General features: G+C 37.0%; 1 pseudogene; it reads left to right on the forward strand.

Annotated features, from left to right (window-relative positions):
- The first annotated feature begins 6,782 nt into the window (after nt 1–6,782).
- LOC127207851 (uncharacterized) lies at nt 6,783–6,891 on the forward strand (annotated as a pseudogene).
- Nucleotides 6,892–144,179: the final 137,288 nt, after the last annotated feature.

A 144,179-nucleotide genomic window follows, 5' to 3' on the forward strand; every position in this document is an offset into this window, starting at 1 on the left:
TTTTCTATCCAATTTTAGCGTTCTATGACCACTTGAACTCAATTTTAATGTGAAGCAATTTATATAGCACCCTGACTCTTTGAGAGAAATCATGTGTTTCCCTTTCTCATTGGTGTGATGGTCTCTATTTTTCTTTCTGTTGTATCCACTTTCTAATCATGCTATCAGGTTTGAATGTTTACATAATCATTTCCTACTACTCTAGCATTCTGCAAAGTGGTTTGGAAAATATTAGTCTGAAGACAAATTCTTTTTTCTAATTTGAAAAATTTAATTAATTTATTCATATTACATCTCAATTGTTATCCCATCCTTTGCATCTACCTGTCCCTCTCTCCCACCTGCTTTCACCCTATTCCCCTCGCCTATGTTTATGACCGAGGGGGACTTCCTCCCTGACTATATGATCATAGGCTATCAAGTCTCATCTTGGTAGCCTGCTTATTCTTTCTTTGAGTGCCACCAGGCCTCCCCACCAAGTGGAAGTGGTCAAATATGGGGCACCAGAGTTTGTGTCAGAGTCAGTTCCCACTCTCCACTCATTTGTGGAGAATGTCCTGTCCATTGGCTAGATCTGAGTAGGGGCTCGATATTTACAGCATGTATTCTCCTTGGTTGGTGCAGTAGTTTGAGCTGGACCCCAGGACCCAGATCCTAATATTCTTTTTGTAGGTTTCTACGACCCTGTAGATCCTTCTATTTCCTCATCCTCCCATACTTCTCTCACCTGGAGTCCCATTAGGATGTTCTCACATATAACCCAATCTCCTGGTAAGTGAAGACTTTCATGGGACATGCTTCTTGGGCTAATGTCAATTATAAGTGAGTATATACCATGTGAGTCTTTCTGTTTCTGGATTAACTCACTCAGTATGACTGTTTCTAGTTCCATCCATTTGTCAACAAATTTTGGAATTTCCTTGTTTTTAATAGCTATGTAGTATTTAGTGTAATTGTACCACAGTTTCTTTATCCATTCTTCGGCTGAGGGACATTTAGGCTGTTTCCAGGTTCTGGCTATTATGAAGAAGGCTGCAATGAACATGATTGAGCATAAGTCCTTGTGTGCTGGAGCATCTTCTGGGTATATTCTAAGAAGTGGAATAGCTGGGTCTTGAGGAAGCCCTATTCCCAGTTTTCTGAGATAGTGCCAGATAGATTTCCAAAGTGGTTGTACAAGTTTGCATTCCCACCAATAATGAAGGAATGTTCCTCTTTCTTCATATCCTTGCCAGCATGTGGTGTCAATTGAGTTTTTGATCTTAGCCATTCTGATGGGTGTAAGATGGGATCTCTGAAAGTCCCTTTGGGTATCCTTTCTTGCAAGCTGTACTTGTTAAGGCATCAGACTCACATTGTGATTACTCATTGAGTCTGTTGAGCCGGGCAGAGCTTGGAGAAGAAAGTAGAAGAACGGAGGAAGCATTCAGCAATTTGGTGGGGAACTACAGCAAACTGTTCCTCAAAAGGGTAAGCATCAGTGGAGTTTAGCTGCAGGAATATAGCAAGTACCAGGAAGTTTTCTCCTATATCATTTCAGCTTCTGCCCTATCACCAGCCTGCCGACTGCAGCATGAGGCATTACCATTGGTCTTCCACTTGTTCTCATCCTTTTTAATCTCCCTTGTACCCATCCTTTGTTTCATGGCCAGAATTATCTGCAATGGAAATTGTACTGAGGACAACTGATCCTCAACTGTGTATAATCAATCAATCAGTAAGACTGATTTGATAATTGCACCTTTGGCAGAAATACAGAAATAATTGAACTATAACAATGAACAGTGCTATCCAATAACTGCTATATGTGAAACACTCACACATGTACTAATATGTTTAATTCTAGCTGGGAGGTGCATAGATGGAATAAAAGTAACAAAACTTAATGTGTGTGTATGTGTGTATACATACATACAAATACTTTAGAACTTAAACCTTTGTCCAAAATGGCATAGTAAAAAATAATAAAATACAAAAGCTGACCATCACCAGATCTTAGTGTAAATTGTCCTGGCAGAAGAGAAAATATTCTAAGATGAGAAACTTCTGCATTTCAATGAGAAAATATGACTATTGAAACAATGATTCTCAAAGAATTAGACTTTCTCCAGGCATCACATTCTGGGAAAGGGGAAAGGCTGGAGGCACCCAGAAGAACTTATCACCCAGGAAGAGATGTCACAAAATTCTGACAATTTTTTTACATCACTGTTCAGGAGACTGTGGAGCTTAGAAAATGATAGGCGAACATTATACAAAGTATTCCTATCCAGTTCAGCTTAAGTCTCATGTCTGGACCCGAAAGTTGGACTTGGGGTCAATGGTCCTCTTTTACTGGTTCCTCTTCTCAGCATGACCAAATTGAATATATCTTCTTCCTCTCTATTACATATTATTTTTAACTGCCACCAGAGAATGGCTGGCCAAGCCTGTCTAGTCAGGACCACCAGCCCAGGCTCTGACCTTAACAAATCTGGTAACATTTCTTATTTTTAAATAATTACAACAAGAACATAATTAAGATGTTTTATATCTAGTTTCATAGAAAATCTAGTTTTAGTAACATTATTTAAGCACAGAGGTCACAAAGGTATGGAATCTCATGTTAAATATCAAGTCATTATGCTGTATTGTTATATAATAAAAGTTGTGTACAGGATTTCAAGGGATGTGCACAAAATTGGCAATTACTGGCACATTAAGTATAAACAAACCAAAATGCTGACAAATGTTAAACACACTGGGGAAAATATCCCCAAAGTCTCCTTAAGCATGGCTCTTATGGCACTGTTTTCTATACTCTTAGTTTCAAATCCTGAATTACATTAACAACACTCTCCAAACCCTCTGATGCAGAAGAAACAAGGAAGGGTTATTATCATTTTACATCAAGAGAATTTAGAAGACAGATGCTCTTTCTTGCATATGATTTTCTAAACTTACCCCATAATTAGCTGTGAAAATGAGATTAGAAACTCCTAACTCTCACAACCAAATCATTCCTTAATCTAAGCTGTAATCATAGGCATTTGGGTCTTATATATCCACTATTATTTTAAATAAACTATAGAATCAAAACTCTTATTCTCCATTTGAAAAAATCATTTAAGTCAATTGACCTGTGCTATGCAATAATGATGTTCATTGACTGCATCCTATGGAGATAAAAATAGAATGTATAATTAATTAAACTGTAATCAGTAAACAATGTTCCTAACTTTGCACAATAAATATCTATCCACGTGTCAATAGTACATTAAAAGACACATCAGGAATGATAGCTAAATGCAAAAGAATCCAACTGTAGTTTAAGACTCACTAATTTGAGAAAAAAAAAAAAAAAAAAAAAAAGAAAGAAAGTGGAGGAACTATAACCTGAATGTGTGTTTTCAATTTAAAGTTTATTTTTTAATTTTAATCATTAAATTTAATTAAAGCCTCAGAGCTCAAAAGCCTTTGGTTTGATTTCATTACACCAAAAGTGTTCATGTGATCTCTGCAGAATAGGGAAAGATATAGAGAATCAGTTCTAGTGCACCCACTTAAAGAGTGAGATTTGGAGGATTAAACAAATAAATTGGTATGGGGAAAATATCAGATTGCAATTTAAATACAACCATGGAGCCATGTGGGTGCCATTATAGCATCAGGAACATGGCCGCTCACAGAGGATTTTGGAATCTGCTTAACAGAGAGCTTGGGCTCCACATTGTATTTGAGAACAACTCATTAAGAGAAACACATGGGAATATACGTAGACATTTTCCTACTGTAGCCCTAGCAACTGAAAGTCAATCCAGAAGAAGACTCCATTGGTAGGTAATACAGTTGTCCTGTACATTGACAAGTTCTGCATTATTTTGACTTTACCTGGAAATAAAACAGAATATCATTAATGTATAGGAACAGAACACAAGAAATTTGACCTTGGTATTTACGCAGAAAAGGGCTGAAGCACACACAATCAAGCGTCTTGTGATATAATCTATAGCCTGGCTGCATCTGCCTTTTGCTTTTTTAGACAAGAGGTAAATGTATCTGCCTGGTGCATAATGCCTTCTGTATCTTACAGCGAGAAGAAGTCGGTACCAACCAGGAACTAATCAGGAGTAATGCTTGGCTAAGAGCAGGTAGGCCTTCAATGTATTTAGATCATCTCAGAAAGAGCCTCTACTCAAACTATTGCCTCAATGAACAGATGAATGACAACAAAATTACACACAACAGTAGGCAGTAATTAATCATGTCAAATAACAACAGGCACTTCCGGTAGATTTCTCTGCATCTTTAATCATAAAATGTATTGAAGTATGATTTTAAGTGTTGATATTTTATGTTGACACACACACCAACATAACACATGGGAATAAGACATTTATTAATGTCTTTGTCCATTGGCATTTTCCATTTACTCAATATATTTGAATGTTAAAAATGTAGATGTATTTTAGCTAGTTAGATGAGGAAAGATGCTGTTTTACTCTAACAAATAAGAGGAAAAAGAGTTCATTTCTCAATAGCATTTCCTGGCTATTGTCAGTGTTGCATAATTTCCACCATTATTTGTTTGTTTGAAGGTGGTAGAGATATGGGCATGTGCATTATTAAGATAGTCTGAATATGGTAATTTTCATAATGAGATTTATTGTATACACCTCCTGGAACAAAAAGCATACTGTTCTATTCTAAAGCATTTAAATGGCTGTAGGATAGTGAGATTCCATTATTTTTAATGGAGCAAAATTTGTATTCTGGGCTTATTGGAAACTGAATGAGCTGAAGAAACAAGTTTGTTCTTACATCCCTCATGCGACAAGGTGGCTGGTATATGAAACATTTAGTTTTGTGGTGTCAAATGCATGGATGGAATTTATATGAGTATAAATTAACAATAAATATCCAATAGGGAAATAGGTGATTTTTTTGTTCATTTGTTTTTACAGTTTTAAGTAGGCCATGATTTCATAGGGGAGGTTCTAGCTCAAGAAATTTTTTTATAATATTATGTATAGCAGCAGATAATTCCTGAGTTGTAAAGAATGTTTTTAATTCATCACTCTGGTGCCTAGTTCAGTGCTTTGTGTATGATGAAAATTTGGTAAATTCTTGTTCAACTAAAGAAAACAGAAAAGAATGAAAAGAAATGCAATAGGATGGATCTATATTGTGACAGGAAAAATTGTCCATAAACTCTGAACCAGAATCAATAGGAACAGCTTTTACTTTCCCCCTCTAACTCAGCAAAGGAATCTGAAGTCTCTGGAACCATTAACTGTCTCAGCTACTTATTTTATATATGTGAGAAGTAGACTGCAGTGACTCAGTGAGCACAAGGGTACCAGATGATGCTCCTGTACTCCTGGGCTCCTGAGCACCAATCAGGCATGGCATTCATCACAAAGTCAATATCGGCTTTACATCTTTCCTTTCTGTCTGGTCAACTCCATGAAAAACCTCCCACTCATGTGTTTATTCTGCAACTCAACCAGACCCTTTTGTGATTTTATTGTTACCTTTTAGGCAAAGCCAATTAAATTTAGTTTCCAACTTGTTCTTTCTCAATATTATTCTGCAATGAGCTGGTAAACACCCCTTTTCCTTCTTGGTAGTTCTGTTTCATCAGGGAAAGATTTAGAAGATAGTCTTCCCCATACTTGCATCACACAAGTCCTAAAACCTTTTATTTTACTGTGAAGAAGAATGTAAGTTAGCAAGAGGGCAGGGATCCATGAGCACTATGCCATCATAATGACTGTACGTATGTTTGCAGCCATTCTTTCCTAATATCTCTGCAAAGTAGTGTTGCTAGTCTAAAAAACCAAAACATTTATCTACAGTCACCAGATAAAAATTTACTGAAGTAGAATTTTAGAAATGTATCTGCCCTTTGACATGAACTCTGGTGCTCCATATTTGACCACCTCCCCTTGGTGGGGAGGCCTGGTGGCACTCAAAAAAAGAATAATTGGATACCAAGATAAGACTTGATAGCCTATGACCGTATAGTGGGGGAGGAGATCCCCCTTGGTCATATACCTAAGGGAAGGGAATAGAGTAAAAGTGGGAGGTGGGGAGGAACAGGAGGATACCAGTGATGGGATGGCAATTGAGTTGTAATTTGAATAAATTAATAAAATTTTAAAAATGACATTAGAAAAAAAAAGAATTGTGTCTGTCTAATTATTTTGTTTTCCAGACAGAGTTTTGAGACACAGTTGAGTTAAAATCTGACCTTTTGAAGACCATGTTTATAAACACTTTTTAGATAATAGATTTGTGTTTCTTTAAACATAATGAGTTTGGGAACTTAGATATTTAGACACACAAACACACACACATACACACACACACACACACACACACACACATACACACACACTATCCAATCCTTTGCCATCCATAATTGTTCAAAAACGAAAAACAAAAACAAAAATCCAAACGTGTTACTTTACACAAGCTGAGTTTGGGATTAAGCCTTGGTATTTTTCTTGCTTTTTAAAAATACGCTTTTAAGTGTCATGTTAGTAACAAACATGTGAGCTATCAAATGACTCAAGAAATCAAAGCACAGGAGAAATTAAAGATCCAAAATCGTACCTGCCTCTAAAAGTGTTGCAGGTGTGGCTGCTTTTTTTTGTTTATTTGTTTGTTTTTGTTTTTTGGGACAGGGTCTCTCTGTGTTAGCCTTGGCTGTCCTTTGTGGACCAGGCTGTCTTCAAACTCACAGTGATCTGTCTGCCTCTGCCTCCTGAGTGCTGGAATTAAAGGCATGGGCCACCACACCTGCCTTAGGAGTTGCTGCTGTGTCAGTAGGTGGCAGAGAGAAGAGAGGCTACATCTGTGCTCAGTGTTCCGACCTATGAACATTTGAATGATTAGTAGCCTAATATTCCCTGAAAAAAAGTGATTCTGAGACAACCAACAATCCAGCACCAGGGGCCTCAGACAGGGAGCTAGCTTGAGATAATTACCAGTCTGGCACTGTATAGGCTGAACACCTCACAAGACTGGGAGCAAGCTGAAGACTGGAAGATCCTGGCCTGGGATTGAGAGCCCACGTGGGAGTGACCTTGAGACAGAAAAATCTTTGCATGGGGTGACTCTGATGGGCCAGACAAGGAACAAGTCCAAGATGATCACCAACCAAGCACCATAGGGGATGGACAGGGAGCTAACCTGAGATAACCACCAGTCACACACCGAGCAGACCTGGTGTGTTTGGAGTGGTCCCAGACTATGACTGAGATGACTCCTGTATGGTGCCATGAAGCACAAATCCACAAGCTGGGCAGAGCACTCCTGAGACCACTTCTGAGATAACCCCAGACACCCAAAGACCCTGGCACCTCTAAGAGGAGCAAGTAAGTGGTTGAGACAGGAAAGAGAAAAAGAAACAGATGGATGTAGGCCTAATGAAGAGAGGAAGAGCTGGAGCTTAATGTGAGTAGGTGTTGATGCGATGTGAGACCATGGTAGAGCCTGGCTTGTGCTACCACAGGGGCGCACATCTTGGTCTGTGGCCCTGAAGCAGCAGGGGTCAGTTACCACCAAAGGCCAGGCAGATGTCCTTGATCTGGGCTACTGCCCAGGACATGTTGATATTTGAGGGTTGTGCAGAACAGTTCCCACCACTCACGTAGGCATTATGAGAGAGCTGGCCCTGGTGACATGAAAGCAAGAGAGCTGTTCCCACCCCTCTCCTAATGTAGCACTCAGAAAAGCAAGCCCTGCACCTCACCTGGGCAGCAAGCACAGTAGAGGTGATCTTGATGGCAGGGGCATGGGTGACTCAGCCCTTATGGTGGGAGCATGGGAGAGCTGGCCCCACCACTTGTCTGCCTGCTCTGTGGCAACATGAGTGAAGAAAAGATGCTCCCCTCTCACCAAGAGCAGGCAGGCAGAAGTGGTCCCAAAGTCAACCCAGCAGCAGTGCAGACCCCAAGTCTGACTTGGGAAGCACAATAGAGCTAGCTTTGGATCTGCGACTTATGGGTGAGCTGGCCCCAGTGTGAGTGTGGAAGAGCTGGCTGCACCTCTTGTCTACTGAGTGGTGCCACAGATGAAAGAGATGCTTTTTCCTGCTCCCTCATCACTCAGTATCTGTGCCAGGTAGGAGAGCTGTTCATGAGAGTGGGAGAAGTGCCCATGTCCTTCACTAGCTGCAGCAGTTGGGAGAGCAGCCCCTGAACTTTGCCTGACCTTCAAGGTAGAGATGGCCCTAGTAGCTGGCTCTGAGGGTATGAGAGTAGAAGAATTTGTGGACTGACAAACTCATATTCCTCTTAGGCCTAGATCCAAGGCTTTGAGTTACGACAGCCCAGCATCTACTTCATCTATTAACTACTGGAGTGCATGAAGAGATGGTCCTAAAGATCTAAAAATTAGAGGATCTCTATGACACAGGGCAACATTAGGCTATCTGTGAAAGGTCCCAGTAAAGTTGCAATATCATTAGAATGGCAGAAGCTAGAGGCCTTGTACCAGACCAACAAGTCATTGCAATAAAAATTTGCAAGCAAAATAGTCTGGACAAAAGTGTATACTGTGGGACACGCTATAGCTTTGCCAGTGGGTTTTTTCTTTGTTGAGAGGGAGGTTGCAAGGGTAGAGGGTGGGCAAAAGGGGGAGGGGTAGATGAGTGTGTGCATTAGGTGAAATTCACAACAAATAACGTTTTAGGAAGATCCAAGAATGGAGTTGTTTGGACCAATTTCAATAGGTTCATTAACTGGCTCCTCAGGAGAATCTTATGTAGAGACATAGTTCATACACACATAAGAAGGTCTGCACTATGTGGTTTGTATCACAAAATTTTGTGTTTGATCTACACATTTAAGTCCATAAATTCCCAAGAAATCAGTATATGTTGAAACCAATTAAAGTACTTCTATTTATTTTGTATCACTATGAAGGTCATTTTGTTCATTCATTTCTTCTTTATGTCTTTTGTCTTACTGTGACTTGATTCTTGTACATCACACATGCTCTGCCACTACAACCCCTCTCTTGAAACACAATTAGTATGGGATTTTGAGGCTATAAGATTTCTACATAAATAAATCTTTCCTTACCTCATTGCCATTACCACCATTATTTTCACTGTCTCTACAATGACTATGCAGTTGCCCAGATATTAACCAGCTTAATCAAGGGCTTTATATACCATACAAAAACTTTGAAATCCTAATAGAGTACTGCAAGATATTTAGTAACTAATGTATAGCTTATGAAAAAGTTATCAAAGTAAAATTCAAGATATTTATTAAGGTGACCTATAGATAAGTTAAGCCAGACATTGCTTGACCCAAATAAGTAACTGAAGATGTGATTAGGTACAATGACTTGTACACACCACACTGAATTTTACTTTCTAATTAATCTTCTAACAGGTTTTTGTCGAGGAGAAATAAGGTATGATCAAATAATAGAGTCAACTATGACAGTTATCTCCCAAGGGTTCTAGCATGAAATTAAGTGAACAAAGTTGCATGCATGGGACGAAGTTAGCAATCTTGACAACCACATAATCACAATGTAGCATTAAATAAACTATCAAATAAAGTATCACAATCAATCCATTGTGCATTTACAAAATTACATTCACTGCAAGGCCAATAATTCCCTTAGGGATCCCAGGCTCCACACAGTGATCCTTTGTCTTTTTTAAGAAGTCTCTGACTCTGCAAATGTGTTTGCCATTACTTTATTAAGCAATATTGAGAGCATAAAGAGTAAACTTGACACATCTAAATAAAATCATGATGCATATGGGAACCCTTCTTGGCTTCTGGAATGTTGACAAATCAGGTGATCCTTCTCACTTTCTAGGAAAATCACACAACTGTGGTCTCTTCTCAGTCATATGCACTGATCTATAACCTAGCCTGGATGCTGCTTTCACGTCAGAATGCTGAATCAATGCCTGACTCTGCAGCTACATGTAAGATATGTTGCTTACATACTTATTCAAGCTCTCCATCTTCAGATTCCATCCTCCACCTTCTTTGTAAGTTCTCAGGGATGGTATCATTTATGCTCATGCAACCTAGTAGCTTTAAGTCACCATCTTCATCTAAATTCACAATTCAGTCAACTATGGTTGATCTTCTCTCCACTCTCTTAGAAGATGCACAAGTGTATCAAATTCAGTCTTTCTAAAATACAACTGTTATTTTCCCCTCAGTTCTGAATTCTACACTGTTGTGTGCATGTTCTCTAGGATTTCAACAAGGATTTAATTCTCTATGTATCTCTTTGAAGCTTTTCACACTTGCGTTCTCTCTATACTGCTGCCTAAACATCACATCTACTTTCCACTGCACCAGCCCCCGTCAATCACTGTGACTGTCTTTGTCATCTTCAGTCATTTGTCTTTTAGTAGGTTTCCTCATCTCAGGCTGACCTTCTAAAGTTTATGAGGTACAATGATGCCAACATTATGTTTGTGGGAAAACAAATTTTAATTGTTATTTCTCGTTCTGAAATCTAACACCTCACCATTTTCTACTGGTTAAAGTGACAACTTATTTATCCAGCCACAAGCTCTATTTAATTGTATATCTGCCTCAATCTTAGCACCCCTTTTCACGCAAGGTATGTAGACTTCTAAAGAGTCAAGCTGCTTCATGGCATATAAAATGGAATTGTCTGCAAGGAATGTATTCAGTCAATAATCAAATACACCAAAGAAAACTGTAGCAGAAATAATTAGTTATGCCACCAAAACACTTGCTTCCTGTTCACTAAACATAGAGTTATGACCAAAAACTTGCATCACTTTTAGTGTACCTATGTTAGAATTGTTAGCTGACTAGAGTTGAATCGTAATGCTTCACTTTTGAGCTATGATGGCAAAGAATCATTTATGCTTTCTTTATATATTCTCTTTTCTATCTCTGTTTATCTAAACTGATAACAATGAGATACTAGACTCAAGCAATGCCTTGGAAAGACATTACTTGGCAATAGAATCATCTTATCTTTGGCAGTTACTTAAAACATTGATGCCTATTATGTGCCAATACTACCAGTGTTTTAGGGGTATTCTCACTGCAGATAGTGTAACACAAATACAGGGAACAAAAATGAATCATGGAAAATGAATTCCTTCCAACCAGAAGCCTTCAATTTAACCAACTGATAAAGAAATTTTTAAATAGGTCGCTCCAGTATTTAATAACTATATCCTATTTACTTGAGGTGTAGTACCTTCTTTCATTATGTTTCACTTCAAATTTTTCATCATGATACACTGGTTAGCTCAGGTTAGATGTATTGATTCTTCTTTTATGGAATTTCCATAAACTAGTTTCCTTGCAGAGGAATGTGGAGCAAAGGTAAGATTTTGAAGAGTCCAGTCTAAGAGTGCGCTGTGATTCACTTTAATGATTTTACTCGTAGCATATCTCCAGATATTGACTTTTAAATCCAGAGAAGATGGGTGAATCTAAGGAAACAGTGAATTCTAGACATAACAGGATTGATGCATATATGAGAGGCACATACAAGATCAAGCCACCTGGGTCCCAGAACTGAGACAGGAAGTGGTCATGGACTTTCATCCCTAAACCGTGGCTAAGAAACTAGGTGCAGTTGGCATTCTCTTACAAAAAAAAAGTAAGTTTCCTCAATGGAGTCTCATTGGACTTAACCACCTATAAGGTGCCGGTACCAGTAGTAGATGGCCAACATGAAACAAATTCGATGGTAGTTAGATTTTGACTTTTGGTATAGGTATTATATTACTTTGGGCACTTTTGTATTTGTCTTTTTGTTGTTGTTGCTTGTATATTGTAGGTTTTTAAAATGTCATGTTTATAAGTGTTTTTCCTGTATGTGTGTATGTTGTTCTTTTTAAACTCTGGTTTATTTGTTTGCTGATGTTTATTTTCCTGTTTATTTTCTAAAAAGAGAAAGGAAAAGAGGCTTAGATTTGGTGGGGTAGAGAGGTGGGAAAGACCTTGGAAGATCTGGCAACTGGTAAACTGTAGTCATAATATAAAATTTTTTTCAACTTATGAAAAGGGGGAAAAGCTTGGTGATATTAAGCTTCAGTTAAAAAAAGAAAAGGAAATTGATCATTTAATTATCTTTATAAGATCTCTCCTATTTGGAAAATTGTAAGATGTGGACTATGACATGTTTACTAGCAAATTCAAATATTTTTGCTCCTCTAAAAAGACTATGATAATGATAAATATGTCACAAATACTTTTTATATTAAGTGCAGACGGTTTTCTTTTTTCTAAGCAAATTTTATTTCTTAAAAAGTTCTATTTCTGGGACTGAAGAGATGGCTCAGCAGTTAAGAGCATTGACTGCTGTTCCGGAGGACCCGGGTTCAATTCCGAATATCCATATAGCAGCTGACAACTGCCTGTAAGTCCAAGATATGACACCCTTACACATACATGAAGGCAAAACACCAATGTACTAAAAATAAAGAAATTATTTTTTTAAAAAATAGAAAAGTCCTATTTCCTAAAAGAAAACCATGTTATGTTCAAGTTATTAACCCTACAAAAAGAAAAATTGAATTTTTACTAATATTCATTTGTTACTTGATATACTGAAAACAATTCATGATTTAGGGTGAAATATGATATTACTTCAATACTTAAAAAAAGATGGCATATTAGAAATCTACAACTATGGAAGTATTCTACAATGTGCTATTTAGACATGACAGAGCAAACTTTATAACATCCAAATATACTGCTTTGGTTGATTTCAAAAGAAGCTGACCAGTAAGATCCTAAAATCTCCCACAAAATCCTAATCTGATGAAATATTCTTTTGTCTTCTCTTCTTATCTCTAAGCTCTTTTTGTGAAATGTAACCAACATCATAGAAATGGATAAGTTTTAGTATTCAATAATTCTTGATCTGTCTAGGAAACTGTCACACTCTGACATTATTTTACTGGTATGCACATTTATAGGATCTAAAGAAAAATGACCTTTTTTCTTGCAATCACACACATCTGATAAAAGATACCCCAATCTGTCCTTATATTGTCACCAATAATATCATAACTGTTTATTATAGCATCAGATAAATTCGGACAATGGTTCCAAGTGTAAGGAGCTCAGGATGGAGGTTTGGTCCTTGTTGACTTTTAAACGCAATGTAATCACACTGCAGAGGAGCTCTGCTCTTCCTCCCACCTGCAGGCTCCTGGATGCATGCATTGATTTATGCCAGCTCAATCTTCCAACTTTTCATCAAGTTCTTCAATATTCGGCACCTTCATTATGAGCTATGGTTTTCTCTATCATTAGAGAAACACGGTTAACTAAGCTCCCCTCAAACAGCAGTGATTACTTTCGAGTTCCTGAGCTTGTTGCAGTAGGCTTTGCGACAAGGATTGATTTATTGCTTTTTAAATAGATTCTTAATCTGCAAATCAATAAAAATGCCCCCTTTCAGCAGTGGCACAGGGTGAATGACTCACCCTTGAAAGCAGAATGAACTACCGCTGTCTGTCTTCCTTCCTAACGCACTCATAAGAGAGTGTGCTTTTCTCTGTTTGGGTTTCCACATAAGGTAGAGGAGTGCCTGTGATTTCAGCCTGGTTTCTCCAGGAATAAGCCTGGACCTGACCCAGCCAGGGCTGCTGCTTGAAAATCCACATATTTTTGTTGTTGTTGTTATGTAGTTAGGAGGAATTAAAACTCAAATATCTGCTAGCTGGTTGAAGGTAAAAGTGAATAGCAAAAAACCCGGATGTCAGCAATGTGTTGTACCAAAGATACAACGTTTTTGATAGGTTCTGAACTAGTAGAATGTTTTGGAATTTAAACTTTGGGTAATTGACTTTAAAAAGATAATAAACTAAGACAGAGTGGAAGTACAGCTCATAGGCTTATTTCCCCATATGCCGTCTCTTCTTCATGCTCTATTAAACATACAGTACATTGTAAACCCTCCTTCCTGCATGATTTCAGAGGCCGGGGAGGTGCAGAACAAAGAATCCTGGTGTAGAGCTCATGGGCGAAGCAGGGCTAGCATGCACAAGGTCTTGGGTTCAAATAAAATCCACAAAAAATGGCATTTGGACTTTAGTCTGAAAAGGTTCCTTTAAAGTTTTCTAACATTAGTGATAAATACGATTAGAGAAACCCAAGAGCCACAAAAGAATTTACTTATGTGTTACATTTTTGAAAGGCTTTGGTTTAATTTGATAAGATCCCCATAGTATATTTTCTTCCCAAACAATTCGAATGCAATAGTTGTAAAGGTTTGTATATTCTTTTAAAAGTTGTGGCACACAAGTAGTACTTTTATTTAAGTTGTACCATTAAATACAAAAAAGGAACATTTTGAACAACATTTTTGACACAAACATTTCTAGAAAAAGAGCACATTCTAGCATGTGAGAACTTTAGACAATGCCGTTATTCTTTTGATCATAGCCAAATATAGAGAGAGCAGAAGAAAATCATTCCATTTGGGTAAATAAGAGTTAATGCTTTTTTAATTGTAAGGTGTTTTATTCAGACTAAAGTTAGAAATACCATATCTCATTTTTCTCTCCTCTTTCTCTTCTCTTTTTTTAGTAGTTGGAGTTAATAGGACCCTGGATGCCCACCTGCTTTTCTTCTTTCACATACCACCAACCACAGAGAATATAAAAAAAGAAATTAGAAAATTATTATTGGGTTCTTATTTGAAGTTGTATTGTGTAGCATACCTTCCATTGTGGATAAAAGACATTTTAAAGGCTCAATCTTTTTATAAGATTGTTCATTCTAGGAGGTCATGAATTTGAAAGAGATGGGTATGTGGGAGGGTTTGAACGGAGGAAAGGAAAGGGAAGGAGAAAATGATGTGGTTATAGTGTAATCTCAAAATGTAAAAAGTTATTTAATAAAAAGGAATCTTTATGTTTAATGTATTTCCCATCTACGAACTAAAAAAATAGAGAAGAAGATAAAGCTAAATAAGGAAACCAATATATGATCAGGCCCCTTAACCTATTGTCACAATTTAATGACACTGAGCCTTTATCTTGGCCTCCAGACTACCATCATACTTCATGTAGTAGAAACCCGATCTTATTGCATTATGTAGACAGTTCAGTTATCAATGAACAATTTTAACTAGGCTGAAAACAATTCATGATCATATAACTGCATTTCAGCCAACTGAAGAATAGGTGGATAGTTTATTCCTCATGACACAAACATTATGGTTTTTGTTGTTGTTGTTGTTTTTATACGATGAGTGTTGTTGGTGGAGCAATTGGTTGATCCAAGCAAGGCAGGCACATTGTAATTTGTTTGACCACCTATTCTGGTTGACCCAGTGAGATGGTCAAAATGTGCAATCCCAAATTCTTTATTACATCTTATGTTCATCTGCCCAGAATCTCAGAGAAACACGTCCATGTTGATCACATATCTTTTCCTCTAAAGTTTCTACTTTTATGTCACACATATTTGAAAGGAAGAATCAATACACTCCATTTCCCTTTAAAGTACTAATATTTTAATTTTATCAATAAGATAATTTTTTCAAAAGCAGAATTATTCTGAATAAGGACTTTTGTCTGAGCTTCCTAAGCAAGCTTCTCTATTAGCAAGAAAAAGAACAGACTTTTCTTAGCTTCAGCATTTGTCAAGAAACAACATGGGTCAATGAGTGCTTAGAGAGCTGAAGCCAGTGTTTATAACATCAGCAAAAGGATTTAATGATTAAGTAATACACCAATATCATTATAGGTACTATTTTCTCATATACCTCTCTTCTGAAATGAGACTGTAAACTTGATGTGTGTTTTCTTCTTGAATTTTCCCATGATCCTGACCATATGTGCCCTATCAAACATTTTTTACACCAAGAAACTTAAAATCTTTCTCCACAGTCTGAGATTCATTAAACAAGGCTTTTTCCACCCAGAAAGTAGATATAAGTATCTGATGGTTCCACTTAATCTTTGTTAAATATCAATTAAAAATATTCAACCTTAACCTCAAGAAACTGACCATCTGCATCCTCGTCCTGCTTTTCCATTCCTAGGAGCTCTACATCAACAAGGCTACTATATGGTTTTGTAGTGAGAATAATAAAAAGGATCTATATTGTGTGCTGATTAAGAAGACTAAATGAGAAAATTGACATAAGATGCTTATCACACAGAAAACACTAAATCAAGTTTACTATCTCTATGGTAATAGCTAATTAACTTGATTTTTGATTGAGGCACTTTATTGTCCTCATTAAAAATACATATTAATCCATTATCTAATATTTATTGGCAAGACAGTGTGGTAACTATCATGGCCTTACAAGTATCTGCTATAAATAATTACCAAATAATTGTAAGTTCTGACTTCTTGAGGCCTGAATAGCTAAGCAGTTATTCTAATCATTCAAGACTGCAACGGCAGATGAATTCATTACCTGGAAAATGGCCATACTTCAGAGTTTAGTTAACAAAGTTGTGTCAAACACTGTGTAAGAAGAGTCTTAAGACGTTCATCAATGAAACCTGCTGTCCTCAATACAAAATTTGATAATATAAGAAAATTCTACATGTGGGATATTTATGTTCATGATCTATACACATTTCTGAACTGAACTCACAATCATCCAGTGGGAAGAGTAGAATCATTGCTACACGCAATAGAAATGATGTTCTCTAGCTGTATAGCAGAGTGCGCAGGTGATTTTAATTTATGCTCAGCCATGTCACTCTACCATATCACCCTGGAAACGTATTGACCTTACTTAAAAAGGCCATATATATGTTATCTGATGGAGCAGCAAATGGCTCACATATCATATGGATATGCCAGAATTGTGGTCATGTGACTAAAAAGCTGTCCTGTTATAATAATTTAACAAGCCAGAATAATGCCAAATTAGCATTCTAGGACATTGGCAAGAGAGAATTTAGCATATAAGCATCCTTTTGTTATTTAATGGCCTTGAGGATCTATGTGATCTGATATTTTGAAATTATGTTGTTGTAAAAATGGATATGTATCCTCCCATATTAGATGAGGTACTTAGAAAATGTGGAGACCTAAAAAATATTCTATAATATTTTTAATATAGCTATTTTAATCAGCTAACTTTTCAAAATTTCCATCATGCTTTATATTCTGATTAAAAATAAATTTCTTAGGAAAACTAAATATTAGTATTGAATCAAAGAAATTATACCTAAAGTCACTCAAAAGTATTAGTCATTATTTTGGAGTCAAGGACATTTGTTATAGTCCTTGAATATTTTGAATATTTAAGACTATGTAAAAATAATATATTTGTAAAACTGTTGTTGTATTATAGAACAATCTTTGAATAAGATTTGCCTAATTATATCATTCAAACATTAAAATATTGAGTCATAAAGAAAGAAAACTTTTGCTTAATTTGTCAAATTGATATTGTATGGAAGCTCCACTGGTATTTACAGTTTAACAGATCTTTTTTATTAATCATTTAATTTCATTCCTGAAACAGTCATCTAAAGATGGTAGAGTTGCAACCTTTCCTTTCTAGGGCAGGTAAGCAGAACTTCAAAATAGTTAAGCACCTCCCGACTGCTAACTATGTTAACCAGCTGCTGTCTACTTGACTTAAAACTTGAGTAAAGGAGGGAAATTTTAACTGGTCTAAGTAGCCTAGGCAACTACCTGTGGCTAGAGAGGTCATACATCTCAGAAAAGAACCTACTTCTGCCATTATTCTAAATCATATAATTGCATTCTAAATATTTATCATTATGCTCACATTGAGTGTAGATTTCATCCTTTATAGAAGAATCTTACTGAGTAGATGGAGACCATTAGAGAGAAGCACATTGACCCAAAATGCAAGAAACTACTGACTGTGAGGTCCACAGCTGCAACTGATCTGTTTGCAATGCAACACTTACATCTAAGGATCAAGGAACATCACTGAAGATGGGGCCAGAAAGATTCAAAGAGGATTTCAAAATATGCAGGATGATTGTGTCTTCAGGACATGACAGGAAAGTTGTAGCTACGAAATCTCAATAATATGGCTGCCTATACAAATCTAATAATAGTTGGCATCCCTACATAAATGGGAGAAATCTCACCTGACAACATCCTTAAAAGAAAAGCTACAAGCAATTAAACGCGACAAGCTACAAACAGGTGACTCCTAAGAGAGGGTGAATTAATCTCCCCTTAGCATGAAACCAAAAGCAAGTGGTCAGCCGTAAAAACAGAAACATAAGAGAAACACTAAATACAGTCAGTCAGTACATTTATATATGCATGTATAAAAATAATGATTAAAGAGGAAGAAGCCATGAAATAGTAAGACATGGAGTTGGGGTAGATGGTATGAGTTGGAGGGAGAGGTTAGGAGAAACAATGTATTATTTTAAATAAAAGTAAAATTTAAAAATGACTTTAAAATATAGTATATTACAAAATGACAACCAGGAAGAGAGTAGAAATACTAGTAATGGAAATATGCAGGCATTTGCAATGGCAGAGAAAAGATTGAAATCATGTTTTTCATAAATTAAAATATTTTATATTATAAATTAGTTGAGATTGTCAAGGACAAATATAAAGTGCCAGCAATTCAGGTGGGAGAATCAAAGTTCAGTGAGAATCTGTTTGCTTTTTACCAGGATGACTGCTAGGTATCATCAGTGGTTTAGTTACTACCAGACTGGGATGAGCCACAAAGTGAAAAAAGCGAAGTAATGAAAATTGTATATGTGCTTTCTGAAAAGGTCAAGTGATTTCAGGTCAAACAGCCATTATGTAGTTTAATTGAAGCAGTCTTCCATAGAATTGCTGCAGAAAATGCAACTGTTTACTGAAGTTCTTGGTGAATTATTAAATATTTGCCACTGCACAAAATAAAACAAAAAGATAAAAAAGAAACCCTATATGCAAAGGATGAAAATGTAAACTAATCAGTTCATAGAAGATCCTTCTTTTTTTAAATATATTTTATTAATTTATTCATATTACATCTCAATTGTTATCCCATCCCTTGTACCCTCCCATTTCTCTCTTCCTCCCATTTTCCCCTTACTCCCCTCCCCTATGACTGTGACTGAGGGGGACCTCCTCCCCCTGTATATGCTCATAGGGTATCAAGTCTCTTCTTGGTAACCTGCTTTCCTTCCTCTGAGTACCATCAGGCTTCCCCATCCAGAAGATGTGGTCAAATATGGGGCACCAAAGTTTGTATGAAAGTCACACCCCACTCTCCACTTGACTGTGAAGAATGTCCTGTCCATTGGCTAGATCTGGGTAGGGGTTCAAGTTTTACTGCATGTATTGTCCTTGGCTGGTGCTATAGTTTGAGCAGGTCTCAGACAACATGTGCATTAAATTTGAGCACAGCCTGTGCAATAGGTACATCACACATGTTATCATTGAGTCAGATATGGCGGCTCTCTTTACTATTACTTAAGTCTATGAATTGTCAATTAGGTGGGTGAATTCAGCAGGAACCATTAAGAATGCCGAAGTGAGCACAAATGTTCTCTTTGAAATATCAGTTCTCTTCTATTTAAAGAAGCTGCTGATAGCGAGGGAAGAGGAGCTGCAGTAAGCACAGTCTCCTGTTTTAGGCTCTTCATGAGGTGGGAACTGCGGATGCTTCTTCAATCAACAGATCACCCCTCCATGATGCTGCCACAGCTCCCTGACACCAGGCTTCTTATGGTGGGGCTAGATTAGCAGGTTTTCATATGTGAAGAGATTAGCATATGCTAACACATCTTAATTGTGTACCCTTAACTTTATGAATCATTACCCGGAATTTCTGTCCTTCACTGCAGGTGTTTCAGTGAGGGATGAATTTAGAATCTCCTGATTGAGCATCTATAGTGCAATAGTAGAGGAATTATTAACAAAACATGCCCACTTTCATTATTTTAACTAGAATGTGGTGATGCTTTAAAACTTGTGTGTGTGTGTATACCAGATACTGATATCAGTTTTTTTTTTCTCAACCATTTTCTTCCCTTATCTTCTGCAACAAGTCTTTCACTGAACCAGAAACTCAATGATTCAGTTACACTGGTTGGCCAGTGAGCTTCAGGGATTTGCCTGTCTCTCTTCTCTCAGAGATGGAATTCCAAAGACATGCATTGTGCCTGGCTCTTTATGAGGACTTAGGGGATCTGAACCCATGTCCTCAAGTATGCACCATAAGTACTTTATCAACTGACCCATCTCCCCAGCCTGAGATCAATAATGTTTTTGTTGTTCTTTATTTTTCAGACTGTCATTCATAATAATAAACAGTGGCTCTTGGAAAATTTAGCTTTTCTCTTCTCAGAATATTCCCCAAATTGTTTGAGAACAATATGTCAGCCAGATTTAACATCCACAGGGGAGTCCTTCCAGCAGAATCACAGAGTTAAAGTTGGTAACTTTGTTATACTTTCCTGTCAAGAAATATAAAATCACAACAGTCACAACATCATTATCTCTGAGATAAAACAATGCTCACTGTTTGATTAAAGTCTGTAATGCTCATCTCATCTTTTCATACGCATGAATATTATACAAAAGCTTGTATTATAAAAGCTAACATAGTTGTATGTGTGCCACTTGCCAAGAGATAACAGGAGACAGGAAATCAAATTAGCAAGCAAATAATTCATTGTCTGTTGAAAGCACTTTCAGTAACAGTATTGAGTGCCTACGAGAAAAGTATAATCTTACAATTATTGTTATTCAGAATTGCAGAAAGGACTCACTTGTTAAGCATGCTTGCTGCTCTTTCAGAGGACCCAGATTTCGTTCTTAGCATCTAGGTTAGAGGAGCTCACAACTACCTGTAACTCCAGCTCCAGGGTATCTGACAACTCTGGTGTCTGCAGCAGCCATATACTCACACATACATATAATACATAATAAGGTAAACTTCAATAATACCAATTACCACTGTTCTCTAGCTGTGTTTACACAAGAGAAATAGGGATAATTCAAGGCAGTCCTTTTTAGCCTGAACTCACAGCCTATTACTGAGACTAAAAACAAAATAGAACAAACAACAAAACCTTTTCATCTTCTACTAGAGAATGAGGTGAAAAAAAATAGGACAGTGTTTTGATACTAATTAAATGTTTTTTAAAGTAACCCAGGCAACTGTCTGTAAGTCTACTATGATTTAAAGGCTCACTCCCTGTTAGCAGTTAGTTTCTTCTTCATCTGCACTTGATATTTAACCCTGATACAGCATTAGAACAAATGAGGTATTCGTAATGGTTTTCCTGGCCTGTGGGGTGTAGACATGATGCTGACATCCAGTTACTCATATCCTCTTTTAAGCTACTTCTGCCACTGAGAAAGTCCTAGGCTCTAGAAATACTTCTATCTAACACTTCTATGTATTACATGATGTAGGCTGTCCGTTATTTCTCTCATCAAGTTTTAAAAAGAAAATTGTGTGCTAAGACCTTGATGATGATTTAGGATGGTAGATCTGTTAATATCACAGAAACCACAGCGAAATACCATGAGCCACACTGTCACCTACCACTTAGGATTATCTGCAAGGATTCAATTGCTTTTTTTGCCTCCTATGCTACCAACCCTTTCCCTCTTTCCTTTCCTCCTGTCTTCAACATCCACTGACACCCAGAATACACACTCATTACTTATGAGAAACAGGGTCTGAATTGATGTTTTCCCCAAATCATATGAAAATTACATATCCTCCATTTTTCAAATTCAAATTCAAAATTTCACTTTGTTGTTTTCTTTTTAAAACATAGTCTCAAATATAGTTCAGGTTGCCTTGGAATCCATGACAGTCTATGTGCCAGAGATTCGCTCCCAAATGCTGACATTGCAGGTATATATGGCACCACACACAACTCAAACTATGTTCCTTTTGTTTAAAAATATCTCTGAATTTCTCTGACATCAGCTGATATGGTATTTGTGAAAAGGAATTCCTTCATTTGAATCAAGTACAGTAGCCACTAATGATTTATAGACTCTTTGTGTAATTGAAGCTCTGACCTCACACCAAGGAATGATAACATATGACTATAATCAGAAGGAAACTGTATTCAATTCAAAACCTAATAGTATTATTAAACATACGTTCAGAACATATTTACTCCTTAATTATATAAATGTATGAGAGGGTCATTAATAATATATATTGACATGCTTTTATTAAATTTTGACAAAGAATTAATTTTGCCATAGGATAGTCAATAACCTTAAGTAGAACAAAACTCATATACTATATTGATTTGGAGCCATGAAAAGTCATTAAATGTTGCTTAGAGGAGCAAATAAAATTATAACATGAATATTGAAAAGTATTAATTCATTATTTTAAAAGATATGGGAAATTTCTTATAACATTAATTTATAGAAAATTTCAGGCAAGAACTTTATTTTTTAAGGAAAGAAGAATGTTTTGAAAATATCTTGTATCTTACTAGCACTTAAAAGAAAGTCATGTCTGTATTAAGTGTCAAATAAATGTCAGTGAATGGAATAAGTTAGATCTTATGTTTGTATGCACAAAAATCCTGATAAAACCACTGGACAGATGTCTAGGAAAACACAAAGGCCAGAGCTGGTTGGATACAGTCACATCTGAGACATGTATGGAGCAGTAGAAACTGCCCCTGCCTATGCACTACACAGAGATTTTCCTATCCGTTTACTGACATCAAGCTTCCACACCTCTCTTCCCTCTTCGTATTGCAGGTGTGTCTCAGCCCATGTCTACTGCAATTCTCCCACCTCCTGCTCCTTTCCATCTTGCTTTCAACTGGGTTTGATATTTTCTCATTCAAAAATTCCTTAAAAGTTGTACGACTTCTTGACTGTTTGTTCTTTGATATTCATAGGTTTCTCGTAGTTTTTGTTTGAAAATTCTTAAGTTAGGTCATGAACAAGATTATGCATGAACTGCCCTCGGATAAAACAGCTATTTTAACAAAAGGAAGCTTTCTCTTGTAATAGTGTTCTCAGGATGGGTAGAATAACATCTCAAGGAAGTATGCATTACTATGGATGGAGCACTCAATCAAGGACTCTGCAAATCAGAAAGCAGAGAACATCTTTCCCACATATTCTTACCTGCACTGAATAACCATGGCTACCTAGCACACACAGAATTCTCCTGTGCCACCACCCACTTCTTTCCTATGCCCTGTCCTTCCTGTCAGTCACTGGATTCATTCGTCATTAGAAGATGCGGTGGTTTCTGCTCAGCACACACAACAAGGGACTAGCACCATCCATAGCAATTAGTTCCTTTTGATATGCCCAGCATGGAAGCGCCTTGTCCTGGGGAGACTGCTGCAGGAGATTGGGAAATGAATGTGACCTTTATCTGTAGCTTGGAGCACACATTCCCCCTCCCTGCTCTCCCTATCAATGGAAAGGATAAAGGCTGTGCTAATTATGAGCATGTTCCTTCTCTGTGGAACACATGCAAACATAACTAATCAGTCTGTTCATAGGTAGAGGCCAGGAGATTCATGACAAGCTCACGCAGAGCAACATATGCAAAGAGAATCAGTGTTAAAGGGCACACTGGAAGGCATGGGTACTTTAAAATAAGTTTGTTGAGTCACTGATTTATTTTTCTTCCCGTAGGATATTGAAGGACAATTTGGCAGATGAAGAGGGTGCCAGAGAGTAACCAACTCCAGAAGCTACAGGTAAACATAAAATTCTATTTGTTTCTCATCTTCAAATACTCACAGTGTGGGTGGCCTGAGGAAATATTTGTTTCTTTAGACAAATATGTTAACTTGTACCATTAAATGTGTGTCCTTTTTTTCTGGCCACTCTCAATAACTAGTAAACATATTTATATTAAGATTTAAGATGTATCTATTATCTCTTAGTACCAAGTACAGAAAATAAGCATAGCAGAGGAGTGAAAACATGCCCTACTTGTGCTGGAAATGAAAACAAAGTAAGAAAATAACATGTAAGGAAAAAAACCACTTCTGTACTGGGCCTCAGAATCTCCCTAGGATTAAGCTCAACATTCTCTCTGATGCTAAGGATAGAAACAACCAGCTGTTGAACTTTGAAGTAATTGGTTCACAGCTGTGCTTATACTGAGATGGAAATATGGAAATACATTTGAACAGAGGAAGAGGTTTTTTTTTTTTTTTTTGAGTTGTAATGAGAGACTTGTCAAATTAAACCCAAACTGCTGTAAGTAAAATAAATTACATGTGGAAATTCAGTTTCTGATACTTTCGCTGGGTGGATCCATTCTTTCCGATTTGCGGAAAGAACTCTTGTATTAACCATGAAAAAAAGCGCATGTTATTCCCTTATGTTTATATCAAGGAAGCAAGTGACCTGAAATGAGTTCTATGCATTTTTGTGTCATAAAATATGTAAGAATGGACTCAATGTAACACAGTGCATTTAAGCATTTATTCAATGCATGCAACATCTAGCACAAAAGATGTTAAGACTACATTCTTGGCTTTAGATATATTGGAAATATACTTGGGAAGGTGAGATTATCACATTTGAAAAAGAGTGACATAGACTACAGGAAGAATCAAAAAAGCAATCAGTGGGAGGTAAAATAGTAAGAAAAGGCCTTGTAGGAGAGAAAGAATGTGAGTATAAAATAGTAGATGTGGAGTAATATAAAAATCAAAGCAAAGCATATCAAAAGCATATGTATAAAAAGCCATGCTCATAGGGTATCAAGTCTCTTCTTGGTAACCTGCTATCCTTCCTCTGAGTGCAATACAGGGGGAGGAAATCCCCCTCAGGAACAATCATAAGGGAGGGGAATAAGGGGAAAATGGCAGGGAGGGAAGAATGGGAGGATACAAAAGATGGGATAACCATTGACATGTAACACATGCTGGCGAGGATGTGGGGAGAGAGGAACACTTCTTCATTGCTGGTGGGAATGCAAACTAGTACAGCCACTTTGGAAATCTATCTGGTGCTATCTCAGAAAAATGGGAATAGGGCTTCCTCAAGACCCAGCTATTCCATTCCTTGGAATATACCCAGAAGATGCTCCAGCACACAACAAGAAAATTTGCTCAACCATGTTCATAGCAGCCTTATTCATAAGAGCCAGAACATGGAAACAGCCTAAGTGTCCATCAGTAGAGGAATGGATAAAGAAACTGTGGTACATATACACTATGGAATACTACTCAGCTATTAAAAACAAGGAATTCCTGAAATTTGTGGATAAATGGATTGAGCTAGAAATGATCATAATGAGTGAGTTAACCCAGAAACAAAAAGAATCAAATGGTATATACTCACTTATATCTGCATACTAGCCCAAGGGGCATGTCCCATGAAAACCTTCACTTACCAGGAAACTGGGACAAGGGGAGGACATCCTATTGGGACTCTAAATGAGAGAAGCATGGAAGAATAGCAAAATAAAAGGATCCAGAGGGTCCTAGAAATCTACAAGTAGAACATTATGATAGGCAGATTTGGGCCCAGGGGTCCCACTCAAACTAAGGCACCAGCCAAGGACAATACAGGCTGTAAACTTTAAACCCCATTCCAGATCTAGCCAATGGTCAGAACATTCTCCACAGTTGAGTGGAGATTGGGATAGGACTTTCTCATGTACTCTGGTGCCTCACATTTGACCATGTCCCCTGGAGGGGGAGACCTGGTGGCACTCAGAGGAAGAACAGCAGGTTGCCAAGAAGAGACTTGATACCCTATGAGAATATACAGGGGGAGGTAATCCCCCTCAGGAACAGTCATAGGGGAGGGGAATAATGGGAAAATGGGGGGGGGGGAGGAATGGGAGGATACAAGGGATCGGATAAACATTGAGATGTAACAAGAATAAATTAATAAAATAATTTAAAAAAGAATAAATTAATAAAAACTTAAAAAAAAAGCCATGCTCCAAGAATGATGGGCGAGGATGCCGGGAGATGCGTGATGAGTTCATGTTGAATAGTGTTGACCTCATGGAAACCAAATAATCCATGACCGTAGGCTTCAACAGACTCATGGGTATAGTTTGTTCCTATATGGGGTACCTAGAAATGCACACACACACACACATACACACACACACACACACACACACACACATACACACACACACACACACACACACACACACACACACACACACTCCCAGTGATTTAAAGTGGTCATATGATAGGGTCACAACTCATTTCAGAATGAATAGGAAACATGCTGGTCTGGTTGAAGACTTGGAGCTTCATTTTAGCCGTGAGACTAATACACTATGTGGTGTTCAACGCGCTGTCTTCTCGGTAGACCACAAGCTTGTTACACATTCATGAGGCCAAAGTCAAATGAAAGAAAAACACCAAGTTGTAAGTGTGTTTGAAATATGATAGTTGTGTTTAAAACAAACAGGCAAGTCTTTTTTTAAAGAGTGCTTCTGTTTTCTTTTTTTTTTTTTTATTTTTTTTTATTAATTTATTCTTGTTACATCTCAATGGCTATCCCATCCCTTCTATCCTCCCATTCCTCCCTCCCTCTCATTTTTCCCTTATTCCCCTCCCCTATGACTGTTCCTGAGGGGGATTTCCTCCCCCTGTATATGCTCATAGGGTATCAAGTCTCTTCTTGGCAACCTGCTATCCTTCCTCTGAGTGCCACCAGGTCTCCCTCTCCAGGGGACATGGTCGAATGTGAGGCAATTCTTAATTATTTGAGATCTATATTCTTTTAACAGAATAGTGTCTGGATCATAAGTATGTGAACATTTGATGCTGAAAGTGGGGGCCAAACTGCCTGCTATTCTCAAATTCTTCATTTTATTTGATAAGAATCTCTGTGAAAGGGGATAATGATCACTACCTTAGTCTAGACTACCAACAATGCCTGACTCACAGACAGTACTTAGAATTTCCCATGCTGAAATCAGTGGCTAACCTTAAATGTTCTGTATATTCAAATCAAAGTTTCATTAACAAAACGAAAACAGCAAGTAAAACTTCAATTTGATAATTGAATAAGAGATGTTTAAAATAAAATAGATATGACCTCACCAACTACTCTTTGGGAACCCAAATTAAGTCAGAGTTCATCTAGATATCAGCCAAGAACCACAATGACTATCACTGGAAGTAGAAAAAAACCTTATTTTAGAAGGCAGTAAAGGTCCAAAGTCGTGTGTTAATGGGGCAACCATAGCAGCCTCGTATTTATCATCATCATCATTTCTTCAACCATGTTGGCATTCTCCGGATTGCAGGAAAAATCCTAATCATTCAAAATATTTTTTTTTATTATAAGAAAAGGATCAACATCAGATGTATATTAATTTGCCCATACAAGCCAAATTTTTCTTTTCAGTCTTGAAGACAGAGTGATGAGTCACCGTTTTCGGCTTGGCTACTGAGGAGTGCAAAGCACCAGCTTTGAACTCAGACTTCATGAATCTATGCACTTTCCATACATGCTTGTCCTGCAGTCAACTGTAAGGCAGTCTAATGGTAACCTTACCAAATGACCATGCCAAGTGTGTCATCTGAGAATATGGCTTCTTCCGGATACTCTCTATTAGAGCTATTATTTTTAAGCCAAATAATCAATTTGAAAAGACTAAAAAAGTCATTGTTACTGCTGATGCAGTAGAAAGTTTTACCCAGTTGAAATACATAGCCAATCTGATCCTTCTTCTATAACTAGATGCTGGTGAAGGACACACTATGAATAGTAATTCCAGAGGACCACACTTAGGAAGAAACTGGGTAGAAGATGAGTTTGCTATCTACTGGTGATTGCAGATATTAGCTTTATAATAATAGAGATTGTTCTTCATAAAACATTTTTAGTGGAGAGTTTATAATCAGTGCCCACACACACAAGAAGTGCAAAAATTTCTTAAATCTTTCATAAAAGATATGAAATGAAAAGTAGGCCTTCAAAAAAACCCCACAAACTCAGAATATTTAAATTAATTAATATTAGTTAATAAAAATAATTTAATATTATGGTGCTGGCTTAGAAAATAGTTTCTATTGAAATATTGAAAGGACTAACCTGACCCTTGAAAAGAATGAATGTTATAAATGTTCTTTTCTAAGTGACAGTAAGAATTAATAAGGGATATGAGTGAGCATATTTATTGCAAGCATTTGAAGAATAACATCTCTTATCCATGACGACCAAGGAAGTATAGGATGGGGATCTCTAGTGCTTTAGAAAATGGCACCTTTACAACACAATCCCAAGCACAGAAACAATATGCACTTAGGAAGTAACACATGGGAAAAGCAAGAGGCTGGCCTTAGCAGGGTGTGCTTATCCAGTAAGAAGGAAGAGCCACAGGTGTCTTCAGAAGAGAAGCTTATGCAGGAACAACAGTGTGGTCTCATCGCTGCAATCCACAGTCTAATGTTATTTACCCCAAGAAAGTTCCAAGTGTGGAAAGGCTGTGTTTACTTTGCTTGATAGTTACATTATTATTTTAAACTAATGAAGTTGTTGGTTTTTATATATTTGTCTCAATGAATTGTCTTAATATGAATCTGCCCCTAAGTGTGGGCACATTAGAGGCTAATAGAAACACCATCTGAGGAAAATTCTGGGAAGATGTCCGACTTCCTTCAAGAACAAGTGACTCCCTAGGTGATGTATCTTCTCATTATGGTTCTTCCATATGAGGCATTCCTTTGCCTCCATCAAGGTAAAGATGACTTCAGACTCTGTGGCTATATCCATAACAAGTAGTAGCTATGTAAAAAATGGTAAAGATAAAACAAAACATAAAACAGAATGAGATGTAACAAGAATAAATTAATAAAAAAAAAAAAAAAAAAAAAAAAAAAAAAAAAAAAAAAACAGAATCAGGAGAGTTCTACAATGGTTGGAGGTCTTGTTTTTCCCTTCCCATGACTTTTCCAAGACAAAAAAAGCACAAAGGCATAATTACAATTCACTTAGAGTAGATTGTTTTTTGTGCTTTTGTTTTGTTTTACCAAAACAGCATGCCGTGTGCCAATGCCCAAGACACACATTTCCCCATATGAAGGAAATTGCTCTGGAGACACACCCCATAAAATCAGGTAAGAAAAGTCAGTATTTTCCTATCCTTTAATGCACCTCAGTAGGATAGAGTGGACCTCATACTGCTCCAACTTAGGCTTTGGTGTCTTATTACTTAAGTGTTTGTCAGGCAGGCAATTCTTGGGAGTGTACAAGCACATCACAGTGGCACTCCATTCTTAATGATACTTAGTACTTCTGACACTGTGTTCTAATCAATTGGTAGAAAAGTACATATTTGGATAGATATTAGGAGAGTATAATTTCAACAGTCAGACAATTTACATATTAATGCCTAAACTATTCAATGAATCTAATTTAGAAAAAAAGCTTTACTTTCTTTTGAATTCTATTTTAGTTTTACAAAATACTCTGCAGAAACTCATTGACCATTGGAGAGAGATCACATTCACTAAAATCTCAAACAAAATCATTGGCATGAAATCAAAATTTCAGGATATTTGGAATTTACCTGATCTGGGGTGTATATAAAGACACTTATGATAGGTAGCGTTATATGTCAGTTTGGCAAGATCTGGAGTCACCTACTGACAAGAGCCACTGCATACCTGTGAGGGATACTAAGCTCTAGGTTGGGTTGTTAGGGAGTACTTAGCTTCTGGCATCCCTGTGAGGAATTGTGCTGACTAGGTTAACTGAGGTTGAAAGACTCCCATGCGAAGACCCAGCACCCTTTCCTGGGCTTGGATTCTTGACTGTATAAAGGGGAAGAAGATTGGAATCAGCTATCAGTCTCTGCTTTCTGTTTGTGGATGATGTGGCCAGCCATGTCAGGGGCCTGGTGCCTGGAATTCTCTGTGATGAAGTGCTGTGTCCTTGGACAGGGAACTGAAGAAACCCTTTTCTCTCCTGCTCCTTTCTCAGGTTATCTTTTTTTTTTTTTTTTTTTCATAGAAGCAAGAAAAAAACTAAGGTGCCTTCTACTTATCAGATTACCTGTTTTCAAAACTTCTAACTCAAGAGTGCATAGTCAAAGAAAAGAACCATTGTTGAAGATGACATCCCATACTGAAGAAACTCATGTTCACCTCTGTCAAGCTATAAATGGAAAATGCATTTAATTTTCCCATTTGGCAATGATCAAGGGTTTGCCTTTCTGTGGGCCTGAACAACTTCATGTCCTTGGTAGAAAAACATTGAAAATTCTTGTTAACATCATTAGCATGTATAAATCTGTATATCAACAACAGAATATACAGGAACATGTATGCAATCATCTTACATGCAAGTAAATGAAAAAAATTTCAGCATCATTTGGTATTAGAGAATTAAAGATGGCAACTAAAATGGCTGCACACCAAAAAGATATTATTTACAAAATCCAAGAAAAGAAATTGTCATCTAGCCATGCTGAAGAATTTATTGAAGTTCTCTTAACAAACAAGCAAGCAAGCAAACAACAACAACTACACACACACAGACACACAGACACACACACACACACACACACACACACACACACACACACACACACACACACAAAGACCTGATGCATATCCCAGCTATAAGACTTATGGGTTCATGCAAAGAAAATACCAAAGAGATACTTGACTATTCATATTTATGATGGTCATATCCATAATATCTAAGGTATGTGTGGTGGTTGGAATAGGAATGGGCTCCATAGAGTCATGTGATTAAATGCTTGGCCCATAATGAGTGGCACTTTTAGAAGGTGTGGTCTTGTTGGAGTGGGTGTGGCCTTGTTAGAAGCTGTGGCCTGTTGGTAGAAGTGTGACACTGTGGAGACTAACTTTGAGTTCTCATATGCTGAAGCCATTCCCAATGTGGCTCACAGTCTCCTTCTGCTGCCTGCAGATCACGATATAGAACTCTTAGCTTCTTTTCCAGCACCATGTCTGTATGAATGCTGCTATTCTTCTTGCCATGATAACAGACTAAACTTTTGACACTGTATGCCAGCTCCAATTAAATGTTGTCTTTTATAAGAGTTGTTGTGGTCATGGTGTCTGTTCAGAGCAATAAAACATTAAGACAGTATGGAACCAAACTGTCTGTAAATCAAAAGAAGAATTGACAAAGAAAAAGCAGTCATTTTATAATCTGTTAGAGAACACTAAGGCTCCTCTGAGCATGACTTCAAGGCAGAATCCTTGCCATTCCATCTCACACATTCCTTATCTTTATGTCATGCATTTGATTATGTTTCATAACTTAATTTAATAATGATTTTATGTTTATGTTGAAAAATCAAAGGTATGTGAGAGTGTATTATTTCAAGCAATTGTATTTATTTCTGAAAACAAATGATTTTTAGACTATTCAGATTGCCTCTTAAGCCATTTGATTGGACAGACTAATTTGTATAACAAGCATATTGCATATATTCCAATTACAGCAATATTTAGCAGGAAAACGTTGGGTCAAAGTCCTCTAAGCAGTTCCTTCATTTCCTAGAATAGACTCTGTTTTCATCGTTGTCATCTCCTCCTTCTGACTTACGTTCTCCTCCTCCTCTTCCCTTCTCTCCTTCAATCTATCCTATGTTATTCATAACTTTTTGGAGGCTATTGCCACAGTGATATATATAAGTGCACATATAAGAATATTCCTAACTTATTTTGAAAACCCTTTATTATGCAACAGCAAATATTCTTTGCTAGGTGGATTAATGAAAACTTATTTTAAGATACAAGGAAGATTGAGAAGTCATCAAGAAAATAAAATTTGGGAGGAGAGAGATGATATAGTGATAGAGGCAGGGGAGACAGAGAGATTATGCAATAGAAAAGACTAAACAAATAAATTAGACGTGGTTTGTGATACATCCTTCCAGAAACCACTAAACATAGTACATGGCTGACTGACAAGAATAGAAGAAAATCAACAAGCAGTCATCAATTCACACAAAGCTGTCTCCCTTCTAGTGAGGAAATCATGACTGAACCCTGGAAGTTGATGCAAATGAGTCAATGAATGACAACAAAGGTAGTAGAGTGAAGACATTAATTTCTCTAAATGTTTTTGAAGGATATGTTAGTTTGCGTTTCTCCAAATTTTTAACCTTTAATTCTACTTAGTATGCATGGATGAAATGCCACCAAAAAAACATGATGCTAGTAGCAGTGAGCCTGGAATAACTTACAAAAAGCTTCTCAATCAACGGCATCTATCTCGTGCCTTGTACTCAGAACTCCTGGAGTCTTACTAAGGGTCTTACTGAGGATATCTATTGCTATAATAAAGTACACGACCAAAAGCAATTGTAGAGGAAAAGCTTTATTTCAGCTTCCAGTTTATAGTCCATCATGTAGGAACATGAGGGAAGGAACGCAGGCAGCACCCTAGAGGTAGGAGCCAAAAATGAAATTAGAAGCCATGGAGGAAAGCAGTCAGCTCCTGTTTACTGGCTTGCTCCTCATGGCTTGCTCAGCCCATTTGATACAACTCAGACAACACACCCAGGGACGGCTCCACACAAACTGAACTGGGCCATCGCTCATCAGTCATTAATGAAGGAAACGCCCACAGACGTGCCTATACACAGTATGATGCAGGCATTTTTCCCACTGAAGTTCCTCTTTATAGATAACTCTGTGTCATGTCAAATAAAACCAACACCAAAACCAAAACGAAACCAAAATAGGACAGTGGGTGTGTAATCTCCCTGAAAGTGAACACATAGCACAGTAACCACTATCTGTTAGGACTAAAAAGTTATGAATTAGCAGGGAAGAGGTGGCTTAAGCCTTTAATCCTAGCACTTGGGAGATGGGAGACAGAGTAGATCTCTGAGTTCAAGGCCAGTCTGCTCTACATAGTGAGTTCTAAGACAGCCAAGGCTACAGAGAGAAACACTGTCTTGAAAAACAAAACAAAACAAAACAAAGAAACAAAAAAGGTAGGAAGTTATTAATTTAATTAAACAGAATTGGCCTCAGCAGGAAAGCTGTTAGAGATATCATAGGAAATCATTTTGGTTCCATATTAATGGAAATTAATGACACAGAACAAACACAAATCTCTGGTAGAAACTCAAAGAAGCAAAAAGAAAATCAGTTAAAATAAATGTTAAATTTAAATTTGCTAATGAATAAATGATTATTTTAAGCTTGTAGGTGGCTGTATAAGAAATACAGTACATTTAAAAAAATCTACCTAATCATGAGAGCAAATCACTAGTTACAGAAATGGTGATATTAGGAACAGTATTTGAGACTAAATAATTATTACCTTCTAGCAGTGTAGAGTCTACAAGCTACATTCTACAAAATACAAATTCAGCTGACATGTGCAGCCTCTTCTTAACAGATAGTAATAAGCTTTAAAGGAAATAGTAAAGAAGCTTTGCCCATTCCTTCAAAGTAGAAAGGGAATAAAATTGTTATAGCTATAGGAATAAATACTAATAGGGGCTTTATTATTTATTATTATTATTATTATTATTATTATTGTTATTATTATTATTATTAATTATTAGTTTTTCGAGACAGGATTTTTCTGTGTAGCCTTGGGTGTCCTGAACTCGCTTTGTAGACCAGTCTGGCCTACAAACACACAGCGATTTGCTTGCCTTTGCCTCCCAAGTGCTGGGATTAAAGGCGTGCTCCACCCTTCCCGGCTCATTATGGGGGCTTTTAACTGACCCACTTTGTTGCTGTGCAGTTAACCTCCACCTGCAGCCTCAGCAGGCTGGAGACCAGGCTTGCATTCAGTAGAAACCAATGTCATAAAATTTCAATTCAGTTGCTGCTTGCTGTGAATGCAGTTTTACCGAGACTCTTAGGGCTTCAGTTTTGTACCTGTAAACTCACACTCATACTCAGCACTCAGTTGAGTTGGTGTCCATGTTGACCCTTGGAATGATGCCGCATATCAATTTAGGCTTTGGTATTTTTGTGTGTTTGAGGACAACCTGATCTTGAATTGATTTTATTTTATTCTTTTTCTGACCGTTGTAGAGGACATATAAAGGAAGCAGTCCCTGCTCACTGAAGGTGGGAGTACAAATTAATACAACCATTGTAGACATCAGTTTGGAGGTTTTTCAAAACATTAAAAATAGAATTACCCTGAGTCCCTGCTATTTCACTAGTGGGCATACACCTATACCATACCATAGAGATAATCTGAACCTCCAGGTTTATTACTGCTTTGTTCACTACAGCAATGAATTGGAGTCAATCTAGTTGTCCATAAACAAAGGAATGAATCACGAATATTTAGTATATAAAAATGCAATACTATTAAACGCTAAGGAATAATAAAGTTAAAAATTACATAACATGGATGAATTTAGAATGTATAATATTAAACAAGGTGATAAAGAAAAAATAGCATGTTCCTTCTCATTTATGGAGTCTATCCCATTATACACACACACAAATGTACATGTTGATATAATATAATATAATATAACAAAAAGAAAAACAGAGAGGCTAAATTTTGAGGTATAAGGAAGGACTGAGTGCAAAAATGAGCATAAGGATATGAAACTAAACAATTGTCTTTCTAGTTTTAATTCTGTAACCAAGCTTTTGGTTTGGGTGGTAGGTAAATATATAAAATATATTTGATATGGAAAGTATAAAATTTGAGGTGAGGCTCCATAGATTCTGTTCCTAATGCCTATTCTAATACTATAGACTTTTTATTTTTATTTTTTTATTAATTTATTCTTGTTACATCTCAGTGGTTATCTCATCCCCTGTATCTTCCCATTCTTCCCTCCCTCCCATTTTCCCCTTACTCCCCTCCCCTATGATTGTGCCTGAGGGGGACTTCTTCCCCGTTTATATGTTCATAGGGTATCAAGTCTCTTCTTGGTAACCTGCTATCCTTCCTCTGAGTGCCACTAGGTCTTCCCCTCCAGGGCACATGGTCAAATATGAGGCACCAGAGTACGTGTGAAAGTCATACCCCACTAGCTCAAGGGGCATGTCCCACGAAAGCCTTCACTTACCAGGAAACTGGGACAGAGGGGAGGACATCCTATTGGGACTCTAGATGAGAGAAGCATGGGAGAATAGCAAAGTAGAAGGATCCAGAGGGTCCTAGAAACCTACAAGAAGAACATTATGATAGGCAGATTTGGGCCCAGGCATCCCACTCAAACTATGGCACCAGCCAAGGACAATACAGGCCGTGAACTTCAAACCCCTACCCAGATCTAGCCAATGGACAGGACATACTATAGACTTTTTATGAGTTATACATACTTTGAGTCTATGATGTTTTATTTATTTTTATAATTTTCACATAATGAAGTTGATTTTTTTAATTTGTAATTTGATTCCAAGGATGATCACTTTTTAACCTCCACCCTGTTCATCTTTACATAAGGCAAAGGATAACAACATATATAGACTAGCAGGATTCTTTAAGAACTTTAGGATTCTAAGCTAAGACAGCGTTTTATTAACAGGGAGCCGTGAGCCCTCCTGGAAAGAATCCTTGAAATGAGGACAGGGTATGACAGGTCAGTTGTAAGCCAACACCTGTAAGGATGTGTTTCTAGGTGGCGTTTCTCCGGATCCATGGCTGTCTTATGCTATTTCCCTCCAAGAGTTGAAAATGATGAACACACAGTTGTACAGTACTTGTATTGGTTTTGGTTGAAGATGGTGGTACAGGGTTGAGGGTAAAGCAGTGAAGAACACTAACTGGAAGGAGAACACTAAGAACAAATTTTATAGGAGGAGTTTAGTGAATATTTGGTTCGGTGCTTTTATCATTATCATTATTTGTTTGTGTGTGTGTGTGTTTGTGTGTGTGTGTGTGTGTGTGTGTGTGTGTCTGCACATGTGTATTCTGTGTATCACTCATTGAACATGGAGCTTATCAGACTACCTGATCTCTAATCCCCCTCCCAGTCTTCACTGTCTGCTCAGAGTGCTGTGGTCTCAGGCATTCTTAGGGTTTAACACAGGTTGTGTGGATCTAGAATCAGGTCCACCTCTTTCTGCAACATGCATGTTAACCACTGAATCATATCTCTTGCTCTGCACTTCCTAGTTTGGCAAAAGAAGGAGACAGATTTGGTGCGGAACACAAAATATTTATGTACTGGAAAAAATTGACTCTTCAAAAAGAAACATTGGAGTGGTGTGGTGGCTTATAATCCCTGCATAAAGCTCTGTTTAGGAATAGTGACATAAAAGTTGATGCTTAATGGTATGTTACTATTTGCATATTCTTCTAGGTAGCCTTATAAATCACACACCTTTGACTCCTCATATGATGTTTAAGTGTACACAAGCTACCAAATGAGGCACCTGCAATATCAGGGCCTGATATATATAATGGAATAGTTTAATTACGTTGTGTGTGTGTGTGTGTGTGTGTGTGTGTGTGTGTGCTTTCATTCCACCGTATGAATGGATGTGGAAGTCAGAGTGTGAGTCCTGGGGGACTTAAACTCAGGTTGACAGGCTTATCAAAGGGTCATCTGACCACTTTAATACTACTTTATGCAGTGCTACCAAATTCAGATAAATGAATGTAAAGCCATCAGTGCTAAAGTCAAGGATGGGAGAGCCTCTCTTTAATGTGAGGAGTCCACACACATTCTGGCTGTGAAGGAGCTGAAAAAACACATTTTCCTTAAAAGCAGAGGTGAAATGAGAAGGGAGAATGATGCTTTCTGACACATTTTTAACTGGATACTATTTTTTGTATTAATCTCTCATGACTAAACAGCAAGAGGAAAAGGCAGGTAATATAACTGCCCAGGAAAATGTTTGGCTCTCTTTTGGAAATTAAATTCTTTATTGTTCTTGCTATGACTGAACTTTTGTTCCCTTAGGTACTACAGATATTTCTGGATGCCAACTATGCTGAAGATGCTCATCTCTCAATTGAGACAAGACATTAATTCTTACATTGGCAGCAGGCATGAACCAAATGCAAAGAAAGGAACCAATGTGTAAAGAAAAATATATATATACCTAATGAACAGAATGCATGTATATACATGCATGCATTTGGATGCTGGAAATTTGTTACATCAATTTTATTCCTGAAAAATATCATTGTGAGAAATAGCTGAACTAAGCAAAACTCCAAAGCTATCATAAGCAAACATATGTTGTTATTAGTAAGAGGGCTTCGGAAGTAAGTAGTTCAAGGTTTATGAAAACAGATGCTATCATATTGTTCACCCAAAACAAAACTTACTAAGAACTACAAGCAGCTATTGATTTTCCAGACAGAAAAGTGGTTAATGTGTAAGCTACCTTGGCACATTTTGTCTCGTATGGCAGGACTTTGAACTAACTAGAGATCAACGTGCTGTGTCCACATCTCCATCTGAGGCATATTTTCCTTGCTAATAGTAGCATGCATGTAGAGATATAGCCTTTCTTTAAATTAACATGTTTAATTTAGTAATTTTAGCTTTGAAAAATGTTGTATAATACATTAACTCTGTAATCTGCACAGGTCAGCATTTGCTGCAATGGATCTGAACTAAGCTGATTAGAACAGGCATGGCCCATGAAGCCTGGCGCAAAGGCTCACATACAGATGGAGACACACATCAGGAATGGAGCTTTGCTGGTTACTCTGACTTAAAGCTTATTTACTCACAAAATTCTTTAACTTTTTTTGTAATACTTTCATTACACTGATTTTTAAAAATTGCTTTCCTGGAAGATAGAGATTGATTATGGGACTCTGAATTATAATTGCACCCACATTGACAGATTCACCCAAAATAGGAACATTATGCATTTTTGAGATATGTGTTCTAGATCCAAACCCTGATGCAAACAGTCATGTGTCATCTCAGGGACACTGTGAGTACTCTGCTCCATTGTCTTGTCTTCCAGCAAGCAGACAACAGTGAGACCAACTTAGTCGGCAGTAGAACCAGTGCATGGGTCAGTTGATATAAACTCCACAACCCAGAACACATCACAGAATCATCTCTGTATGCCTCTGGAAAATATAATAACTGACGCAGGTCTGGTCATTATTTCCATGACAGCCAAAGTCTTTATTAAAGTGATATTTCAGATGAATGAACAACCAGCCAAGGAAATTGATTTTCAAACTGAAGAAGGTAGATTAGGGTCACATTCTGGAAGGTCCTTGTGTATGGTTACAGAATTTTCTGACTCCTCCAAATCTAACTTAGGAAGTGCCTCTGCTAAAAAGCCACTTGGCCCACCTTGGTTTACAAAGCACGCCGAACCTTGCTTCTCTGCTAGCACTTTGCATGTTTCTCCTTCACAGTGGGCCACTAGCTCACCTTTTCATGGAGGCCAGTCAATTATAGAGGAGTATTTGCTAAATACTCACTGTGATTAACCTATTTTATTTCCCTTCAAAATCAATGGTACAAAGATAATAGTAAATGGAGGAATGTTACTGTCAGCTTTTTATAGTGACCTTCAAGAACACTCAGAAGGAACTAAAAATTTCCAGTCTTTTTTGTTCTGTTTTGGTTTGCTTTTGCTTGAGTGACTGAGTTCTAGGAAGAACAATTATCCATGATGATGAGGCTATGCTCTGAAGCAGGGGTGACCATCTCACAGGAAGTAGGTTTCTCTCTGAAATCAACGAAAGTTTCCTCCAGTCACCTCATAGAAGCAGAACTGAGGTCAACTAGAATAAACTAAACTGCACCATGACCAGGAGTGCTCAATTATGCATGTCCTGGATGCTTCTCTTTAAATGTAAAGCTCACACCAATACAAAAAGTTGAACTTGACATCACGGGGTCCCTTTGTCTGTTTTCTTATGAATTTACAAATTGGTTAAATTTGTTTTCCCTGCTTTTCAGCAACTGGTGTACTGGATAAACAACCTTTTGGGGGGTTTCTAGATAACATCTTTGGCTCTTCAACTCTAGTTGTAAGACCCTGGGAAGAAGACAATTTACCAAAAAGTAATCTTAAAGGTAGCATGTCTTTGCTTCACTACAGTCTCTTGGGGTGTTTAAGGAAAGTTCGTTCAGTGTTCTATTAACACCATGATCACATAGATTGTTTTTTTTTTTTGTTTTTGTTTTTTTATTCTGGAGATTGAACCTATGGCCTTGTACAGTTCAGCAGCCAATCATTGGGCTACATGCCTAGCTCAGACAGAGGATTTTTTTTCAGGTGTTCAGGAAGGATTACTGTGTGGCTAACAGAGAAATAAGTTAGCAACATGGAATGTCAGCATTCATTTGTTTCACTCCATGTTTAATCCTGAGGAGAAATAATTTTATAAAAGCAACCAAAAATCAATTGAGAGGAATTTGTGAAAACTTTACATTGCTATTACCATAATCATTACAATGATTGATGCCATTAAATAAGTCTACAGTGTAATTATAAGTACTGATTAATTACTGAGGCCTATTTCAGCATCTTGAGAAGACGGATGCCTTTTTAAAGCTACACAAAACAGCACTGAAAGAAAAATCAAAGGTACTATTCATAGAGAAACATTTTCTCGAAGTATGAAACCGAGGTCTATTGCAGTATACACAGAAAAGAGGGTAAACTAAATGGAACATATAAATTTATCACTACCTATTTACATTATTCTGGAGTTCATCAGAAGTTTATTACTGTGAGTATCAGTTGTTGAAATTCACTTTCCGTGATCTCAGACTTGAAGCCACTTCACAAAAAAATGAAACCCTCATTCCTTGAGTATTACTGTTGCCATCAAAGGCTCCCCAAGTCCCTGGCATGTACTGTCCCATCAGACCAGCATCATCAACCATTCACGGAGAGCCTCTGGAGAGCAGCAAAGCTCCTTTCACCCACATATATATTTGGGTTTCCATATACATATTAGAGTCCACTTCATTTATGAAAGCACAAAACATGTCTGAATAATGAAGGTAAAGATGTAGAGAGGTGGCTGAGCTTGTTCAGGCATTTACTCAATATTGCCAATCAATGGCACAGTTGAAATTTGGTTTTATATCTGTCAAACGGAAGCCACCATTACACAGAGAGGACATCAGAATTCTGCTCCTGTCTTTAGATGATCTTGGTTTTCTTAAAAAGTCATTTTATGAGGTACTTGCCACATCTCTGGCTCTGAGCATTGTGACTAGAAAATAGTTCTGTACTTTAAAGTAAATGTCTTGGCTTTTCTCCAGCATTTATTTTCAATAAATGCTGAAGCATTTATCTTACAGCAGGAGACCATTATCCAGTCACAATGCTCAATTCCTTTGACATTATCTCTTAAGTAAAACAGTAGCGTTAAGAAAAAAAGGACTTGTTGATTGAAAGGCATGGTGCGTGTGCTGGGTGTGCGAACAAACACTGTGGGTGAAAATCACCCCTTTAATCATCGCAGGAAGTGGAAAAAGCCCATTTTTTCTTTTCAGCACACTATGTTAATGGTATCCGGGGACAGGGGTTAGGGTAAAGCAGTTTAGAAAATACAGATTCTAGCATTTTCCTCAGCGAATGGCATGTCCATTCTCTTTCTGATAACCAAGTCTTTCACAGTAGTTAGTAACTTCTCTTGAACATTTTGCTGTGACATGAATCATGTTTTCAATGAAAGTCTTCATTAACTCTAGGTGAGATGTTCTCTATGTGACCATCACTCTGTGGTAGAACAGCCTGTGACCTTCATTTCTTTTCCCAGCAATCAGTAGGGATTTAATTCTTCCTGAATTTTAGTGAGATCAGGAAAGTGATGGGCATCATGTTTGAAGTTATTGGTGACTGAGTGTAGAGGTTCACAGTCAGACTCACTGTCTTTAGTTTATTGTCACTTATGATTACTGTGGGGTGGGTGACCTAATAGTGACCCAGAGAAAGGAGATCAGTCGTGAAATATATAGGTCACCATGGATGGAAATGCATTTAAAAATATAATCTGCAAATGCAAGTATGAGATGACTTCGGTCTAAATATTTAAAGCACTGAATCTGTTGCTGTCTTTTCTCTTTCCTAATTTATGTTCCAAATTGTTTAGGTCACTTAGATAGCACATGGCCCATGGAGACAGGCCTACACCCCTGAGACTTCAATGGATCTGCAGAACTTAGCTGAGGCCCTGACACATTTCAGAAACCAGCTCATGATCACAGATCATAAGGTGGCATATGACTATCACACAGACTCGTTGAGGTCTCAGTGACTCAGCTTCTCTTTATGATGTCCCCACAGTCCCTGTAACTGTCCCTTTGATGGCTCTTTTCAGATAAGGAGATCCTTTTTTTAAAAAAAGGACAAAAGGAGCCCATAGCAGTGGCACAGTTCGGCATGGACACTGCATGGTCCAGAAACCTCGTGCTCATCCTCATGAAGGGCAAGAGCAGATCCTCCATCTGATATTCGCATCACAGAAAACATGCTTCTCTTGAGCAAGTTAATTTTTGTAGTAATAAACAATAAATCTCAGATTGGAATTTTAGGGTGTTTCCCCATATGTCCAGTTAGAAAGCTCAGGAAAAAATAAAATAAAACAGCCTGAGTGGTCTAATTTTACAGGTAGAGAAGCAAATAATGTGTATCTGAATGATAATTTTATTTGGGAGTCTACTTTCATTCAAAACATCTATGCATATATTAGTAGCTGGAATAATTCTCAAGTCATATTCATAGGATCTTAAACAGACATAACGTCATGAATCCCATCCACATGGCCAAGTGACCTCCCAGGAGGCTTGCCCTGGGTACTTTTTAAGGTCTGAAATTTGAAAATTGTTTATGATGTTCAGGAAAGTTTCATTAGCATGATAAGCTTAGCTTTTTTTCTTTCATCATTTCTTTTTTTTTTTTTTCTTTTTGCTACCATTGGTTATATAGGCATGTGATCTCAAAGTCTGAATTTTCTTGTCCAAACACTAAATTCTGAGATAGAATGCACCAACATGCCAGGTTGTGTAACTGGAGTATTCTGTTTCCTTTAAGAAAATAACACCATGATAACATACCCTGTATATGGTAACCTTTATTTAAACACATGAAAAAACAGTTATTGTAAAATGATGTTTTGTACCTTCTTGCATGGAGACTTCTAAACCACTTTCTTAAGATAAGTTTGTCTTTACAACTACCTCACATGCAGAATCTTTCTCCTGCTTTCAAAATAGGTTCTTTCTTTCTAGAATAAATGTGTAGACAAAGGTGACAAAGGCTGAAGTAGAAAACACACAGATACATACACATATACACAAATATTCACACATAGAAACAATACATAAACAGACATGCATCTACATACATACAAACACATATGCACACAGATATCTACAGAAATATGCACACAAACATGGACACATACGTATATCCTCTCATATGTGCACACGTTTATACACATATGGCAACCATTCAATAGCCCCCTCCTCTTACAAGTACTCTTTCTAGACTGTCACACATAGTAGGGACAAAGTAAATTTGAATCCTATGTTTGAGGATGGGCATTGAGCCATTACAAAAGTAAGACAAAGTCCAATAGATGTACGAGTGACATTTTGTTTGTTGTTTCCATGGGGAAGAAGATTCTTCTTTGGAGGCTATCTTTTAAAATGTTTCCAGTGACCTATATCTAATACCCTAGGCTAATTTGTTATTGAAGAGTTGTGATACTGAAAAAAACTCATTTGATTTGTTTTATGAAATTTTACATTCTTTGGATTCTAGAGTCAGTAAGGAGAAAATCTGTTTGCATTGTTGCTTTTACACAGAACAGCTGGATAGATTTTGTTTGAAAATATCTCTAGGTTTATAGCACATTGAAAAAAAGAAGAAAAGAAAAAAAAAGAAAGAAAAACCAACTTAGCCAAGCTTAACAAGTATGTAGGCAAAAATGTGTTATAATCATGGCAGATAAATGGTAACTAACAGTCATGGGAACATATTTACATTAGACTATTCAAGTTCACAGAACAACAGTCATATTTCTCAATGCTTTAGTAACTAAATTCTGGGAGATGAATGTAGTTTTAGGTTTGTAAGGAATAGGGTGAGAGTCAGTCATGCATGCAGAGAGCCTTGGGTGATTTCCTCATCAGCTGTCTGATTGTGACTAGAGTGCTCATCCAACTGAATCATACTAAGTAGAATATGTATCATAACAACAACTTACAGAAAAGAGGACACATCCTTCTTTGGCTTGGTGACAACTCTTTCTTCCTTTCTACTCCCATTTCCTATTATGAAATCTGAATAATTTTTAAGAATGTTAATGTTGGAAGAGATTGTGTGGGTGCCCTCTGGTGGCCAAAGATGAAGCTAACCCTTCAATAGAAAAGTTCAGGCTTGATCAACCCTTCCTTGGATGATTAACCATTATTTTTTCCTAAATTTCATATTGATGTATTTGTGATATGCTGATTTACTTGATAGCATGCAAAGAGAAAATTAATTTAATAGTTATTATCAAACTCCTATTTTTGCCATTCTGAAGTCAGTATTTAAGTTATGTAAAAAATGTATTTTGGCTGGATGTGGGGTAAACTAATAATGCCATTATCAGAGAATCAGAGAGAAAGAAGTGTGAGGATTAAAAGTTTGCTGCTGACCTAGGTTACATGGGAAAACAAAGTACAAGCAAAAGAAAAACAACTGTTGTATTTCTATGTGCACGTGTAGAAATTATAGACTGGTGTAGAGTCACAGGTTGTAGACACAAACTTCATGGCAAGGCTGTTGGACATATCTAACAGGCTTGCCTGGGTTCAGTGCTTTGTTTGTGGCTGTAGTACCATGGGGAAAATGCAGGCTCTAGTAGATTTGGATGACAGCCCATCCTGATAAACAGGGTTACTAATCTTTGTATATTGTGTTTTTCTTTCCTCTGTTAATTTAGCCAGGTTTCTGCTTATTTGTTGTTGCTGATACTCCTTCAAAAAGAATTTATAAGCTAAGGCATGATTAAATGAGAACAGAAAAATTAAAAGGAAACCAAAACAAGGTCCAGCAAGATGGCTGAGCTAGTAAACGTGCTTGCTGCCAAGTAAAACAACCTCAGTTTAATTCCTGAAACCCACATCATAGAAAAGGATAACTGATCCAAAGTGTCCCTTGACTCCAGATGAGTACTGTGCTAACGCCATAAACAAAACATCTTTAAAAGCAAAACAAAACAGGAAATATAGTTGTTGTCTGTTCCCACATAATAGGTTCTTACAAAGTTAGCATCTCAAGCATCTATTAGTTCACAGTATAGCAGGCCATAGCTCAGGCCTTGCTCTCTTAGAGAATCACAAGGTTGAGACCAAGGTCAAGGATAAGGTCAGATCATATTGTAAGATCCGAGGAAGCTTGATACCACACACAGCTATTGATAGAATTCTATTTCTATGCTAGAACTAAGGACTTTTGTGTCAGAATTCTGGATAATGAAAGCTCTTAGTTCATGAATGTTCAAATAAACTGGAGAAAATAAATATATTCATATCTATAAAATAAAATGCATAAAGATCATGAAGGGGCAAAAGTAAGAGAAATACATTATATTAACACCCTACTGATAAAATATACACTACAGATGACCAAGACCAAACTTCTACAATAAAAGCAGTTATTTTTTGTTGGAATATATATATGTGTGTGTGTGTGTGTGTGTGTGTCTGTGTGTGTGTGTCTGTGTATACATTCCACAAACATAAGTGTGAGTATGTTGCTTATACACATGAATATATACATAAGTTGTAGTATGTGTGTATATGTATGTTTAAGATAGAACTAATAATAGGTTGATTGGTGCATAGTGATGTGTGTGGTTAACAATGAATTCAAGAGCTAGTTTGGGCATATGTTGAGGTAGCAGACCAGGTGGAGTTACTATTATCTGAGATGGAATAAGAAAGGGAAAATAGACATTCATCATTGGATATATTGTATATTATACATATGCAAGTCACAAAGGCAGCTAGACATGTAAGTATGAAATGTAAGACAAGGAAGTAATGTGGAAGCAATACCTTTGGAAGGCATTGGCATGGAAGGTATCCCAAGTTAAGGGATTAGATTAAAACATGAAGCAGAGTGAAAGTTAAAAGGAAAACCAGTGACTGAGACTAGAGCATTTCAACATTAAGACATCAGAAGTATAAGGAAAAATGAGTAGGCAAGATACCAAAGGAGAAGCAAGAAGGCATGATATCACAGAATCCATGAGAAAAATGGACCAAGGAGAAAAAAAGTGACAAGCGATGTCACATGCCACCAATAAGATGAAATAAAATGGTCTTGAGATGGGTCATTAGCTTGTGCAATTTCAGCACATTGGTGACATGAATAAGGCAAGTGCTGGTTGAATGATAGGAGTAAAGGTCTGAAGATGTAATCTTTAAGATAGAACATGAGAAAATCATGGAAATCTGGTACAAATAATGTCAGATTTGCTGCAATGAAAAGGCAAGGAAGGGAGGATGATATAACTGGCAGAAAAAAGTTGTCAATGGGAAACCGTGTTCTTTTTAATATTAGAGAAATAAAATTATATGTACATAGTTAGACAAATAGGCAAGAGAGGCATGATAGAAAGATGATGAAAAGACAAAATTGCTAGGAAGATATTTTAACATTCCAGTAAAAGGCATTTAAGGGAGAGTACTTGTGGGTAAAAACACGGTATGTCTTTCATACCTACAAAAAATTTCATCACAACATAAACAAGCCAAAGAAAATACAGAACCACATTTCCTATCATCAGTGTATTTTCATATAAAATGCCACTCATCTCCACAGAGTTTATTCAACTTCAAGATGTCATGTTCTCTGTTCCAATCACATTTAAATATAGCAAGTCTTAGAAAGAATGAAGAACATTTGAATATACACAGCACATAATTGTTGTAGTCTTTTGAAGTAGCCAGCAGTTACTGAAGACCCTTTTAGCTAGTCAAAGAGAATGGATGAGGGGCACATGAGCCTCACTTTTTTCTTAGGAGGTATTAGCAGTTAACTTTCATTGGAGAAGGAGAAGACATTTATTTCCATTATGTGGCCATGAGAATGTGGCATGCATCAGTAAATTGTATCACTCCCATGCCTCTGAAAGCAACCACGATTAAAAGAATAAACACTCAAAATATGCATGAAAATAAAGCTGGGACTATCTAGGAAGAGGATTGGAATAGCAGGAGGGTGAGTGAACCAGAGTGGACAATGGGGGTGATTGTAATAAAAATACTTTAGATAGATATGTGAAAAATGCCACAAAAACCCAATCATGTATAATTCACTCACAATAATTTTACAAAGAAAATACGTATCAGTGAAGTAGTTTGGGTAAGAGTGTGGTTTGAGATCCATGTACCAATGCTGGGTGTTTTCAGCTTCTCCTGAAGGCCTCATTGCCATTATCAAAATAAAAGCATTTTGCTGGACCATCTCCAAGTTCTGTTACAGAAAATAATAATGAATGCAATAGAAATCAAAATCCTGAAGTTGTTCCTATTACGATTTTTTTCTCCTAAAAATTTATGGTCTTTCTGTGACCACAGAGAGCAAATGTGCATGGTATCATTAGGTCTGAAATAAGAAAAGCTTCAGGGTTTGGTGAGTTCTTCAAATGGCTTTACTTAAGATGCCTGAGAAACCATATACAGTTACTTTTGCCACTTCCAAAAGACCTGAAATGTGGCCAGTAATGTTAGAAAACAGTGTAAGAGTCAGACAATAGTTTAAGTTGCAAGTGTAGGAGAAGAAGCAGCAGAGTGGTGGCAGGCACAGGTAATACTGCCAGACAGCAGTGAAGCTTGCTTCTGGGGCTTTAAAATAAAAGACAAAACCCAATAGTCAGTCAGGAAGACAATAGTAGAGTTTGTTAATATTGACCTTATCCCTTCTTCTCCTCCTCCTCCTGCTCCTTTCCCCCTCTCTGCCTCCTCCTGCCTCCCTCTCTCTCTCACAATCTTTTCTTCTTTCTTTCTTTCTTTCTTTCTTTCTTTCTTTCTTTCTTTCTTTCTTTCTTTCTTTCTTTCTTTCTTTCTTTCTTTCTTTCTTTCTTTCTTTCAACTAACTTCTTCAACTGAAAAATTATACAGTATTTTCTGATGACACATTTCCCTCTCTCAACTCCTAGCAGATTATGCCCGTCTACCATACCCATTCAATTTTCCCTCTTACTTTAAAAATAAATGACACCGGTCCCACTCTGCTGTTGGGTGGAGTCTCTCAGGGGACATCTATGTTGGGCTAGTGTTCACTTTTAAGATGAATGTATACCATATACGTCTTTCTGGATCTGGGTCACCTCACTCAGGATGATCTTTCCTAATTCCATCCATTTGCCTGCAAATTTCTTGGTTTCCTTGCTTTTAATAGCTGAGTAGTGTTCCATAGTGTAAATGTATCACAGATTTGGTATCTAGTCTTAGGTTGAGGAACATCTAGGTTGTTTGCAGATTCTGGCTATTACAAATAAAGCTGCTATGAACAGAGTTGAGCAAATGTCCTTCTTGTATGGTGGAACATCTTTTGGGTATATGCCCAGGAGTGGTATAGTTGGGTCTTGAGGTAAAGCTATTTTCAGTGCTGAGAGTCTATGGAAATGTGAAGGATCGAAGGACCCTTAGGGGTCAGAAGGTCCACAAGAAGACCATCAAAGCTGGAGGATCTGGGCCCATGGGGGCCTGCATTTACTGATGCACCAACTAAGGACAATGCAAGAAGAGAACCTAGACCCCCTGATCAGATGTAGCCAATGGAGTGCCCATTCTCCATGTCGGAGGCAGGGGAGTGGGGATTGCCTCTGACTTTAACTCTGTTGCCTAAGACTTGATCAGTTCCTCTTAGCAGAGAGGCTTTGAGGGCACACAGGGGAAAGAGATGCAGACTATCCTGCTGAGACCTGATGAGCTGTGGTCAGATGATGGGGAAAGAGCTCTCCCACTGCTCTCCGAGTACTAAGGATGGGAATAGCATGGATAAAGGGGGATAGGTACAGGAGGATATGAGGGAAGGGCTAACAATTGGGATGTAATATGTATAAGTTATTAAAAATAAATAAAATGGAAAAATAAAAATAAAACACAAAAATCCTAGCAACTCTCTCTTTCTTGAGCCCTCCCTACTTCCCCTCCTCTCTCTCTCTCACTCCCTCCTTTCCTCTCTTGCACAGACAGACACTTCCTTAAAAACCTTGAAAATCAATATAATCAAATCAAAAGACTAATAAAGGCAACCCTTTATTAAACAACTGGCACTATACACACACACACACACACACACACACACACACACACACACACACACACACATTCAAAGATATTTAAATGGGTATACTTGACAAACATGTCCTTCCTGCACTTTGTGGGCAATATTTTGTCCACCATAACTATCTTTACTTTTCTCATAGGTCTATTCTGAAAGCCTTGGAAATATACACTTTTCTAAGAATAAAGCTATTTCTTTAAGGTCCAGGTGAACTTACTTATTCCTCTTTCTCCTCACAAGTGTACAGAGAAAATTCTAATTTTAAAAGAGATTTGGCATTTTAGAAACAATTAAAACTGATTCCTAAGTACATTGTCTGGTAAAATTTGTTGTCTCAAGAGGTTTTGGGTGCTCTGCCAATACTATATTCATCCTTGTTCACCTGTATTTAAAACACTTTGATAGATATATTAGATATGCTTATTTTCTACACTCATTTGTAAACTGTTTATATCCAGTCTCTTCTCACTTTAAAAATATAGATGAAAATAATCTAAATTATAGAATATACTTACCACCTTCCCACTTACTTGAATTGATTTTAAGCAGTATATATTGTTTGTGGTGATTCAAGTGTGATTGTTTAGCATAATCAGGTCATAGTAAGGAATATAGATGTGCTTACATGTGTGTTTCTATATGTACATTTTAAATGTTTGTTTATGTTATGTGTATACGTGGTTTGCCTGTTTGTGTATCTGTGCACCATGTGCATGCCTGATGGCAGTGGAGAGCAGAAGACGGTATCAAATCCCTTGGAAATAGAATTCCAGATGCCTGTGTACCACCCTGTGCACGTTGGGAACTGAATCCAAGTCCCCTGGGAAGAGACAACAGTGTTCTTAAATTAGGAGCCACCTCTCTAATTCCCATATAATATTTTAATAGTTTAAACACATAAGCTTCAGTTCAAACAAGATGAATTTAGAAAACAGTTTTGACATCCCAATGAGCTCAGAATTCAAATGAATGCCAACTCTTTACTTTCAAAGAGAAACCCCCTTATGCTTTTGAAATTAGTACCGTAGGACACACTGGTTGTCACAAAAGAATTGATTGGTTGAGTTTCCAGGAAGCACATTTGCTACAAGGCTTAGCCACTCTCATCACAAGAATCTTGGCCCATGCCAGTGGGCCTAAGAGGATAACAGGTATCTACAGAGAAAGGTCACTGCCTGCATCTGACTCAGACTTTGTGATTAATCCAATGCCTTTGTTTTGAGTACCACTCATTAGCACTATTAAACTGCTCATTTATTAATTTCATCTTTGTGTAGAGAACCTAAGAAAGGAAAAAGCAATCTAGTTCCTAGAAGCCCTCAATCAAAGATGACTGCTTCCATCCTTACCACTGCACCTCTATTAATTCACAAGCTATGTGAGCAGAACACAGAAACAGCACCGGGATAGGAAACACCGTCTCCTTCAGGTTTTGCTGTACTTGCATTCATCATGAATGTTCTGGAAATTATGAGGTGGAATTGCAAAGGATCCCACTGTAGACAGCCATTATCTCAAACTGTGAATGTTGGTTGTCATCTGAGAGTCAACAGATGTCGACCTTAGGGTGACAACTTTTCCTTCATTCCATGAACCCAATCAACATTGTATCTTCCAGTGTTCTATAAAACACACTATCCAATTAGAAAGTAAGCTTTTAAAAAGTGAGGTCTAGGGTTAAAATCTCATTTAAACTGCATTAGTCTAAATGTGGCTTTGGGCTGTTTATATTAGCTGAAGCTATTTATGATTTCTCTAAAGGAGAAGAAAGGACACTTTGGAGAGTACAGATAAATTGATTTAATGGTATGCATGACTTCACATTCAATTTAGATAAAAATAACCTTTGATGGGAGGTTGTGAAGATTTTTGACAAAAATCTCTGTTCATCTCAGTCCTGGTGCTGTAGTGTTACTGTTTGCAAACACACAGCTGAAGAAGCATCCAGAAGCATTGCTGGCACGCAGCAATTATTATTGCCCAAATTAAGCTGAATTCAGAACCCTCTAAACCTCATCATTATTCACGTGGAAGTGTGATTTCAATTCCTGGCCCCAGTCTACTCTTCAGGGAACTATGAAGCTTCGTTTTAAGCTAATTTGCTTCAGATGGCTTTTCTAATCAGATTGTATTTGATGCTGATTGGATGCCTGTATTGGCATTGGACTCAGTTTGAATTTTAGGGTTCTATGCTTTTGTTTACTCAGCAGGTGTACTCAATGCCTACCAGGGAGAGGCAGCGTGCTGGGTTCATCTGAGGTCAGGAAGGAACAATCAAGGTTTCTTTCTGTCTCCCCACCTTTTAAACCGTAATATACAGACTATTTTGACATCCCATATTTATATCAGTGTTTTGCATATCTTTTCACATGGTTTTTCCTGACAGTGTTTCAACAATCAGTTACCATTCGTTGCACAAAATAAAAACTCTCTGGTCTCACTGTCACAGTCATATTTCTAACATAGGTATTTTTCAAATGCAATATTTCTGTTCAGTTCACAGCATTTAGATTTTAAGTCTCTCTTTAATGGAACTGAGTCTAAAACTCTGACAGTTGAATATTTTTCATTCTGGACACTAACTAGCTGCAGAATACTATTTCAGGTAGACTGACAGTTGTGTTATAGACGGGGAACAGATGATTGACAAAGCCGTACAGTAAAACTGAAAATAGGGCAGCTTTACCCAGCTAAATAAAAAATAAATAAAGCAGGGAAGATTAAAATTTATTTTTAAAAATTAGCTTGAATTTGCAGACATGACTCTATACACATTTTTGAAAAATTATTTCTAAGCAGAATTTCCTGAAAAAAATGTTTCAAGTGACTTAGTGACTTCACTAGACCAAGTGTGTTTCTGGGCCAGTGAGTGTGTGGATTTGAGTTCTTTGCCATCATCTCTGAATAGACTAGTTGAGAAACCATTTGGGAGATAGACAGACAATGAAAAATGCCACTTGATGACATCATAAGATGGTGTAAGTATAAATTAATAAAGGAACAGTGTGGCCACCAAAGAGAAAACAAAGAATGGTAGAAAATTAATTAAAATGGTCCCTGGCCTGGATTGCAAGGTTCTTTGTCCAGTGCCTCACATGCCTCAAAGCATGGTTACAGCTATGTACCTGAGGCAGCTCTGATCACTCAGGATGCATAGATGGATAAGAGAAGGTGTCCAAGCTTGTTATGCTTGAACATATTTGATAGGCCAACATGATTATAAGTTTTTAGTTGTTCCTGTGTTAAGGCACTCAGTCATCTTACAAACTGCCTGGCATTCCAATAAAATGACGGACACAAGAGAATTGCTGTGGAAAATAGATGTGACAGGGTTAATAATCTTCTAATATATGGTCCAATACTTGTATCCATGATAACTTCCCTTTAGTCTGGATATGAAGCACAGGTTTTTTTATTTATTTATTTATTTATTTATTTATTTATTTATTTATTTTTTATTAATTTATTCTTGTTACATCTCAATGTTTATCCCATCCCTTGTATCCTCCCATTCCTCCCCCCCCCCATTTTCCCATTATTCCCCTCCCCTATGACTGTTCTTGAGGGGGATTACGTCCCCCTATATATTCTCATAGGGTATCAAGTCTCTTCTTGGCTACTTGCTGTCCTTCCTCTGAGTGCCACCAGGTCTCCCCCTCCAGGGGACATGGTCAAATGTGAGGCACCAGAGTACGTGAGAAAGTCGTATCACACTCTCCACTCAACTGTGGAGAATATTCTGACCATTGGCTAGATCTGGGAAGGGGTTTAAAGTTTACCTCCTGTATTGTCCTTGGCTGGTTCCTTAGTTTGAGCGGGACCCCTGGGCCCAAATCTGCCTATCATATTGTTCTACTTGTAGATTTCTAGGACCCTCTGGATCCTTTTATTTTGCTGTTCTCCCATGTGTCTCTCATTTAGAGTCCCAATAGGATGCCTTCCCCTCTGTCCCAGTTTCCTGGTAAGTGAAAGCTTTCGTGGGACATGCCCCTTGGGCTAGTATGCAGATATAAGTGAGTATATACCATTTGATTCTTTCTAAAGCACAGGTTTTTAAAATCACATTAATTGATGGTTTTTCTAAGTTCTATTTAATCTTTTTGTCTTTGGAAGGATAGGAAATTTAAAAGTCACCATAGGCTGAATGCTTAAAACAGTATCATAATTGGAATTTCCATAGTATACTTTATTCATATAATTCTTTTTTATTTTTAAAAGTGAAAATGCCAAATATTCTCATTCAGTTTATATAATGCATTGCAGCCAGAGTTACTTTTCAAACATATATATTTGAGCAAGCTATATTACTGCTTCTTAAAATTCCATAATGTAGATGAAACTTGGGTCTTGAAGACATGGGAGAGCAGTGGCTACACAAGCAACAAGATCTGATTTCAAACTGCCAACACCCGTGCAAAAGCAGGCCATGGCTGTGGCTGAAGTATCTGGTGACAGAGAGACAGGGGTTCTCAGGAGGTCGCAGGCCAGCCAGGCTGGCAAAAAAGGTGAGTTTCAAGTTTAGTGAGATGAAGAGAGATAGTGTAAATACCTAATGTGCTCCTCTTGGGTGTGGGTGTTCACAAACACATGTGCACTTTTATCATACCACCACCTTACACATACATAAATAGGAAATTATATTTAAAAAGAAAGATGAAAGTGACTTTCTTCCTAAATTCATAACGGTTTGCATATCCTATATTTAACCTTACCTCAAATGCTCACATTTAATACCTGATAACTTTTGTTCTCATTTTTTTCTCTAAACTTATATTTCCTATTCACTTCCAACCCAGTCCTGGTTTTGATATTATGACAGCAAAGTCAAGTGTAAATATGTTCTCATACCCACAGCTTGGAAGATTTGATTTTTTCTAGGATGCTTTCTTTATAATGAGTGTAATATCAACTATCTGTAACAAAATTACTGATGTGTGCTTATGAAATGTGGGAAGCTCCTTTAGAAATGAGCACACAGGAATGAACAAGAATCAAATACCAGGCCATCACTGACCTTGTTGAGTGTCTTCAATACTTTTCTACTCATTAAAATAATTCTCACATCCCTTTTAGAAGAGCCAACATTAACAAATCACAACAAATTTATCTGTAAACACAGTATATACTAAAGGCTATTTTTGTTCTTTAAAGACTTAGAGAAATTAAACTTTAATCATTAAGACACTTGGAAATATTATTTTACTTTTATAACAGAAAAAGAGAGAAGGTATATAATCGATAATAACTTTTATCATATACTATGTTTAAACTATTTTATAATCATAAGCTAATAGCACCAGATCAATAACTGCAGATCTGCCTTTAATGGAAGTAAATTCACAGACATATGAGTCATAAGTATGCTACACTGAGAACTCAAATATTGGTGAATGTTCTTTTTATTTTACAAGGATACTATATTTTAAAAAATGCAACTCATTTACAAATAGCAACATTGCATGATAGCAGCAGTTCAATGGTGATACGATTCAGGGATTACACGTATGAGATGGAGAGTTGAATCCCATGTGATCCCTCATTGTTAGAAAAACATCAACTAACATGTCTTCTGTAACCTCATTTTTAAAAGATGTATCTGTTTCAGATGACAAAAAGCGGACACTTTCTGCTCTAGAAATTCATTCCCACACTTGGAAAAATGGTATCTGCATCTCAGGAGGCTACATGTATGCACAGCTTATCAATCAGCCTAATAAAGCTCTATGCAACTTTTATAATCCATGTATTTTTATTTTCTTGATAGAATATTAAATAATTAGTTAATTGTCAAACTTAATATATTATCTCTTAAAGTACCACTACAATTCATTTATATTTTATTTGATTCTTTGAGAATATACAGTTATATGAAAAACTATTTAGAAAGACTAAGTATAAGGAAATCTTTCAGCTGGGTATGGTGGAGCATGCCTTTAATCCCATCACTCAAGAGACAGAGGCAGGTGTATCTCTGTGAGTTTGAGGCCAGCCTGGCCTACAGAGCAAGATCCAGGACAGCCATGGCTGTTATGTAGAAGAACCCTGTTGTGAAACAAACAAACAAATAACAACAGCAGCAACAACAACAAATCTTGTAGGTAAAGGCACGTACAGCCAAGCCTAATGACCTGTGTTTGATTCCTGGGTCCCATGTGGTAGAAGGAGAGAACTGACTCCTCTGGCTTCTGCCATGTTAGCACTGTGGCATATATGATCTTCCTACCCTCGATAAGTGAAGAGTGTTGTTGATAAGTGTGAAGCATCTTTGTGTTTGCTTTCCTATGGTGTGTGTGTGTGTGTGTGTGTGTGTGTGTGTGTGTGTGTGTGTGTGTTTCAAAATTTACCAGGCCATCATATTGAAAGTTCAATGCTTCAGTGTTGATGCTCATACAATTCTGTGTACTCAAGGTAGTCACAGAGAACATGGTTAAAGGAGTTCTCACTTCAAAGTTGCACTATGCATTAAGAGAGGGCGCAGAATCCCAGACTAAGAGATCTGAAACACATGCACTTTCAAAAGATCCTTTCTATCTGTTTTACTAATAAATCAAATGGTAATAGGTGTTCATTTAAATATTTTGAGGAAAGATATGCCAATCACAGATTGTTGGAGCATTGGCCTTAACTTTTTGTAGGTGGAGTTGTTTCTGCTTAAGGTGTGGATGTCAGCATAACCAATAAAGTTGATCTACATAGAGTTTTCTGGTTGAAGGGAGAAGTATTAGCAGGCAAGAAGAGGCAAGACCCTGAAGTGAGATATTCAGCAGCCTTTCTAATATGAATCAATCCAGGTTTCCTGCAGAGGCCAACCAGCGTTTAAAATATCCAAAACAAAACCTTAAAAGCATTGGCTACTCATATAATAGCTGAGAGAACTTACATCTAGTGCTAATAAATGACCCAAATAATATTGATGCTTAGTTACTCATTATGAATGAGAGTTTCAGGCACTCTTGTCTTATTAACTCAACTATAGACACTATCCTATGCAGTTCAGTAAACCTCTACCTTGCTTGACATGAGGCCTTTTATGGAAAGTATCCACTGAAGGCTGTTTGTATTTTATGTCCTAATTCACATTATCAATATGATGCCAAACTTTTCATGTACAACATTTTGGATGAAGTCTGATAAGTATGTCTTAAATTGACAGAAGCTTTACCTTGAAAATAGATATATAAATTCCAAAATAATAAGCAGACTTTTATTCCTGTGGAATGAGCCCAGCGGTATATATCTGCCTGTATACAAACTCTTTGTGGAGGTGCAGCCATTAGTAATTTATGTGCCAAGCTTTGTTCTGCATATGTTAGATTATAGCAATAAATGAAACTATTAAAAGAATCTTCCCAAAGGCTTTTACAGTTCAACACAACCAATAAGGCAATATAAACATGCCAAAAAATACAAAGAGAAAACTCTAATATTATTGCTAAATGTCAGGGAAGGAAGTGTATTTGAAACCGTAGGCCATTGTGCTTCAAATTAAAGTAATTGGAAAGGACAGTTGACAACACAGTTGTGCAAATATGCAAAAAACTGAACAGAATAATCCCTACGCTTGAATATGCAGCAACAGTTTCCAGGATGGATGGTGGAAATGAAAGCCTCAGGGCTGGCAGGCATTGGAGCACAGGCACAGTGTGAAGTAGACTTGGCAAAGACATAACAAGAAAAGTTAGTAGATGAGAGAAAGGAAAAGGCTGCAGGCAGTGTAGGAAGAAGGATGAAGAATATGTTCCTGTATATAAGGCCATGTAGGCGGGAAGGTTGACATGAGAATGGATGTGAATAGACTTCATTTTAAAAGATTCTGTTTGTGCTCTGGGCAAAATTTGGTGTAGAAGGAAACATGGCAGGAACAAAATTAGGTAGGATACTCTTTCAATAATCTAGTCAACACCTGATGGTGACTTAGAACAGGACTGAGAAGTAACAAATGTTGAGGTCCAGATATATGTTGATTGTATAACTCACAGTGTTAAGATGGATTGAGAACATTGTGACTGAGAGTGTTCAAGGTGACTTCCATCAAGCCTGAGAAATAAGGAAGGTTTTGTATATGCTGTTCTTAGTGTGCACTGAAAAGTATGTATTAAAATTTGGGTGAGTAGTCTCAATAGAAAACAAGAAATGTCACATTATAGGTTTTTTTAAAGTCCTATCATATAGAGTTGTTGCCACACACTTAGGACTATACTTCTATACGGTATAACTGAAAACGCTAATGTAAGTGCAAATCCATTAGTTAAATTTGAAACATGCCATTATAAAACGTTAATTACCAATATTTTGTCATTCATCTCTGTGTGAATTAGACCTATTGAGCACTGAAAGTGCTTTATACAACAAAAGTAATTACGACTGTATCATAGAATGATGTTATGAATGGTTGTCTAGTTCACAAATCCTCTACTTTTATCCATTGTGAATATTTACCTGAATTTTAACTTTAGGTGAGGCAATTCAGCAAAGCCCCAGTTATAAAAGCGTGGTACCTGCACTACAACAATGTACACTGCTGCTCATGTTGCTTGAAAGATATTGTGGTTAAAATGTCTTTACTGACATGCACTCTTGTTGCTCTCCACAGCAAAGATTATAAAATATTACACAAGCCGAGAAAGATAGTTATCAAAGGATTCACCAAAGGTTTGGATCCATTTTTTTTCTGTCTGGAACTCTCTAGCTTGTCCTATCTTCTCTGCAAGTGCCTCAGATAGGCAAAGAGACAGTTGTATAATTGGTGGCCTTGTTTCCCAAACAAGGGGAGTGTCTGAACTCCGGAGAAATAATACATAATTTGGACGGGAATTTGTATAAAGCAGCTCATTCCTCGTGTTTGGAAGGCGGGAGGATTTAGAGGCCAGCCTAGTCTATATAGTGAGGGGAGAGCAGTCAGAGATATATAATGAGACTCTCATCTCATGCCTAAGCCAAGCGAAGAGAAACATCCTACATCATTTGATAAACACCATGAGACACTCGAAAACAAAACAATAACAACCCCTAGTTTACTTATTAGCATTACAATAACTATATAGTTGCTGCAATAAACATTGTTTTGATATTAATGTAACATTGATCCTTGACAAGATATTGACACATAACAATCTCAGACGGAATAAAACGGCATTCCCACAACCAACCACTCAAACTGACAACAACTGTGGTTGTCAGTAACCTGAGGATGTTATTTCTAGTAATAACTATGTTACATACAAATCAAAATAGATACATTGTTTATAGGACAGCCCTAAGGATGTATTTATGGGAATAACTCTGTAAAATAATTAGAGAATGATAATTTAACTAACAAATAGAAACACTAAAGACATCATTGGTTCTATAACTCATTCTAGAACTTCAGCCTTAAGTGTTGAGGGTGCTTTAAACAAGAATCCTTATGGGCACGGATTTATGGGATGTTTTATTTTCTCTTTGAAAAGTATTGATTTTGAAGCCTTATAAATAAACAGCTCTGACCTATCTATTTGTGAATCATTGAGAGCAGGCTGCCCATGAACATCAAATGATTTTCATTTCCTGGAGGCGAATCTTATAGAAGAGAAAACACAAGAAAGGGAACACTTAATTTGTAATGCCATGTGCAATTCCAGGGATTTGGCATTTAGAACGAAGGTGTGCAGGTATGAGAAAGCAGATATTTTTAGTGTTTTAGAGGAAAATACGGGTTATTAAACAAGCCCAAACAGCAAGGTACATAGCACTCAGAACCAGGCAACCCTGATCCATCCCTACCATATTTTTTATGTAAATGTAATTCTAAGATGTAAAGTTATACAAGTTTAAATAACAAATTACTATGAATGTGAAAATATTCTTCTAGGTGAATAAAACAGATTAAGCCAAAAAGAGATAAAATAGGATCTTTTGTTTTCAGTAAGAACACTGATTTAATCAATATTACTGTAGAGTTACTGCACTTACTAGCCTTACAGACAATTCTATATTTTGCTAAAAGGATATTAAAAGTTTCTCCAAGATTTAGAAAGACTCTGTATAAATTACGGTGTGAGAAAAGTTAATTAGAAGGAAAACAAGTAATATTACAGACAAACATATAATTTCAAGAGTATATATTTGCTGTTTGGAAACAAGGTCCCATGTGACCACGGCTGCTCACCTCCTGATTGCTGGGCTTGCAGGCCTGTGCCACTGCTCTTAGTTCATTTCGTGCTCAGAGCTTCATGTACACTAGACAAACTCTATGCCAACTGTGACTTGTCCTTTGCCCAAGGACATTAGCCTATTTTATTTTACATCTTACAGTAAACAAAAGGACACAAGAACAAAGAAATTTTGAAGACAGTGTAAATTTTTTCCAAATAGGAAGGGAAGAAAATGGTCTTATTTAACCATATAGATGTTTTGGTCTCGAATATAAGTTACACTACCAATTAAATACACAAATTTAGTATTCATTTTGGAAATTAAATACTTATGTCTTAAGTATAGTCTGCATAATTTAGTAGAATCCTATTTGAATGACTCTCATGGAAACTTTGTTACCAGGACATATCATGTCCTGAGAAAATTCATCCTAGGAATATGCAGAAGTGAGCTGTTCTCATCAAACCTGCCAGAGAAGAGTTCACACAAGAAAACAGCTACTACTTCTAGGTACAGAGAGGGCATCATGCATTCACATATATATAAACAGGCTATAATTTGAGAAGCACTGTAAAAAGCTTTTGCAGTAATAAGGAACTGTGACATTCGTACAGCCCAGGATTCACATGAACTGGGTTCCCAGTATAGGCTCGTAAGGTTCACTCACTGTCTCTCTCCAAGCTGCCATTTGGCATGCTTACATTCCTACTACTCCAGCGGAGGCTTAGCGTGGGACTAACACTGACCAGGAGGAGTTCTGCCTGAGTAATTAAACCATTGAAGTGGCATCCGTGGGCTTTACTTAGGAGCTGAAACACAGTCCACATGCCCTCCATTTCAGTTTGGAAGGATCTTTGCCAAACTCTTTGCCAACTCTTTTATGTTTCCAGGATGTAAAACAAAACAGATAATCAAGGTCCCTACTGTTCAAATTAGACCCATGTATCGCCGTCACTCCTCCACTTACTGTGTGTCCTACTGGATTTGTTTAACTTATTTGAGCCTTAGCTTCCTCAGCTTGTGAAAGTTCTGGCTTAAGCTGCATATGCCTCTGAGATTGATCTAAACCCAAATGTAATGCCACAGCACAAATCTGGCACAGACAAGCTCCAACAGGCAATCAGTATTAGCACTCTCATCCTTATTGATTTCCGTCTACTGTGACATTCTGAGCAATATTGCTATTTGCTCCTAGGCTGAGCCAGTCACCATAGCAGTGATTTTCACATGGACTAGCTGAGAACGAAAGCCTCTGGGGAGAAATACTAGAACAGTACAGGGAGGCTCAGAACTTTCAATCTCCTAACATACTATTTTGGAGGGAGCAATAGAAACCAGAGTGATAGACTTGCTTGAATTGGTGGTGATCAAACTGTGACCAAAGTGTCATCAGTGAAGTGTCAGGAAAATGTTCCTGCCTTTAGGTATTATGACACTGTTGCAGTGGATGTTAGTGGAATTACTTAATGCACACGCTCAATTTGAATGAATCTTAGAATTTTCAATTTCCCCCAAGGAACCCCAGCCTGCAATCATACCTCTGTGACATGGAGTCCTGTTTTCTTCCTTACCTTTGCAAACTCTCAACATCACTGAATTTGCTAATACTCTTCTTAGTAACCAGATTCATAGTTATGTTTCTAGTTTTTCTGGAACTAATGCTTCCGCACAGGCTGCACAGTATAGAGGTAAAAAACAGGACTCAGGGCCGCAGTAGCTCAACATTGGAGCCAGATCTACAATAGTCACAGAATATTGAGCAGTTATATATAGTCCCAGCTTTCAGAGTTGTGCCAAAATTGGTGCTACAATTTCCTACATTTATTTGTGTTTTGGAAAGTTTTCTGTGAGTGTACATATCTGTGTTATGTGTGTGAGTTCATGTGTATTAGGGTATGTCCATATGTGGATGCATATATGTGGTTGTGAAAGGACAGTCTCAGGTATGTATTTTTCTTCTTTTGAGAACAAGTTGGGTCTCTTTCTGGCCTGGGCCTTGTTAAGTAGACTACTTTGGCTGGCCAATGATGTTCAGCTTCTGCCTGCCTTGACAGCCCCAGAACTGAGGTCACAACTGCATACCAACACATGTAGCTCAGTGTAGATAATTTTTATAAAAAAAGAATATTTCTTGACATCTATAAACTTTATAGGATTATTTTATTTGTCATTATTGTTTGTGTTTATTTCTGTTTGCTTCTACAGTATATTATTACCCACTTGGTAGGTTAAAAGCAATAGAAATGAATTGTTTACCGATTTTCGAGGTCAGAAGTGGAAAACAAGCTACATAGGAGATAATAAAAGTGTGAGCAGACCTCTTTCCTCTAGAGTCTTAGAGGAACAATCCACTCCTTGTCACAGTTTCTGCTCCTGCCATCCCACTGACTCTGCTGTTCCCTGCTTAGCTCCCCTGCCTCCATCTGATAGTGAAATGTTTGATGGCATTTAAGGCCTATTTGAATAATGCAGGGCAATCTCTCTACTTCAATACATTTAATTACAGCTATAATCATTATCTAAGTTAAGAGGCAGGGACACCAAAGATTAGGAAAAACTTAAGTATGTTTGAAGGCTTTACTCAGCCCAATACAACCTCTGAAATACCATGCTAAAATATTTATAAATTCCTCATCTGTTTATTGACTCTATATGTATTATGAATATAATATTTACTCACTTATGATGCAAATATTCTCTAAATTCTACTTTTATTTTTAATTGTGCTCATAATTTGAACAATTGTAAATATTTCCCAAATGTGACTTAATTTTAATAAGACAAAGCTGCTTAGTCCTATAGAAGTTTATTCTATCTTGCTGAAAAAAAAATTTGCATCTGAAATACTTATATGGTCATTGTAGTTCACAACAGCCAAAGCTGTAAACCACATTAGTTAGTTAAACACAGCTATATGTGTTGTGGATATATATATATATATATATATATATATATATATATATATATATATGCATATATGTATATATGTATATATATAATACACAGTGTGATAGTGTGTGTGGGTGTGTGTGGGCGTGTAGTCAACAGAATATTGTTGTGCTTAGACAGGAATACAGTTCTTCAAAGGCACTGAATATGTAAACTTTCTAAATAATATGGTGAGTGAAATAAAGAAAACAAGAAATGGCAAATGTTATATACGCTATTTGTTTCATGCCTTCAGAGCAGTTAAATTCATGTACAGGAGGCAGGATAGTTGTTGCCAACGACAAGAGGGAAGGGTGATTCTGTAATCAGCATAGAATTCAGTCTAGGCAAAGGCAGAATTCTGCAGCTCAGGCGTGAACATGGTGCTACAGTGGTCCTGGAGCATTTAGAGTCTGGATTGCAGAATTCAAGGGGTTAAAATGGTGAATTTCACACTATGTATATTTTTCTACAATAAAATAAAATAGAATGTGACAATTGAAGGAGTCTCCTTGCAGGGTGACAGTATTCAATCATTTTCATGATACTAAGCTTAAGGATACTGAAATTGCTTATCATCATTAGATCCTAACATTTTATTATACTGATTCATTTTTATTATATTACATATTTCAGCCCTAAAAATGTCTGAATTCTTCTGTTCAGTTTACAGGCTTGCAAAAATACTACTTTAAATTCTCTTTCCTATAGTAATGTGTAAGGTGCCTAAGACAGCTTGTTTCCCATGCACATGGCTGGGTTACTCTTACCACAGAAGTGTTTCAGGAAGTTCACACTTGTTTTCAGACACAGGCAGTTTTAATAGGATCACTAATGACCAATCCATCATTTATCAAGCAAATTATGTCTTAAATTACAACACAAATGCGAAGTATTCTGTAAACTATAGTAAATTTCTCTATTAACGATTGCTAAGATTGAGAGTGTAGGAGTCTATGTCTTAAGAGAAGCAAACATTAGCTGAGACTGTTCAAAAGCTTTACCAGTGCCATAACACTGGAATAGAAACCATTAGGTCTCTTATTAGATAGTGACATTCAGTCAAGTCTTAGAAAGAAACAAACAAAGAAAGAAAAATAAGCTGAGAATGGTGGCACATGCTTTTATTCCCAGCACTCAGGAGGCAGAGGCAGGCAGATATCTGTGAGTTTGAGGCTTACCTGGTCTACAAAGCAAGTCCAGGATAGCCAGGGCTATGTAAAACAGAGAAACCCTGTCTTGAAAAACCAAACCAACCAACCAACGAACCAAACAAACAAACAAAATCCAAAAAATAAAATGTCCAATTCCAGTGAAAATTAGTGTCATGCACAGAATGTGGAAAGGACATTATACAGAGGTAAGAGAGGGCTGGGAGAAAGAGAAGGGAAACCTAGGTGGAACATCTTTGAGACCAGCTGGAGACCTGCATCAGGATAGTCCACTAGAAGGCTATAGGGATAACTCTAGCTGAGACTCCTCGTAGCAGGCGACATGGCAAATGAAGTGGCCACCTCATAGCCAAGCAGGATTTCCAGTGGAGGGAGCAGAACAGCAACTCACTCACAAAACATGTGGCCAAAATTTACCCTACCCACAACAAAAATGCAGGAATAAAGATGGGGCAGAGATTGAAGAAATGGCTGACCAATGACTGCCCAATCCTGAGACCCACCCCCGTAGAAGAGTGCCAACCCCTGAAACTATTAATGATGCTCTGCTATGCTTGCAGACAGGAGCCTAGCATAATTGTTCTCTGAGAAGCTTCTCTCAGCAGTGAACCAAAACAGATGCTGAGATCCACAGCCAAACATAAGCAAAGCTCAGAGAGTCTTGTGGAAGAGTCAGGGGAAGGATAGAAGGACCTGGAGGGGACAAGACTGTCACAATAAGACCAACAGAGTCAACTAATCTAGGTCCATGGGGGCTTACAGCAACTGAATCACCAACGGAAAAGCAGGCATGGCCTGAACTTGGGCAACCAACACATATATAAGTGATGGGTGCCTTGGTCTTCATGTGGGTAAATTATCAAGTGGAGTGGGGGCTGTCTTTGAAATGAACTCTGTTGCCTGCATTTGGATCAGTTGCCACTTATTTGGCCTCAGTGCAAAAGAATGTGCTCAGTTCCGATGCAACTGGATGTGCCAGGGTAGGTTGGTAAGATGGGAGGGGGAATGGGTATCTCCTCTTTTCAGAGAAGGGGAGGGAGGAAAGGGGGAAGAGTGTGGGAGGGTAGAACCCGGAGGAGAGAAGGGAGGGGGTATATTCAGCACGTAAAATGAATAAATAAATAAATTTAAAAAGAAAATCAGAAAAGAAACTCAGTAATCACATATCATTAAATACCAAGAAAATTCACAAGAAAAATTGTTGACTGAGACCATTTTTAGTTCTGCGCTGTAGGAAAAAAAACTAATAAATAAATAAAAGTAAAGACCTCTTTTCTGATTCAAAATCAAACTAAATATCAGATAGAGAATTGATGTCAGCTATGTCAACACGGAGATAAGACAATTTTGAACATGAACATAAAGTTGTTCAGAGGATTAACTCAATTCTGTAGATGACTCCTATATGTAGGAGGAAGGAGACCTGCCTTCAGTAGGAACAAAGGCCAGCTGGGCAACACGCATGCACAGAAGGGGACCTTAAAGAAGAGTTGTTCCAAGACATACCTGGAAAAGCCCAAGCATGCCCAGAGACTGACTGCCCAGTGTCTGGTCTGATGGGAACCACGGAGGAGGAGCCACAACAGCAGCTAGCCGTTTGGCAGCCAATGGGACATTGGGAGAGGGGGTTATAAGGGCAGGACCCGTTTCAGCAACAAATGAGTCTACTTTGGCCTCTTGCATGCTCCCGGAGTCTGTGTTGTTGACTCTAAGCCAGCTCACGCCCCTGCCTAAGGGTCCTGGGCATGGGTTTCAGCAAAACCTACATATATGTGCATATATATTCATCTACAGAAAGAGATTTGAAATGCTGTTTATAAGTCAGAGGAATAAAATACACACAAGAATGAAGTAGCTATTCCTCGTGAAAAGAAAGTATTTTTTATTCAAATTTGTACCTGGTATGAAAAATGTTTTACAACAACAACATAAAACAAAGTCTGTTTGTGTGACTCTCAGCAAACTATCCTGGTGAAGCCCTAGCATTAAATGTTGCTATTTGTCCCTACTGAGGAACAGGAAGAACACTGATGACAACTTTAGTTTGGGGAGGATCAGTACTGAGTGATTCACTGCATAGTATCAGTTCATACAGGCAGCTCCACCGGTGGGGTAATTCCCTGCCCCACCCGCTTCTTCTGGTAGCTTCTCTGGACTTTGCACATTCTAACAGCAGCACTTGGCAAACAATTCTCCTGTTTAAAGTGAAATACTGTTTTCTAAGGTTGCCTACCTGCACTATATCTTACTACCTAAGGTCTTTGGCTTCTTTATTAATTATTTTATATTATTCCTTATCTTGGATAATAATGTCTCATCAGACAGATCATTTGCAATATTTTCCATGTTTATGGCTTTTCTTTCTTTTCTCATGAGTCATGGGCAGCTTTAATACGTCATGGGCCACGCTTTGCTGTAATCTGAACAGTTCATCCCATAAGTCTTATGTCAGGGACATCATTAATTTTGTATACAATTAATAAGTATAAATATATGCATATCATCATCTACAGTTCAGTACATGATTGCTTTATTATTTTGCAAAATCTTCTCTCTGAAAAACTTAATAACAATGAACATTTTTCCCTTGATTTATTTCTTTAAATTTTTCTTTTAATATGATAACCTGAGAGAGATCCACCTATATTATTCTCCTTTATAAACAACTTTTTGTTTGTTTGTTTGTTTGTTTGTTTGAGACAGGGTTTCTCTGTGTAGCCTTGGCTGTCCTGGACTCGCTTTGTAGACCAGGCTGGCCTCGAACTCACAGTGATCTGCCTGCCTCTGCCTCCCAAGTGCTGGGATTAAAGGTGTGCGCCACCACGCCCGGCTTTATAAACAACTTTTAACACTTCCTTATAGAAAGAGTAACTAGGAAAGAAATCAAAACAACACACACACACACACACACACACACAAACTAATTCTTTAGTTTTCAATTTGTGCATTTTTTGAGGACTATATTACTGTGTCTTTCCCTTTCTTTCTTTCTTTCTTTCTTTCTTTCTTTCTTTCTTTCTTTCTTTTAGGTGCAGAGTCCTGATGCTTGGTTTCTGCTTTGAATTTCTTCTTGTGTGATTTGTGTGTGTTTGAGGAGTAGGAGAATTCTAGCCCTTGCTTTTGCTAGTCAGTTAAGACTGTTTTCCCACTGGCTTTATTGACTTTACACCACGATAATAATATTTCAGCACAATTTTAACCTTTCTCCAAATTTCATGGTGTGGCATTCCTGAGTTTCTTGAATCTTTAGTTTGGTGTCTTGGATTACTTTGGGACTGTCCTTAGCCGCAAGATTGTTTTTTCAAATATTTCAGGAAGTGCTGCAAGTGCTAAGAGATGGGCATGCACTTCTGGTCACTGTAATTTTCATGACTGTAAAGTGTAGAGTATGTCTGATCATGTTTTGTACAATTTCAGAGATTTTTCCACTTAGCCATGTGTTTAGCACATAAAAGACCTCATTGCTGTTTTCTGGGAGAGGGTCATATGTTAACAAACTGGATCCGAAGCTAGGTTGACAGGCATTCCCAAAGCCACCTGTTAGCCTGGAGAACCTTGCTGGGCTCTCAGGAGGAGGAACTCCTTTACATGCACCAAACAGTCACATTTGTTCTTGCAGTAGAAAGCCTGGCAGATGTTTTATGTCCTCCTATGCCTCTATACCTTCAGCACAGCCGTGCTGTGGCCCAGCCTCAACAGGTAATCAGCATGAAAGGAAATCTAGGTTTCACAGTGACATCACTGAGAGGTTAACCCTTCAAAAAAAAAGTAGTGGACCATCTCTGGACTATGGCTTTTCACAACAACACTCTTGCTACTGCACTGCAAGGCTCAGCTTTTAACACTGCCAGCCAGAATGCTCACTGAGAAACGAGAGCTCTCTGAACTGACCCTTAAAGACTATTGGGCTTAAAGGTGCTTTCTGATTCTGAGAGTCCAGGGAAAGTTTCTGGGTATTATTAACCGAGCCCTGACACAAACAATAGAATTGTTTACAAAACATATCTTTAACAAAGCTAGATTGTCTTTGGCTTGGGCAGGGGAAGGCAAAGTTGAATAAACTGCTGTAGAGTGGCACCACCTACTTCAACAAACCTAATTCTGGACAAGAAGACCAGGGGATGGATTCATTTCGTATCACCCTTTACCATGTGTACACATTTAGTAATGTTTTGACAAATATATCAGCAAAGAGATATCATTTGTCTAGTAAAATATTTTCAATCAGCTATTAGCATGTTTTACACACAGGACTGCATGTTTTACACACAATTTGAAGAATTACTCAACTTGTATTAGTGAGGGCATGTTTTAATTCAGACTGTGATGGATTTTGAGCACATTTAATACACACTACATATTTCACTCCAAGAAAGGTGTATTCCCTCTGCCCCTTCCACAAAAAAATAGCACCTATTTCCCTACTTTCCTTTTCCAAGAGCATTCATTGTATGTATGTATATCTTCACATTTTCTGTGTCATTTAAAATATAAATTTAAAAGTTGGCAAATAAATCTAGGTTTGGTTGTATTTTTATATTGCTTTAAATGAATTATTTGAGATTTTTGTACAATATATTTTGATCATATTTACCACACTTTCACAACTCCTCCATTCACCCAGAATCTGGCTCTTCTTTCCCTCAAGCCTTTAGAATCCAGAACCAATTACATGCATATTGGCCTTGACCTGAAGTGTGGTATTTATATGAGGGGGTCACACCATTAAAGGAAGCTGACTTTCCTTTTCCTTATAGGAATCAGAAGATAAGAGCCATCAGCCAGCAGTGAGATTTCCTGTTATCCCTCCTCTGGTTCTTGAATTTTTGTCTGGCTTGAGCTTATGCAGATCTTGTGCATACTGTCACAATCACTGTGAGTCTATATGCGTGTTTACCTTGTTGTGTTTTACAAACACTCTTTCCCTGAAGGTACTCACCACCTCTGTGTCTAACAATCTTTCTGTCTCTTATAGTCACTCCCTTTTCTGCATAGATATCTGAAGCTTGAGGGGAAGGGTGTGACACAGACTTGTCCTTTATGAGTACCCCAAAGTCTCTTGTTTGCATATTGGCCAAATGTGCAATGCTGTGTCCATTGTCTTGTATTGCAAGAAGAAGCTTCCCTGACAAGACCTGGATTTAGTTGGGTTTTTTAATTTAGATGCAGCTTATCACAGGATTCTTTGTCCAGCTTACGCTGGGTTTTTAAAAATGTTATTCTGCAAGGTGATAATTGAGTGAAATCTAGGTTGAACTGTCCAATCTGAGGACATCATTTGATGGGGCCATATCATTTGTGTATGCATTGAATATGCCATCAAAATCCATTGCATTTCACTGTTCCTTACAAAATATGTTGCTTGTAGGGTTTGTGGACTTAAGATAACTTTTCTAACCAGTTTGTTGTCTTGAACATGAGTAAGTAGGTTCCTTGACATTTTTAAGTTGATTGATTTTAGAAACAGCAGATATTACTATTTATTGTCACATGGAAATGCAACCTCATACAATAAAATGAGACCTTCTTGACTAAGTAGGGCCACTGGGACCTGCCACAGTGATGACTTTTTCACGCTTAAGTATGTTCACTCAGATATTTTAATGATGTTTCTATTTGACAACTTGGAAACTTCGAGCTTGAAGAAGACACTAAAATGCAAAATACCTCTGCAACAGTCTTCCAGCTCTCAAGTAGTTTCTGAGGTTGTTCAAAGCTGGGGGTGGGGCACTCTGATAGAACACTTGATTAGTATGAGTGTAACCCCAAGTTTATCCCTAGCTCTGAAAAAACTAAACAAACAAACCATAACAAAACACAGCTGTTGGTAGCATTCCTCAGAACTTTCTGATTAACAAACAACCAAACAATAATCATATATTTCCAGATGTGGTATTTCACATTGTGAAATTTTCATGATTTTTATCTTGTGCTAGCTGGGAAATCGATAGTGTGTTGTCTGTTTCTCTTTTATAGGATGAGCAACACAATGTCACAAGGCAGACATAATGTCCCCATAAAAAGGACGACTTTAACAGTCATTCTCTGTTTGAACACCATTGTTGGACACTTTTACTTGCATGCAGACATTGTAATGACTGTTAAGAGGGTTCAGCTAAACCCTCACGCTAGCCAAGTGTCCCCAGAGATAATATTTTCACCTCCCTTTGGTGAATAGCATCCATGCTCCCAAAGAATAAGATAAAACAGAGAAAAGTGAATCAAATGACAAAAGAGCAAAGCATGTAATGCCTAACAGGCAACTTGCAACATTAGTAGATCTGTCCTTGAAAACCAACATAGCAAGTCAAACCTTTCCCATATATTTTCAGGAAAGCCTGTGAAAGAAGGTCATTGGTTCTATTAATATCGAAATATTCCATAATGCGTGTCTTTGGCCACTGTAATGGCTGCATGTACAGATGTGGAACCCAGATGGCCTTTGCCAAAGTGAATGGAGGCAAGGGTAAAGGGCAAGGCACCCCATAAAGCACCCCTCTATCTGTACATATTGTACACATAAGTTCATCTAGTCTTCTTAACTTTGAATTAGATAATGCTTTTAACTTCTATTTTTGACTTGAAGTTACATCCCTGTTATTAAAGTGAATATGCCCAAAATTCATGGAATGTAAGAGACACAGGTACAGCTTGAGTCTGTATATGATACCATTCTTTACTCTAAACATCTAAACATTGGCTGCATGAGCAAGCTACCCTAAACCACCTCAGTAACCTTCTCATGCATATACACACTTTGACTTCTGAAAAAGGTGTCTGAGCTTTGTGTCCTCTTTGCCTTATAACAAAATAATCATCTCAGGGAGACTGTAGAGGTTCCAGCTTGGAAAAAATAAGACCTATACCTGTGTGTCCTGAGTTTAGATGGGTCATGGGCTGGGTTGCAATAGTAACTTCCAACGTATGTTTGCAATGCCTGGTGCCATCTGGCAATTGGTCCAAAGGTGAGTACTAGTAGAATAGACAAAATGTAGATATTTATCCCTGGACAGATAACCTTACATAGAGAAGGTTTTGAACCCTCTTTGGATAGTCTAGCACATATTTTAGTAGAGAACACAGAATGAAGGGTGATGTCATACCCTGGACACCTGGGTACTGATTGCTACTGGCACAGTGGAGGCTGTAGAAGAAAATGGCTGTGATTTCTAAGAAATATTCCCAAAAGTTCTTCATGGCAGAATGATATTGGGAAGATGGAAGGCAAACAACAAAATATTAGAAAAAATTAAAACATCAACTTTTTAAAAGTTGAACTTCATGTGAAAATGAAACTATGTCAATATTGCGATTAGAGCTTCTGTGTTCAATCTCTCATTAGGCCCTTTATGTGAAATATGAAAAGAAAAGTCAGAAGTAGGTTTTGGATATCTGAATTTCTAGACAATTGGCTGTATCCATTGGAAAGTTATGACATCAACAAAAACTCAAGGGCTCCTTCAGCCTCCCAAGTGCAGCATGGCAGAGCAGATTTCCTTCATGTGCAAGCGAAAAGAAGCAACCATTTGTGCCAAATTCATAGTTAGAGTCTTACTCTAAGTTTCAGAAACTCTTATCCAATACAGCCCAGCAAGAGAAAACACAAGACATTGTGGTTGTATCTCTGGCCAATGTCAGGAGGTAAGAAAAACTTTTTGTTATGATCACATGGCTACAAATTTATTTTCTCCTCTGGAATTGCCACCATGGCCAGCAAAGGCTAGCATTTAATAGACTTTTCTGGAACACTAATGGAACACAACTGAAATAGACCACAGAGTCTAAGCTACAATACCTCAGGCTTTCAGTCTGTGTGCTCACATGAAATCCCAGAACTGGAGAAATACCTGCCACTTCCCTCCTAGCAAAGAAAGAACTATACCTTAGTAACTTAAGCTGGTTTTTAAAACTTGTTAAGAGAGTTTCTACTAAACATAGTTTAAAACTCCTCACATGTTCATAGCTGACCATATGCTATTCCCCTCCTCCACTAGATTTTAATAAATTTATTCATTTTGAAACTAAAGTACAATTATTGAAGACATTTAATCATTTATGTATAGAGTAAAGATGTTTTCTTTTTAAAGCAAAATAAATATTTTTCTTTTGTCTAAAATGTCCTTCTGTCTCTTTGCCTTTCCAGGATTTTTGTAAATATCTACTTTAAATAGATGATTATGAAATGTATTGTCTCTTCTGGGCACTTTTGATAGCAAAAGTTCATGCTACTGGTAGTAATTCCTCTTGCTGTAAAACACATTAACAATATGCTGGGACAACAGGCAGGGTCTGCATCTCAGGCGCCAGTCAGGTACTAAGTGAATGTGCCTTCAACTGTGTACTTGCCCTAACACAAGTCTGTGAGGAAGTATAATTTGAAAAAATTCATTTCAATAGAAACTCCTTAAATATATCTGATTAAAAATCACCATGAAATACAATACAGATCAATTTCATTCCTATAGCATGGGTATCAGCCCAAGGGAAGTATATGACATACTATAATAAAAATTATAGTGGTAAATTTTCATGTTTGTGCTCAGTATGGACAGAATCTGAGAACATGAGGCAGTCACAACCCTCTCTCTACCACCAGCCTCAGTCTCAAGACTGTTTATTTTGATTGTCCTCCAAACCTCCCTGTCCTAGGCTAGACTGCCTCTAGTCCTTCCACAGGGAAGAAAAGAATCTCAAACAGATAAGGATGGTACAAATCCTTCCCTGGAGAATAACTGGAAGGTGAAGCGTTTCCAGCAGAGGTTGGTGTTGTTTACCCCACAGTAGAGAAATGCCTGCAGTGGGAATGAGAAATATTAGGTTCAAGTGCAGAGACTGCTCTGCTCTGTCTGGAAATCTCTCAATCAGAACAGCGGAACACCTGTTTCCCCAGGGCTTCCTCAGTCTTTCCTACTCAGTGTTGTGAGCCCAACATGCTGATATCGATCTCTCTGCTACTTGCTATTTGTTCTTCAGCTTTGGCTGCTACATGATTAATAAACTTCCTTCTCTGAAAATTGAAGTAGATTAATCCCCATACAGAACATATATGTACTAATGTGTTTTATTTTAAATTTCTCCAAAATACTATATCAGAAACAATTAATTAGAAATGGCTTTCTGAGATAATGGGTAAAAAGATTCAATAGTGCTGTCACTATTTCAGAAAAAAAAAAAAGGCCAAGAAAAGTGCATATGCACCTCTGTGTGTCTGTATATGCATGTGCATGTGTACACATGTGCCTGTGTGTGCATGTACATGTGTGTATCTGGGTGTGTATTGAATATTTAGCTTACAATGGGAGTCTATAGGATTTTCTGAGCAAGTTACTTACGTTTTGATTGCCTTAGGTCTATTGTCTAGGAAGTGGATAAAATGATGACATTTTCATTATTTAATGTATTATTTAAGTTTTACAGGCAAAATTAATATTTATAAAATGTATAAAATAAGAACAATATATAGCCACATAGTATAATGTAGACAGCCATTGCTTTTTATTTTAGCTGAAAACAGAACATTGTATTTTCTGATAATTTGTCTTTAATAGCATTGGCTTTCTACCTTCCTTGCCTTGTGTCATAGTTTGAATGAAAATGGCCCCATAGCCTCATAGGGAGTGGTACCATTAGGAGGTGTGCTTTGTTGGAGGAAGTGGGTTACTAGGGGCAGGCTTTGAGGTCTCAGAAGCTCAAGACTACCTAGTAGCTTCCAGTTCACTTCCTGCTGCCTGCGATCTGGGTGTAGAACTGTCAGCTCCTTCTCCAGCATCATGTCTACCATGTTTTCCACCATGATGATAATGAACTAAGCTGTTGAAACTGTAATGCAGCCCTAACTGAATGTTTTCCTTTATAAGAGTTGTTGTCATCAGGGAAATGCAAATCAAAACAACTCTGAGATTCCATCTTACCCCATCAGAATGGCTAAGATCAAAAACTCAAGCGACACCACATGCTGGCGAGGATGTGGGGAGAGAGGAACACTCCTTCATTGCTGGTGGGAATGCAAACTAGTACAGCCACTTTGGAAATCTATCTGGTGCTATCTCAGAAAAATGGGAATAGGGCTTCCTCAAGACCCAGCTATTCCACTCCTTGGAATAGACCCAGAAGATGCTCCAGCACACAACAAGAGAATTTGCTCAACCATGTTCATAGCAGCCTTATTCATAATAGCCAGAACATGGAAACAGCCTAAGTGTCCCTCAGTAGAAGAGTGGATAAAGAAACTGTGGTACATATACACTATGGAATACTACTCAGCTATTAAAAACAAGGAATTCCCGAAATTTGTGGATAAATGGATTGAGCTAGAAATGATCATAATGAGTGAGTTAACCCAGAAGCAGAAAGAATCAAATGGTATATACTCACTTATATCTGCATACTAGCCCAAGGGGCATGTCCCACGAAAGCCTTCACTTACCAGGAAACTGGGACAGAGGGGAAGGCATCCTATTGGGACTCTAAATGAGAGACGCATGGGAGAACAGCAAAATAAAAGGATCCAGAGGGTCCTAGAAATCTACAAGTAGAACAATATGATAGGCAGATTTGGGCCCAGGGGTCCCGCTCAAACTAAGGCACCAGCCAAGGACAATACAGGAGGTAAACTTTAAACCCCTTCCCAGATCTAGCCAATGGTCAGAATATTCTCCACAGTTGAGTGGAGAGTGTGATACGACTTTCTCACGTACTCTGGTGCCTCACATTTGACCATGTCCCCTGGAGGGGGAGACCTGGTGGCACTCAGAGGAAGGACAGCAAGTAGCCAAGAAGAGACTTGATACCCTATGAGAATATATAGGGGGACATAATCCCCCTCAGGAACAGTCATAGGGGAGGGGAATAATGGGAAAATGGGGGGGGGAGGAATGGGAGGATACAAGGGATGGGATAAACATTGAGATGTAACAAGAATAAATTAATAAAAAAAAAAAAAAGAAAAAAAAAGAGAGTTGTTGTCACTGTGTCTCTTCACAGCAATACAAACCCTAACTAAGGCAGATTGTCTTGTATACAGTGACATATATCTGCCATTAGCAAACACTTGTGCGTTCGTTATGTGTATTATTATACTGTTAATAAAAGCACCTACTGACATCTTTAACATGCAGTCATTCATTCTAGCAACAGCTGAGAAATAGATCCTTTGATATCAAACGTACAGTGTTCATTTACTTGTTTTCATCCTTTGATTTTTTTATTTATTTATTCACGTAACCTGTAGTGAATATGCTTTTACTTTGTGCAGGCAGAATCTAGGAAAATAGCAGGGAATGTTCTAGTCTAACATACCACTTCTGGCTTTTTAGCTTTTAGTAAAAAGAGTTGGACACATGAACAGATTTTGCAAAGATGTGGTTGGTAATAGTTCAGAAAGAAAAGAAAAGAGGAAACTATGTGCTTTTGAGCATTAAGTGTGGTAAGGAAGGGCAATGTGCTAAAGTCCATCACCAGGGGATGAATCTGAGCAGTGCCTCAAAGGTTGCTAAAAGAATACAGTTGATGTTTGGGAAATCTGTGCAGATAGAGAAAACAGACATGCAGGTTTTTAAAATATTCAGGATTTCTGGGAGAGTGGAGAAGCCAGATTATTTTAAAGCCTCAAGTAATGAAAGAGTGAGAAGGAAGTCATCTGCTTTATTTGGAGGCAGAATGAACAAATTAGAGAGCCACCATCTGGAGACCAAGGAGCCATTGCAGGGTTTGGAGCAAAACTGATGTAAACTGGAGTAAATAGTTCTCCGTTTCCTTTAGTTATCAGGAGATAAAGAGACCAGTCAGAACTGTAGGTTCTGTTAATTTAATGAACTCTGTCCTCCTGCTCTGGCCAGCTCTGTATGCATCTTCCTGAGATCCTATAGTCCTCAGAGGGAAGTTGGAAGGTAAGCATCAGAGTCAGAGGACAAGGGTGATACGATTGTTTTCATTTGTCCCTTTAATGACTACTATTTTGTGTTATGTCAGCTGAAAGAGAAAAGAAAGAGGAGGCAGTTTCTACAGAAATGTTTCTCATCTCGGCACTGCAGTCAGTTACACACACTTCATGAAAGCCACAAACAGTGCTACCCCTAAGATACAGTCCTTTCAAGTTTGAATGTCTTAGTACTGGAAAACAGTGGCTGTGTGACTGTAGGAGATTCATGCAAATTGCTTCTCAGTCTCCTCATTAATATCACAGTAACTATACACAAGCTGGTTATGACGGGCTGTTGCCTTACACATAGTATGCTAATAGAAGCATTTTTATTGCTAATAAGGTTTGTAATGAAGTATATTGATTGCGGGGTGGAATTTATCAAAATATCTTGATAACCAGATGGTCTTTATTCAAAATGCACCATTCATAGTTGTCTTCATGGTAAATAGATAATTTTAAGTGCACAAATTGATTTACTTCCAGAAATGCTAAAATGTTCCTGAAGATAGTGGCTAAATGTAGGGCTGACAGGCATATTCTATATACTACCAATTTTCTGACTTTTTGTTTGGAATGAATGTCCAAATTGAAGGTGATTCAACATATGATATGTCATAATATTTTGTAAAAGATTCACATAACTAGGTTTCAAAAAGAGGCTAAAAAGTATTCTGATTTTAAATGATATCTATAATGGGAGGAAGTCATCTTTGAAATGACAGCAATGCGATTATTGAAACTGAAATAGTCTACAATTTTTGGCTAATAAGTAAAATGTGAAATCCACTGTATCAGGCTATTTCTGCCACTAGAGAACCTTAATTAGAAATCTCTAATTATGTATGCACATGCCAAAATACGAGAACTCTAGTAAATGAAAAATTTACATATACAATGTTTTTAATCAAAGCACCTATTTGATTGTACAATTGTCTGTTTTGCAGCATGAAATTTGAATTCTGTCCTTGTGATTCTGCATTTATACGTGTATCCAATTATTTTATTGGCACAACTTAGAAATGCCTGCTTGATGCACTATGGTATCAGTTCTCTTCCATTTATAGCAATATGGACGCAATTTTGCTTGATTCATGAAACAGAACTTACTGGATCAACATGAGAAGTGCGTCTTTGTTCTGCTTATGACAGAGACCTCTGTTTCACTTCCATTCTTTGCTAAGAGAGCAAAAATATGGGCCTTTGTCCTCATACGATTTGTTGCTTTCTTCCTTCGTATTTGGAATTTGCTTCAAATTTTGAAGACAACACTGGTTCAGAGGGAGAAGCCTTCAGTGGCAATAATATTGAGTTCACTCAATTTTCCACATTGTTAGTCCCTAAATGATGGGAGTAGGCTGTTGATCCCTGCCACTTGTAAGCAATAGAGAAACAGTAGAGCTGGTAAAATACCAGATTTATAGTCCTGAAGACAGATGTTCTCTGTGGAGATGCTGGGAAATGCCTAGAGAAGCAGTGAAGCAGAACTGTATTTCTTAGTGGTCTTTCAGGGCAATCAAGATTCCCCTTAGCTCTCTGTGAGAGAGGTGTAATAAACTGGTTGACCTGCTCACAGGGACAGAGCTCTGAGTAAGTGGGATGTTGCCCTCTAGTTAGATTATATGGGCAGGACAACTGAAATATGGGCTGCTTCTGATGCAAAATGATTTTCCACCTTATATAGAGGCTCCACACTACAGATGGACCATTGGTATCAGCAGGAATCTCTTGTCTTTTAAGTCTTTCAGAAAATGACTTTACTCTCTGCCATTTGCACAGTCTCTAAGGATTAGATTGTGGCAATATAAGCACAGTGACACAGTCACACAGCCACACAGCCGCACAGTCAGTCATTGGCTTCTCTTCTATTTCCTTGCAACCAAAAGTGTACATGGAAGGAGATCCTGAATAAGGTATGAATAGAAACCAGTTTGTAAATGCTTAATCCTTGCTTTCACTCCCAGGCAGATGTGTAGTCAAACTATAAAGGAGTCCTCTCAATACCTCTTGGTTCTTTAACTTTAGGCACTGTTTTCCTCTCAATATTGAGGGTTATATAACATATTTTATCTTGGAATGACCCAATATTATTGGCATATTCATACGTCAAACTGCCTGTCATCTTTCCAGTACTCTATATTCTGCTTTTTGTTTTGTTTTGAAACACAGATTCTTTACATTGCCTTGGTTGTCCTGAAAGTCACTATGCAGACAGGCTGGCCTGGTGTATCTAAAGAGATGCACCTTGGGGATGCTCTACCTCCAGGATTTTGGGATGTTAAAGGTATGCACCATGACACCTGGCTATGCCTTATTTTTCAGCCTTTGCTTTTAATAAAAGGTAACATTGTCCTGAGCTATCTGCCAGGTCCTAGTTCTAAGGTCTCCTGTGAAAACAAAAACTTACAGTTGCTCAAGTCATTTATATGAAATTCAGGATATTTGTATATATCATCCTGTTTCTAACTTACAATGCTTACCAGTATCAATGTCATGAAGTTATTTATTGTACTGCATTGTCTAGAGAATAATAACAAAGAAAAGACCTAGGATTCTTTAGGGCACATACAATCTGTTGGCATTTAAAAATAGTTTTACCCAACCAATTACACCTCAAATGCAGCTCCCACAGCTACAAAAGGCTGAAGATGTGTAGTGTCAGAGTCTGAGCCATGTCTCCAGGTATTCTTGCTCTTGTGTGGTCTCCCTGTGTATTGATTAGTACATCAACTATTTCACTAATATTGAATAAGTATGCAACAAGGAGAGACACCTGTATTAGGCCTTTCCTTTAGTACATTCAGGAACTGACTTGTACACTCTATGACAACCAGGTTATTCTGGTAGAAAATATTTCACTCAAAATGCCTCAGGAATATGTCCTTCCATGCAGGAAGAGAGGACATATCAAGGTGAATGTGCTTTCCAGGAAATTAAATATGGCCTCATGAAGGACCTACCAACATCTGATAAAGTACAGCGTTTTCTCGATCGAGCTAAAGAATTGTGAGAACAGCACATGGCAGCTTGGATTACTAAGCAATAACAGTTAATAACATTTGCCCCTGTTCCATGCTCTGCTATGTTCCTGATATGGACTCTGTTGAACTATATATCTCATTGAGAATTTCCATTTTTACAATCTGAGACATAATTGTATATCACAGGCTGTGGTATGAAATAAATAAAAATAATTAATGTGAAGAATTTGGTACAATGGTTGAATTAGAGTAACACTTGAATAATGATGGTAGTTATTCCATTATTACAGTCATTATTCCCATTATGAAAAGTCCCATAACTACCATTACTAGTGTCAAAACTAAAATAAGACTACTTAAATGCCAATGCATTCCAGATGACCTTAATATCCATCACCATAGAGAAAGTGAATCTAATCTCTAAAATACATTTTATTTACTTATCAGCTTGAGATCTGAATAAGCTGAACAATCAGACTAATAGTGTCCTTGTCCATTAGGAATGCTATGCAAAGCAAAACTTTTTTCTATATGTTAGAGAAAAAGTCAAGTATTTTCAAGCTCAGCAATAATAATAATATCTGCTTGATTAAGATTATAGACTCCTTATTGGCACTCTTTCTGCTTTTTGCAATTTGTTTACTGCAGCACAATGATATAAATACCTTCAAATTAATTGAAATATGAAAATATGTTTAAATTTAGTCTTATATCTCACTCACTGTAATATCAATTCACTCAATGCAATTGACTTTTGAGAATCATGAAACTTACCCTGGAATAACCAGAAATGAGTGTGAAAGTAGTCATGGTGGCTAGTGCTATACACTGGGCTTTTCTGTGTTGCTTAAGTAAAACAGGGTTGGTTTTGCTTTAATCTAAGATTGTTCTTTGCACAGTGAAGAAATAGCATTTAAAACATAAAAAAGTCAAATAATGAATCCACATCAAATACGTGAAAATTAGTGCTCTTAATACAAAAAGCAGGCAAAGGTGAAAATTATTTGGATATGGTTCCCTTCGGTGTTCATTAGACCAGTGATTTTGACATTATTTAATTAAGAGAAACTCAGACTCAGGCTCAATGTTAGATCCACCTCACCAGAACTGACTTCAGAAGGTTAACTTGGGTAATTCTCATGTTTATTACCTTTAAGTAACACTGATGGAATAAATAATTTTTCTATACATATTTTTCCTAAACAATATGTCATATAGTTGACCTGTATTCTTTTTTCTAACCCAACATTCATGTAAACTTTTTTACTTCATTTTATTTTCTTATTACCCAACTTCTAGTCTGGACATCTCATTTTTTGGAAAGATTTATTTATTTATGTATACAGTGTTCAGCCTGCCTGTATGCCTGCACACTAGAGGAGGGTACCAGATCTCATAGATGGTTATGAGCCACTGTGTGGTTGCTGGGAATTGTACTGTGGAACTTGGAAGCACAGCCTGTCCTCTTAAGCTCTGAGTCATCTCTCCAGGTGCTGATGAACTCATTTTATTTTTATTTATTTATTTTTAATTATTTTTATTTTCTTTTTTACATATACATTTATATTAATACACATATATGCAATAAACTACCCACAACAAGAAGTACCATGAAACAATCAGGAATTATATAAATGTTACATTCATAGTGTTTTGGCTATTTGTGTTTGGCACCCTTGAAGAAAACATCTTTCCTAACTTGGTGTGTTCAAAATTTTGAATGTAAATCAATATCTATCATATCTCATCTTTATTTTATATCAAGCAATTTAGTATGAGATAAGAGAGAGCTGTGTAAAGACTTCTACTTATCTCTTCTGCTTATTACAGTGGTTAAGAGAAAAATTTAACCATCTTCCTTAATCTATTCTAAACTAGCAAGTCCAAGACAGTGAAGGCTAATCATCTCACTTAAACTCTTCTTTTAAGTACAGCAGTGTAGGGAGAACTCTCAATGCCAGTTCATTGGTATATAAAGTACTGTGATTTACCCAAGGTAAACGAAAAGAAGAGCAACTTCATGGAGGAATTAAGTTGATAAAAATTGTTACTTTGATCTACTGTTAGGGAAACAATTATCTGAATTAAGAATACAATTAACTACATTAAGGTATATAAGTTTTTTTTCTTTTTATCTTACAGATTAGTAAAGAAAACAAAACACATTGTGTATATCACTAAGCGTTGGGTTTTTTGTTACTAAAACTTGCACTACGAAATATGCTGATAGTTTCTCAGGAGATATATTAGTTTTCTAATTGATTGAGAGTTTGATATACTTTGAGTAAGTGAACCCTTCTCTGAAAACAGCATACTCTCTTGAGACTCTGGCTTTCCAACCTAAGTTTTAGTTTTTATTGGAAGAAAATAAAGGCAAAACATGGTACTTTAAAATGCTTAATGGGTTTCCTTCAGAAAAACTAATTTTAAAAGCATAACCCCAATTACTACAAGCAAATATAATTTTTTGAGTCTTAAAAGGAAAAACATATCATACATGTTAGAGGATGAGAAGAAAGAGCGGAAGAAAGGTAGGAAGTAGAGAAAGAGGGACGACGAGAAGCCGAAGGGGGAACTCACCTCAGTTGTTCAGTTAATAAACAGGCACCATGATCTGAAAAAAACAAAAATTTATATTTACAATTTAGTCATGAATAGTATAAAAATCCATTTTGGAAATCTATAAAAGCAAATTTAAACAAGTAAATAAAATAATTGGTTTGACCTTATTTATGTATTCTATCATCACCATTTTAGAGTCAGGATAGTTAACTTATTGTTTTTCAAAATCATTTTAAGAAGAATGTCATGGATATGTATATAATGCAGGTATTTTTGACACAATTGATTAAAGGGTAGGCACAACCACAGGTAGCTACGCCTGTATAACAGTATTATCCAGGCATAAACACAATCTTGAAAGAAACCAATACTCATCGCTGGTGCCATTTACATCGCCTTTAGGAGCTGTTATCTTCACAAAAGATGCTACAGTATTTAACGCAGTGTTCAGAGCTTTATTCATGGTATATATATATATATATATATATATATATATATATATATATATATATATATATATATATATATACACACTAACACTATGAGACTGTCCCTTTTGACTCCATCTCCCACTATTTTTCGCTGTGCATTTTCTTGAAACTATGTTCCTTTCTTTTTTTTCCTTTGTCCTTCCTTTGTTTTTTCTTTCCTTCTTCACGTCTTCCTTCTTTCCTATCTTACTTGTTACTTCCTTTCGTTTTGTTTCTTTCACATTACTTCAGCTCCTTCCTTATACTCTCTGCCTCAGTATTCTTCCCATCCATTCTATGGGGACAATTCAAATAGTGTCTCTGTGGTAACTCTCATCTCCATAGGAAGAGAAGAAATTACTTTTAATTCTAAGTGTTTTGAATTTTCACTGTATTAATTCGATTATATTTTGTGTTGTATTCATGGGTATTTGTGTTTTGACTTTGCTCATCTTTGTGAACTAGAAAACTTTTTTCTGTTATGCTACTGGCACAGGAGAGATCTTGAGGTACTGGCTGAGTTGCAACTCTGAACTTCCAGACATATCATCAGGAGTGGGTGTATGGAGTTACCCCAACTTGATTTATGATGCTGTATCTAAGAATATAACATTCCTGCTTTTAAAAAAGATTTGTTTTAAGTATATGTGTGTGCTCCACATGTGTACAGGTGCCCGCAATGCCAGAAGATGTCATCATATCACCCAGAGCTAGAGTTGTATGAACAACCCTCTCCTAGTGGTAAAGAACTCACTACAACTAGCAGAGTCAGATTCTGCTACACCCTTTCTCTTCTTCACCAGATTATGTTCACTGAGTCTTTTGTTCCTGTCACAATCAGTTGAATTTACTTCTTCCTGTCCCATGTCTGGGTGGACTAGTCTCATACATTATCTGCCACATGCTTTCAAAGCAGTAAAGCTTTGCCATAATTTTATTAGGGCTTACACTGATTCAAACAAGAATGATAAATAAATAATCTTAATCCAAAGAATTCACCTGCTTCTTGATAACGAACAAATGGGTTTGTTTAGATTTTCATCTGGGATTCGTGATGTCTTATGCCTCAGGAATTTTAGTAACATTGGATTATATTCAATTTCCTTTTTTGTTCTTTTCATCTTAGATTTTAAGAATCATGATAATTAACCTATGTATCTCCAGTCATTCCCATATGTACATTATTTTAGGAAAAACACCTTAGCCTTTAATAAATCTAATAACCAACAATAATAAAATAATATGAGTTAAAATGAATAGATAATTTATTCATGACTTCTTTAATCATTTGTTGAGCAAATACTTTTGTTTATTAAGGAAATCTATTGCCATTAGTCACATGTCCAGCACTGTTGTAGCAATTTGGGAGAAGACGCTAAGCATGCATGTCTCCTACTTCCAATACTGTGCTGAGGAGGAGTTAGAAAAGAAACTCCATATTCAGCTAAACACAAGAGAGTGAGATACATTCAGACAAAAAACATGAGATAATTTCAGTTACTGAAACAGAGATTTCATTGAGCATATGAATATTTAAATTGGGTGGTCAGAAATCAGGTCAAAATTATACAGAGCAAGCTGTCTTTGAAAGACAGTAGTTCACAGCTTAGCAATACAAATAAAGCCAATATCACTAGTATCTAATTAACCAAAAGGAATATTATGATGAAATTAGAAAGCTGTGTGGGACCAAAATACAAATTTCATGAAAGACCCTTCTATAAAATTTGCATAGAGCCTAAGGGTCTTAGAGAACTACTGGAAGGTTTTAAATGATAGATACATCTTATTTGGGTTTGTCCTCTAAAGAAGAACTAGCACTTTGTAAGAAATGTGGAAAAGTGGCACCGAGAAAAATGGGGTCTATTTTGAAAGTCCAAGACAAGAGTAGAAGTGGTTTACAAACAAGAAGTAAGGAGAGTCATTTTATACTCATCAAAGGAACAATGCACCAAGAAGATACTATTATTAATTCTAAGAAGTGGCATATCAAACACAGGTACCCTCAGTTTCATAAAGGAAATACCATTGGATTTAAACATGTAGCTCAAACCCAACACAGTGATAATGGGTGACTTCACTACCATTAGACAAAGCATCTGAACAAAAATTAAACAGGGGAACATGGAAGTTAAATGACATCATAAATCAAATGGATCCAATAGACATCTATAGAACATTGCATCCAAACACTAAAGAATGCACATTCTTTCAGCAGCTCATGGAAATGTTTTCAAAATTGACCCCCATATCAAGATATAAAATGAGTCAGAATGAATATAGGAAAACTGAAATGCTATCTTGTACTCTAACTGACCATACTTGAATCAATCTCTATATCCACAGCCATGAAAAATACAGATAATGCAAAACTCATGGAAATTTAACAGCATATCAAAATCAGGTGGTGGAAGAAATCAAGGAGGAAATTTGTGAAACTCTAGAATTGAGTGGAAATGAAAGCACAACATACCAAAATCTACAGGACACAATTAGGCCAGTCAGCAGAGCAAAGTCTGAGCATTAAGTACCTACAATAAAAATATGGAGAACTCTCATACCTTACGTTAGAATTGAAGGCCTTGGAAAAACAAGAATACACAACACCCAAGGATAGTAGACACAAAGAGATGATAAGCAGGGCTAAAATTACTAAACAGAAAATAAAGTAAAACAACAGAAAGAATGAAGAGTTCTTTCTTTGAAAAGATTAACAAGGCAACCGTTAGCTAAATTAACCCGCAGAAATAAAAAGGGATCCAGGTTAATAAAATTAGAGATGAAAAGAGACATTATATAAGGACATATTTTGAAATTATATTTCACTAAACTTGAGAATAAAAGAGAATGAATTTCTAAAAGCACATGGCCTACCAAGTCAAGAGGAAGTAAATAATTTCAACAGACCCACAACAAACACTAAGATAGCAGAAGTAATTTAAACTCTCCCAAATAATAAGCCTCAGGGCCAGATGAATTCAATACAAAGTTCTACCAGGCCTGAAAAGAGGAAATACTACCAGCACTCTCCAGATTATCTATAAAATAGAAGAAAAGAGTTCAGTGTTTTTAAATGAGCCAGGACTATAATGACACCTAAAACAAATAAAGACCTGCCCCCTCAAAAAGTGAATTATAGGTGAATGTTCTCCATGTACTTGGACAAAAGGAAATTCTCAATAAAATATTTGCAAGCCAAATTCAATAGCAAATCAAAGATCACCTTCCACAATCACATCAGCTTCACAAATGCAGAGTAAGTTCACCATACAATGATTCATCAATGTATTCCACCATATATAGGTATTTATTCAATTACAGAATCCACATAAGCATCTCAGCAGAAGGTGAAAGTTGTTTGACAAATTCTAGTATCCCTCCATGGTAAAAGTCCCAAAAAACTAGAAACAGGAGGGTGTACCTGAACGTAATAGACACAATATACAGTAAGCCAACGGCCAACATCATGCTAAATGCATGATGCTAAATGCTAAAATGCAAAGATTTCCACTAAATCAGGAAAAAACTCAAGGATATATACTTTCTCCATTCCTCTTAAACATGGTACTTGAATTCATAGGCAGAGCAATAAAACAAGAGAAGGGAAAATGAATGGGAATAAAAGTGTGAAAGTATCCTTGTTTATAAAATATATGATTATATATGTAGATCATATAGATTCCATCTGTAATATTTGGACTTAATAAGCACATTCAACAAAGTAGCAGAGCACAAAATTAACAAACAGTAATCATAGCCTTCCTATATACCAACAACAAACACACCAAGAAAGAAATAAAATAACTCATTCGCAACTGCCTCCAAAAACAATCTTGGATGCTGGTACAATGAAACTTCTGAGACATTGAAAATAGAAATTGAAGAAGATACAAGAGAGAAAAGCCTCCCATGCTCCTGTATTAGTAGATTAAGTGTCTGAAAATGACATTCTACTAAATACAATCTGCAGATTCCAATATAATTTTTGACTGGGAAGATGTGGGCAAAGGAAGACCTGTATTCACTGTTGTTTTAAAGTGTAGGTTAGTGTGGAGGTTCTACAAAAAACAGGAAATTGCCACCACACAGCCCAGTTTTACTAGTTCTCAGTCTTTTATTAATGGACTCTATTCTGCAACAAAAAATACTAGGTCAGCCAAGTCCACTACTGTTTTGTTCATAATATCCAAGAAATTGACACAGCTTAGTTGTCAATGAATGGATAAATCAATATCAAAACAGGGTTCATATACATTATAGAATATTATTTACCTATAAAAAGTATGAAATTCTCAAGTAAGTGGAAGGATTTGAATTATACTCCTCAGGTAACCAAGACTCAGAAAGACAAATGTCACATTATCTCATATGAAGATAATCACTTTGAATCTTTAGGTATGAGCATTTCAAGTGTAGTACTTATAAAAGATTTTTGAAAAACACTAGGGGGTGGTTGCTGAGAAGGGATTCAAAGAAAGCACAATAGAAAGCAAAGTCATAATTGGAGATAGGAATATAACAGAATATAAAGGGTTAAATTGAGTAGGGAAATATGGGAGAAAAGGGTATAGGAGAAACTATATTGAAATAAAACTTTCATTAAAGACCACTGAAAATACCATGTAGAAACCTATTGCTATAGGCTTCCTAAAATATACTGATAAAAATATAAAAAAGAAATTAAATATAGTTATCCTATAATGAAACAATGAATCTCCAGTTACCATAATGTATCAGATAAAAAGGCCCAGTTCCAGTATAAATAACTTTTTTGTATGAATTATCTCTTTTCTTCTCCACCTCTTCATCATTAGAGTTCAGTAATCCCTTCTCAAGACATTACATTACTCATGGCTATATCTAGAATTTGATGGTAAGACGCTATTGCTTTTTAAATTAATTAATTAATTAATATTTACATATACATTTATATTATTACACATATATACAATAAACTACCTACAGCAAGAAGAACCACAAAACAATCAGGAATTATATAAATGCTACATTTATTATAGTGTTTTGGCTATTTGTATTTGGCAACCTTGAAGAAAACATCTTTCCTATCTTGATGCATCCAAATTCTGAATGTAAATCAATATCTATCATACCACACTCATGAGTCATAAGACATAGACAAACAATGACTGATAATAATTGGGAAGTTTCGGCCCTACTGGCCAGTGTTTATGGTGCTGCAAGACACTATATGCATTACTAGAGGAAAAAAGTAATCATTAGTATCACCTTGCTGTGAGTCTGGAGAACTACAATAATGAATGGCATGGCCAGATATGCCTACTGATGCAATCATGGCACAAATGTTATGAGAGTAACATAACACTTCCAATTGGACTTAATGTCTGCTCCACAGACCAAACCCATGCCTAATATTGACAACTAGATCTCAAGCCTGACTAGGTCATAGGCTCTAGAGGAGGGTCTACTACTACTACTAAGCTGCCAAATGAGCAAATTAATGATATGCTTCCTGTTTTCTTACCATTATAAACACAAAATAGCGCATCTCTCAATTCTCATCAGGAAAGCTTCCCCCGCCTTTTTTTTTTTTTTTTTTTTTTGAGTACAAAAACACAAATCTGTCTACGTCAATGTGCAAAGAATAAGAGACCATGAAGTGCTAAGCTCTGAATAGGACAGGCTCAGTTATCACTGCAGAAGAAGGGGAAGAAAGATTATAAGAAACAGAGGGAGAAGATGTCTGCATCAAAATTGCATTTGATAGATATGACAACAAAGATGCAGACATGAATCCATAATGGTTGTGACTTTGTGCATAAGACTGGCAGAAGATCTAGCCAGTCAAAATCCCAGTGTGGATGGGGATTGGTCTCCTGAAGTCTCACTCTATCTGAGAAGCTGTTGGTGATTGACGGCTGCTTGTTTCTTAGGGATGCACGCAATGGGATGATACCTGTGCTCCCATAGAAAGCCCCATACCCATGTACATAGAGTCAGCACTGAATAGGCTCAGTCAGCATTAATTTTTAAAAAATGAAAGCATGAACTTGGGGAAAGTAGTAGGAGGGTTGAAAACATTGTGGCCATGTTTGGATCGAAAATAAAATGTTTTATTTATTTATTTTTAATTTTTTATTAATTTATTCTTGTTACATCTCAATGGTTATCCCATCCCTTTTATCCTCCCATTCCTCCCTCCCTCTCATTTTTCCCTTACTCCCCTCCCCTATGACTGTTCCTGAGGGGGATTACCTCCCCCTGTATATGCTCATAGGGTATCAAGTCTCTTCTTGGCTACCTGCTGTCCTTCCTCTGAGTGCCACCAGGTCTCCTCCTCCAGGGGACATGGTCAAATGTGAGGCACCATAGTACATGAGAAAGTCATATCCCACTCTCCACTCAACTGTGGAGAATATTCTGACCATTGGCTAGATCTGGGTAGGGGTTTAAAGTTTACCGCCTGTATTGTCCTTGGCTGGTGCCTTAGTTTGAGCGGGACCCCTGGGCCCAAATCTGCCTATCATAATGTTCTACTTGTAGGTTTCTAGGACCCTCTGGATCCTTCTACTTTGCTATTCTCCCATGCTTCTCTCATCTAGAGTCCCAGTAGGATGCCCTCCCCTCTGTCCCAGTTTCCTGGTAAGTGAAGGCTTTCGTGGGACATGCCCCTTGGGAATAAAATGCTTTCAATCTAATGGTTGTTTAGATCAAAGTGCAGTTGGCAGTGGAAAGAAGTCCATACATCTTGACTATCCGTTGAAGACATGGCAGGACTTACAGATAAATTTTATGTATGTGGTGGCTAAAAGGAAAAAAAATAGAGGGTGATCACTGGTGTGAATTCTAGTAAAACTTAGTAGCTTAATTGAAAGAGACAAGAGTATAGACAGAGAAATAGTTTGGTTACATGTATGTTATGTTTAATATGTATCATAAGTACTTTAGCCATATTAGCGTAAGGTGTTTCTTACCTATGTATAATACATAGGTCAATATGGAGGGTATATGAGGAAATCAGTGATTCATTGGCAACTTTGCGGCTGCCATACACCCTGTACACATTGGAAACCATTATCACAAACATATGTGTCTTTGAACAAGGGGAGTGGGTGGGGGAAATCCATCTTAGTAAAGAGCGAGGAGCGAGGATATTAGGAGAGAACATAGAAGACAGCCCAAGGGACAGTATGTCCTGTCATCATAGGACTCTGGAGTCAAAGAGGAGTCTGAAAATTGGAAACTGAAAACAAAGAAAAACTGTAATCCAATTAGTTGCATGGCACTGATCAAGGCTGAAAGATTCCAGTTAATCATTACCAGTTTGAGCTTCATGCTATAGTCTGTGATGTTGTCATAATGAACACAGCTCGCTGGCCTACAGTTTTGACTCCATAAAATCATGTTTGTTTCTTTGTCATTTCTAGAATAATAACAGGGCATGGGCACACTAATGATGTGCCAGCTATACCAAAATCTTTATTACTGTAGGAGGAAGGATTTCTGAAAGAAGTTACCATGTCCCCTGGAGGGGGAGACCTGGTGGCACTCAGAGGAAGGACAGCAGGTAGCCAAAAAGAGACTTGATACCCTATGAGCATATACGGGGGAGGTAATCCCCTTCAGGGACAGTCATAGGGGAGGGGAATAATGGGAAAATTGGGGGTACAAGGGATGGGAAAAACATTGAGATGTAACAAGAATAAATTAATAAAAAAAGAAAAAATTAAAAAAAAAAAAAAGAAAACTACTAAGAACAGGCTTTGCTAATTACATAAGTCTCTATTTGTTGGCCAGTATATGCATGCGCTTCTTCACTCTAAGTGCAGTTGGAGAACACTGAGAAATTCCACGTGTAATTCAGAGCTAATCAGAACTGGAGGAGCAAATTTGCAGAAATAAGAACAATTTAATTGTATTAATCTATGGGCTTGTTTATTACTATTTTTACCAAATTCCTTGCTACAAGTCCATACTGTATCTAATAAAAGTTTGATTTTGGGAAATTTTGAGGGGTTCGGGTTGATTTGATCTTTCAAATTAAATACTCATATGAGACTAAAAAAAAAGAAGTTACTTTGCCTTCATTTCTATCTAATTCCTTTAGCATCTCAAAACCCATAAATTACTTCTTTATTGTGAAAAACGGCATAATGATATCTTTTTCTCTTAACTGTGCTTCATTTTAAAGGACCAATAATTATCAATATAGCTGCTGCTTGGTATTATATAGTATACTATCCTTGATCCCTGTCTCCACTAGTGTGTGGAAACTGGAATTAATTCTTAAGGCAGTTTGCCTTCAAGTTCCATTAGGGTTGCAACCTTTACAAAAGCGCGTGTATGCCCACAGTGCAAATTCAATAGGAGTAGAGGAAGATAACTAAAATAACAATCACATAGCATGTACACCAGTGGTTCTCACCCTGGGGGTCCTGACACCTCAGGAGTAAGGAGGTTGAATGACTTTCTTAGGGGTTGCCTAAGACCGTCAGAAAACACGTATTCTCACATTATGTTTCATAACAGCAGCAAAATTACAGTTATGGATTAACAACAAAAATAATTGTATGGTTTGGGTCACTACAACGTGAACAACTATATGAAAGGGCCGCAGCACTAAGTGGGGTTGATAGGTATCAGTGGAAACAAATCTCCCTACAACCTGTGTTTTCTTACATGCCTAACAGTATTCACCAGCAGAACACTGCTTCTACTTCAATTAGTAAGCTGTGAATTCAAAAACCTATGCTTTAATAAAGTTACAGTTTGGATTTGTGCAATCTTTCTTGTTGAAGCTAAATAAAACATGTTCTCTAGGGGAAAAAAATACTTTTTGTACAAAGTAGATTTCTGTTTAACTTCAGAACACAGTTTTCTAGAATGTATTTTCCTGGTTTCAATATTGTCTCATCTAATTTTTCTTTTCATTTTCCAAAATCATTTGTATGAGCCTGTGGGAAACGGTGGTGTTTGTCCCCTGGTTTCTTTCTCTTTTGAGATAATTTGTAATTTTCTAGCACACTGTAAACACCACAGCTTTACATAATTTTTGAATGTTTAATCTGTTTGTCCTCAAAATTACCAGATTTTTTTTTGTTTAAATTTGCCATCATTTTTCTTGCACATTAAATTGTACTCAAGATTATTTTAGTTTGGAATGTGAAGGGCTAATGTAAATTTTACTTTTGTACACTTTAGAGAAGCATGCAATATTGAAAAAAAATGGACAGCTAAGATGAGATTTCAAAGAGAATGATGCAGGCCTAGGAGAGAAGACATTTTCAGTACATGTTAAAATTATGCCTTGAAAATTTCTGTGACCTAATATTTAGGCCAGTGTTGGATTTCAGTTTAGGAACAACCAAAATCAACCAGTGGCTTTGTTTCACTTCTTCTCTTCCCTTCCTTTCCCTTCCTTTCTTCCTTCTTTCCGTTTTTCTTCCTCCCTTTGTTTTGTGTTTGTCCTTTTCTCCTACTTAGAAATGTAGAACATAAACTCAAGGTAACCTTGGAACTGTACATCTATGCAATGAAGTAAATGGTGGACTGGATAATGAATGGAAAATGTGGGAGGACAGAGCCACGGAGTGTTTAAACCAGGGTCTTAGAAACACCAGAACACACACCGCAATGCCCTTTAGTTGTCTTCCTATTGTACGAATCAGGGGTCCTGTTAAAATGTTCATTCATGTTGCCAGAGGTGGCCATTCCCCCTTCTTTAGTGCTCCACAATTGTTAGTCACAAAGGAATGAATTTGATAAATTTTCTTTAGTTTTCAAAACCACTCTTGCAAGGAGAGGGAAAGAAAGTATTGAGAGCATAAAGCAGGAATGAGAGATGCACACTTGTGGGAAGTGTGTTGAAAGCTGTCAAAGTAGCTGCAAGAGGCTGCTGGAGGGCAGTCTTCTTGGCAAATAAGTCAGATATAAACTGCGTCTGTGTACATCACACCTTCACTGCAGTTTCTGACTTGAAAAACCTGGTGTTGTATGTAACAAAAATGGTACAGAATAGTTTTTTAAGTATGTGTATATTTTAATTCTTCTTGACATTTGAAGAAGAGGGAAGCAAACTTACCAAAAATATTCACCATTTTAAGATACAGTATCCCTAAGTATCCATGAAAAGAAATCATAGAGCAGTATGCTGGATGCAGAGAAGCAATAATGAACAAGGGGACTAAGCCCTGACTGGACCACTGACCATGGGGTCTGAGAGCCAACTGAGCTACTGTAGTGGGGATTGAGTACTGAGTCCCTACAGTGGGGACTCAGTGGGGACTGGGCCACGGCTAATGCTCTCACACTTTCATTTTGATGTTTGCTTATAAGCAACTTGGCAGAAGAAAAAATACTATGCATGTGAATTGAATGTCCCTTTCAAATTTTGCATAAAATGGGAAATATACTGAACTAAACCAGTAAAACTTGAAATCAAGCAACATACTTTCTGTTCAGAAGCCAGCCACGTGTGAGGAGAGCTTTTTCTCTCTCTTCTGCGGTCCTCCTGGTGACTTACTGTTCACATTCTCACTAACAGCCATATTGCACTGTTTGTTCTCAGAGTCATGGAAATGTGATGTGGTACGAAAATGCTTGACATACTTTCAACTTGTGCATTCATTTTAGTCAAGAAAAACAGAATAAAAAGAAAATGTCTACCAGCTTCAAATGTTCTTAATAAATGATGTACAACAGTATTACCATGCTACTATGGTGAACTGCAGTAAGGGAAGAATAGAGATTTGGGGTCTTGTACAAAAAGGAGGCTTGCTAAATCAACATGACTAGATATCTGCTAGTTGTAAGTTTCAGCTTTTCCCTTCATCTTTAACAAGGGTTTCTTCCAAAGAAGCCTAAAGCAGATAATGAGCATAAGGCATCCTTTACTCTGCTCAGCAGGAGATAAATCCTCAGGATTTTTAACCATTATGTCTCTTGTCACCTGATTCCTAGTATTTTTGCTTTAAGAAATAGCAATTCCTCAATTTGGTATTTTGCCTCACTTTCTTGATATTATTTAGTATACTTTAAAATGTGATAAAAGTTTGTAAATCTATACTGATCAAGAAAATTGAATGATTTACTTGACCAAAACAGAGACCAAATTAGAAGTATACTTGTTCTAAATTGTGTCATTCTGATCTACAGTATTCCTGACTAACAGAGGTAATTGCATATTCCTCTTACTATGTTTTCTGGTTCTCTCTGTGTGTTTTGTGGAGAGAGAGAGAGAGAGAGAGAGAGATGTTTGTGTGTGTGTGAATGCGGATGTGTGCCACTGCATGCATGTGAAGATCATACAAGAATACAAGATACTGGTCTCCCCCTTCCACTTTTTTTCTGTGAGATAAATCCTTTTCTGTGTGCTGCTGTGTGTGTCATGGCAGGTAACCTATATGCTTTGGGGATTCTCTTGTCTTTGTGTCTTGGAGGAGTTGAGATTACAAACCCATTCCACTATGCCTGATTTTATTTGAGTCTGGAAATTCAAACTCATATCTAAGCTTGCATAGTAGGCCTTTTCCCATTGTTTTGTCTCACCAGTCCTTTGTCTGATTTTAATACAAACCTACCTATGACATGTATTCATGAACAGAGATCATCAGTTTTATAATCAGAACAAGGACACCATGACACTGCTTTATGCATCTGTCACTTCTGCCTTCGGTGGTACTTCCCAGGGATGTTCAATCATAATGATACTTATATTCACCAATGAACTCATTATACTGAATTTATGCTCTTGGTGATTGAGCCTAGGGGCTCATACATGTTAGGCAAGAATTGCAAGATTGCTGAGTCACAATCCCAGCACTGGTTTTAGGTTGTTTTTAAAAATGTCTTTCAGTTTCACTTTATTTCAAGCCTCACAAATCTAAAATTGTATGCTTGAGTCTCCATTAGGACTGTGCAGCCAATGGGGGAAACTTCATAATCTTAAAATATTGAATATATATTATATGTATGTATGTATATATATATATATTCAAGAATCATCATATTAAAACAATTCAAGACTAGTAACACATCTAATGAGTTATAGAAGCAATTGTGTAAAAACTCTCAAGGGGGAAGTCTGCTGATCCCATTACACAAAACCTTAGCAGGAAAACAAAACAAGCAAACCCTGCCTGAGATGAATCCATGCTCTAAAACTTACAAGCCACCGGGGTGAACCAACACATTGTACTAGCAGCGACAAGAAACATTAAAAAAATAAAAAAGGGTACATTCCAGAAATACTAGAATGCTCAGGACTGATTGCTTCCAAATCCCAGTGGAGTCACAGGGGAGTACTTGAGTTTCAAATTTACTGGATGGCTAGATCACAAAGATTTTATTCCATATAGAAATCTGTACTTGGGGCTATTTTTCCTATAGTTTCTAATATTTTTCCAGTATAAACAATGTAGTTAAATCAAAGAAAAAACTTTCATCTTATTTTGGATTCAAATATTTCATTTCACCGTATGTGACTGTATCCTGTTGGCCTGCCTACCAGAGTTTGTTACCCCTAAGAAAAAAATATAAAACCCATTTTGTGTTAAAAATCTGTTCGTCAAACATATCTGTAAGATAATACACCACAGAGGAAATTATAGGAGGGTTCACTAAGCAGCCTTACACAAATTCAATAAATACTAGATTTCTTTAAAGACACTGCCAGTTGTTCAGATGAATGAAGTGAGCTTCGTGACCAGAGTAGCTGGCGCAAATCAATAGACTGCCGTGTGCACTCAGCCCATATCATATTTCAATAACAGGTGCTTGCAATTCAGTACATAGCTCAGCTATAAATCACAGAAAGAAATTATATTAAAAGTTAGATTTGAACTCAGCAATCAATGGTAATGTGCACCAAAGATGAAATACTCTTAGACATACATTGAAAGGAGATTTGTGTCGCTGCCATCCATAAGCTGTAGTTTGATTTCCTACAACCATTTTGTAAAATGAGCGAAATCCAGAGTAGCCAGATCCTGACTGTGAAGTCCCTTAGTTTGCTGACTGAGGTAAGGAGGTAAGATTGTTGTGCACGTTGGGTACAGGGAAGCTTTCAAACAGAAAGATGAAAGAGTAGTAGTTTAGAAAGACACCATAAAACAACTTCTATTCTGGTTATTTGACACTGTATTTTAGTTTTGTGTTATATATATACCCATATTTTCTATGCGTGAATAATGACAGTGTTTTAGTACTATATATTAAAACAGTACGACCACAATGTGAATCATCCAGTGTACTTTCTTGTGAATACATGTGGCAAAAACAGAAACAGCAGACCTCTACAAGCAGCCATGCTACGAGAAGATGCTGTTGTGATGACTGCTTGGGCCATGTTCAGTGACCTAAATCAGGGCTTAGCAAATGTGGGTGTGTGCTTGCCTTCAGCAAATGAAAAGTAGGACAAGTACACATATTTACTTCATCTTCTAGCATATCTGAAGATCATTTGTGTGTGTGTGTGTGTGTGTGTGTGTGAGAGAGAGAGAGAGAGAGAGAGAGAGAGAGAGAGAGAGAGAGAGAGGGAGAGTCTGTGTGTGTAACTATAGAAGTAATGGTACCATTAACATGAAAAACAAGTGAACTGTAAAGTAGATTTCTATCAAAAATAAGAAAAAAAAGGGTTAAATGTTAAATCCCAGACTAGAAAATATTTATGTCCTTTTTCAATGTTTAGTAATACATTAGGAGTCTCAATATATTCCCTGAGGATGTCTTTGTCAGTCCCATGGCAATCAAGGCAGGGTGAGAACAAAGCCTTGTGTGTGCTGCAGTGCTTGCTAATATTACCACCTAGATAGGAAATAAACCCCAAACTAAAAGTCTATATTACTTTCTTAATAATTGTATGAGGTTTTAAAGAAGCAATGTTTGTGACTATAACCATTAGTATAATTCACTAAATAATGTCAATATTCTTCTTCTGGAAATACATTAAAATATATCACAATGCCACTTGTGCCCACTTCATTGGTGAAAACTAAAATCACTGTATCTGAGCTGGAATAACCTTCCCTGATATTGCAGAACTGAGAGGTAAATTGGTTCATGTTGCAGAAGTGATGTCTGCCAATTGAAGTCTAAGGGAAGGGCTTAAATGCGTAAGTTTCCTTACCATCTGAGGCAAGAGGTGACAGTGCCTGTATGTGATAGGTTCCACATTCCTCTTCATACTCTAAATTAATAAAAAAAAAAACTGATCCCTTCTGTACAGATCAGTTATGATTGACTAAGAAGAAAAGAACTTAGGAAAGAGTTTGAGGAAATGTCCAGTGTGGCCTCCTAGCAAGTCTGTTGTCAGACTTCTGGCTGGTTAACAGGTTATGTGTTCATTGCATTGAAGGAATAGTATGTGTGTCTAACTTTCTGGATTCTACTAGTGCTTGTCTATAAACAAAATGACCTCCATGCCTTCTACAGCTTTTCATGATAACAGAATCATCATGAGAAATTACTTAGCATCTCGAGCCAGGCCCATTGCCATCTGTGAAGAATTGTCTGTGTGCCTCGATTTCCTTCCTTTTCCTAATCCACATTATTCCTAATGTGTAGGCTTATGCCTATAATCAAAACACCGAGGAGTCAAAGACAAGAAATTTGCTTCTAGGGTGAGATCAGCCTGATCTACATAACGAGTTTTAGTCCAGAGTGAGAATCTGCCTTGAAAAAACAAACGGGGGAAAAACTCATAAACAACAAAATATGTACTGAAATCATAGCATTATGAAGGCCGCCTTGTGTTCCTCTCCTACCTTTAAAGGTTATACCACTCATTCTTCATAATTACTTTCTGCCCTCAGCCTATTCTTGAAGGCCATTATGCTATTCTTACATACTAGAAAGGTGTTTAGCCCGAGAACTCCACCAACTCTAACTTCTACAAGAAAGTTATTCTCATTTACATCCATTTTCATCCATTTAACTAGATTCATTCATAGACTTTTCTCTTCTTATTCACTATGCTTCACAAGAGTCCTGTCTTTCACCAAATTGCTTCAAGCATTTGATGTGACAAACAAATCAATAGTCCACTCTAAGGACAAGGTAGCAGGATTTTTGTCACTTTTATGACTCATTGATAAAGGTCTCACACAGTGACCTAGAGAAGGAATACTATTAAGTAATTTGCAAGCGTGACAGATGTAGTCTAAGGCATATTTTGGATAGTGAAATAAAGCAACAGGTAGTGTGGTATATCAAATGTGGCAAAGACCCTCACTCAATACAAGGTTAATTCCTATGGTTGGTAAGGATGAGAACATCATTTTTGGCAGCTATAAAACATCTCAAAGCATCCACTTTTAAATCACATTTCTCCATTTGATTGGTTGTTAGTATAAAAGAAATTATTTTTACAAATAAATGTAAATTAAATGTTATAACAGGCTATGCCACCAACTTTTTACTGGTTAAGAGTTTATTCATTGTTGACTGGTTGTCTGTAAAACTCATGTAGAAATCATTCCAAACACTGGCAGTCTGGATAAAGTCTATGGAGGCTAAATCCTTTGTTTGGCAATGGAACTTTAGTTGTAATCTTGGTGCTGTCATTTTTAATACTATGACAATGGAATATTTATCAGACTTCTTTAAGATCTTATTTCCTTGTTTGTAAGGTCTCTATGGGATATTAACAGAAATGGATCAGATAACATTGCTGTTTTAGTAAATGTATTTCCAGCTATGTTACGGTTACCTACTAAATGGCAAATTTAAATTCTATTTTCCTGAGCTTGTCCTATCTAACAATCTACCCACTAATACTGTTGCAATTTTGGATGTTAGGAGATAAATCTACATTTTTGAACAAGAAGAAAGCAAATTTCTAGGGAAAACAGAATTTTACATTCTAACACTTTCTCCCTTCTTCAAATGTGTTCTGCATGTCTCTAGTGAGAACTCACCTCCTATTATTTAAAACAATCTTTGATTGGATTCAAACCCTCTTTCTACATCCTCTCAAAGGACAATCCGAACTCTTCAATTATCTTTTTCACATACATCTCAAAAGGTATTTTGAGTGCTTGAAAGGCCATAATTCTTTCTCCCTAAAGTTTTGAATTCCATCTGATGAAATTACCACACTTTGTAGAATAGTGCCATGTCACAGAAACAATAGCATCAATTAACCTCCCCTGCCTTCAGCCAGGTTCTTTCTTTTCCTTCATAAAAGTTAATTTAATGCTTTTGAAAGAAACAAGATTAGAAGGGATAGGAAATCAGGGTCTTCACGTCACAAAATAGGTCCTGACGAGAATGAGTGGCAGTAGCCTTGAAATTGTTGGATTCAGAATTTCAGATACATTCAAGGGAGGGTTGCCTTACTGGAGTGGAAGCAATTGAGTTTTCCTGGTACATTCAATCTGTGGAATCACCATCACGATGATAATCAGAGCTATTCAACATAGTGAGAGTTGTTTTTTTTTTTTTTTTTTTTTTTTAATTAAAAAAATACTGTCACCAATTCCTGGATACATTATGTGACAGAGATTTGGAATTATCTTGTCCAGTCATATTACAAAAGGGTTCTATCAAGATAATGACCCACAAATGTCTCAAAATTTGGTCCTCAAATATCTTTTATTTAATCAATACTTATTCCAGATCTATCATCTGCTTGTCTTGATTTTCTTTTTTTTTTTTTTTTCCTATTTTTTTTTTATTTTTCTTTTTTTTTTCTTTTTTTTTTTTTATTAATTTATTCTTGTTACATCTCAATGTTTATCCCATCCCTTGTATCCTCCCATTCCTCCCCCCCCCATTTTCCCATTATTTCCCTCCCCTATGACTATCAGAAATGAGACTAATAGGAACAATCCAGCAATTGATATGTTCATGGAGGAAAGATGTGAAACTGAAAACCAGAAAAAACAGATTAATATAATTTCTAAGCTGACACCATGGGCATAACCTGGCCTTTAGAAGGCCCCCACACTAGGGTCAATGCTTTCCTGGCATTCTCAGCCATTTATTTCACTGCAAACAGATATTTTTTATTATAGAGTCAGTTTTGTTCAGATAATAGTGAATTCACAGGAATTATATAGAGAGAAACAGAGGTCATGAGTCATAAAGCTACTTTAGATGTCATTTAATAAGCCATTTATGATGAAGTGATTTATATGCAAAGAATATATTTGCTGAAGTAGTGGATTACACTCCATTCCCTAAAAGGTGACAGATTATTTATTGGATTAAATACAATAAACTTTGATTTAGCACCTGCTCTCTATAAGTACCCTTGAGAATGCTTTTGAGAGATTCAAGGGACACAACTCTTGCCCTACGAATTCAAAGTGAAAATCAAGGTAAAACTAGCTCTTAAAATGCTCTATAAGATTGTCTTTGAGCTGCTAGGACTGCAGAAGAAGTCATACAATCTACAAGCAATGTGTGGAGAAGCTTTTTAAAGAGGTAGCTTTCATGATCATGGTTAGGATTGGTGTGAAGGGAAGTTCTTTCCCAAGGAGGAAACAGCTGAAGACCAGAAGAAAAAGGCAGAGAGCAACACATCCATTTAGAAACTGAATGGGATGCAGGTGGATAAGTGTTTAAACAGTAGTGGAAATTAATTCTTACCTCCTGTTTTTCACACTTGAACTTAATAAGTTACTGGCCTTCACTCAGGCTTGCAAATAACTCTTGCCTGAATGCAGTCCAGACTTTTCTTTTAGCCTCTCTAGGTTAGATGGCTCTATGATACCCACCGCCATATCTCCCCCGAGCCTCTCTTCTCCATTTAGGAATCTCCTGAAAGTGAGCTTTCCTCCCTCAAAGTGCAGGCCTTGTTCTTAAAATGGATAACTATTAGGAGTGAGATCTTACAGTGTAGGGCCAGGAGGGAAGGGTTTCATGCTGTAATCGGTACAGGATTAGAGTCCTTTGTGTTCCAATTTATGAACTGTGCCATTGAATAAACTTCTCAGCTTTGCTACTTTTTACTTTTCTCAAAGGGATGTTTTGTTAAGTAAATAGAGTGATCATATAAATAAAATAAATATACAAGGTGGTAGCTTGGGATGATCAATACAAACTAACTGTCATTGCTGAGGGGATTGAAAACTTCCTTTCTGCTATGGAGTTTAAGACTGGTATCAAGTTTACTCTATTTCAAGGCTTACTCAGGTACCTGCCATGTTGTCTTTCTCAAATATCTTACTCTGTTGAGATGTCTCCTTATATAGCCCCTTACCTGATTTGTCCTTCAATCTTCTATGTCATTTCCACTTGACAAAACAGAAGCCCAAGCACTGATTGGCCCAAGAAGTTTTTTCAGTTATTGAGTAGGCAGCAGAATAAAGTCTGAAATCTGCACACTTTGAAACAGGTTTCTTTTACCTATGTTCTCACTAGTCCTCAATATTCTATAGGAAGAATTTATTTTTATCCTGTTTATTCACTGGATTGTGATTTTTTATTACACTTTAATAGCCATAGTTAAAAACACGCATTTTATCTGCTGCTCTTGAATTTTCCCATCCTTATCTTTCTCTTGGGAACTTACCTGAGTTTCTATTCACAACTTACATATTACAAGAAAAAATCAATGAATAAACCTAACCAGAAACCTCGACTACCCTCCTCCTTCCACCAACAAAACTTGATTTTTGTAATAGTGGGTTGTTAGTTCAGTCATTGGAAGTAAAGTGAGATGGCTGCGTGTGAGATTGCTCCTAAAAGAAACTAACATGACAGCAGCAGAAACTTATTTTTGAAGCATTTAAAGAATGTCAGATAGAAATTAAATGCAATGCTAATCTTCTTTGAAGTCTGGACTGAAGTAAATTCAGATGGATACAGATTCACCCTGTATAGCTCTAATCTCCTATTATGTTGAAAGCAATCTGGATTTTATACACAAACCGAAATTTCGAGTAAAATCCTCTGAGCTTTGTGTTTTATTACAAACATACTTACTTAGAATGGCTGCAAATCTGAAAACATTTGGAAGAGCTATATGCTCATGAAAGCATAAGTCAGCTTTGACAAAAAGAAGAGACTTGATACCCTATGAGCATATACAGAGGGAGGAGGTCTTCCTCAGTCACAGTCATAGGGGAGGGGAGTAAGGGAAATATGGGAGGGAGGGAGGAATGGGAGGATACAAGGGATGGTATAAATATTGAGATGTAGTATGAATAAATTAATAAAATATATTAAAAACCATAACCATCTAGTTTATATATCCTCGTTAGGCAGAGCATGCATTTTGCACTGTGATATTTGGGAAGTTTTTTTTTTTTAAATCTAAGCAAAAGTTAGATTAAAAAATCATACAAACTGATTGAAAACTCAGTATAGAAATTGGATAATAATATATTGCTCTTTATTAAAAATATATTTAGTTGAATTTAGGAGGCCAATTGGTGTCTTCACCTTTTCATAAAGTGAATTGACAGAATCAGCTTTGCTTTCTCCCCAGACTAGGGTTAAGAGGAAACAAAGCAGCCAGTGAGAATTCTGAGCCTGTACATGCAGGTTACAGACATCCTGAGATCACATAGTCATAGAAAAGTCCTTCAATTACTTTCAATTCATTTAGAAAAGTCATGGGTTATTTCGCAGAGTATCAGGACAGCTCTCCTCTTTGCCCTCTCTTTTCCTGTCTTTCCCGTGTCTATGTCCTTCCTGTCTCCTTGCCATTTTTCCTTTGTCTTTCCTCTTTTTTCCTCTCCCTTCTTTCTCTTCCCCTTCTCTTTCTCCCCACTTTCCCTTCTTTCATTTCTCTTTGCCCTGTCCTTCCATTCTGTCTATTTCGTCTCTTTTTTTTTCATTTTATTAATTTATTCATATTACATCTCGATTGTTAGCCCTTCCCCTGTTTCCTCCCATTCTTCCCCTCCCTCCCACTTCCCCCCTTCTCCCCTCCCCTATGTCTGTGATTGAGGGAGACCTCTTCCCCCTATATATGCTTTTAGAAAATCGAGTCTCTTCTTGGTAACTTGCTATCCTTCCTCTGAGTGCCACCAGGCCTCCCCATCCAGGGGACATGGTCAGAAAAGGGGCACCAGAGTTCGTGTGAGAGTCAGATCTCACTCTCCACTCAGTGGTGGAGAATATCCTGTTTGTTGCCTAGGTCTTGGTAGGGGTTCGAATTCTAATGCCTATATTCTCCTTGACTGGTGCCTTTGTTTGAGGAGGTCCCCAGGACCCAGATCTGCCTGTCATAAAGTTTTTCTTGTAGGTTTCCAGGACCCTGTGGGTCCTACTATTTCCTTATTCTTCCATGTTACTCTCGCCTAAAGTCTCAATAGGATGTCCTCTCCTCTGACCCACTTTCTTGGTAAGTAAAGTTTTTCATGGTACGTATCCCTTGGGCTAGTGTTTTGATATAAGCGAGTATATACCGTTTGTCTCTTTTTGCTTTTGGTTGAACTCACTCATTATGATAATCTCTAGATCAATCCATTTGTCCACAAATTTTGGGAATTCCTTGTTTTTAATAGCTGAGTAGTATTCCATTGTGTAAATGTACCACAGTTTCTTAGTCCATTCTTCTTCTCAAATTCATATGGAGAAATAAAAAACCCAAAATAGCAAAAAAAATCCTATACAATAAAAGATGCTCTGGAGGAATCTCCATACCTGATCATGCTGTACTACAGAGCAACAGTAATTAAAACAACATGGTACTGGCAAAGCAATAGGCCGGTGGATCAATGGAATCGAATTGAAGACCCAGAGATGAATCCACACACATTTGGTCACTTGATTTTTGACAAAGAAGCCAAATCTATTCAATGGAAAAATGACAGCATCTTCAACAAATGGTGCTGGTCTAACTGGATGTCTACATGTAAAAATTCAATTAGACCCTTATTTGTCACCATGCATAAAACTCAAGTCCAAGTGGATTAAAGACTTCAACTTAAAACCAGAGACATTAATTCAGTTAGAGGAAAAAGTGGGGAAGAGCCTGGGACACATAGGCACAGGAAACAACTTCCTGAACAGTCCACCAACAGCCCAGGCCTTAAGGTCAACAATTAATAAATGGGACCTCATGAGGCTGAGAAGCTTCTGTAAGGCAGGAGACACTGTCAGTAGAACTAAGTGACAGCCTACAGACTGGGAAAAGATCTTCACCAACCCTTCATCTGACAAAGGCTTAATATCCAAAATATATAAAGAACTCAAGAAATTAAACACCACAAAACCAAACAACCCAATTGCGAAATGGGGCTTGGAACTTAACAGAGAATTCTCAACAGAGGAATATCAAATGGCCGAGAAACACTTAAAGAAATGCTTGTCCTCGTTAGTCATCAGAGAAATGCAAATCAAAACGACACTGAGATTCCATCTTACACCCATCAGAATGGCTAAGATCAAAAACTCAAATGACACCACATGTTGGCGAGGATGTGGAGAGAGAGGAACACTCCTTCATTGCTGGTGGGAATGCAAACTAGTACAACCACTTTGGAAAGCTATCTTGCGCTTTCTCAGAAAAATGGGAATAGGGCTCCCTCAAGACCCAGCCATCCCACTCCTTGGAATATACCCAGAAAATGCCCTACCACACAACAGGGACATATGCTCAACCATGTTCATAGCTGCTTTATACATAATAGCCAGAACAGGGAAACAGCCTAAGTGTCCCTCAGTAAAAGAATGGACTAAGAAACTATTTCTTCTCTTTCCTTTCCCCTTTTCTGTTTCTTTCTTTCTTTCTTTAGTCTTTATTCTTTTTAAAAATAACTAATTAATTTATTTACTTTACATTCAGATAGTAGCCTCGTTCCTCCTCTCCTCCAGGTCACACCCTCTCTCTTCCTCCTTGCCTGTTCTTTAGAAAAGGGGAATCCCCTACCCATTCACTGTAGCTCATCAATAGCCATGCCAGGGGGAAGTGATCAAAAAGCAACCAAAAGAGTCCATGTCAGAGATAGCTCCTGATCCCCTTACAAGGGACCCACATGAAGCCTGAACTGTCAAACAGATACATCTGTGTAGGTCCTGGGTCCTGTCTAGTTTCTTTCCATTCCATATTCCCTTTGCTCATATATATATATAATTTCAATGACATATTTATTTTTTCATTCTGTTTATCAGAATTCTGTAAAAATCCCTTTTTGTGCAATATTCTCTGACTCTAGTAGGTCAAATTTATTCTGTCATTTAAAATGTCTGACTTTATGCTTGTTGAGAACTTTAAAAAGTTCATCCTTTGCATGTTAGTTGTGAAATTTGTATCTCACAAGTCTTTCAACACACTTATTTTCATACTTCGCAGTTTAGAGTCCAAAGAACATGTTCAATAATAAACATATGGATAATTCAGTCTGTCGTTAGAAAGCTTGCCTGGATTTCCTGCTTATCGATCCTGATGCAAAAGGACAGGTTTGTTCAGCCAGAGATACATCCTTCACAGAGAGAGGAATACTGACATCACACCAAGGAAAACAGTCAGGCAGGTCTTACTAGTTGTTTAATGGCTGAACATTTTCTTTCACATTGACTTATTGAAAGAGCAAGGGTTACTTGTGGGTGAATATTCAATAAACCACACACATAATGCAGTGGTTCTTGCTTTAGACTGACATAGCTTATTATTTAAGTTTTTCTTTTTTTTTTATTACTTTATTCTTGTTACATCTCAATGTTTATCCCATCCCTTGTATCCTCCCATTCCTCCCCCCCCATTTTCCCATTATTCCCCTCCCCTATGACTGTTCCTGAGGGGGATTACGTCCCCCTATATATTCTCATAGGGTATCAAGTCTCTTCTTGGCTACTTGCTGTCCTTCCTCTGAGTGCCACCAGGTCTCCCCCTCCAGGGGACATAGTTATAAGCAAAAACAAGTTTGAGAGTTGCATCGCTATTTTATCATTCAATTTCCTCATCTATATAGTGGAGATACTATTGCCAACCTTAACCAAGTTTTATGAGGTTTAAAAGACTGTAGATCACTGGCTGTATGGAATTTTAGCGTTCATATTCTCAGTTATTATAGTAATTCATTTATTTGTCTGTTTGTTGTTTATAGAAATGTAGTGGAAGGATATTTTAAGATTGACAGTGAAATAAGATTTGTAAATTGATCAGTGGTAACAAGAAAATGTTTGAACAAGCTGGTAGGGTAAAAATGATCCATTCTCAAACACTGATAGATGAGATCTTTGATATGGGCTTTTAGGCAACAAGCAGGACTGCTTTAATAACTAGAATGGAAAGGAAAGACCTTGCAGATAAGGATTTGAACAGCAGGGCTTGTCTTTGCAGGAAGTTTTGTGATGAGCACTAATAAGAGCAAAATGCAAAGATACTGTAAAGGATTTAATTCTGTCATAAGGTAAACTCAGGTCTGTATGAACTCTAAAGACAGGCATTTTATTCCCTTCTTTCCTATCTCTCACAATAAAGTGTTTATAGGTGTATGTATTCTAACATGATAGAAACTGGAGTATCAACACCTAATCTTATTGTAAAAAGGACAATATATTTGAATAACTTAAAATTCTGTCAAAGTCTATTGTGTTATTCCCATACAATAGAAATACATGATTTTATAGTGGTTACAATCTTGAAGTCTGACACATATTATTGATAGTCTGCAGACTATTTTTATTACTTTCAATTATTTTGAGTTATGTGATAAATGAAGATAATATTATTGTAACTGTTTCAGAAGTGAAAATTAGCCACATGAACTTGAAACTTCAAGAAGCCTGCAATTCTGCTTAGTAAATATATTTAAGAAAAAAATCCAATATGTATATTGCTTAGAAACACATGTTGGAAGGAGATAACCAGTGGTCCCATACAATAAAGAACAGCTTTATAAAGAAAACTGCAAGGAAAATAAAAGAGAGCTGCCACTGGTTTTATGTTTGAAACCAACACTGATCAGTAACCATTAAACTTAAGGGAAAACATTCTGATTTTTTTTCCGTTTTTTTTTTTTTTTTTTTTTTTTTTTTTTTTTTTTTTGTTGCTGTTGTGTTGTTTTTTTTTTTTTTTTTTTTAACTAACATCAGGTTATAAATTCAACTGTAAAATATCTATCATTGAACCATCCATATTCTGTTAGATTAACCAAAAGATTTGCATGTATTTTAACACCCATGGGAAGGGAAAGACACTACTCTATGGTTAAAAAATGCAGTAAGTTTGATTACAGATTAATCTGGCCTCATAACAAACATAATTAATGAATAGAAAAACATATATAATACTTTGAATATGTTTTTAAATCAAAAGAGTAGTGAACTGTTTTCTTGTTCTTAAGCAAAAGTGACCTCCAATTTCAAAATTATATTTAGTAGCTATGAAGTAATTTTAACTTTTAAAAATTCTAAGGTTAATAAAATAGCATCCACAAATACAAAAGATAGAAAACACAAACACACAGTCTATCACCACTAACATCAAATTAAAAGAAACTAACAACCAATGGTCATTAATATCTCTCAACATCAACATCCTCAACTACCAAATACAAAGACACATGCTGACAAATTGGATGTGAAACCAGGACCTATCATACCGCTGCATACAAGAAACACACTTCATCAATAAAGATAGACTTGCCATAGAGTAAAGAATTGGAAACCTAAATGGGCCCAAGAAGCAAGCTGGAGTAGCCCTTCTAGTATCCAGTAAAATAGACTTTCAACCAAAACTAATTAATAGAGGTGGGGAAGGACACTTCAACCTCATCAAAAGAAAAATATGCCAAGATGATGTCTCAATTTTGAACATCTATGCCCCAATGCAGGAGCACCTGTATTTATAAAAGAAATGTTACTAAAGCTTAAACAACACATCAAACTCGGCACATTAATAGTGAGAGGCTTCAACACCCCACTCTCCCCAATAGACAAATCATCAAGACAGAAACTAAGTGGAGAAACAAGGAAACTAATAGACATCATGAAACAAATGGACCTAAATGATATCTACATAACATTTCACCAAAACACAAAAGAATACACCTTCTTTTCAGCACCTCATGGAACCTTCTCCAAAATTGACCATATACTTGGTCACAAAGCAAACATCAACAGATACAAGAAAATCGAAGTAACCCCTTGTGTCTTTTCAGACCATCATGGATTAAAGCTGGAACTCAACAACAAAAGAAACAACAGAAAGACTACAAAGATATGGAAACTGAACAACGCCCTATTCAGTGATCTCTCGGTACGGAATGAAATAAAAACAGAAAATTAAAACTTCCTAGAATTCAGTGAAACTGAAGTCACAATATACCCAAACTTATAGGACCCAATGAAAGCAGTGCTAAGAGGAAAGTTTACAGCAGTAAGTGCCTTTATAGAGAAACTGGAGAGATCCCATACTAGCAACTTAACAGCACACCTGAAAGCTCTAGAACGAGAAGACTCACCAAAGAGAAGTAGATGGCTGGAAACCATCAAACTCAGGGCTGAAATCAACATTCTGGACACTGATATCCTGCATCCTTTGTGTTCCAGCACCAAGTATTTCAGTTGCTGTTCTCCAACAGACTAGGACAGCTCCCAGGACAGCTTTGAAGAAAGCTTCCAATCCCCATTGGTACAGCACTCTAATTAAGCCTGGAAATTCTCAACAATTATAAATTGGACCACAAATGCTGTTCCTAGGTTATTTAACCATTTTCCTCAATTTTATATGGGCCCCTTCAAAGGTATTTTTCATCCCAAGTCAACTGGGTTTTTGGGTAGGTTTCCATTTGCTTTCCTGGGTGGTAGTTGTTTTTAGTCATTGAGAGTTGGTTATAAGTTGTTACTGATCTTATTTAGAGAGAAAACAAGGTTGGACTCATTTCCTTTAACTTTCATTCTTAGGTTTGGAGAAAGGGGTTGAAAAGAAAGAAGGGGGAACATAGAAATATATAGGGATGATAGGACAAAAAGTGGATTAGAGAATCTACTCCTCAACTTAATGCCTTAATTGTTACTCACAAGGTTGTTTTTAATTCACTGGTATAGAATTTTGTATATAGATGCAAAATAAGTTTAATTTTAGATAAATTGGTATATAATCAAACTTAACATCATTCTTGACACACATTATATATATTTCTACTCGTACCCATACAACTCCATTATAATACAAGGTTTACTTCCCATACTTTGAAAGTGATATTTCAGGTTGTTTAGGAAAGCTAAGCTATACAAATTAATTGTTAGTTGATCAAATCATCGTCACATCAATTACGAGTCTATATTTATCACAAGAATCTACATTCTAGCCATAACAGATAGATATGATTCTATAGAAGAATAAGGTAAAATAGTATGATAAGGTGTTCAAAAACCTCAGAGACATAAAGAATATGGTATTTAAAGATGCTTTTTATTATTTTAAAGATACGTGTACAATGAGACTGGATAGCTCTTGGAAACATCTAGCCTACTTCAAAGAGGAAGATGAGCATCAAAGAACCTACTCATGGATATGGCTTCAAATGTGGCAAGCCAGCGAGTGGGAAAAATGTCATCATTTCTGCCACAGACAGAATTCTGCCTAAAAATGGGCAAGCTTGGATGCAGGCAGAGTGAGCTGCCAAACTCTACTAAAACAGGGTAACCAAGTCTTCAACAGTTCCTGTTTCACAAATTTGTTTGTCAGCTATATTGGGCCAGAAGGCTGAAGATGATGATCCAACATTATACAGAATTTTGGGTCACTGTTCAGTCAGCAAACTGTTTCTGTCTTCTCATTAGGGAACCTGCTAACCTGCACTCCCTGTATACTCAGGTATTTAATTTTACTCCTTTTCAAGTATCTGATGATGTTGAAGACTAGATAGTTTAGTTTTACAATTAAGCTTAGTTGATTAGGGTTTAAGATGTTTTTAGGTCTAGATGAATGTTTTAATTTGATAATGAAAAGATATGATAGATATTGATTTACATTCGGAATTTTAGACTCACCAAGTTATAAAAGATGTTTTCTTCAAGATTGCCAAATACAAATAGCCAAAACACCATTGTTTCATGGTTCTTGCCGTAGGTAGTTTATTGCAAATATGTATAATAATATAAATATATTTAAAATATTTAATAAAAAAGAAATTAAAAAATAAAATAGCAACTGATCTCTGTTAGTGATCAGATGCAAGATACACGTTATTTCCCAGCATCCCAATATGTCTACCTTTTGGTAAGGGCCAATGATACTTAGCTAACTTCTTTACTACAAAGCATATGTCTTTGTTGCTTAAAATAGAAAACAAGGGTTTTAATTTTATATTTGGTTAAGTGATAAAGCCTGCCACATTTGTCACTATGACAGATTCAGCCACATTTGCCAAAGCTCTTAAAGCAGTGCTTCTAGATCAATTCCATGCCATCACATTACAATACCAAACTCAATCTTGGACAATGCACCTTAATCACTTGGATACCTGTATTGACTAATCCCACTAGAAAATAAGTAACCCTGCTGATATGTATACATGTATCTTAAGTGTCCTGCTCATTATATCACTGTAAGATTTAGAATTATAACAGTTGTGTCATTTTCTCATTCCCTTTCCTCCATCCATTCAGCCCCATGTACCCTCTTTTGCATTTTTGGAACTGAGGGCCTCTTTTTTCTTTAATTGTTGTTACACACACACACACACACACACACACACACACACACACACACACATGTGTATATATTCCTAAATATATCAATACAACCTGTTCATTCCTTAAAACATCATTTATGTATACAGGATTTCATGTCTGACCACGTAATTTCAGATAACCAAGTGGGAGTCTCTTTCCTGTGGACAAGAATATTCTCATATTCTCAGCATTCCTTAGTTGCCTGTGGTTCTTAGTCTAGGGATGGAGACCATCTGTGAGATTTTTCTTTTCCAAGTTAGTATTTCTCATGGTGTGATCCTTGATCAGATCTTGTACAATCAGCCATTTTGTTGAGATCTTGGGTGTAACTTCCTAAGCATTTCTAGACGACACAATCTCACAACTCCCTGTTTCTCTGGCTCTTACAATCTTTCCACCACTTTTCTGGAGTGGATAATATTATTTCTTGATGAAAATATTTATTCTGTGTTATGTAGGACAAAGAACAAAATTGTGCTGGGAATGGTGGTGTTCGCCTTTGATCCTAGCACTCAGGAGGCAAAGGAAAGAGAATCTTTATGTGTTAAAGATTAGCCCAGTCAATGAGTTCCAGGCCAGTCAAGGCTACATAGTGTACATCATAAGACCTGACTTCAAAACAAACAAAATGCAAACACATGAAAGCCAGAAGATGCATTATGAATGTTAAAACAATGATAATAAAAAACACTAAACACATTATTTGAGGCTATTTTAGCTTCCTTTTATCTTAGTAACCAAGAGAAGTCTCTAAGACTAGATAAACTGTAAAATATTTCTGAACCCGAGTTAGAAAACTTGCTTGAAATGTCATTGTGTGCTTCACCTGTGGCTCTACCAATTTCAAATACTACAAAATGTTTTCTCATTCTGTGTCTTTGGTAAGAGATAATCTGAGCTCAGGAATGCACCCCACGCTTCTCAGCCAGAAAACCCACTTGGGATATGATGTGCTTTTTCATAAGCATCGTCATAGCATATTGCAGCAAACACTAAACTAACCAAAGGTAAAAGTGATGCTGCCCAAAAGGAGAGATTTGTGAAATGCAGTCAGCTGTGATTACCTTAAAGGTCCTTGAATACTGCTGCTAATTGGAATTGACTCTGGCCAGCCAACAGCTGTGCTATATTTTAACTTCGCTGGCAAAACTAAAGACACTTAAGTATTATTTTTTCTTCATAAGAGTTTTCAGATGGTGAAGAAGACCCAGGGATACGTTCATTGGAAAATAATAGTCAAAACTAGATCTAGGAGAAAGGTTTAAAAATCCGAGATTATGGAGGATATCAGTATTTAAAAAAAAAAAAGAACAGACTATAAAGGTGTAAATGTGTAATGAATGTTTCTAGAATTTAAGCATGTAAAGATGGTGACACATCAGAGAATAAGTTCTGCAACATTTCTTGAGCATATATGTGGGTTGCAACGAGCATAAGGCATTGTTTTCAGGCTATTTATTAGCTTTCACAATCAACAAGATGAATTTATTATTTTATCATTGAATTTATCAATTTATCATTATTCTGCCGAAGAGAAGTCTGAAGCATAAAAGCAGGTTAAGTTGCTTAGAGTAAGTCTCAAAGCTTAGTATCCAGTGGTGTAATTAGGTTTTTGATTCGCAGTCACCATAGTTTTATGAAGAACTATTTCTTGGTTACACTCCAAATTTAAGTTGAATCTTTGCAATATCTGTCATGATTGAAAAGCTTACAGCAATCCAACTCTCCTGTCTAGAATAATTAGAAATTGTTTATAAGAATACATATAAGAAAGCTTTTGTTTCTTTGTTTTTTCAAAACAGGGTTTCTCTGTGTAACCTTCGCTGTCTTTGGTAGGACGGACTGGCCTCCAACTCACAGAGATCCACCTGCATCTGCCTCCCTGAGTGCAGGAATTACAGGCATGAGCCATAACACAAACACTTTTAAGATACTAGAAGCCTTTGCTTGGCTTTAAAAAAAAAAGATAATGCTAGGACTTCATGACAAATAATCTGGAGAGAAGGGACACTTAGTGCTTACTGCCAGACACAATCTCTACCTTTCAGTTGCTAGAGCATTCAGCATTATTCTGCTAAACAGCCAACAGGTTGAATCTGTGAGATCAGAAAGATGTTGCTACCCAGAAAAATCTTTCTATATTCTCAAATAACTATTAATGGAAAGAAGAGGGCCATGAAGATGAAGGAATAATAATGAAGTTATCCCAGTAAGCTCAGGGTTTTCTTTCTGATCCTGAATAGAAAATAAAATAGACATCTGAAATAAATGGAAGGAAGGAACTGGATTGGAGAGGGCAGGGGGAGGGAAAAGAGATGGGCATCAGTTTTGAAGAGCCTGGGTGAAGGGGATGAGAGGGAGAACAGGGAAAGAGAATAGTAAGGGAGCATCTTTGGGACATCAGAATCTATGTGATGAACCTAGCTGAGATTCCTAGCAATTAGGTTTAAGGAGACTGAAGTAGCCATCTCCTGTAGCCAGGTAGTACTCCTAGTTGAGGGAGAGGGACACCAACCCATCCATAAAATCTGAGACTCCAAATTTCTCTTGATTGCTAGAAGTGTAGGAGTAAAGATGGAGCAGAGATTGAGGGAATAACAAACCAATGACTGGCCCAACCTGAGACATACTGCATAGGAGAGAGCCAACCCCTGACACTATTAATGATGCTCTGTGATGCTTGCAGACAGGTTCCCAGGAGAACTGTCTTCTAAGAGCCTTCACCCAACATTTGATGGAAGCAGATATGGACCTACAGCCAAACAATAGGCCAAGCTCACGGAGTTCTATGGAAGAGTGGGAAGAAGGATAGAGGGAGTCAGAGGGGTCAATGACACCATAGCCAAACAAAAGGCCCAGCTAAAGAAGTGGGAGGAAGGATAGAGGGAGCTAGAGGGTCAAGAACACCACAAGAAGACCTACAGAGTCAACTAACTTGGGCCCATATAAACTCACAGAGAGTGAACCACCAACCAAAGAGCATACATGATGGACCTAGACCCCCTACACATATTTCGTACACATGCATATTTTCAACATGTGCATCTCCTAACAAGAGGAGTAGGGCCTGCCTCTGATGGTGTTGCCTGCCACTGGATCCCTTTCCTTTAATTGGGCTGCCTACTCAGGCCCCAGTGGGAGAGGATTCATGTATTCCTGCTATGGCTTCAGGTGCCCCTTGGGGGCCTCCCTTTCCCTGAGAAGGAAAAGACAGAATGGGAGGAGGGGGATGTGAGGAGAGGAAGAAAGGGGATGGGAGCAGGCTGTAAAGTGATGACATAAAAATAATTAAAAATAAAATATATAAAGGAAAAACTTTTTTTTATCAGGTTGAAGGATATGAAGCAAAATGCACTAGCACCTGAAAAAGTAAATGAAAATGTGGCTAGCTTTATCTTACTAAGAGAACCCATTTGGAAAAAGACAACTTGAAAATGTGTGAAGCTCTTTGCATGGGATCTTCAGGGATAAATACAATGTAAAAATAAATGAAAAAAAAAAAGAAAGAAAAAGGGTCGAATATCAAAATCTAATCCTATCTTCTGGACTGTAAATCCAGTTTTGGGTAATCCATCCTGGTCTTACTGCAACTACCTGCTAGAAGACAGTGTAGATATCTCTGCAACTTTTACAAGTTTTTTGTAACATACTGTGATTGTATGTGAGAGGCTAAAAGTTAAATTTTAAATCCATATGTATTAAGTTTAAAAAGTGGGGCCTTAAGGAGGTAATTTAGTTTTGGTCAAAGAAAGTTCTTTAGAAGAAAATTATCAAATTCAAATACGCTTTCTCCTGAGCATCTAAGGTTTTACCAAGCCTGGGAAAGAGGGACTTTGGGAGAACCAATTTGGCCAGCATTTTGATCTTTTAAATCTCCAGAACTATGATAAATTCTGGTTCTTTAAGCAATCTAGCCCAGGAAAGTTCATTAACAGGAGCCAGGAGTGAAAAATGCATCCATTTTTAAATATGAGAATTAAACCAGCAATGGAATGAAACTTGAAGGTAATATAGACAGAGGAAAGAAAAAAATAAAAACTAAGTATGAGTAAAATGCTTAAGATGACAATAAATTGCTGTTTGTAGTTTGTTTTATACATGTGTAATATAATAATTGTATTTAAAAATAAAATGAAACTAACTGTTAAAAAGATAACAATGAATATAATTTCAGCAGAATGATTAAATCTAGCAAAATGCTCAAATATAATTCTAAAATATTAAACAGTTTGAAAAAAGAGTTAAATATATTATTTAAATGGTAAACAGTGCGCAAGATGAAACTGAAGAAAGAACTGATGCTTTTCGATTAGGATGAAAGTGGGAGGGAGGGAGGAACGGGAGGATACAAGTGATGGGATAACAGTTGAGTTGTAATCTGAATAAATTAATTAAATAATAAAAATCAGAACATATTAAAATAAGAAAAGTAAGCAAGCATAAAACACTGTGATGTACAGAGGAAATTCTGTGGTAAAAACAAAACAAAACAAAACAGAACAGAACAAAACAAAAAACGCCACAAGTATAAAAGATATGTGGGAGCAATGACAATATATGACAGACAGCATAAATATAATCAGAATACTTGCTCTACAGCAAACCTCTGTGGGCATTCAGAAGGAAGCCACTATTTTCCTAATAGTAGAGGTGTTGGCAATTTGAGACTTGTTATAAAAGGCTACTTTAGAATTTCAGGGATAACAACTCGCTCAAGGCCATGGGAACATGTTCATGCATCATCAAGAGCATAACTATCTGGGCCACTGTAACGTGTGGGTTCCTCTCTGTAACTCCTGATAGCTGAGCTCTTTGTCATCATTTCAGCGTATTTATGCTCCTCCTCTTTCCACTTTTGTTTTTTCCCTTTCCTTCCTGCACAGATGCCACTCCTGAAAGTCTTTCTAAACTCATCAACTCAGAGTATGTTTTCTCAGGGATTAAGCAGGTGGCAGGAACATTACAAAGAAGCAGACACTAAAACAGGGCTTTGGATTGGGTTGCTCTATCAGCTTCCTGGCAGTGAGAGTTCCACTACTGGGGGACGTCAAGACATGCAGGAAAGTCATGGAATAACTTCTGAGTTCAAGCCTTGCATTGCTACATTCATGTTTGGTGGAGAGATTTCAAAAATCAAGGGCTGCTGTGAAGAGTGATAGACCAAACAAAGTGGGGGAGAGGTGAGTGAAGGAATAGTACAGCATGCCAGAAACACACAAGTCATTATCCTACTGAGGGTGTCATGGGCCCCAGAAGAACAACATCAGTTAAGATCTTCTGGAAGAGGGAATATTCAATTGTGCTGAAATTTAACAAAATCTGGGATTTCAGGATCATGAATAAAATTTATTTAAGCAGCTTTGGGGTAATTTTCGATATGTAATATTGTATCTATATTTATATAAATCACATTATAAGATTAATATAATATGGTCAACATCTGAGTGTGCTGTGTATTATATATGTGCAATAGAGTTCATTTTTGCATATTTGCATTTAAAGAATAAAACTAAGCATTAATATTTAATATGAAGATATTTCCCCATCATTATTACCCAATCCATTCAGTATGACAACTACTTTTATAGTGTTAGTCTCTTTCCTGTTGCTCTGACACTCTGACAAAAGTTACTTTAGAGAGCAATGATTTATTCTGGATCACAGTTCAAGGGTAGCATATGTCTTACGTCACTGTCTGGGACTACGGCAGAAGGAACAGGAAACAGGCAGTCAATTCATATCAGTAATCAGAAAGCAGGAGATGTTGAATGTGTACTGCTTTCCAACTCCCTTATTCACTTAGATAACATGAGATGCCAAGGAGGGAATTGGTGGCCTCCACAATTGACAGGTCCTCTCCTCTCAAATAATGCAATCAGATAATCTTCCTGAGCCATGCTCATGGGCCCATCTCTCAGGAAGCTGTAGATTTTTCCAAGTTCAAAACACTGATTATCATGTATAGCATTTATATTTCCATTAAATTAAGGACTATAACTAAAGCAATAAGATTGTGCAGTGTATGGAAAGATGTACATATTAATTATCACAAAACCATGTTAATTATCATAAAACATCAGACCAGCTACAGAGTTCGGTATCTATCGGATGTCCTCGAACTGAAAAAGCTAAGGACACACACATATAAACATACCCACACATTTTTAATTATATATTATGTAATACTGGGATAAATACTTTACAGATTGATACATTACAAAAAAATATATGGACCCAGAGAGAGGAAAAATAAAACCTGCTGTGAACTTACATTACCAAACTTTGTATTTGAAATTACCTTTAACACTAAAGCAGATACACAGTATAGGCAACAAGGCTTCTGGGAACAATTCTCTAAACATATTCAATTATATCTGGGTCATTATCTTCAGTCGATAATAAGTCTGGAATTTCTTCAGTGCTTACTTTAGAGAAAGATATAAACTGGCACCAAGTTGATTTTTTATGTAGTGTTAATGTAACAAAAAATGAACAAAAACACAAAAGTTATATAAAATAGAATATTTTACTAAAATAAAGAAGCAATGCATGTTGATAATTTGTTGTGTGAGATTCTGAGACAGTTTCCAAGTAAAAATGGAGTCAAATGTGGGAGCAGTCCTAAAATCTAGCACCACAAAGAAGAAAAGTCACAGACACAGATATAGATGCACCATGCCCAAGGTAGGTCAGTTACAGTTTATATAGTCTTGATCACTAATTGTGGACCAATGTCTTTTAAAGTTAAGAAATAATTCTAAAATTTAGTTAACATTGTGTGCCAAAGGAGGTAAATGACAAACCTACAACATTTGAAGGATGAATCTCTAGGTACTTGGGTAGATCTGTTACTAACTGTATCCCAGTCCCTCAGTTTGAAAAAGGGTAACAGTGATCCAGTGAGAAATAGCTAATTTTGTGATTTACTAAACCCATTTTTTATTTCCTTGCAGAATTCTCCAAGGAGCTTTTGTTCTATTGAATAGCACAGAACTATATACCTATGTCTCTACCTAAGGAGAAAATACTTTGTTCAAATAGATATTAGCTACCATATTTAGGATTCCACAGTGCTAGGCAGTATGTGTGGAATTTTAAAGTATTATTTAATGAATGATGAAGCTATTTTAATACCTACACAAAGAACAATCCTTCAACATTTTAAAGAACAAGTTTAAATTTATTTCTTATATTTCATGTGGCATAACAAACACAGGATTATAGTCAATGCCTAGGAGAGACAAGAGAGTTTTAACAAGACCAGGAAATCACTATAATTCTCAGAGTTATAGATAGTACTTTCTTTTCAAATACTCACTGAGGACAATCTCCAGGTTTGAAGTCCATTGAAATGGAAATTGGAACAGGATAAAAAGAGTAGAATATGTGTGCCCTAGTGCAAGTGTATATGTTTGGGAGGACAAACCAGAGGCCCTGAAAGGTAAGTCAGAGGCAATGAAGGGCATGTAAAAATGATGAAGAACATTGAAAGCAAATTTATCCTTATCTTTCAAGATGGTTTAAAATTCCTAAACTTCCTACTGACATTTTGGTAAGAATTGAAGAAGCAGACAGATGCTTGGAACAAGTTCGAATGTTATCAAGAACAGGTGAAGCTTGGAGGATTGTACAGTCTAGATAAGCAGGAAATAAATTTTCCTTCTAGAACTAGCACACAGAAAGTTGGATGAGAATTATGTAGAGAATTTATCACTGACCTACTTTTCAGTGCAGCCGTTAAGATAACTGTATTAAGCAGGTTTCCTTAGGTCATTCATAAAAAGGAATTAACAAAGGCTTTATACAAAGTATTTACTTGTTTCATCTGTTTTAGCTTTAAGCAATAATGAATTTAAAGGTAGAAAGTATGCATGTTACAGAAAAATGTACATTGAGTTTGGATTTTCCTAATTCAGAAATAACATTTTGATCTAATTTCAAGCACTGTCCTGTTCTTTTTCCCTCATGCCATTTTTTAGTTAGAACTTTCCTAATAATAAAAAAATTCATGTGTTACACTTTGAAGATAATCATAGTACTTTCTACCAAATATCTTTATATTCATACATAAGACTGTGTTCAATATTGTAGTAGTGTCTTTGATATGTCAGAAATAATTGTCCTTTTGGAGGGTTACTGCCTCAGTCTGTTAATCCAGACCTAGTCCTGGAAACTTCTAACTTGCATATAATAGTATCAAGACCTAGAATGTTTTCAGTCTGTGAAAGTTACTGCTGAATAAACTCATCCTTTCTCACTCTTTCTGAACTCTGGCTGGCTGGTTCAACTCAGCTGTTTTGTTTCAAACTCTTCTTTAAGCTGACTAATGCAAACTTGCTTCTCTCAGCTTTTGACTGAATTGCTCTGCATGGCTTCAATGTAACTATAGCAATGTATCTAATCTTCTGGGTCTTTCTCATTTTCTGACTCATTCTGTACTTACCTGTGTCTAGCTTATTCTTGCTTCAACCCATCTCTGTAAAATTCTCCAGGTAAAAGTGCCTCTGAATTCCACAAACTGAACTGCCACTAACTCAACCCCTCTGCACTGCCTCTCAACTCACTGACTCAATGGCACTGCCTGGACAGAACTGACTAGAACTCAGATATCTGCACGGTTCTGACTCCTGAATGTTGTGATTACACCTAGATCTAAGCTTTTCTTCATCTGAAACTTTTTCTATACTAGGCTGACCTTGAACTCAGAGATCTGATTGCCTCTGACTCCTGTGATTAAAGGAGTATCTAAATTCCAGCTAGACCACACAGACCTGGAAGATCTTGGATGTGAACTCTTACCAAAACAGCCATGTTCTTAATTAAAATTTCTCTTCACAGTCTCTTCTTGTTGCCATTTTAATTTCAATTCCAAAACAAACACTGAATTTTAGGGTAGAACAGCAAAAGGAAAATTCTTCCTTGAAATGTTAATGATGATAAAAAGTTGAGTCTTATGAAGGAAACTTGTGACATTCCTGACAATCTAATTTGTCAGAAGATTTGGACATCTTTTCTAATATGCTCTCATAAGTTATCCACTTACAATTTAAATAGAGCCCAGTTCAATTAAATAAATTCTGCCTTGCCCAAAGTATTCCTTATTGCAAAAATTACAGAAGTTTTCTTCATGGGGACATCTTTGTTTGTGCACATACTTAACGGGCACTTGATAATATTGTCCAAAATGGACTTTCACCTGGTGCTTGTAGAGCAGGTGGTCTCAGATTCCCTAATACTGTAACTCTTTAGTAAAGTTCCTCATGGTGAGATGACCTCCAACCACAATATTATTTTTGTTGTTACTTCATCACTGAAATTTTGCTACTGTTATAAATCATAATGTAAATATATGTGTTTACTGATTTTCTCAAGTGACCCCTTAAAGGGATCATTTGAACCCACAAAGATGTTACAACACACAGGTGGAGAACCATATTGTTTAGGCAAAATGAGATACTTATTCCTCTTCTTCTATGCAGCAGGAGGGATATACCAGATGTTGATATATTTTAAACAACACAATGAAAGTCCAACTATGTTAGTTCATAACAACAACAACAACAAAATGACTTTGCACTATTATACGTTCTTTAATTATCTGAGGATAAGATTATAGATTGAAAATAAATATTTCTTCAAATACTGCTTATACTTTGAAGATTCCAGACTATCGAAACCAAGCACCTCTTAACCTACTGGATCCCTGCTTATAAAGTAATTTCATTAAAAAAGAACTAAACAAAGAATTATCAACAGATGAATATCAAATGGCTGAGAAACACTTAAAGAAATGCTCAACCTCCTTAGTCATCAGGGAAATGCAAATCAAAACAGTTCTGAGATTCCATCTTGTACCCATCAGAATGGCTAAGATCAAAAATTCAAGCGACACAACATACTGGCGAAGATGTGGGGAGAAAGGAACACTCCTTCATTGCTGGTGGGAATGCAAACTAGTACAGCCACTTTGGAAATCTTTCTGGTGTTATCTTAGAAAAATGGGAATAGGGCTTCCTCAAGACCCAGCTATTCCACTCCTTGGAATATACCCAGAAGATGCTCCAGCACACAACAAGAAAATTTGCTCAACCATGTTTAAAGCAGCCTTATTCATAATAGCCAGAACATGGAAACAGCCTAAGTATCCATCAGTAGAAGAATGGATAAAGAAACTGTGGTACGTATACACTATGGAATACTATTCAGCTATTAAAAACAAGGAATTCCTGAAATTTGTGGATAAATGGGTTGAGCTAGAAATGATCATAATGAGTGAGTTAACCCAGAAGCAGAAAGAATCAAATGGTATATACTCACTTATATCTGCATATTAGCCCAAGGGGCATGTCCCACGAAAGCCTTCACTTACCCGGAAACTGGGACAGAGGGGAGGACATCCTATTGGGACTCTAGATGAGAGAAGCATGGGAGAATAGCAAAGTAGAAGGATCCAGAGGGTCCTAGAAACCTACAGGTAGAACATTATGATAGGCAGATTCGGGCCCAGGGGTTCTGCTCAAACTAAGGCACCAGCCAAGGACAATACAGGCAGTAAACCTTAAACCCCTACCCAGATCTAGCCAATGGTCAGAACATTCTCCACAGTTTAGTGGAGAGTGGGATATGACTTTCTCATGTACCCTGGTGCCTCACATTTGACCATGTCCCCTGGAGGGCGAGACCTGGTGGCACTCAGAGGAAGGACAGCAGGTTACCAAGAAGAGACTTGATACCCTATGAGCATATACAGGGGGAGGTAATCCCACTCAGGAACAGGGGAGGGGAATAAGGGAAAAATGGGAAGGAAGGAAGAATGTGAGGATACAAGAGATGGGATAACCATTGAGATGTAACAAGAATAAATTAATTAAAAAAATAAAAATAAAAATGGAAAAAAATCAGTAAAAATATTTTATATTAGCTGTCAGTCAACTAACTACATTGTAAGTCATATTCGGTATTTTTTTAAATTTAAAAAAATTTTTAAAATTTTTATTTATTTTTAATTTTTTAAATAAATGGTTATAAACCACCATGTGGTTGCTGGGAATTGAACTCAGGACCTGTGGAAGAGCAGCCAGTGCTCTTAACCGCTGAGCCATCTCTCCAGCCCTCTGCTGAGCTATCTCTCCAGCCCTTTTGGTATTTTTAACCTCCAATGTTTGATGTTGATTGTAAGGAAATTTCTAGATTGGTTTAACTAAGATGAGAAGATGCACCCTACATACCCCAAATAGAGATAGCACCCATCTAAAAACTGGGCTTCTGCACTGAATGAAATAGGCAAAGCAAGAAAAGTACCAATATTCATTGTTCATTTTCTTATTAGGTCTCGCAGCTGTGCTTTCTTCACTATAACAAACTTTCCTCTCAAATTGTGAATCTGAAGTTGATTTTGTCAAATTTCTTGTCAAAGCACTAAGAGAAGTGGCAAATGCAGAAAATTGGTACAAACAGTGGAGACATTGCTAATGTCAACCCTAATTATGCAGTTCTTACATGCCTGGAGCTTGTTTTTTGGGAAGAATGTGGGCTAGTTTGGAACTACGCATGAGAAAAGTTCTAGACTACTTTAAGCTGAGTTTCTTGGGCCACTAGTTGCTTGGACGACCAGAAAGCTCTAATAAATATGGACAGTCGAGAACCAGCTCTTGAAGTTTCACAGGGACAAGTGCTCTATTAGGGACTGAGATAGAGACAATAAAAGCAAGATTCTGGCAAAGAGCTGGGTTCCTGAGAACTTGAGGCTGAATTGAGAAGTAATGGACTGACTTGTTCTGAAAGGCACTCAGGTAATTACTCATGTGTCATGGTTACTGCTGACTGCTCTCATGAGGGAGAGAGAGAGAGCAACAACAGAAGCAAAAAATGAAAAATGAGTTTTGTTGGGAAAGGAAGGAGTTTCAATCTGCAGGCATGGATTGTTCTGAGAAAAGAGTGATACCTGTTACAAAATTACATCACTAAAGAAAAAGCTATTATGGTAGCTGGAATGAGAATGCCTCCCATAAACGCATATATTTGAATCATCAGTCACAATGGAATGAAAATGTTTCGAAAGGATTAGGAGGTGTGGCCTTGTTGGAGGAGGAGTGCCACTGGTAGTGGACTTGAAGGTTTCAAAAGCCCATATTAGCCCCATTCTCTCTCTCTCTCTCTCTCTCTCTCTCTCTCTCTCTCCTCTCCTCATCTCTCTTACTCTCTCCTCTCTCCTCTCTCTCTCCTCTCTCCTCTCTCTCTCTCTCTCTCTCTCTCTCTCTCTCTCTCTCTCTCTCTCTCTCTCTCTCCTCTCTTTGCCTTCTGCAGATGAGGATGTAAGCTCTCAGTTACTTTTCCAGCATCATGGCTACCTTACTGTTGGCTTCCTGAAGCTAACCTTGTCTACTGATGAGTTCTAGGCCAGGTAGAGCCTGGATAGTGAGAGATACATTGTCTCACAAGACAAACAAGCACATAGTCTTTGTTAATTTTCTCATGTAATTTTCTTTCTTTTGGCAACATTTAAAATAGTAAATTGGAAAGTACAATTTAAAAATGCAAATAAATGACAACAAAAATAACAAAACAAACAACTACCCATGGAAGTGTTTTTCCAAAGACAGCTTTAGATTGTATATAGAAGCCTTCAGAGGCCATTTTGTGAAGCAGTGAAGGATAATTCAAGTTCCAATGGAAATGTCAAGCTGTTGGACAGCGGAATTTTTACCAGTAACATTATGTTAGTGGAGTGAAGTTTGAACAACATAAAAACTATGTGTGCTACTTGCCACAAAGCTGGAAGATAAGGCCTGACATGTAAACCCTTTGGAGTCCAGATGATTTTAGCAGAATCTCCAAATGTCAAACATGAAGCTCAGCCTTTGGTGACTTCACTGTTGAGTTATGCCTTGCTTTGTATTGAATTCTCCTTGCTACATCCCTTGTTGGGTGTTGGTGGCGCATGCCTTTAATCCCAGCACTTGGGAGGCAGAGGCAGGCAGATCTCTGTGAGTTCAAGGCCAGCCTGGTCTACAAAGGGAGTCCAGGACAGCAAAGGCTACGCAAAGATATAAGATAAGAAAATAAGGATATTTTGTTAAATGTATAATGTATTAAAGTACATAATTAGGTATTCTATAAATTTATAATTATAGTTAGAACAATTGAATTTTTTAATCTATGTCTTCCAACTTTTGACTAATTTTCGGTAAAACTTTATTTTTGTTAACAGATGTTGTAGAGGTTTGAATAATAGTGGCCCCAGAGGCTCATATATTTGAATGTTTGTATCCCAGCTAGTGTATTGCTTAGGAAGTATTAGAAGGTATGGCCTTGTTGAAGGAAGTGTATCACTGGGGACAGGCTTAGAAGTTATAAATGTCCAGTGTCTCTCTATCTGCCTGCTGCCTGATGATCAGGATGTAAGCTCTCCGCTTGCTTAGTATCATGCCTTCTTGCCTAGTGCCATGTTCCTGGCCATGATGAAAATAGACCCATTCTCTGAAACTGTAAGCAAGCTCATCAATTAATTTTTTATAAGTTGCCTTGGTCATGGTGTCTCTTCATGATACTAGAACAATAATTAAGACAAATGTTAAGTAGTAAGCATTTATTTCATTTTATTTCACTGCCTTTGTTCTACTGTTGTCCAACAAGCTCCTCTTTTCCAGATTATATATATTATGGTTATCTTTACATTATTGGAATTTATTAAAATAATTCTGTAATATTTAATATTAATGTTCTTTTTAATAGTTACAATGCATATTGAGTTATTAAACTTGAACTCTATTTAGCAAGTCATAGACTAGCTTGAAAACTATTTTACTTTTGGAGATTTATTCTTTCAATTAAAAACTAAATTATCAAAAAGTTCACAATGGTAGTTCTTAAAACTACAGTGACGAGGAACAGAAGCTCATGGTTGGTCCTAAGGAAGAAGGAGGTCTAGAGTGAAGCAGTGGGCATACCTTCAGTGCAGTCATTAAGTTCTTGATAGATCTAATTTGCATTGGTTCCTATCCCTTTGCTCAATCCTTGCTTCCTTTAAATGACATTATATACTTGACCTCAGTAAGTATGGACAAGGATTTTAATTTCAATTTGACTCACATATCATCTCTGATATGATTAACTTCTCACATAAGTGGTTTTTAATCTGGGGCCTCTTTTCTTTTACTTAACACATAAAAGGGATCTCATATAATTTCTGGAAAACTAAAAGAAATCAAATTTTACAGTAGTCGTTATAGACACAAAAATAACTTTGTGTGTTAGAAATTACTGTATTTCTGTTCCCATTACATATGCTTCCATTCATAGCCCTCTGTTCATTAGCTTATTGAAGGACTATAGGATTTCAGCTGTTTTTTGTTTGTTGATTGTTTTTTGTTGGGAGGATGGTTCTGATTCTCCCACACTCAGCCATGTCCAGCCTGTAGGTACATATGTCTACCCTGGAGCAGTGCAGGGTGGAGCAGTGTATTAAAGCCTCTCTCCTCTGCTGTGGGGTGAGAAATTCTAGGATGTGTTTCAACCTTTACATGTTTCAGTGTGATAAGTTCCAACAGATCAATTCACTATTCTGTTTGCTTTTACCCTTCTTGATTCTACTCATTTGTCTCCCAGTCTCCTGTTCCCTGTGGCTCCAGAAAAGAACCTACACAGAAGTGCATTCATTACTCCATTCCTCAAGGAAGAGTACTAAGACTTTGGATATGTTGAACACTTTATAAATATTAACAGCTGATGGTGGTTAATGGTGAATTAAAGGCTAAGAATTAAATTCTCATTAGTTTTGTCTGGGATCTTTGAGTTTATAAAGGCATCCTAAAATAATTTCTTTTAGTTATCCTGGTTACATACAACAATTTTAGTAAGTTTTCTACTTATAGAGATGTTAATTATGAGAAGTCTTTAAGGTTGGCATCTCTGAAGTGTTATGTCGAGAGATTTCAGAAAATAAAAGGGTCTACATGAAGAAAGCAGAAGTTGGAATATTTTATGAACATTTAAATATTTAGCAGAGTCATTAATTTTACACAGCACATATGCATACATTTTCAGTGGAGCAAGTCTGTGCAGCAAATTTTTCCACACCAGTTCCCAGAGTAAGGGCTTACAAGTATGTGCCTTTCTGCATGTAAAGCAAATAAATGCATTAATGCAGGAAAAGTCTATGTGGAAGACATAACTGAGGGCAGTAGTGAAGAAGAAGAATAACAGGCACTCTGTGAGTACTAAGCATCTTTTTTACATTTCTGTACTATGCAATACAGGATGCAGATTTTTTTCTTAACATACGATATACTGCCTTTCTTAAAGCAAAATATTAAGTTTAATTTTAGGGAGCCTGGACCATTGCTTTGTTATACTCCATGTATATTCTGCCTTTATTTGGCAGAAGGTAATGCTAAAACTGGAAAATAGACCTTGAACTACCTGGAAGGAAGCTGCTTAACATAACAGACTTTTTAAATACAAGCAAGTAATATTTTGAGTGCCACCAGGTCTCCCCCTCCAGGGGACATGGTCAAATGTGATAATAAAATAGAATTCAATCTTATCTCATTGGAAATAATTCCAAAATGTATTATGTCTCATTTTATTAACTGTTTTCTCCTTTTTGAATTATTTGTTTTATTTTTTGTTTGTTTTTGAGATTATAATATGATTACATCATTATTTTTCCCTTCCTTTTCCGACATTTGTCTCTTCAAATTGATGGCCTTTGGTGGGGAATCAATTGTTGATACATAAATGTGTGTGTGTGTGTGTGTGTGTGTGTGTGTGTGTGTGTACAGTCTCTATAAGTTTGATTGCTTTTCAAACAACCTTTCTAATTGTTTTCCTGTATATCTGGTAGTGGATGGTTAATTACAATGGATACAATTTATAATGTTTGATGAATACATTTATAATGTATCAGAAGAGATTATTGAAAAGATACTTGTAATCACAAACATGTACTCATGGTACTATCTCAAAGACCAGAGATTCCAGGATGTTTTAGTATATGTGTTTCAAACTTTGTAACTCCATTCTTATCTTTTTTACTTTAGTAGATTATTTCAGTAGTTATGTTTAAATTTTCTCTGTCTTGAGAATCATTCTGTCCCATATTGTAGAATCATCTGAATCTCCACAATGTAAGATAAAAACTTCTGATTCATGTTTCTAGTAAAAGTATATTGTGACATCTCTTTTGACCCATGATTATAGGGTAATGTGATGTTATCTAAGACAGGCCTGTTGTTTGAGTGTTAAACTTCAGATCAAACATGAGGTGAGATGTTGTTATATAAACCTCAAAAACTCCTATTGGTTAGCAGTCATTAATTTATTTATTTCAGGTGATCTTGATAATGCTTAGATTTCTGTCTTATTGTACTACAACTGTCACACAAATCTCCATCAACCATAAAACTTACCCAACATAAAGCTGTCATCTGAGAGGGTAGATCCCCTTCTGGGCCTTTTCCCCTAGGATGTAGGTAATTGTCTTCAGGTTGAATAATAATTTTCTCTATGTGTTTTTATGCCCACGTTTTATCTGCTTTTCATGTCACCATCCATGTTGCCACCCTAATCCCTTTCCCTTATTTATAAATGTTTATCTCCAAGTTACAATACATCCTAAGGTAATATAAGTTATGATTTCCACCTACAAATTTTGGCTGTTAACAATTCAACTTATTCCTAGTGACTAGAAGTAAAGACTGCTGTTCATCTAACAAATCTCTAAAAAGACTGGTATTATTTTGATATATATGTATATATAATATATATGATATATATATATAGTGTGCATGCACACACATGTGAAATGAACTTGTCTGTCCATAGGACTAAAGAGAAGATTGAATTTCCTGGAGTTGGAATTATAGGCTATATGGCTGCGAGCAACCAGCTCAAGTCCTCCATAAGCTTAGTAGATACTCAACTGGTGAGGTGTTTCTGCATCCTCAATAATTTTTTCAAGTCTTTATAAATTCTTCTCCTTTTCTTTTTTTAATATTTAAAAAATTAATTTATTATTATTTATTCAGATTATATCCCGGTTGTTATCCCCTTAGTTGTATCTTGTCATTTCCATCCTTCTCCCTCCCCACTTCCACCCTATTCCCCTACCTTAGACCTCTGATAGAAGGGGACATCTTCCCCTACCATATGGCTACAGCCTATCATTTCTCATTTGGATAGCCTGCTTCTGCTTCCTTTGTATGCAGCAAACCGGCCTCCCTCTTAAGGGGAAGTGATCAAATCAGGGCACCAGAACTCATGTCATAGGCAGTCCCTACTCTCCCAACAACTGAGGAGAATGAGATGTCTATTGTCTAGATCTGAAAAGGAGGTCTAGGTTTACCGCATTCACTGCCGTTGGTTGGTGCAATAGACCCAACAAAGAAAGGGAATTTCAGACCAATTTCTCTTATATACATGGAAGGGAAAATACTCAATAAAATACTTGCAAACTGAATCTAAGATAATATCAAAAATATCATTCACCATAATCAAGTAGACTTCACCCAGGCATCCAGGGATGGTTCTATATACTGAAATCCATCAATATAATCCATCATATAAACAAACTGAAGGAAAAACACATGGTCATCTCCTTAGATGCCAAAAAAGCATTTGACAAAAGTCCAACATCTGTTTATGTCTAAAGTCTTAGACAGATCAGGGATACAAGACACATACCTAAAAATAATAAAGGTTATATAGAGCAAGGCGATAGCCAACATCAAATTAAATGGAGAGAAACTCAATAATTCTTTTAAAAATAATATACCTAAGCATCATTTTAGGGACTAAAGACACAACTAGGAAGACATATTAAGAAATAGAAATTCTCATTCAGTTATTATATAGTATTTAATGAAACAATGATATTTCTGACTTTTCTGAGTCTTCATTGTTCCAATTTTCTAAGAAATCACCAAATTGGTTTCTAAAGTGATTGTAAAAGTTTGCACTTCCACTAGCAGTGGAGGAGTGTTCCCCTTGGTCCACATCTTCACCAGAACAAGCTGTTGCTTGAGTTTTTTTATTTATCCATTCTGACCAGTGAATAGATATCCAGGATGGATAAAGGGAGGGGAGTGGGTGGAGTTTAGGGCGAGGATGGGAACAGGAAGGATCAGGTGGGGGAGGAGGGATAGAAGTGGGAGAGACAACTGAAATGAAGGTGCATCACTGGCATGACCAATGGATAATGGAAACTCTCAGGATTCTACGAGAATGACTCTAGTTAAGACTCCTAGCAATGAGGGATATGGAGCCTGAAACGCTTATCTCCTGTAACCAGGCAAAACTTCCAATAGGTGGAGTGTGACACCAACCCAGCCACAAAACTTTGACCTACAATTTGTCCTGCCTACAAAATATGAAGGGATAATGATGGAGCAGAAATTGAGGGAATGGCATTAAAAGAAACCAACCCATAATACTACTAAAAATATTCTGCTGTATTTGCAAATAAGAGGTTTAACATAACTGTCATCTGAGAGGATTCACTAACAACTGAGGAAAACAGATGCAGATACACACAGCCAAACACTAGACAGAGCTCTGCAATCTTGTGGAAAAGAGGGAGGAAGTAGTGAAGGAGCTAGAGGTCAAGGGCACCACAGAAAACCTACAGAATCAACCAACCTGGGCCCAAAGAGGCTCACAGATACTGAACCACCAACCAGAGAGCATGCATGGAAATGACCTAGACTCCCTACACATATGTAACAGATGTGCAGCTTGGTCCTCATGTGAGACCCCTAATATCAGGAGCAGGGGCTGTCTCTAACTCTGTTGCCTGTCTCTGGAATACTTTTCCTTAACTGGGCTACCTTGTCTAATCTCAATAGAAGATGCACCTAGGGCTACTGCAAAGTGATATGCCAAGGAAGGTTTATATCCATGGGAGGTCTTCCCTTCTCTGAGAAGAATGGGAGGGGGGTGGGAGTAAGAGAAGTGATAAGGGGAGACTTGGAGGAGAGGAGGAAGGAGAAGCTGTGATCATGATGTAAAGTAAATAAATCAATTAAAACAAACAAACAAACAAACAAACAAACAACAACAACACAAAAACAAATTCTTTCTCTAGGCTTTATCTTTGAGCATGGTTTCCCAGCAAGTAGAACTCATTCTTATGATAAAAGGCTCAGGTATGTAACTGCATGGTCTGGTGCTTTGTATTTGATTGCTAGTTATTTGCCCCCCTGAGGTCTGCTGGCTGTCTTTAAGGAGCCACCACGTATGTACTGCAAAAGGACATTTGTAATCCTTGCCTCCAAGTTTTCTCTGATTGGCTGAATAAAGAACTACACAGCTAGGGAAGGGCAAAGTGAGTAGGTGTAGCCAAAGTTTGATGGCTTCCAGGAGAGAAGGATCTTGGCTAGGGAGAAGTACCAGAAGAGGAGAAGCAGATTTTCCATGGTATAGGAAAGGGCAATACGGTCCAGAAGGAGGAACTCTGAAGAATATGTATGGATTTTTTTTTTTTTTTGCTTTTTGCTTTTGCCATTGCTTCATATTGTTTACTGTTCATCCCTCTGCTTCCAGATGCTTCTAGAGAGAACTGCTCCAGAGGTTCTATATAGCCCTTGTTCACTCCAAATGAAGTTGAACTGCTTTATTTAAGCTGGTTCTGAAAGTCAATCCATTGTAATTGTGGCCTTTGGAATTCTGCCCCCTGCCTCTGTCTCTCTCATGCTAGCGGACTGATAGCCAACAGTCCCTGAGAATAGGGGAGGCCCACAGTAGAAGTCTAGGTCATAGTGTCATTGGGAAAGGGTTGTATCAGTCAGTTTGAGTCATGTGAATCCTAACATGGCACAAAGAAGATAACATTATATGTAAATATCAGGCTATCACTCTGGCTCCAAGGAAAGTAAAAGTAATATTTGGTGCTCGTATTCCTAACATTTTACCAAATTCATCTTGATTTACAAATATCCACCTTGGAATATTTCTCAAACTTATGTCCACACATGAAATTTTATTTTCGTTTCTTTTCTTTTAGTTCATTTCCCTCTTATGCTTTACTGTGTTATTGCTTCCTTATTTTTGTGGTTAGTGTCTTTGCAACTGATATGTTACCAGTTTAGGAAATAAGAAGGTAGAAAGTGGCCAATAATTTGTAGGACAAATAAATAACCCATGGCTCAAGGGCTAAAATGATGCAAACAGGTCAACTGATTTTTTTTAAAAGGTTAACATTCCATGTTCATTTCTTCAACTGTGTATGTGGCCTGGGATGCCAGTTATCATCAATAACATAACTTTAGATTGATGTCTAAAAAGTAGCCAAAGAGTAATGGTTTCATAAACATGTCAGTAGTAGAAAATTTCTCTTTAAACCTTATTACCTATGAAAATCTGTCTTTGGGACATTAATTTGTTCTTTGTCAAGTCATAAGTAGTTACCGAAAATATAGTAAACACTAGTTTTCTCATGTGACCGAGACAAAAATAAATCATCAATATCTAGGTCTTAATTAAAATTATATAGAAGGGCAGAGTAAAATTCTGTTTAATTAATTTTTACACACTGGTCCAGAGTATAGGACATTTCTTAGGGAGTGCTGTATCAATACCCATAGCATGGAAACAAAGAGTCATATGTAGACAGAAGACAAAGTTAAGCTTTTCGGCAGGCTTGACCTTAGCATAGTATCCATATCCCCAGGGAGTTTTGCACTGATATTGTCCTGTCAGGCTTCTCCTCACTGCCCCAAATACATACATCTTCATTCCTTCAAGCAGACAATGCATAGAGTCCTCCTTACTTTGAGGAAGAATGAAATCTCCAATGCAGGAACTCTGCACAGTTAACACACTACCAAAGATGTTCTCTACTGAGGATGGCCTGCTAGTGGGACTCCATGGAACTGGAAAAAGCTGAGTTCAGTGTCTATGAGGGTGAAACATAGAAGACTATGAGATAATGACATACTAAAGCAAACACTGGAAAGAAGATTAGGGGATAGTAGGTAAAGTAGTAGATGTGCTTTCATGAAAAAGAAGGAAAATATCTTAGAAACATATGAAAAAGTGGGAATGCCCCAGAAGAAAGGAGTAGAAAGGCCTTGAGTATAGCCTCAGGTGAGAGTTTAGGAGCAGGGCTTCAGAAGGCCAAAGGATGCCTGTGAGAGCCTGGTTGCCCACTAAAAGGCCCAGTCCTGTCCCTGCTGTCTATAAGAGATGGTTTGTAGAATCATGAATTGTTTGGGAGAATATGAATGTTAGCTTTTATACTGAGATCTGAATCCACGTAGGCCACTAGGGAACAATATAGAGTGCAAGTTGAGAAAAAAAAAAATCTACCTTTTCCAAATGGATAAATTTGGCATGAATTTCCCTTTGAATATTTATGTTCAAAAAGGTATCATTATATCCAGTGCTATTAAAATTAACACCACTCATTATGTCAGCAGTCCTTAACATAATAGCAGAATCATGCCATGTAAAGGAATATTGTGATGAATGACAAAATTGCTTCTGCTAAAGCAGTCCATATCATGGAGTTTTAGGATGCAAGGATGTTTTACTCTGCTTGGATTGTCATTACTTCTTTCCCAAATATGGAGCTAGCATATCTCAAGACATAGCTTATTAAACAGTGCTCACTTCCAGCTAAGTACCAGAGTTTATGCATGCCCTCAGAATTAGGATTTTGTAGTGATACTGGACTCCAATAATTTTATTACAGCCACAGTTCCTTTTTTTCCTCAGCTCATTACAAAGACAAATATCTGTTAGTGACAGGTGACTTTTCATCCTGATACAACAGTGTTACTGGTGTCTGGGCCCATGAGATATTCTATTTTGCACTTAAAATTAGTTTCTCAGTTGCAGCTTTGAATGTGTGATAAGAAAACTGATAAAGTAATTTAGATAAACACACTAAATGTCTTGACTGAAATGCAGCACAAATGAAGGTACAAACAGCTGAAATGATTAAAGCTGTCAAGTTAGCTGGGATACTGTTACAGAATAAAAGAGAGGACAGACTATTATTTATCCATGAATGTGACTTTAATTAAATATGTCCTATTAGAGCTTTTTTTCCCAGGCTTATTTGAAACTGTAGATCAAACACCACAAAACAGGGAATGATAGTCCTGACCAATATTGATATTTCAAGTTGGATAGGCTTTCTTTTGAGGGGCTTTTAATGATTCAATCGAGAATGTTATCCTTTCTATGACTATAAAAATATAATGCATTTATGAACATAAAGAAATCTAATAATTTAGGGTTGATAATCCCTCTGATGTATGGGATGCTTTTGTTGATATACTGTGCATGTGCATATTTATGTGTGCATATTTCATCAACCTATATGCATACATTTGGTTTGCTTAGTAATAACTATTCTTTCTTAAAGTAACTTTAAATATATTCTTCCTCAACTAAGTAGCAAGTAGAATCTATGTCATATGGGACAGGTAAATACAATATACAATGGGTTGTCAAACTCATTTCATTTTAAACCTTTTAATTCTTATCATTTTATAGAAGCTCGACATGCCATCAAAATACAGAATAAATATTATATAGTTTAATAATGCCTTCCAACTTACATGGAAACAATCAGTTAAAAAGCATCCTGTGTTTTGAAGGGACAACTGTTCTGTTTCCTACTTCTAATTCAGTTTGCTACATGTGCATTTCTATTAAACTCGTGTGAGAACATGCATTGTGGTACTATTTTGTTGAGATCTAATGATGAACACAATGGCCTGGAATTTTGTAAAAATGAAATAAGTGCTAACTTCTTATTGTTTAGTACCCAGAGTACCATTAATGACTTTGAACGATAGAATATAGCAGACATGATGAACTGCTTGGTTTCCACTTTAGGTCTGGACTCTGAGCCACTATGTAAGGATCCTGCCTATACTGTGGAAAGACCATGTGGAAGAGTGACTAAAAACACTGAGAGAAACAGGACTGTAGTTTCTCCAAACTTTCTCTGTAAAAGGTTCCTTATATATCTCACTGAGTCCATGTTAGACTATGGAGACAACCAGGAGAGCAGTAGGTTTTAGTTGGCTCCGTGGAATAAGAGGACTGTATGGATCTCTTGCTGATGACTTGGCTTTCAGGTTCACTAGAAAGATGAGAAATCATGTCATTGAGTTTTAAGATATATTATTTCTCAGCAACAGAAAACTGGAAAAATCTTGTATAGACGATTGAATTTGCAGCCATATTAATACTTTTGAGTTCATAGTAAGTTTCTGTTCTGCTGTACTTTATGCAAACACACACACACACACACACACACACACACACACACACAGACACACACACACACACACACACACACACACACACACACACACACACACACCATTAACTAACTATATAGCTATAAGAGCAAATAGGACCAGAAGTACTGTATCCTTATTTAATCTTAGGAATTTTTTCAAGAAAGCTATAATTGCATTGCTTTGAAAGTAAGCTGTTTTGTCAAACACTATACAATAATCTTGAAATTATTCATTTTTATTTGGTTTTACTGTTGATATATGATATATATCACATGTCATTCAAAATACTACATAGATAATATACTATTTTTCTTAAAACAACTAATATAGAATAGTTTAATTTATCTGATTTTTATATAATAAAGAAATCTGAGAATATTTTTAAAGAGTTCCAGTGAAATAATAAACCATCTCTGATATGTGTCACATGTACTATACTTTTGGATTTTTATGACTTTCATTCTGGATTAAATGTGAAAATTTCAAGCCACAGTCTTTCTTATGTGATCCTATAGTTAATACTTAAATCCAGTTAATAATGAGATATTATGACCAGAATTACACTTTGGAGTTCAGACATACTAATTAAATTAGAATAATTTTTATGGATATGGCAGCAATTTCAGCATTAAAAATATAAGATTTAATTATTAAGGTATTTTCCTTCTTTATATTATTGGGAATAGATTTTTCCGATCCCTGGATAAAAATTGAATAGGAGTTGCTGGTAAAGAATGGAAAAAGAATGTATGTTCTTTCTTTACTCAGAGGCTTCTAGATGTCACCTTTAAAAATATCACATGTGACTGAATTATAGCACTGTTGGGCACATCCACAAAGGCCTCTCAGTCAACATTACATGTAGATACTTGCAATCTATGCTTAATGTTTTTAAAAACCAAGAAATGAACCCAACCTAAATGCCAATCACCAGCTGAATAGATAAGAAAATGTGTTATCAATATACAATATAACTTTATTTAGTCATATAGAAGAATAAAATTACATTTTTAAGAAAATGGATGATACTAGAAAGTAGTAATTAAATAAAATAAGAGTAGAAAGCTCAATATCATGCCATCTCTCCTGTGAAATGTAGACTTGAATGTAAATAGGTATATAATATGTATATTAGAAATAAAAGTAAAAACAAAGCTATGATGGGGAAGAAGAGATTTTAGAGAGGAGCGCAGAATACACGCACAGGAAGGAGTGGTGGGAATCAGTGAAGGAACAGGAGTGGAGAACAATAAGAACAGTTAAAAGGGCCAAGGTCAAACATTAAATTGTATACTGACTTTCAAAAGTAACAACAAAAACATCTATCTTAGCAATATGTAATATTTCCCATAGGTTGTACCACATGGATCTTAGCCAGAAAAAAAATCCAAATGGGAGAAAATCCTTTGGGAACCATAGAAGAATGCTGTGAGGCCAGATCTTCCATGGTGTGGAGATGCATTCCGTGGTTCTGATAGCAACCTTGGCACCTCTAATATTTTAGACAGTGATTTGCTGGGCAATAGTCTTGTCCTCTTTGATGATCGACAGTACCCGCAGTTAGTGGTTGTCTGCCTTGGGAATGAGGGTTCAATTGCCTAAGAGTTGAAATCGATGTCAATTGTTATGCCTTTTTTGGTTTTAATAAACTTGTATGTGACTGGAGAGTATAAGAAAACATATTTCTCTTTATGAATACAAATTAAAGTATTTACAGATTTGCAAATGGATATCCATTTAAATGGATAATTTTATGATAGTTGCAGATTATGCTCAATGTAAAAAAAAGTATTGGATGTGTACAATGTCAGGTTAAAATTTTAAGAAGGCTATCATAGCTGAAAACTAAATGGGAGCTAATTATCCTATTTATCAATCTTACTCTCTTCTATATATTTGTACTTTTGCAAATTATGTTTTGCTTTCTCATTTTATTATATACATCCTCAAATATTGCTTGCAGTTATTCCTGTGTCTAAATTAAGTACAGTTGTGCAAGGAAGTTTACAGAAGTAAACTGATATTTGTCATGACAAATTGAAAATATGTTTTATTCACACTGTTTTTAATTATAGTTGATGAATCCTAAATGCCATTAGCATTTCAATTAGAAACTCCTTTGGTTGATAAGTGCATCAACTGCGGTCTCTTCAACTCTGTCTACACAAGGACTCAAGAGCCATGTGCTCATTTCTTACCTATGATATATAGTTTGTCTGCCCTGTGTTTCTTTCTGCAAATGGGTAACAGTGGTTAAAACTCATCTGTTATCGGTGTCACTCAGAAATCTGTTTCTCACAATCTGAAACATGGTCCTCCCTTTGTGTATTTATCTCACATGGCTAGTTAATCCTTGAGGCAGGACTCTCCCTTGATGACATACAGGAAGCTTAGAGGCAAAAATGTACAGGAGAATGCTTTTAATATTTGCATCAAGAGCCCTTATTTGTACGGACATTTAAATCAGTAAGAAATGATTGCTTAGTTCAAGTATATAGAATAGTCACTGATTAGAACCATATTAGAAAAATAAAATCAAAATAACAGACTTTTCCTTAAAATTATTTGTGCTAAATGCAAATAACTTCCATTTACTCTGAACAATGCCACTTTGTTTATATTTATGTATTTTATGAATAAAATATTTAAAACATTCTATATACCCATATCAAAATGTCAATATGAATCCAATTGTTATATTTAGCATATGCTAATAATACATTGTTCATGAAAGATAAATTGTAAGGAATGGTAAAATTGTGTATGTGTGTGTGTGTGTAATGTTTGTATATGTTATTTCTAAGATAGTCATCCAAACTAAAGAAATCACAATGCTAGAGTTAGAAAGTCGAAGTCTGAGAAAGATTGCATTTCAGATTCATTTAGGGTTACATTCAAATCATAACTCACTTAAAAGTCCTGGAGCTGGTGGCACTCAGAGGAAGGATAGCAGGCTACCAAGAAGAGACTTGAAACCCTATGAGCATATACAGGGGGAGGTAATCCCCCTCAGTCACAGTCATAAGGGAGGGGAGTAAGGGGAAAATGGAAGTGAGGGAGGAATGGGAGGATACAAGGGAGGGAATAACCATTGAGATGTAATATGAATAAATTAATAAAATAAAATAAATTTAAAAAGGAAAAAAAAAGTCCTGGAGTGTTAAAATGCATTGCCTTTCCAAGGGCTAAGGTTCTAGTAATGTCCTGGTGATAATGTCTCTTCTTAGATAGAGTATAGGAAAAATAGATGACTGAGAGTTTCTTTATCTCCCCATTATGTCCATCCATGTGACCCACCTGTGAGAAAAGAAACTCTTGATAATGCTAAGCTGGGTCTGGGGTTTTTCCTCTTTTACACATAATAAAACTTCCATAAGTTCTTAGTGTTAGGAGTCAATATGTCCTTTGTCAGGTAACTTGATGTATGTGAGACCCTCATCTTCATTTACTTAAACATTCAAGAATCGATTGAGTGTTTTGAGTGTTTACTATTGAACTGTTTTTCCATAGTAACATAATAGCACTGAGAGTAACACAACATAAAAACCATAATACAGAGTTACAGTGAAGGGAAACATATGAAACCAGTTAAAGAAATAAATTGTGTGCTGTTTGGTGACAATTGCTATGGAGAATGCATTGAATCTTAAATGGTGAACCCCACTCAAAAAGTAACATTTGTGCCAACACCCAAAGTTCATGAACAGGAAGCCCAGGGAAAGAAGGCTCCAGAAGGGAAAGACTGAAAGACCAACAGCAGGCTTTCAGAGTCCAAAGGAACCGAAGTTAGGATGTGAGGTCTGCAATGTGCAAGAAACGAAGGGGGGACAGTGCTGCAGATGCAGATAAAGAAAGAATTGGATAGTCCCAGGTAAGAGCAGAGTGGTGCATGTGCCAGGGCTCCTGAGCATAGGCTGAAGTGGTTGTCATTTCTCACTGGAGTGGCCTGCCATGTAAGACTTCTGATAGAGGAGCATGTAGCTGATATTCTCATTTCACCATTCTGTGACTTCAGTGAAAATGGATTGGTGAGAAGGGATGAAGCAAGAGTTCATCACTGAAATGAGAGCACAATTGGTGGTGTGGTGGGATGTGTTTAGAAAGTGAAAGGGTTGCATTACATTTAGTCAGGACCTGTAAGCAAGTTCGAAGTAAAACCACCAAACTGTCCTTTTCCATCAGTAGACAGAAAGGTTTATTGATAGAAAGAAAGGTAGATTGCCAAGGATATGTATCAGGGTATAGAGAGAAGAGCAAAATCGTGGGAAAGAAAGCATAATTTATATGACAGCTGGGTGGAGGTCTTTTAGCTGATATAGACTCTTCAGAATGTCCAGGAACTAGATGCTTTTCTAGTAAACAAAATCCTGTAATTATGTTTGCTTATCCAATAACATTTCTTCACTTTCTTCAGACAAAATCTTTCTGTTTAGGAAAATGCCACCAGCATTGCCATTTGGGAGTTGGGTGGATGCTGGGCTTTGATTTTTAACAGTAACACATATGTAATAAACCCTTTCTGGATAGAATCTTTTTATTTTTCATTTTCAATTATATTTTATTCATATCACATCCCTACTGTAATCCCCTTGTACTTATCTTCCTGTTCCCACCCTCCTGCCCTCTTCTGCCCTATTCCTCTCCCCTAAACCTCTGATAGATGGGGGTACTCTTCCCTCACTGTCTGACAAGACCTTAACAGGTCTCATCTGGGTAGCCTGCATCCCCTTCCTTTGTGTTCCCACAGAGCCTCTCTGCCAAGGAGGGGGCACCAGTGTTCATGTCAGAGGCAGTCCCCTGCTCTCCACTCCTCCTTCCCTACATGGAGAATGAGAAATACTTGAACAAGGGGTCTAGGTTCTTTGCAAGTAATGTCCTTGCTTCATGCATCAGTTTGTGCAGGCTCCCCAATCTTGAAATTTGCAGGCAAATGGAGAAAACTGGAAATGATCATCTTGAGTGAGGTAACCCAGACCCAGAAAGACAGGTATGCTATAAAGTCACTTATAATTGGATATTAGCCCAAAATAAATGTCCTCTGAAAGATTCCACGAAGTGGGGGATCTGGACAAATTCTGGGACTTGCAGCCAGACTCTGGGAGAAACATTGCTGCTAGTTGTATGGAAGAGTTCTGGAATGGAAAGATGGGAGGTGGTGCTTGTCCAGAGCTCCATCAAGGCTGGATGGACTCTTTTAAGATTGAAATGATGGATAAAATTTATCATCATTGTGTTCAAGTGTTCGACCCCTAGAAGGCTCCACTGAGACCGAGTAGCTTAAACATTCTCAATGCAGTTCAAAGATGTCTTTAAAACGTAGTTTCTTCATTAGAATGATTAAAAACAAAACACACTGTGGTATCGGTAGTGATTTAAAAAACAAAACAAAACAAACAAGCAAACAAACAACTGCCTGGCTAATGGCTGAGGTTGCTAATCATTGCTGCATCTCCCATCAGCATCTCAGTAAACCATCAGTGAAAATGGAGAATGGTTTATCTAAAAATGTTAATCATCTGCACAGATGTCTCCTCTTTCTGAAGAATTCCTATTTTCACTTTCAGCTTCGCAAAGCATGTCTCTTTATAGACCATGTTATTAATGAAATGGAAAAGAATGTGCAGGAAAGCCTGCTGTTGTCTGAAATTATCTTTACTTCTATTCTGCCACTGGCAATAACTGTCTCTTCTCCAGAATTCCGGAACAGTGAATTCTTTTCTTCACCAGATTAAAAGCAAACAATAAAAACAAAACAGAGCAACTACCACCGGGAAAGCATATAACTCACCAATTTGGGATTAAACTTTTGTTGTTATATTTTGAGGTGCGCTGATGTGCACAACTCCAGCAATTCAATTTGTTATTAATAATACAAGATCATCTCAAAGATTATCAACAGACTATTTGATGATTAAGACAGTTTTCCTGGGGCTGATGAGATGGCCCAGTGGGAAGTGGTTGCTACATAGAGATGAGGTACAATGCTTGGATCCAAAACGTGCACATGAAAGATGAGTATGATACCACATGCCTGGAATGATGGCACCAAGGAAGAGGCATCAGGATGATTCTCAGGGCTAACCTATGTTAGCCAAACCAGTAAGCAATAGATTCAGGAAAATGCCTTATCTGAAAAGGCAAAGTGGATTGTAATACAAGAAGAAGTGATATTGACATGTGCCCTCTGCATATATGTGCACATAAACACACACACACACACACACACACACACACACACACACACACACGATTTTCCTAAACTTAACTTAGTGAGTGAGAAATTTTATATGTTGTACACATAAAATATCAGTACTTTGTTGGACTTGTTTTTTATTGGAAGTCAGGTGGTGGAATTATCCTTTGACCATTGGCTGATGTCCTACCCATGGGCTTATCTGACTGACTGATCTGAAAAGAATTGTTGCAGAAAAAAATTATGGAAGAGAAAAGAGGTCAAAGCTTCCAGGAGAAAAGGGTCACTATTCTAGTCCATCAAGTCCCTGGAATTTAGCAGAAGGTCTTTGTATAAACAAAGGTTTTACTAGCAGGACAATTAAATATTTGCATAAAATTCTTACATGTTGGTGGAGGTGAAAAGATCTGAATGTCTGTCCTAATCACAATTTTTATAGTAATTGGTAGAAAAGATTCACTCTGCATGACTTTTATGCAGGTAACAAAAGTCTGCGAAATGGAGACTATGAGGTCTCTATTCTGACATCTCATAAACCTTCAGTGGGAAATGCCCATCATCAATTCCATGAGGTATTCACTGATCTTTAGTCCAGAAGGTCCCTACAATCATAAAGGATTATAAATAGGGTCATGCACATCTCTTCATGTGGATGTACTAGAAACAAAGGTTTGTGTATTTAAATGTTTGCATACATAATTTTTCTGCATGTAGTTAGAAATTAACTTAAGCCATATATAACGGCAATTGTTCTTAGACAAGTATTAGATCATTTATACTTCTCATTAAAAAGGAGAAAATAAATTCTCAATTGATATGTATATATATATATATATATATATATATATATATATGTATGTATGTGTATATATCTCCTTTGGTAGATATACTATGAGGCCTAAGTATTGCCATTATCAAACTCCCTCAGGATTTTCTTCCTAGCAGTAGAATTAACTTTGTAATATTAATGACTCTCCTAAGTAAAATCATTTTTAAAGTCTCCATAAAATAACAAAATATGTTAATTGTATGTAAAAATGCATATATATATACACACATATATGTACATACACATGTGCAAATACATGTAGTTACTTAAGTCATTGGCAAGATAATGAACCCACAGATGTAAAACATGGAGTGGAAACAGAAATTGTACATGCTTAGTGAATACCCAAGCCAGCTTTTCCCTAATCTTAGTGTTTTCACATTTTTGCTATGCTTGATCTTGTGCTTTGACAAGGTGTGGTACACAGGAGACCAAGGCTGAGGATCACAATCTCGGGAATGTATTGAGAGACTCCCTGCAAAGCTTAGGCCTGAGGATAACAACTCTGTGTAAGGCTTAAAGGAAACTAGACCCCAAAACTATGGGAAAGGAATTTGTAAATGTTTACTTTTGCATTGAACTGAAAGATAGAAATAGACACTAATAAACCAAAGAAACCTTCCCCAAATGTTATGGTCACATGCTGGAATTCATGAATTTGTCTTGTTCCAACTCCTAGGCTATATGCAGAGGAGGTATTTAAATAGATCAATTTGGTGTGTTCTACCTATAACTATGAGAACAATGGCAACTTTTTATATAAGGGAATGCAACTTCATTAAGGTCCGCAGCTGATTTCCAGCAAAGCATTTCGGACACACATTGGTTGTGGAAAAGATCAGAAAGGGAGTCTCCCAGAAGATCCCAGCAGATGTCAGAGGAAGAAGGAAACACCAGAGACCCGAAATGTAGAAATTCAGGGGCCTAATTCAGGAGCTGCTGGTATTTCAGCACAGACTTGATATGTGAGCAAGAAGCTAGAGAGCCTCGGAGGACAAAGTGCATTGCAAATAGATGGTTTACAAAGGAAAAATAAAAACAATCGGCTTTAGAAACCTGGTAGAATAGATTGAAGGTGCAGTGTAGGCACAAGAGAATAAAGTAGATGAGCAAGCAGTGTAGTTCAGAGAAGAGTGAGTACAATGGAGGCTGCAGGGCCACTTAGAAGCATTTAGAGCGTGCCGCTTACATCCATTTAGAGCTTCAGAGGAGGGGGGAGACACAGGAGAAGTATAAAAACACACATGCAATGAAAAAATGCTTCTAGAATGTTGAAGCACATGATACTTCACACCCAAAGGCTTCCAAGTGCCCTGGGATGAAAAACAAACAAGAGACTTGCTGCAACCATTTTATAATAATGAGGATAAATAACCAAAAATTGAAAAAGATATCAAGGGCAGCAAAAACATACAGAAATAGATCCACAACAATTAAATACCCACTGTGGAATAATGACAGCAGAGTATTAGTTTCAACGTAACAGTAGAAGACCATCTTCACCATAGAATTTTTTGCATGCTAGAAAATGTCTTTGAGAATGGAAGTCAGGACCATTGAGATGGCTTAGCCTCTGTGAGGATGCTTGATGCCACGCCCGACAGCCCAAGCTTCATCCACCAATCTGATCAGTAGAAGAAAAGAACAGACATGTATATGTGGATCACTAGCCTCTGCAGATACACTCAGAGACAAAGAAACATGCAGAGAGAGAGATACATAGTAAACAATCAAACAAATAAGAACCAAAACCAAAACAAATGTAATAAAATTACAACAAAACAGTAGGGTTTACTGGCAAACATCACCCACTAAAATAAATTTCATCCAAAATATGGGTTTCCAAATTGAAAAGTGCAGACAAAATATTCATGAATGTACATATATACAAGTAAATATGGAGCAGAAAAATAAGGGAAACATTTGGCTAAAATAAAATAAAGAAAACTGAACGTAATGTCTCTAAACCCCAGGACCCAGATTTGCCTGTCATAAAGTTCTTCTTATAGGTTTCCAGGACCCTGTGGATCCTACTATTTCCCCATTCTTCCATGTTACTCTCGCCTAAAGTCTCAATAGGATGTCCTCTCCTCTGACCCACTTTCTTGGTAAGTAAAGTTTTTCATGGGACGTATCCCTTGGACTAGTGTTTTGATGTAAGTGAGTATATACCGTTTGTCTCTTTTTGCTTCTGGGTGAACTCACTCATTACCAGCCAAGGAGAATATAGGCAGTAAACTTCGAACCCCTACTAAGACCTAGCCGACAAACAGCATATTCTCCACCGTTGAGTGGAGAGTGAGATCTGACTCTCATACGAACTCTGGTGCCCCTTTTCTGACCATGTCCCCTCGATGGGGAGGCCTGGCAGTACTCAGAGGAAGGATAGCAAGTTACCAAGAAGAGACTCGATATTCTAAGAGCATATATAGGGGGAAGAGGTCTCCCTCAATCACAGACATAGGGGAAGGGAGAAGGGGGGAAGTGGGAGGGAGGGAGGAATGGGAGGAAACAGGGGAAGGGCTACAATCGAGATGTAATATGAATAAATTAATAAAAAAATTTAAAAAAAAAGAAAAAATAATAACGACTCTAAACTTGAAGAAAGAAAAAAAATCAACTTGCAGCAGCTAATTCATCTCTCTTTAAACAGTTTACTTCTTTTTTCTTAGAGGAGGTCTCACCTTGTAGCTCTGTAGCTCTGGATGTTGTGGCACTCACTATGTAGACCAGACTGGCTTCGAACTCACATAGATCTCCCTGCCTACATCTCTTAAGTTAAATATGTGCATCATGACACCTGGCTCGCAGCTGTCTTTCTTAAATCCCTTCTCTCACATAATTTCTTTATATGGTTTTGTTCTTCTTCTTTGATTTGCTAAGATTTCAGACTTACTTGACTGAAGTTGAAGGCAGACATGGAATAGGGAGCAATGCAAACTGTAGTATTCTAAAATTAATTCTTCAATTCATCTGAAACTAGAACAAATCAAACATTTATTTTACCTATTTCTTTCAGTAAACTATGTAAGTGAATATAAGTCCCTAAATGGTTTTTAGAAGCAGATTAGGAGATTGGTTTGTGACTGCTTCTGTCCCCCACTGCTCCATCTTTAATACATCTCTCTGCATACAGGTACTCCATTTCTCTATTATGTGTCTTAATTCCTTGTCTTCTCCTTCAAATTTCATTAACATTTCCCAATTATGTTTTCCTGATTTATATTTAGATGTTTTGCATTATGTTTATTTTATGCATATCAGTGTTTTCTGTGTTTTTGTGTATGTGCAACAGTGTGTGCCTGGTACCAAGGGAGGCCAGAAAAGAACACTGGATCTCTTAGAATTGGAGTTTCAGATGATTGTGATGAGCTACCATGTGGCTTTTGGAAATCAAACCCAGGTTCTGTGCAAGAGTACTACATGCATTAACAGCGGAGCCATCCCTCTAGTCCCCTTATTTGTATTTTTAAAGGAACATTCACAGTAGAATGATTTTTAGGTGGGCAAATAAGATGAGTTGGCAGGTAAGGCGCTTTGCACAAGCCCGACAACCTGAATTTGATGCTTAGAATCTATGTGCCAATTGGCCTTTCACCTTCTGAGGAACACGCACACACACACACACACACACACACACACACACACACACACACACACACAAATACACACACACACATAACACACACATAAATAAAAAGGGAAAAGCTATAGATTACTAATGCTTATGACTTCTACATATGAGTGTATTTATTTATTTTCCACAATATATCAGAACTGAATGTTGTGTTACTGCAAATTTCCTGTAAATTGGCTGCATTTCTCCATGCCCTTTTGGAAGCACTCCCGGTGCAGGTGTAGTAAAGCAACCACTGTGAGGTCATCTAACCTGGAATTGGAAAGAGATGCCAGGGATTGTCTTAGAGCCAGTGTGAACTGCCCAGGCACATGATGCTAATATTTCATATAGAATGGTCCTGGTGCTCATTATTATCAAAGTACTTCAAAAATACTTCATCAATTAAACTCTGAAATAATTTTTACTCAATTCTCCATTACAGTTGAGAAACTTGAGTATTGCATTAGTTTAATAAAAACTCTCCAGTAAATATTTTTTTTTCAAATAGAAAGATTTGTGTAGTCTAATGAAAATTGTCATACTCTCTAAAAAAAGATATTTACTTTACACAATTCTAACCTATATATTACAAGTTGAGTCTTGTGTGTATATATGTTTATACATATACATCTGAGTAGTTATCTTGTGAAGAAAGTGTTGTTAAACTCAACATTATGTAAATACTTAATTTAGCACCAGCAATATATTTCCCCCAATACTGAATATTTGGGGATGGGAACAGGTGAAGATTTTCCATAACATTATAAACTTCTATACAGTGTTTCTTAACTTTTCTAATGCTGGGATGCTTTAATACAATTCTGCATGTTTTGGTGACACAGTGTTCCTGTCTTGCATAAGAAAGCTGGCTAAGTTACCTCATTCAGAAGGAACCTTTCTAATCCCCATGCCTAGGCATATACCCAAAAGATGCTCCACCATACCACAAGGACATTTACTCAACTATGTTCATAGCAGCTTTACATTTACACAATGGAATACTACTCAGCTGTTAAAAAACAAGGAAATCATGAAATTTGCAGGCAATGGTTGGAACTGATGGGCACTTTAATCTTCATGTGGGTCCACTAGTAAGTTGAGTGGGTGCCTTCTATGTCATGGACTCTGTTGCCTGCTTTTGATCACTTTCCCCTAACTGGGCTGCCTTGCCTGGCCTCATTGGATGAGGATGAGCTCCTTAGTGATGAAACTTGATGTGCTGGGTGCGTCATTGTTTTTGGTGGTGGAGATATTCTCCTATTCTGAGGAGAAGGGGAGGGGGAATGGGGAAGAGTTGGGAGGGGCCAGGAGGAGAGGAGGGACTGGGTTTTGATCTGGATGTAAAGTGAATATATAAATTGAAATAAAGGAAGGAAAGAAGGAAGGAAACTTAGTAAGAAATAACCCAGTCAGCAGCTTCCTCCATAGCTTCTGCTTTAGTTCCTGCTTCCTGGCTTGATTTCCATCCCTGTCTTTGGAATATTTCTCCTTGAGTTACTTTTGCTGCTCTGTGTTTTATCACAGCAACAAGAAGACAAGGAAAGAAACATGACAACAGGTCTAGTCAACTTGCAGTGAAAATTACAGCAGTGAAATGTTCACTTATCTCTTTTGAATGATGAAGGTTTATGTGACGATGTTAAAATACAAGAATATGAAAGTTTAAACATATTTTTGTCATCCTCTGTATTTCCTGTGGAAATGGCAATACTGTTTAGGAGTAGCGGAAGTAATAAGTAAGATGATTATCTGTGATAATTTATGGTGATCATCAACTTCATAGGTTATAGTTATGTGTAGTTATGAAAATACCATGTTCTTCTGAGCTGAAAGGTTCCTTTGCTTAACCTTACATAAAAAGTTAGTAATGTCCTTGAGGACACTTAAGACTGCTATGCTACAGAGTACTCAGTCTGCTTGTTTAATCTGCCTTTAAAACAACAAAGTAAAAACAAGCCCTCTTTGGATTCCCCAGGTAATCAACTTTTACAACCTAAACTGATACATAGCTGTAACCTTAAATTATATACATTTCCATGCCCTTGACTCAGAGGTCAATGAATATGTGTTTGCTTGTGTGTCATGATGATCATTTGTTGAAGCAAAAAATATGTTGAAGAACAACCTTTTAAAACAAATATTCACAATAAATGCTGGAATAGCATTTGGATGTTGTTTGATAGTATTTGCTTATTATGTGGGCCAGTTGAAGTCAGTGACTTAATCCCTTGACGAACTCTGCTAATTTCTATAAAGTGCCCTTCATTTTCACCCAATGTGATGCTTTCTGTGCTGTTTATTAAATACATATGAAAATCTCTGGGTTTTTGTTTGTTTGTTTGTTTTGCTTTGTTTTGTTTTGTTGGTTTTTCGAGACAGGGTTCCTCTGTGTAGCCTTGGCTGTCTTAGATTCTCTTTGTGATTAAAGGCGTGTACCACCACGACCAGCAAAAATTCCTTT

The sequence above is a fragment of the Acomys russatus genome, chromosome 2 (assembly GCF_903995435.1).
Source record: "Acomys russatus chromosome 2, mAcoRus1.1, whole genome shotgun sequence".
Taxonomy (NCBI): domain Eukaryota; kingdom Metazoa; phylum Chordata; class Mammalia; order Rodentia; family Muridae; genus Acomys; species Acomys russatus.